This window comes from Symphodus melops, assembly GCF_947650265.1.
Source record: "Symphodus melops genome assembly, chromosome: 1".
In the NCBI taxonomy this organism is placed as follows: Eukaryota; Metazoa; Chordata; class Actinopteri; order Labriformes; family Labridae; genus Symphodus; species Symphodus melops.
The window spans coordinates 12,775,362-12,919,540 of NC_136691.1; the positions used below are offsets into that span (position 1 = coordinate 12,775,362).

Here is a 144,179-nt window from a genome sequence, read left to right on the forward strand (position 1 = left end):
CTCTGCAGGCTATAAATAAACATCTTTAATATTCAAGCATTTGCTTAATCTTAAACATACGCTTATGCATTCACATTTTGGTATAGAAAGGAAACACAGTGCTTCCTGTAATTGATAAAGATATGTGAGGTGAACTAAAACAAAAAGTGATCAGGGATTTCAACTTTGTCCTGGGCAGTCTTTCAAGATCAAGACCAGTTTTAGTTTGAGCATATTTCAGTTAGTTTAGGAAGTGCATTTTCTTCTGAGCTGAAACATTTTACAACACTTTAATTGGACAAACAAACAATACTTCACATGATGTAGCAAGAGTATTTTTGGGGGGGTCATAAAAAGTACAGAAAGTGATGCCTGAATGATGCCAGAGACAAGTGGACACAGTATCAATTTTTCCTTCTCATTTAACGTCAACTTTATTCCCAACCTTCCAGTTTATGTACAGTCAGTCAAGTGTGCAAAAACCATCATAAACAGAGAAGGGCTTAAACAAACATATGATTCCAGTCACAAGTGAACATCAACCCATCAAGCCAGAGCCACATGGATAGTTTTGATACAACGGTGTTTATGGGTAATTGGCAACATGTTCCTGTTCTTATTCAGGATCTGACTTTGTGTAGTATTTGAAACTTTTACATGATTATGCTCCTAGAACTTCTTAGAATTTGTTTTAATTTGATTTAGTTTCAAATCTTACTGAACAACAATCAAAGGAAATTAAAATGGTATTGGATGGTCTGTAAACAGCTGTCTACTGCTTATGAAGTAATTGATCTGTGGAGTAACTCAATGCTTTGTCCTTGGTCCAATACATTTCTTTGTGTGAGGGGTTTTCATGTTAAACTCATTGTATAACCTGAAAAGAACTGTTTGCACTGTGAATGCAAATGTTATTTACTTTCATATTAGCCTTAAATTTGTAAAACTATCATTTGATCCTCTTGCCACGACTTTTAAAGCCACAGAGTTGCTTTGTTAAAATGAAGGACTTACTTCTAATTTTACTCAAGATTCTGAACTCAACAATATCTTGACTGAAGGGTTTCCACTACTGCAATGATGTGACCTCAGCTAACTGCCTGTTTTACTGTCTACGTACAGATTTGCATTCTTAGAACTTCAGACAAAAGCTCTATTTACTGTTCCAAAGTGTAAAAGTTATCAAACAACTGTGAAGATAAGGACATAACTATGTACATTCTGTCTTAATTATTACTTAGAATAGATTTTATCACTGCGTTTATTGCTGTTTGTTAAATAAATGAGTTATTTTTCAATATCCCTTGGTTTGTTGTTTTGTTGAATTGTGGCTTTGCAGGTTCTGAGTTGAGTGTTGTTCGGTTCACCATGACACACAGAAGTACAACTTACTGCAGTACAAAATCTAAACCCACTCACACAAACAAACAAACACAAATACTTGCAAATGCCGGGCTGACATTATATCACTGAGTTTCCGACAGATTCTTTAAGAATTGTTTTATTCCTTTGTACCTTCCAGATTGATGTTCAGGTTGTTATTGGCTTAACCTTGTCATATAATTGAATATAGTGACTCCATTAGAGGCACATAAATAAATCAACCTCCATTTCAAATAGTTTTATAGTTTTTAATTAGGTCTAACAAACATGTTTTTTTTACATCATGGTTCCAGATTAAAATGTTTTGACTTTACCTCATCATTGTACTTATTTGAAAGCTATGTGTGGTGTAGGTTAATCATTTCAATGAATTATTTAAACTTAGTTGTTTGCTAAAGTAAAAATGAATTCACCTTCTTGACACATAATAGAATTAAAGACTATAGTGCAACTAGTTCTCTGTCCTCCCACTCTCTAACTCTCTCATTTCAAATACACTGTACAATTAGAAGAATTAAAACATAGTAGTCCCACTTGTACACAACATCATACATTAGTAGTCAACTAGAAAAACAGTAAACACGACCACATGTGATTAAAAAACGTCTAGAAGTTCAAAGTTACATCTCATCGTTTTACATGTATTAGCGTATTTTATCTCTTTACTCGGCAGACATTTCAGACTGTTATTTATAGAAAAATCACAAAGTTCACATTTAGGACTCTTCCAGGAGAGCTGAGGAGCATTCAACAAACCAAACAGTTCCCGTTTTAAGTAGCTAGTTAGTCACACGCAGCATGAGATTAAATACGCAACAGTTTGGAAACACCTCATGCAAACACACAGAACATTGTTTCTGTCCTTCAGAGCCACGGGGCAGCGACTCAGAATGTAACCCACAGAGTTTTGTTGAGAGTTGCTGATAGGGCAGAAGGGTGGACTTTGGGATCAGTTTGCAGAGGGGAATAGTCCATCCTTATGTAAAGAGAAGCCGAGGTTTCAAACCACAAATGTTCCTTGGTTGACAGAGAAGGCCTCAAAAGTTTGGTCCAGGGATTGCAGCTCGAATGCAACACGTTTAGACAAAAATTCCAGAAGAAATAAAAAAAGCTTTTTCTAAGCAAAATTTATTTAAAAAAAAAAAAAGTGTTTAATGCCTGAAATACAAAATGCTTTTTTGTGATAAAATGCTCGCTTTCTTTCATGGAAAATTGGAAACCCAACAAAAATGAACCTGGGACTCATCAGCTTTGGTCCTAATCTGTGTTCCTTCATATGTCCATGTGGTAAGAGTTGGCACTTTTAACGTTAAAATTCAGATAGTTGCTGAGTCTTGGTCAAATCTTACTTTGATGCATCTTTTTTCAAAATTCAAAACAATACATAATTAATAAAATCCTTTAAACTAGATTTGTTTAATTGATGATGACTGCCATTTCTCAGCTCTTTTTTAAATCCATTTTCTTACAAAAAATGCCAATCCACTAAAAATTCTCAGGCCACTTTCACTTTGATTGTCATTAAAGTGTAGGCTGAGGTTGTTTGTTTTGTTTTGTTTTTTCACTTTTTGTAACCTGTCGAAGACTTTGAAGTATTTCTGTCATTAGGAGGAGGTCGAAGCTTCAGATTATGCTGTTCGGGCAGTTAATCTGACCGTCTGCTGTTTATCTATAAATCAGAAAAAGGGGAGATGGGCGAGTGACAGCAGAAGCCTGGCATTGAGAGCTATTAAAGGTCAGAGGAAAAAATAATCCTTTTACTGATTTCAGCCCCCTCTTCTGTTGTTGCTTCAGTTTCATATTCTGTCTCTATAATCTTGGCTTGTCTTAGGAGGAAGACAATATATTAAGAGAGTAAGAGACCAAAAGAAGCATCTGGAACAACTGCCTGCTCTTTAGTAATAGGGCAGAAAACACCCCATGACCTTTGGGATGCTGCAGCTATGATGTCTGCCGCTCTGTCTCCATTCAGTCTCTCTGTCTGGCATTTCTAATGTAAACATTAAAATTCACATTAGAAGTAAAAAAAGTTAAATGAGCGTGTTTGTGTATAGGTGTGTGAATACACAAATGCATCATTATAATGCCTTTGTTAGTGAGTGTCTTTGTTTTCTGTATACATGCACAGATGACATGAATGTAGAGTATATCAATCTACACATCGCGCCGTTATTTCACATTCAGTGTTCTGGATTTAAAAAAGGGTCAGATGTGTGGCTTCAGTCAAGCCCATGACCTGTATCAACCCTCAGAAGATCCCAAATGCACACACAAAAAGTCGTAGTACAAAGATGTTTGACATTCCTATATCGGTAGTCTTGTTAGTAGATGCTTGGTCAGTAAAGTTGGAAGTCTGATGTCTATTCTTCAGGCACAAGGAGCAGAAGTTCTAGTGTGAACACGCGGAAACGTCTCTGGGTTCTGTTTAAAGCTCTTTGGTCAGGCATATCTGCACCCGGGAGCTGTTCGATACAACAACACTTGAGACAGCAACTAAAGTCTGCAGTAACACAGAACTAGGGCTCCATGTTAGCTTCTCTTCAACAGCAGGTCTCTCTTGAAGAAAAAAAAAACCTATTGTAATTAGTCATGGCCTCCTTGCATCCCTTTGGTTTGTATTCAAATGCTGATACACAAACAGCAGAGGAAGCAAGCAATTGGCTCCTGATTGTGTCCTTCAGAGACTAAAGAAAATGCAGCTGTTAGCTGGGTCAACAATGTCCTGCAGTTACCATTTTTAACCACACAAGGCCAGTGTTTCTTCATGAACAATCCTGACTCCATTCAAAACGGCAGACTGGCATACCAAGTACAGAGGGGTTTATCAGTTGAAGTGTCTTCAGTATCCTTTTTACTGGTCGATCTTGGTTATTGGAGTAATAGAGGCATGATGTAAAGCAGTGGTAATGGGTAAGGCAGCACTCCTGGTTTAGCTTCTGTGTTTATTTCGACCTGCAGGAAGAGAAAAGGAGAGGAGCAAAAAATAATGTTATCCCTTCTATTGCTTTTGTATAGATCTTAAGGTAAATGTTTATGTGAAGCTCCTGAACTGCAAATGCTACGTTATGAATATAAAGCCTCTTCAGCAGCCTCTTCAGCAGCAGTGATTAGTCAGTACAACCACATTGATACATTGTGAAGTTATACAGTCTGAAACTTTAAAGCAAATGAAGAAGAGTAAAGGTTTATAATGAAATGCACTCGGGTACATTTCCATGTAATATCCATGATGAAGTATTTCCTCTGGCAAATAAGCTGAACTACATAAAGTTTCTCCATGAGTACATCAGAAACTCTTTTTCAATGTGTTTTGTAAAATATAATAACAGTCAAGAGGCAGCTTAGCACTTACATGGGCTTACTTTCCCCTGTAAAATAAATATGTTTGCCAACTTTCAACATTAATCACTGTGCTTTAAAAGAAGACTGTGTAACCCCTGCAAAAAAAACAACATAAAAAAACTCCAAGGCACTCTTTTTTTAAAAATGTTCACAGCATGGTAATCCCTATCCAAAGAGCACCTCAAACCTATCGTTTTTGTCAGTCCGGACAGTGCTCCTTTCATTTTTTTTAAGATTATGTAACCTTTAAGAACAAAAATACATTCTTCCTGTCACAGAAAAAAAGTTCAACTCATAAGCAAAAACAAGTAAAAACTCAATTTTAATGGTTCCGCTGTTACAGCATAATTTTGTCTTGATTTCACCTGAGGCTTATGGCGGCTAATTCTACCTAATGTTGACTTATGATTATAAATGGAAACAGCACTTAGTTATGTTTTGCTGTATAATGGACATTACTGAGTTAGTCCTCTGAATCTCCACACTCACAGACTCACCGACTTTGAGGCGTTTTCCTGGTAAGTGAGTGTTTAGTGCTGTTCCATGGTGAAAGCCTCAACTCAATGTGCTTTACACTTTGAGTCGACCCAAAGGTGGGCTTTTTTCTAGGACATTTTGTCTGAGGTAAATGTCGTGAAGCTGTATGTTTGTATACGCGGAGGAGTATTGGCGTGTCTCGTGAAGAACAGAGAGATAACCATTGTGAAGGTACTGCTCACGCTTTTTTATTGGTCCCTCTGGCCAGAGCCAATAAACACCAGAGTGAAGGGACAACAGCTGGGGAACAATGATAGCATATTGATGATGTTTGTGCATGTATGTGTGTGTGCACATTCATTTACAAGCAGAAGCTGTCTATCAGCAAATTTACCGTGTGTGTGTGTGTGTGTGTGTGTGTGTGTGTGTGTGTGTGTGTGTGTGTGTGTGTATGGATATTTGTGTGCATGGCGTGGAACATTTATGAGTGTGTGCTGATTGATCTATGTGTCAACGTTATGTGTGGTCATGCTGCAGCTAATGTGTGAGTGTGTGTTTGTTTTTGTAGCCATTATCTTGGGGGTCGATGATTTATGATCTTTGTTATGACTTCCACAGGGGACATATAAAACTACAGAGTAGCCCTTTATTGCCTCTCTTCTTTGTTTAGGTCTGAGTTTAATCCATCACTCTAGCTTTATTTTTCCTCCAATTTAGCTCTTTTTACTTCCTTCGCCGCTCTATAGTCTCTCTCACCCATTTTGATCTCAATCCCTTCTTCTTGAGTTCCCCCTCTCTGTCTGTATCTCTCTCTAATTTGCTCTGGCTATTTTCTCTAATAAAAACAAGTTATCGATCACCTGTCTGCTGCACATCAGTAGAATCACCATTTTTCTGGATTGTTGTTTGTTACAGCAGTGTAGCTTTCCCTGTAATGCTTGGTACTTTCCACAATGCCAACTGAGACAGCGAGATTGATGCAGAGCTGTCTGAGCCTGGAATCAGCCTCATTTTGTGTTATCCTATTGGCTCAGCAATCTAAGAATAGCTGAAGGCCCCAATGAAATTGGTTGTAGTCTGAAGAAATACCCATTTAAACTAGAATATATACTGCAAATAAATAAACAAACAAATAGAAGGTTCTAAAACAGGCAAAAAGGAGGTGTCTTTTTTCAGCCAATGTGGTTTAAATAGCGAATTATGAAACACTGCTGATGCAAGAATGACATCAAGGATAAAACAGCTTTTTCATGCTTGTATTTGTAACTTGTGAGGGAAGTGATAAAAACACTAAAAGCTTGATAACAGATACTGTAAGACCTTGGGCTGAAGAATGTAAGCTCTTAGGTTGAAAGAACGACAAAGTGATTAAATCTTCCTCACTTCAGAACTGAAGATATCAAACACAGATGAAAGTTAACCTCTGAACACAATATTTCGTCGATAATGGAGTTGAGTATAAGCTTGTGTGGCCTATCAGGCCCGAGGATGGAGGTCCTCATTCAACGATTGTTAATAAAAGGCTTGATGAATTGTTCGCACCTGGGTTCTTAAATTGATGTATGCCATGTCTTTGAAAGCAGGAATCTTTTGCATGGTTTCCTAATAGCATACAAGCATGAAATGACATGTAAATACTTTGGATAGAGGAATAAGAAGAAGACAGCGTGAATGTGTCAAGGTGAACAGAAGTAAAAGGATGCACAGACCCATTCTGAATCCAAAAGAAGTTAAAAAAAAAGCTATTCCAGCTCTTTATGCTGCGACAAGTGTAGGGGAATATTAGCAAACTTTTTTCTATGACAAAAAGCTGATTTTAGCTCACATTTTCTTCATTTTTAAGGAGGTGTGATTGCTTTGAAGCAGATGTCCCTTTTTTGAGGAAATTTCTCTTACACAAGAGTAAAAGGTGGGGGATGCTCTCCAGTCTGCAGAGAGAGTTGTATTCACCTGCAATGGCAGGACATTTGCTTCTCATTACATTGTCAAGTGGGAAACACATATCGGCGTGTTACAATCTAGGGTGATACCCAGGACTCACATTAGTGGCAGGAGTTTTTTACGTCTTCAGCGGCACTGAAGCTGAAGCAAAAAAGACCCAATGTTCTCCTGAGTTGCGCTACTTTGTTGAAAAATGCTGCCGTAATTAATTGCAGAGGCTCATGCTATCAATATTTCCTGTCAAATAAGACTCTCAGCACACAGTCACTTTATATTACACCATTTCTCAATCCATTTTCCATGTAAGCAAAGGGGAAGCACATCTACACTTTAACACAAATAAATACATTAAAACCTTTATCTTTATCTGGAATTTTGTAAATTTAAGTTTGATTGATATTATGATGTATTATATGATTGGGGCACTGACTTATACATGGGTGGCCATAAATGTAACGTCCACACACACAAAAATCTTTTTTTTAAATCTATTTTTTTCTCATGCAGATAATCTAATTTCTTTTTATGAAAGCCCAAAAAAGGCAGCATGAACCTTCTAGGCCTATGTTAAAAACCCTAAAACAAATGTCTTCAAAGTTTGAATTTAAACGGATACAAACTTGATTTTAAACTACTGCACACTCTAACTTGCAGAAGCATTTATTAGCAATGTTTCAGTACCGAAAAAAAGTGAGTTAATAACGATACAGTGTTATGCACCTATCTTACATAATTCTATTCAATTTTATAACATTGATGTGTATTGTATTTACAATTTAAAGAACATAAAATGTGCTAAATTTACAAATAAAGAAAGTTACAGCGTATTGGAAAAAAGACCTGCAAGAACCATTGCGTTAACAAACGTCCCACCTCTGATAAGGCAGATAGCCAATAATAGTTTAGTATTTCTTGGGTGGCACTTGGGGTGACCAATCAGATTTCAGGGTTGGCCAAGGCTACCTGTCTCGACACGCCCATGCATGTATCAAGTATTTTGATGTATGATATACTGTTCAAGTACATTGATGAGTTTTACAATTAAAAAGGTATAATTATTTTAAAAGACCACAATACTTACATGTACATGGGCTGTAGTTGAAGATGAGATGTCTTCTGAGGCCCCTGGTAACCGTAAGAGTCAAAGCCTCCTATAAAATCAACTGCACAAAAAGAAAAAAAACACCAATTAGAAAGTGTTCACTGTTGTAATTATCAGCTAGTAGCCTCCCACCACATATGATTCATTAGATTAGGCCTCCTACACTAGCAGCGGTCGCAACAGTACATTTTGTATCAGAACCACCGCCTCTATTGTCCTGCTTTGAGCTAGTCAGAGTTGGAGGCACATCACAGCTTTGAGGAGAAATTTGACTGCAATGGTGTGAAAACCCCGTAATGCAAATCAAATTCTATTTTTAGGAGAAAGACTCGGATTTATGCAGCACCATATATTTATGCCTAGAGAATACTCTTAACTCCTAAATTATCTATCTCCACATATTTCCGTGCAGAGGAGCTGCTAGCAGGTGGTTTCTCTCCTCAGACCGAGGCAGAGAGTCTGGACATCAGAAGAGAAAAAGCAATGATGTTTTCTTTACTTTGATGTTGTAGAGCTCATAAAAGGATACTTCCTCGCCTTGATCAGCATACTTCCTTATTTATTTAGTGAGATTTCATACATCAAGTACAATGTGGAATTTGGCTGTCACGGCAGACATGAAAGTAGCTATAAGTGAACCTCAAGTCTGCAAGATGCAGGGATGTAGGTCCAAACACAGTCAGCCAATTATGTTCCCATTCATCGCTTTGATTACACTGACTTGTGTGTGTGTGTGTGTGTGTGTGTGTGTGTGTGTGTGTGTGTGTGTGTGTGCTTTCTTGAAAAAACACCACAAATTATAAACATGCATATGCAAGGAGCTGTTCTGTATTCATTTCTTTACAAGATGAGAGGTTGGTATGGTGGACTATATACCAAAACTCTTAGTTTTCATCAATAGCTTGTGAAATGTGGGGAAAATTAAGACACCTAATTTGTTTTGTGATTGAGAGTTAGGTAAAAGTTTCAGTGCAAATGTATTTGTACAGTACATTTGTACACACAGCGAGCAACTAATCATCCTAGCTTAGCACCATTAGTTAGGTCACGAGTATCCTTTGGTTAAATCCAGTTGCATTAAGGCCTGGAAAAAAAGGATTAACAGCTGACCTCTCTCATACATGTCTTAGTTTGTTCAAACATTAAAAACACTTTATGTTGTTTTACAAGGATTCGAATCATGTACTTCATTTTTTGGATTTTAAAATACTTCCATCCTCAAAAGTACAAATGAACATTACTCATTTAACACTTTGTGCATTAAACAAAATATAGCACAATATCAGATTTAAAAAAACCTGTATTTTAATGACTTTAATCAAAAAGCCTCATATAAACATATATTTCTACACTATATCAAGTTAAATAATTGGCACAAGCTTAAAGTTACAAAAAGATACATTTTCAGTTAAGTTTGGATTTCCTTGTGCTAAGCTAACTGTTTTTACAACTGTGTTGATTCCAGTGAATGGTTCAAGGTATCTGCCCTCACATGCCTTTCCCTTTTTGAGATGAGGAAATTCATTATAAGTCAGCAAATCTTAGATGTTCTCTTTCAACACTTCTCCCATAATCCTCCTAATGCATTCATGTGAAATTCTGATTCCACCCCACACCAGGACCACAGATGATCTTCTCTGTCAACGTGTGATTTTGTCTTTTCCATGACTGCTGCAGCACTGTGAGGGTTTATGATCATTTGGCTCATTATGGATGTTGAGTCAGACAATGCAGAGAAAATCCCCTGTGCTTGATGCAGTTCTCCTTTGTGCGGGTTCTTTTGTGGAACAATGGCCCCGGTGTGAACAGTATGGCTTTCCTGCTGATTCATGCTGCAGTCAAATAGTCTCAGCAGAGCGCCTGCCATGCTCGACCCTTTGAACACGCGAGGAAATGGAGCCTCTAACCCTGTCAGTGTGCTGCCTATCAAGCTGTGGCGGCCCAATTTAAAAAATGCATGTTATTTTTAAGGCTCAGGGTTTTTTTTTTCCAGACAGCATGTAAGACCATCGCCATGAACTAAAGCCTGAAAACCATCCCGTTAACATTTGAAAATACTCAAATCATTAAAGCACAAGTGTGTTACTATGTTATTTTTCAGTTGTGAATGTTCAATAAGAGCGGACACTTTAATGTAAGGGTTATTAATCTGTGTAAATTTGCATATTTGTCATGTTCGTATTTTATGATAATAATCTTTCTGACACATCTGAGTCGCTGTGAGACAGATAATACTGACAATACTGATCCATCTCCCACACACAGACACACAAAAACGCATCTTACACATGCACAGAATAATTGTCAGTAATTAGCTTTCTCAGCAACTCAAAATCTTCATCGGTCCTTAGTGAGTATTAGCTTCTTCACCCGAGGCACATTTCCTAACAAAGCTCCCTGAATATTGTTTAGTCTCCCACACTGCTTCATCCACAGCCACATACGCAGGAGAGCGTGCTCTGCGGCACGTGGATGACAATGAAGGCCTCAAAATAATTCTGGACGACATCATCTTTTTGTCACATTGAGGTGATGTATGCGACATAACGCTGCCACTGCATTCTTATTCGTTAGGCCTTAATGGTGGCCTGCAACCTCAATTTGGATGCTGATTTCCTCTGATAGCATGCGTCCCCCTGAGAGCGAGTGTGGAAATCACTCATGCTGCTAACACCGACACCATTATGGCTCATTTGTGAGCAGTTTGCATGTTTTACCTCAAGTCTGCGTTTGTTTCCAAAGAAAATGTAGGTGAGCTGGGAGGTGTAAATTACCCGAAGGTGTGAATGCGAGTGTGAACGTTTGTGTTATGTTGTGTTTGTTAGCTTGGGAGTTTAGACCTGTCTCTTGCTCAACGCGTGCTCTGGTCCAGCTTACAAACAGCATAAACCACTCACTAATTAGATGATTATATGCTGTGTTGACAAGGCATGGTGGTCAAATTTATTAAATAAGTATTAAATATCGAGGTATTGAACAGTTTCATGAGAAGAAGAAGAAAAAGGGGAGTTTAACCCCCCCCCCCACCTTAATAATCTCACATGCCTTGCCAGGTCTGTGAGGGTATAGTTTGAACAGATGTGATTTACAGTGGATATTACCTCACAGTTCTCAGTATGTTTTAAATAAAGGCATGGTTGGTCTTTTTTGAAAGCATGATTTTGGTCGTAGCATTCTCTCTTTACTCCACGAGCGCTCCACGAGCTCATCACTTGCATTGTGTAGAAACTACGTTGTCTCATGTCTCATTTAAGCAGTAAGTAAACATAAACTTTATCATAATAAATGTACAAAAGTGACTATTTTCCTCCTCACAACAAAGTTTTTACAGGCTTACTACTGCTACACATGATGGATTTTCTTTGTTCCTTTTTCAGAGCACATGAATTATTAATTTCTGTTAGGACATAAAAACAATTTCAACCAAAATCTTAAAAACTGTATCTGGAGGAAATTACCCACCCTGCCTTTATACTGTGACTGGTGCACAGGAGTGGGGTACATTGTGACATCATGATTTCCAAACTGAACTGTTCATTTAAAATCAACGAAAAACAGCAAGAAAAAAACAGAACAACTGAAACTGACTCTAGTGGTAAATTAATGATACGACTAAAAAGAACATATTGTAAGCAGGAGTGTACATGTCCTTAAGCACACTTGCTCTCACTAGGATACACAGTTTAGTCCTCTTCCTTTATCATAAGAAATTGTTTTTGTGTTCCCTTTTTCTGGGTGAAAATAAAGCAGGATTTTGCAGCATCGAGAGCTAGGGGCCAAAATATTGCAGTTAACAAAAGGCCAAATAATAACTGTTAGACATTAATAATTTAGACATGGAACAAGTGTAATTGTGGGTTTCCTGTCAGTGCAAAGCTTATTAAAGAGATGCAGCGTTAATAAATCCTAATAAAGAAAAAAAAGAAAAGAAGAAAGTTGTGTTTTTTAAGCGCTTCAAACTATTTCCTCCTATGCAGCGTGCATTTATTTACTGTCTATGTTTATGTGTGCGCAAACAGCATCCTCATTTCAGTGTTGAATGGGACATGCTTGGGTATTGATCCTCCTGCAGAACGACTGCTGCTACTTAGATTGAATATCTAAACTGACAGCTTCAGGTAAATGGGCTCATTCACGTTAATGCTCAGAGACTTCAGAGTACAACCAGAACAGAATTAACCTGAGGATGTGCCTCATTTTCCTGGTCTTTAACCCTTATAACACGCATCATGGAATTAGGAAACACTCACTGGGTGGTTGTTTACTTCCCAGTTTATATCCATGTACTAATAAACAACAGTATAAAGAAAAAAAAAACGTATTGATTTATTCCCCTATAGATGTTCTTGGTGATTTTATAGTTCTAAGTATGAAGGTGAGACTTTGGATGAGAGACAACTTTGATCTGGCATGAGTCTCCTCTTCTTCCTCCTCCACACTCCTCCTCATCTTTTTTCTCGGAGTGCTACACTAAATGAATGTGCTGCTGGCTGCAGGAGCTGGAGGCTACAAGTTTCACTTTGTGTTCTGTCTGTGGGTCAGTAAAGGCCCCTCAGTCCAAGATAGCTTCATTTAACACAGCTGCTTTATTACGAAGAGATTGAAACTAGAGGAGAAGCTGAAGAGGACAAAGGGAGAGAGAATACCAGTGCAGACTGAAGTCAAAAGTTTGAACTCAATATCACTGCTATGTCTTCGGACGGATTATGTGCTGATCTAAGGTCTCTATTTTACCGTGTGGAATATGAAGCCATGGATTTTACTTTGATATACAACAGCAGTCAGTTGTCATGCATTTGTGTAAGTGCATGTGTGTAAATGTGTACTTACAGCTATCCTCTTCTTCTGAAATGAGTTTCACCACATAGCAGGCGTAGATAAACCCCATCAGCTAGACAGAGAGCAGAAACAGGAAGGGGATTATTCTTCTGTCACAGACAGACAGACAGACAGACAGACAGACAGACAGACAGACAGACAGACAGACAGACAGACAGACAGACAGACAGACAGACAGACAGACAGACAGACAGACAGACAGACAGAATAGAGAGAAAACAGCTGGTGATGGAAGTGGAGCAGAACAATGCCATGGGACACACACACACACACACACACACACACACACACACACACACGCACACACACGCAAACTAAATTCTTCAAACCTTACAACCATAAATAAAAAGAATTGTCAGAGTTGTGTCTCCATTAAGGCGCAGCAGGTTAACATTAGTGAGATTGCGATCACTGACAGAGAATTTTCAGCTCCCCCTGTTGCTTTGGTGTCACAATTTCAAGGTAGATAGCTTCATATTTAACCTGAAATCACCACCCACTGTGCCCGGCTTCAGTGTGTGGAGTTTGCGCAGAGATGAATCTCAGGTTTTTCTCCCTCGTGGTCTCACCTCCTTTGAGGCCATTCACATGTGTAATTCTGCAGGTTTATCCCCCCAAAAATGGACTATGATTTTAAGCCTTGTGACTCTTACTAACAACAAAGGCAGAATTAAATGTGTGTGTGATAGGCAGAGATAAAAGTCCACACCAGCAGAACACCTTTTGCTCACTGATCTGTTCTCCCATTGGCTGTCTGTTCCCAAGGCGACCTGCCAGAGGCAGCCCATAGGGGCCCAGATGGAGGAAGGTGTGGTCAATGTAAGGTCGGCTTTATCGACCTGATTACTCCACAACAATAGAAGAGTACAGACAGATAAAGAGAGAAAGCTCCAGGTAGACAGTGATGGAGCTGTGAATGTGTTTATCTGAGGTACTAAACTGCATATTACCTGAATAAAGAGGCTTTATTGATCAAATAAGACTCTAAAAAATGACATTGACCTGGTTGGTATTCTATTGACTTCATGAAAGCATGCCAGCTCACACACACCCAAACAAAAGGACACAAACACACACAGAGCTACAATTGTGTACAACTACGTTTAAGATTCAGTGTATATCTCAAGGTCCTGACCTCATTTAGTCTAAATAATGTTCAGCTCCCAAAGTGCCTCTCCCAGGCCTTCTCTTCTCGTACTTTCTCTCCCCATTTCCTTCCTGCTTCCTCTCTTCTCCACTGTCTTTGTTGACTTAATTTTTTCTTCTCTCGTTCTCCCCATCTCTCCTTATTTCCGTGGCCTGTCTCCTTTGTTTCTGACAAGTAAATGAGTCACAGAAATAAACTGTTTATGCGCCGCTCAGGATGAAGAGACTTTAACCAGACCAAACAAAATGCACGAGCCTCAACGCTGATGTGAAAATCAATTTGGAGAACATAGTAAGCTTACTGTTTTAGAAATGCCCTAAAATATTACCCCAAGTCAAAGATGCTAATAAAGTTCACTGGCTAAACATCTCAGTTGTTACAAACATCAACAGCAGTTCAGTGGAAAACTTTTTTTTTTGTTTTTTTTTTGAAGGATTAAGAAGACCTAAAGCAACAGACTCTGTGCTTCAGATGAATGTATTATTTTGTTCGTCTTCACATAAAGGAGACTTTGAATCCTACAAAGTCAAAATGTTATTGAAGGGGTTTCGGAGAGTTTTCTGTCACATGCAATCAAAGCTGAACTGAAGCTGTTCTGTCTTCCGCAGGCTCATTGCCTATGAAAATGACTTTTCACTGCAGTTTTGTAAGCGCCAGCACCCTGTGATACAGAACGTTTGATCAGCTGTGACAGACTGCGGTTCTCTGCACATCAATATCCTGTTAATATTCTGGATGCCCAACAGTTTTGGTGTTGCTGCATGTAAACATAATATCCTGTTTACAATACATGTGATTATATCTTCTTAAGATGTGAAGAAACAGAAATAAGACGGCAGAGTGCAGCAATATTAGCTCTAACAGGGCTGCATGCGTCTTATCTGGTTTTCTTGTTAGAGTTCTGGTTCTTGAGAGGTTTTGCCGCCTGCAGTTGTGTTCGGACAATCCTGTAAACAGAAGTGTCTGGCATTTTGGGAGCTGCAGAGCTGAAAGTTTCTCATAAAGCACATTTTGTATTTGAAGGACAACACAGAAACAACCATGCACCGGTTTACCTGCAGCGCTGTATTCACAGTCTACTCAACTGTATATTCATATTTCATTTATAGCTCCATTACATTTAAACTTAAAAAATAAATTTCAGTAAAGTGCAAATGCTCTGTTGTTGTTAATTACTGATCACTAGTATGTGCCGTTTAATCAGATGACATGACATGACGTGATACTACTGTTCTGAGTATCAGCACAGCTGTACTGGTCTTCCCTTTAATCTTTAACTTTATTTAACACTGAACTTCATTCACAACTGGCACAAACTGTCTTCATGGCCATTTTACTTTCACTGATTCCATCATAGATGTCACTTCAATTCTGTGCAGTTTTCGAAGTCACTCTGGTGACTGATAACAGTTTTTAAGCTTCTCCCTGTACGTTTGTTGTTTCTGTGAACTATCCTCCACTGTTTGCAGCTTCTGTCTTTGATGGATTATATCAAAGGGAGCCTCTCTCTGTTTTTTTATTCTGACTGACACTGGTTCCTCTGTCTCATGTTGTCTGTGGATTAAGGTAACCTACCAAAACAAAACTGAGGGATGTTGAGTGTGACGAGTGTAAATGGGAATGGAAATAGCATCACTTCAGCGTGGACAGGAGCCTTTTCTTGGCCAGCATTACAAGATATAACTTGTACAACCTGAGCCCTCAGGCGTGAACCACATTCAAAACAGAATGCAAAACTATTTAGGTGTTTATTTTGTGCACACTTTATCAGTCTTCATCACATCTTTTTAAAATAGCACAACATGCTTATCGCCACAGTAAATGAATTCAGCGATGCAACAGCGAGTCATGAAAACCTGCAGCATTATCTTACAGTATGTCCATGTTCCTGCAACATTTGGCATCTTTCCCCTTCAGAGCCTGAACATAATGTTCAGAACAAATGTTAATGAAATAATAATCAGTGCTAAAAGGGCTGTCTGCATATACACCCTCTAGCTTTAAGCTGGTTTGCCATGTTTTTGGTTTAACTCGTCAAGATTTTTTGCTCACACCACAAGTGTGATCCTCATGGTAGGTTCAGAAGAAAGGCAGGATATCACCAAGGTCTTTTGGATTGCTCATATGAGGAAACTCAATGGATGTACCAATTTCTACGGTGATCTGCTTGAAAGTCCTTGAGATATTTTGGTCTCGACTACGTGGTGGCTCGATCAACCAAAAACAAGCAGATATTGCTGCCCCTAGAGCCAAACAAAGATGGGACAAGTGCTTATAATTAATTCCTTTAGTCTTTTAATATATATTTGAACTTTCACCTTTAAGGAGTTAATGATATAAATGGAAGTGTCAATTGTTTTACCAGAGGACTGAGGTATGTTATGTTATGATATTTGGTCATCTCAACATTTGTTGAAGTAAAATCTCTACCATCAGTTCCAAGACTGAAAAAGAATCCCACAAATGTGGGAGGAGGATCCTATAGGAGTCTAAAGGATGACATTGGCCATGTTGCAAGAAAATGCAAGTAAACCTGAAAAGATAACTGCCTCATCCTTCTCTTCCTCGATAACTAAATGCTCCCTCAGCGAAGGCTCTTGTAACACCTGGACGTTTTGAAAGGATTCTAGGGAAGAATTAACTGAATGTCAAACAGCTGCTTAATAGGGAAGTGTTTGTTCTTCTTAGCCAGAAACCAAGAGGAGCAGCGTCATGGGGGGAGACTTTTGAGAAAAGCAAGGACAAACACTACAGGAAAAGGATTTTAATTCAGAAACTCAACAAGGCACTTTGGCTGCCACCAAGGACGAAAGTGAGGTAGAATTTTACCAAAACAAACAGAGTAAAGTGCAGACACTTCTTTAACCAAGGTTTCTTCTTCAATGTTTATTTAATTTGAACTGGCCTGAACATTGGTGTTTGACCACAGTTTCCAAGGATTTTTACCGCAATTAGATCAATAGTGATTTCTTTCCCATTTTCTGCATCTTTACACAACAACCAGCACATTAATGAAGTGTCTTTATGGGTGAGTTGTTTGCCTGCCTGTGTGATAATATTGTTCATGTTGGATGCATCACTCTACTCCAAAATCGTTCATCCCAGATGAATCCATCACAGTCTTTATTGCACTGCAGATGCATTTAGCTGCGATAAAGGTGTCACATTCATTGGATTCAATCTGTTATGTGTAAAAGATGGCTACTTAAACTCAAACTAAAATGTTACTTCAGTTTTATTCCCCATGAGATCAGTAAACTATTGTGATGAAAATATGTTGTCAACTGTTAAAAGCTGCAATGAAAAATCACTGCTACACTACAATCAATAATCACTCTCATCTAAATGTGTTTGGTGCCTGTGTAACAAGCAAATAAACCACAGATTAAGTTAATGCAGTTTTAACCTCTCACACACACTCAAAAAATGACATTTTCATTTGATTCTACAGCTTTTAAATGAAACAATTGAGCACCGTCTGTTTACCCTTGCTTTAGGCTTTTCCTGAATTGATTCATGAAGTTCTTACCTGTCTGAGTCTGAAACAAACTAAAACTGGGAGGTTAAATTTATTCAAGAAATATGGGATTAGTGCTTTGGGGCACAGCGGTTGCCTTGGTTGACTGACATTCAATTCTCTTGCATTGTACTTCTCTTTCCTGATCTTTAAATAATAATAACAATGAAAACCAATCAGGTCCCAGTTCTGCTTTTCATGAATACAATAGTGCACGTATTGAAATCATTGTCCATTGCTCACTGTGACTTTCAATTCAATCAATGAAATGAAAATAAATACGACATCCCATATGTAAATGACTACACTCTGTCCCCAAGATGAATATAAAGTCATTTTCTATTTTATTCATTTCATTTACACAACCAAAAGTAATAACTTGATTTCCCTTGAATTTAATCACAAACAGAACCCACCTTTTCCCTTTGGTTGTGGACATAAGATATACTACCCACCCGTATTATTATGGATTTAAGGAACAATGACATTTGGATTGTTTTATTATCCCTGCCTGCATGGCACCAGGGACAGCAGTGTTGGTAGCTCCAATATGAGATCCAACTTTGTGCTCTTAATAAAATATCTTAACTTCTGTTAGACCATGAATGACCATAATAAACCATAATCATTATAACTGGCCATTCCAATTTCATTTGCACTTTAATGATTTTAATGTTTATTATTTTTCTTATGACCTGAAACATACGGATACAAACCTAACAGCATTTCCATTAGCTTTAGCCATGCCTTGTGTTTAGTGCTCATTAACATTTGTTAAATATTTAACATTCCACTTGCTTAACAATAAACCAATTACAAATTAGACAGTCGTATTAGTCTCACAACCAACTGAGCACCCAGCCTCAGTGGAGGACCCTGACAGCTGAGATGCCTCTGTTCCTTACATCTTGAATTTAGACTTTTTATTCTGTCCATCAAAACGTGTTGTGATTTCTATAAAGTATCAGCTATCCATCCAAGGAGTAAACATGCAGTCCAACAACCCAAACTCTAACCTCTCACTTAGTCAGTCGGCTGGTTCATCGTATGCTATTAAGGACCCTGACGCTGTTTCCACCAATTAAAGTGAAGCAGGCAGCCATCAGCCAGTGAACCAGTCAGACTGAGGAGTGTGGGCTCATGGAGCATGACAATGTTTCCACACACCAATTACAGCCAGACAGTGGTACGGCTGTGTGGTGGCTTGGCACTCAGCCACACTATCGTACCACTATCGATTGACAGAGAGTGTGTGAGGAGAGAAGGTAGGAAGATGCAGGCGCACCGAAACTCCCAAACTCTTTGTGTTGGGAGTAATGATGCATGCAGTTACATTTAAGTGTTGGCCTCTTTATTCCTCGTGTGTCTGTATTCATATGTGAGAACGCTAACTCTTTACTTCTCTTGACTGCCTCTTCTGACTCTGCTAATTATCGCAGTTTGACAGAGCAGGAGAGGAAGAAACAACAAGGGCGAGGGTGAAAGGCAGGAAGAATTAAAAAGACAAGGAAAGGTGTTTTCAAACAAAGACAACAAAAAACTGTGATAAAGTAGCTTAAGTAGCTTATATAAGTTATTCTATGTAAGTTAGGTTATGAAGTTATTAAATTAATAGAGCCTTCATGTGCTTTTCTTCACAACAAATATCACAAAGTTGCATAATTATCCCCAATTCCAAAAGCTATTTCAGTGGGCAAAGACGTTGGCATGCTTGAAATACACTTTACACTAAACTTAATGTAATACTACCTGAAGCTGCATGAAACACCAATTGATTAATTGCATTCATTTCAAAACAATGTTTCAACAACATACATAAAACAAATAACACAGACAAATTGCACAGAATCTAACAACTGCATGTGTATTTGTTGTTGTTTTTGTATTTGATATAAATTGTATCGGTTCAACATTTAAAGCTAGAATGTGTGACTTTTTGATCCAGTCGCCCTTGAGCGCTAGCATGAAACAAAAACAAACTGATGTTTGGTGGCACCTCTGCCACACTGAATACTCCTCTCTCCTATACAGCGTTAAAACCCCTCCACCTCCAGTTTACACAAAGGAGTTATTAAATTGGAAGCCACCATAATTAAGCAATGAGCACAGGCGGTTGACAAGATCGCCTTTGTCTCAAGCTGCCTTGTTGTGTTGACAGACTGGTAGCACTCGTATCTTCACATTGACCGTAATCTAAAAATTGCGTATGTGACATTCAAATAAGCAGTGAGTACAGTATGTTATTCTTATTTCCTCTAGCCCCTCACTTAAACAGCTTTGATATTCAGCAGATGAGCCAGCCGGCTGTCCCGTCCATGTAAACACGATGTAAATAGGGCTCAGACAACATCACAGCCAGCAGGACTCGTGCTGTCACTGACTAAGAGGATATAATTGATTTCTGCTATATTTGTGTAGAATGTTCTTCCTTTAATGATTTTGGTAAATAGTGTAATTTCTGTCTGAGAGTACAATATCAGTTCATTCATTCATTCACAAATTCATTAAGCTGCTGAGAAAACTTAATTTAACCCACTCTGAGTTTCCTGCTTAAGCACCAATATACAAAAAAAGGTTTACAACTAGCTTGTGACCACTTAGCCGCTAGCAAGCCATATACTGTATTTCCCCCAGGAGTTGATGAAGAACAAAAAAGGCGGTTATTCATTTCTAGGTGAGCGAGAGGGAGTATCAATGCGTCTGTGCTCAGTGTGTTAAGAAGCTGTTTGACACATTCACCATGGGTGTTTTTTTTTGGTTCCTCATTAGCTTCTCCATTGATAGTTAGCGAATCACAAAATTTTTAATTGACTGAACAATGTTCCTTACATTTGGGAAACTGGATAAGAATGACACACATGCTGAATAATGAATAATATCAAATTCAGTGGAACCATCATTGTAGCATTTTTAGAAATCAAATTCAGATTTGCCTGCTACAGTTACTAAGCTACTGTTCAGCTATTTGTCAAAATCACACTTTCTTGTAATCTATCCAGTACACAATTCATAATGTGGCACTCCTTTTATATCCAGTATTTTTCGAAATACAATTTTCTTTTCTACTGGACCTACGCTAGTTGATAGCAATTCAAGGATCGCAGTTGGTCAGTGATCCATAGATAGATCCATACATTTAGGAAAATGAATTCCTTTACAGAGTGCTGTGTTCGGTCCAAAACTGTACATGGTTCATCACATGTATTTAGAGAAGACCCCACTTTATGAGACAGGTCGGCCCTAATTGTTAAAAGTAATGTGGAGACGCAAGAATGTCTGTGCAGGTGCTCACGTTAATAAATGCAGTGCATACAAGGAAATACTTGTGAAATTCAAGTACTTACAGCCAGCAGTATCTGCAGTGAGGAGTGAGCCACCTCTATGAACTGGAAATCCATCAGACAGCCAGATATAGATATATATCGGTGGTCCTCAGGTGCCCAGGATGGGGGAGGGGTGATGGGCATCACCCTACACCCAGGGCCGTTCTCCATCCACCAGGAACGATGCATGGACAGGTTGAAAGTCAGGACAAGGTCAGAGTCCTGGCCGGGAAGAGTCAGACAGACAAACAGAGCGAGAATTGAATTCTATTTTCAAGTAAAACATCAACGTTTGTCAAATCAAGGGGTGGGAGATACATGGAGAAAGGAGGAGGGGGGGGGATGTTTGGCTCACAGCTAAAAATAGATTTTAGAGTTATGATCTGGGATCACTCTTATTAGATCTGAATCATACACAGGCAGGGTTATGATGAGTGCAATAAGAGAGGGAGGGAGAGGAGGATGTGAGGAGGCCAGGGAGGAAAAGAAGGAGGGAGGGGGGAAAGGAGGAGAAGCTTTGCTTTGATTATGTTTCTTCACGCACCAAAAGCTCTTGTTTTTCAGTCCATAAAGAGAGGGTGGTATCTATTTATTTTTTGTATCATGCGGGGTCAGCAACTAAAGTAACAGTTTTAATATTAAGCAACACGACTTTGATTTGTTTTTCTCCTCATTTTCTTCTGAAGCAAGACGTAAAAAGAAAAAAACATGGTGGAGCTGTAAAAACTGAGACACACATTCATGTGAAGGTGACGAGACCAAAGTAGCTCCTGTTGTGGAATTTTTTCCATTACCAAAGAGTGAAAATAAAGAGTGAGAAGATCTATTCAAAAAGGAACCCCAAGATCGATCTGGTCTCAGTGAACATTTATTCGAAGGCAAGATAAGCGTTCGAAGACCCCTCTCTCACACGGTGAGGAGAGAAAGAGGCCCCGAGAAAAGGCAAACATGAACACTTATACATTTCCATCACATTACACAGAGCACTTCCCCATCACGCCACATAGAGCCACTGCCCACCTGGCAGGGCACAATCTATCCCTTAGTGTGAGAAAAGAGACTACATGACTATTTACCATCTCCCAAGGCTGAGAAGGAGATGGAGTCCAGTGAGAAAGAGCCTGGGTGACTCTTCCCACATCTACAGAGTGTGAGAAACAGAATAAAGGGAACGAAATGATGGGAAACAAAACACCCAATATGCTGTGCATGTAGTGTTCTAAGACATTTCAGATACATTTTATATGACAGATTCTGTGAGACCTTCGTACAACACATATCGTACACATGGAGTAAAATTTTCCATAACACTCCACAAAGGCAGGTGAATCTATCACTCTGGTCCGGTCTGCAATGTCTACTCTAAGGATGGATTACTTAACACCGTTTAGATCATACTTCTCCAGGGAAAGAGTCTGAACTAGTTGGGTGATCCCTCAAACTCTAATTTAGTGCCGCCTCTCTCAACCACCAAATGAAATATCTCAACATGCACAAGATTCAACTTCTACGATCGAGTCACTGCACAAGTGATTGATCATTTTGTTTAAGACAGAAAAAAAGTTAGCTGAGACTTTTACCATTGGTCTCAGCTAACGCTGTGCTGACTAGCAGAAAAGTTAACTTATTGAGAAAAACAAGAACAACAACTTATTGAGAAATGCTAAACAGAGGAACAAGTTAACTACGACTGTTGGGATGCTGACATTACCACTGAGCTCAAAGCACTGCTGTGTTGAATGAGGCCTCACAGATCTGCTAGCAAAGCTGAAGAGCCTCCAGTCATGTTTTTTCTACTGACAGCGACTTTTTGTTCTTTTTTATTTATTCTGTTTGTCCACAGCTGCATGAGAAGTCTATCAACTTCGTATTACAGCCAGAAGCTGCAGAGAAAAGCACAAATGACAACAAGTAAATATATAAATATTCTCTCTCTGGTTGTTTCAGTTCTTCTTCACAGCAGCAGAGAAGGAGCAGAAAGAGAAATGGCACAGTGCAGTATTTCTGCTCTGGCTTTTCTTCAATTCATTTTACCCTAAAAGCCTTAATGAAACGCCATAAATCAGTTATGATAGTTGTCTGGGTTTAATTAATGCACATATTAACATCTCCACTTAGCAAGGAGAGACATACATCATCCCACAGACGGCCGCGCAAACCACAATGAAAACACACAAACACAAGTGATCACAAATGCACAATTTATACACACCCACTTTTGCTCTTGCACGGATTTTTGTCTTTATTCTAATGAAAAGCCATTATGTAATTTTTTAAATGCAAGCTGAAGACACATTCATCCTTTTACCAAGATATTATAAAATAAAAAAGATTCTTACATATGCAAGACTGATCCATAGACCACTATTTTTGGAGTGTCAGTGTGTTGATTTCAACCACTGTTTTCGCAGCCTTCCAGTTTGTGGGGATATAATGTAAGTGCCAGTCTAATTTATGATTATCAACATTATTGATTGCAAATCATCCTTCAAAAAAAACCAAGGACAATTCGTGAAGATATATTTTGTGGGCCATTTATGCCTTTATTGGATAAGCCGGCCAATGAGAGACAAGAAATGTTGAAGGCCCAAGGTCGGACTTGAACCCATGACTGCTGCAACGAGGACTATAGGCTTTGTACACAGGGTGCACAACACATCTGCTTATCTAGCCGGCGTTCTTACAAAGGACAACTCTTGAACATACACAAATCTGTGACTTGCACCGACGTGGTCTCACTCCCTTCGGTTCTTAGACTTGCTTCAATCCGGATACTCTGGTCTTGGTCGTGATTAAGTCTCAGTTACGGATGGTCTTGATGACAGCCCTGTTACTGTATCTTGTGGTGTTATTTTATTTTTTATAAATTTGATCCGGTATAAGAAATGTTCCGAATAACTCTAATGAGACAAAAACCTACACAAAGAGCTAACTCCCTGCAAATATCACATTTCACATCTGAGTCGAACAAAGGAGGAAATAAACAGATTCAGGTAGAAAAGCTCACACCTTCTGAACAGGAAACACTTCTTCATGAGGGGAATAAAATATGATTCTCGCCAAGTGTCATGTAATCTAAAAAGAGAAAACTTCTTGCATCAACTCCTGAGTCCACTGTCCTTGTTTCTACGTTATATATACTCCTCTTTGTCTTAACGTTTCACCATTTCTCCTCCCTCCACAACCTCACTTGACTCTGTCACCTTCTTTCTTATTGTTCGTCCTCGTACTTAATTTTCCCCTCTCTATTAATTCACACACTCCTCTTTTTTTTCCTCTCTCTACTCTGCCCCCATTTTCTCCTCTCTTCTTCTTCTCTATTTCAGTGTAATGAGTAAATGCCTCATTAGCGCCGAGCTCTGATTAATGCCATCTCCCCCTTGTTGTGCTCCTCTTTTTAAAGCGTAAAATCTCTCTACTTTCTCTCTTATTCCCCTCTGCCATCACTTTCCTCTATCCATCTTGTACTGTCACTGCTCCCAATCTTGCTTTTGTTTTTTTTTTGTTTTTTTTTCACCTCTTTTCTTGCTTTTGCCAGTCTGCAGTTCACTTCTCACTCTTCCTCTCTCTTTCTCACGCTGTGAAAAGAGGTTTGAAGGGGTTGGCAATAATTATTTTTGTACAGTCTGTATCAGTGCTTTTCTAATGAGCCTCTCATACAAACACACACACGCAGAAACAAAATAATTATCAGAGGAAAGCCAAATATAGCTGAATGTCATCAAGGCGAAGCAGGATGAGCTGGTGCTATTTCTACAGTTCTCTCCTGTTCCCAGTTTTTATGCTAAGCTAACCATCATTACATACATAACTTTGCATCTAAAACAGGATCAATCGTCTACAAATCTTCTGTACCAGCATTGTACACATCCGATTTCATTTAATACTTATGAATGAGGTTTATCTCCGGATTATTAATATGAACCACCATCCTTTCTGGGGTTTTTTTCCCCCTGTTTTTATTCAGCTGTGTGTGATAATGCTGTGACTGTGCATGAGTTCACTGAGGTCACAGGGTGTGTTATGCAGCTTGGATAAGACTGGTACCAATAAAACATTTTATTATCTCCTTTCCATTCATGCAGCTGCAGCGGGTCATCACAACAAGCCTCCTCCACCAGGGATGGAAAAACACTAATATAAAAACACATATTGCAGTTTTAAGCCTTCATTTCCTAAATGAGCAGAGTGCACTTTATGGACAAAGTGCTTTTATAACAATAAATCATCAAAACATGAACCGTTTAAGGGCTCACATTGCAGACAAAAAAATACTCCACCTTCACCAGTAGAATACAAAACAATTCAATCGCAGCCCTGTTCTGGCATTGATAAATTGATTTTCTACATTGTGGGGTTTATTTAGCATTGCAGAATTTATCCCATTAGGATGATGAAGACACATCTGACGAATAATCTGGAGATAATAATCTTTCTGCTGACGAATGTGTCCTTTTGCTTTTAAACTCAAACAACTAGTACAAGAACTCTCAAGCGTCATCTCTCTATTTGTATATACTGTGTTTATGTATTTGTGTGCGTCTGTGCCTATGTGTGTGTCCTCCTGAGCATTATGTGAGGCTGTTAGTCTCCATCTTTCCACATCATTCCTCCACATATTTCATTCCTCTTCCATGTTTCGCTCTCCTCTTTCTTCCCCTCACCCTGTCTCAAACACACACACACACGCACGCACACACACACACGCACGCACGCACGCACGCACACACACACACACACACACACACACACACACACACACACACACACACAAACACATGAACACACACTCAGTCTATAATTTCCCGTGTGCTAGTCGAGGACCATGCACTCACGCACTCAGGTCTTTGTCTCTGACTGTGGGCTAGTGCCGCTTCAATGAACCACATCTGTTTTCCTCCTGCCTCCGTCTACACCTCTTCCTCTCTCTCTATCTTCACCTCTCTCTCTCTCTCTCTTGCTCTCAATTTCCCCTCAATTTCCCACTTCTCTTTTTTCCTTTGTGCTTGAGTCCCAAGAGATGGAGGGATGGAGGGGGAAAAGACAGCTGAAATTGTATTTCCTCTGCTAGTCTGATGGTCAGAGTAACGTTACCGTTTAAAGCTACCTGGAGCTACATTTATTAGCAGTGTAACAGTTAAGATAAAGAAGGAAAATCTGTGTTATGAAACAAACATAGGTCCAAACTGTAGAGGCACAAGAAATATGGGTCAAATAATGGGGCAACCAAATCTGGTCATGTGACATAAACACAACGTTTTTTTTTTTCTTTTTCAAACAGATAATTGACAATGTACTACAGACTAGACTAGAGACGTTCTTCACTCTATTAATACTGTTACACACATTTAGACTGGAGTACTTGCAGGTACACAGAACTACTTGACACTCGTAGGACTAAAAAGATATACTTCACATTTTGCACGTTTTGACTGACATTACATTGAATGAGGTCCCACTCTTGTTGTTGTTTGTTGTTGTCACATGATATCTTACCTGAAACCTGTCAGTTGTTTTGTGTGGACTAATTGGCTCTGGTATCAGCTTGGTGCATTCACTGACACATTAGCTGATAACAGATACCACATTAAAGCCAGTGTTGGAGGCAGACTCTCAGACTGGTATAGATGAATTTGACTTATAGGCTCAATCTTAACTGGCTTATACCAAATTTACAAACACTGGTCCTAAGATAATTAAAGTAATACTGGCTTTAAAGTCACAACGCTCGAGGCAAATTGAGGAAAGACACAATTTATTTATTTATTCATTTTAAGTCTTGACCCAAATATTCTGGATGGCTGGACAGATGGAAAGCTGGCAAATGGAAGGAGGGCCATTTATTTCTCCTCAAGTGCCCCAGCATCTGCTCCCGAGACACAAACACATATATTCTTCACAACTCATCTCCTGGTACATAATCTAATACTTTTTAACAAACTCTGGTACAGGCCGTCAGCGCAGCGGACAGACAAAGACAGTGAGACTGACAGGCATGGGATGAAACAGTCAGATCGACTTTCTGACAGATAACCAAAGTCAGTTTGATATTCAGTTCTGTCCAGCAGGCAGCCACAAAAGATCAGCCCATCATCAAACTAAAGGGCAAAAAACCAGGCAGGGGACGATATTACTGAAGCTTTATTCTCTCTAAAGCCAATTTTTTCACTCTATTTAACTGAAGCTTTATCTCTGGCTTCATCCCGTTTTTTGATAATTTTCTCTCTCTCTCTGCCGGCTCTCTCTGTATCAGTCTGTCTGCGTTATTTCACACCAATACCATCAGTCACGGTGCATCTCCCTGCGTTATTTTGCTGTGATTTCCCATGGGAGTTAGAGGAGGCCTTAACCCATTATGCCTAAAGCACTTCTCTTCTATCAAATTGGTGTAGGGTGTTAGTGATTTTTTTGTGTGTGTGTGTGATTGTGTGTTGGGGGGTGGATAAAGATGAAGTCTGTTCAAGATCCCGGCCCTGACCGTAACCACTCCAAACCTATTAACATCTATAAGCGAATGCCTCAATGTACAACCATTTGAACCCCGCGAGCTTTCAGGTTGGTGGGGTAATTATAGAACAACTACCCCTGTACCCCAGGTGTGATCCACATAGAAATGAAGAAAGGGGGGCAAGCTAATTAGCTTTCTATGGTGTAATTGGCTCGCTGAAAACCACGCCTGGAGCCAGAGGTCAGCAGTGTAGTAAATCACAGCTTGGATTTGATCATTTTCATTACAAGAAATGAATAGAACATTAGCATAAACAAATAAAGCAGCTCCAAGTCAATGCTGCTGAGATCAATATTTTTGAATCAATATCTGGACAAAAGAGTGTGTTAGTGTGAAAGGCATTGTGATTCAAACAAAGAGAATTGTCCCCCAACTGTGATGCTCCAACAGCTAAAGTGAGCCTGCTCTGATGATCTTACAAACATGACCTGCTCAACACTGAATGACAGACCAAGGTAGCAATAGCTAAACACCCTAGAGCATTTAGATGTCAGAGACCTTTTCCACTTTGTAATTGGTGGAGATTGAAACCGAGCTGATGGGAATGTAGATATTGGCCTTTATTATATTTAATCTAATATGCAATCATCTTTAATAAATGTGTATTTTAGAGTATAATTCAGAAAACAACATAAGCACTCGGTGGATCGGATATTTACTGCAGCAAAATGGACACAAATAGATGGAAAAGAAAACTGAAGTGAACAGCAGTTATATGTTACAAACATTACGTTTGATCAGCTGTTTATGCTGTGGTCATTCAATAGATAGATAGATAGATAGATAGATACGTGTGAATGTACGTACAATGTGAATGAGAGCAGTACAGCAACGTGGCAATTTAAACCAACACTAGTATCCAAGCAATGATCATTGAAAGTGATGGTCAAAACTTACTTTTTAAGTGAAGTTGGAGTATTTTCCCCTCGCCGGAGTTTAAAAAACAACTTAAAAACAACATTATTCCAAGAAAGCTCAGTTGACCAAACCCTTAAGACATATACATTACAGTATGGAGGAAATGTAAATAAGCTGTTTCTTCCATGATACACAATAAATCCAATATTAGTGCTTACACAGTCAGTAAAGATCCATTACAACAAAAGGCTTTTAAATAACACCAGAAGCTTCCAAAACCTGAAACAAGTTCAACTGCGGCAAGCAAGTCAAACAAACCTGAACGATGACAAACCTGGCAGGGTGGCACCAGTGTGTGTAGCCAGCATTCTCCTTAGTCTTGTTTGTACTGTTTGTTGTCACTTGTCACAATACGATACATTCTCTATGTTTATGATTGCTAAGCATTATCTACTCCAACCATGAAGGCAATCCAATTTCAATCAGCCTTTACTGTTTTAAACAAGTCAAGCGAATACTTGTCATTGCACATGAAACCATACAGTAACAATGAATAATCAAACGTACTGCGTTACATGTACTAACAGCTCTGAATGATCACATTGGCTGGTGGGAGTGTCCCACTGGAGACGTGCTGGGGGAAAAAAAAGGCAATTTCATGCCATGATTTTAACAAATGCATCCCATTGATCACACACAGTCAGAGCTGATGCATTAACTCAGTGAATCAGGGTGGATGTTTTAACTAGAACGCCAATGATGTGGGATCCTCTCATTCATCGTCTCTATCAGCTGTGCAGACTGAATACTGAATGGAGTGAAATTAAGTGACTACCAGTATTCAAACCAGCCCCAGCAATCTGTATTTTGTACTTTAATTTGAAATGAATGGAGTGGTTTTGAGTTGGATTTACAGTCTTTTCTTTCAGCTACAATTTTTTAGGAGAGAGAAGCTCGCCCAGGTGATGTAAAATAGATATCAAAGGCACATTTTGAGTGTGATTTGAGCGTTCCTCTCTTCCTTTGTATTTTTTTGCTCTAACATGCTATGTTTCTTATTCTATCTTCTGTTTTTTTTTCTCTCTAATGGAAAGGACACTGATTCTCATGAGGTTTCATTCCGTAACATGTCATCTCCTGCAGCACCTATCATACCTTCGTCTGACGAAAACTCTTTGTCTCTCTGTCAGCTCCTTTTTCTTGCCTCTTTTACCCTCAATCTTTCAGTCTTTGGTTTCCGTTTCTCCATTTTTTTCTTTTTTTTTTTACTGTTCTCTGCATATTTCACTTTTCTCTTATCTTACCATTTTCCCTGTGGTCACTCGCCCCCTTCTCTGTCACAGAAACATTCTGTGTTTGCAGACTGAAATTAAATGCCTGGATGGTTATGGGACTCAAAATGGCAGTGTTTTGACTTTCTTTGCAAACACTTACCAATTTCTTCTCCCTGATATAATGAATGACAGCTCAAGCTTCGGGTAGAGCATAGACAAAAAAAACCCCACTATATACACACTCAGACACACTATGGAAACACTTTCACACATACAGTATATGCAAAAAAGCATGTGGGATAACCCTACCGCTGCACACCGCCTCCTAAGTGAATGACTGACAGCCAAGCACAGTTTGTATGTGTGTATCTATGTGTTTGTATCTGTGTGTCATCTGACGCCCACAGGGTGGCTGCATCTTTTATATGGCACAGTGGACTACTGACAGTGAGCTGTGTGTGTGTGTGTATGTGTGTGTGTGTGTGTGTGTGTGTGTGTGTGTGTGTGTGTGTGTGTGTATGTGTGAGCATGTTGACAGTTCTCTCTCTACAGGCCCCTCTCCAAATGTGTCAGGAACGCCACATCAGAGAAATCTTTCTAAAGATGAATTTGGTGGCATTGCAGCTGTATTAGATAGAGCAGTGGTGAGTGACAGGGAGGATGGGAGTGTGACAGACTGATATGTGGTATGAATCTCAGGCTTAAACTTAAATTACTCTCAGGCAGGATGCACACCTTATCTATTCTGCTGGGGCTCCACATGGGCTGTATTGAAGAAAGATACACATTAGATAGCAAATGTTTAGGAAGGCAGCCGTGTTGTCACAAGGCCGGGGATGAAGCATATAATTGACCTGATGGTTGTCAGAAATTAAAATTAAAACTAGCTAGTATATCATGTAGTCCATAAGAACATCGAAGGGGTAATATTCTTCTCAAACTTGAAGTCGGTGTTGCTATGAAGAGAAGTGAGGACAAGTAGTAACACAAATAGAAAAAAAGTGCACTTCTTGTGTTTATTTTATTGTTGTCAGTTGAGTGCATAAAACATACATGAGGAAAACCTCCCAGGTTACGACGGCTCTTGACTCACTGTTGAAGACGCCCCAGGCACACCTGTCAACCTTTTTAAACAACCTTTTAACCATACTGCACTAACAGAATGAAGGTTCACAATTTCTCTGCCATGCACTGAAAAGACTTGGCCCAAACAAAGTTTGTCTGACCCAAATTAGCCCAGAAACATGGGACTCTCTGATTGGTCAATCAGAGAGCCAACAAGGGGTCAATTGTGTTACTTATATGACACACCCTGTGAGTGTAACTTCTAATTGAACCATAACTCATCCTGTAGAGCTGCCTGTGACTCACAGCACACCTGTGTGCAGCAGGTGTAACTAAAGGAAAGGATGACGTGCTGTTAATAGATGGACACTCGATTCAAATCGCTTGTTGCATTTACATTTTTTCTATGCAGAGGACAATCAGACTCTGCCTGTACAATGCTCAGTTCTCTGACTAGTGATGGTCAAGTCAATGTTATCTGTCCTAAGTAATGTCCAGACTTGAACACAATAAACAGATGTGAGTCAACCGACTATTATTGATCAAACAGACTATTATTAAAGATTATATCATAGTGTTTCTGGTTTGCACCAATCATCATAAAGTGGCAGCTTGTGCTTTTTCTCCGGTTCAGGTTTCCACGCAAAGCTAAGGAATGATTTAAAGGGAAAGATCAGTTACGTCCAAATTGAGCTCCAGCCCTACTGTGTGAGTGGGACAATACCATTGACTCATCACTGGCACATCAGTGTACCACGCATGCCATGTCGACATTCATGCTAACGATTTTTCACATCTCAGTCATTACAGTCTGCGTGTTCCTCTGAAGTTTGTCCATCTGCCCGGCGTCTGGTATCAGGGCGTCAAACTGAGCCGACGAACTCTGACGAATGTCCCCTCCTCGCTCCCTTCTTCCACCTTCCCACTCGCTGTCCATAGTTCACTTTCCATTTCAAGAGGAAATGTCAGGTATTTCGCAAATTTCACACTATTTAGACTTATATATTTCAAATTATCACTCAATGAAACACATGATATTTGTCGTCACCTAGCCAAAAAAAATATTGTTGAGGAATGTCTGCACTGTAATAATTAAGGATTGTAAAGTCCAAAAGGAATTGTTCTTTTTGTCTGTGATTCTGGACCTCAATACAACATCCAAATCTAGGGATTCATGCAAAAAAGGAGATGGCCAGACTTTAAGTATTCACTTAACTTTCTGTCATCCTGCCAGCCCTATCATAAACATTTACTGCTGGCACTGTAGATGCACATATTGGTTTGATTCATGGGTAAAAAAAAAAAGGGGGGGGGGGTGTTGGCATTGTGAAATCGCATCAAAGCAAACAACACAAATCCAAGAGCCACTGATAACACAGCAGAAATCAAAGGGAGGCTGATCTCTGCTTCTTTCACACACAGAAGGATGTCACTTCCCTGTAATGAAGAAAAATGGAGTCTGTCTAAAACACTTTTGTCTTATAAGCCCGAAGTAATGGGCCTGAGTGTGTAAAGTAATGTATTAAATTGCCACTCTTCGCTGGGCGATACATAAAGGCCTGCACTGTGAACTACTATTGACCATAAATAGCAGAGGGCTTCTTGACTGGAGCACATTTCCTCAAGTCCTGACTTTGGAAGTGTAGAGAAGGAGAGTGAATGAAAAGGAGGAGAGAAGGTGCAGAGGAGCATAGGACAGCTTGTCAAGGCAGATACTTTGCAGAACAACATGAAGAAGACTTGATTATAGGCTGAGCAGAGGGAGAGGGAGATGAATTAGATGGAGATGAAGCAGTCAAAGCGCAGGAGGAGGGAGAACCAGAGACGAGGGGAGGAAAAAAAAGAAGAAGCTGAAAGCAACAGAGAGGGAGATTAAGAGATCTTCATTTACATCACAGTAAGCACAGGGTGCACCATCATTACCCTTATCAAATACCCACGAGTTATGCAGATCCAGTTCGCTCAGTGAGTGGTATACATAAAAAGAGGCAAGGCTGCAGGAGAAGTACGTCACGATAGCATAGATTTATCTTGATTTCTTCACCACGTCTGTTTGATGTTTTGTCATCTTAATTTAAACCTGTACTGTGTTTTTTGTTTTGTTTTCTGGCCTGTCAGAACATTAGCTCTCAACTTTTAACTGATTCAGCTTTCTCCTCAGTCATTTGTGTAGTTAAGTCATGTTTTAATGTTTTGATTTTAGGCGTTAGTCTCATTTATATCAGAAATAATGAAGTCATGTATGGGACTATTTTCTTTGATGTGTAATGTTACAGTGGTTGGAGGTTTTGCTCCACATGTTTAAGTATTGACTTAAATATTGTCCAGTGTCTGAATCATGGTTGAGACAACAAGCAAAAAATGTTTAATTAACTTAACGCAGTAATTTTGATTCATAAAGAAACATTTGGAAGCAGCTGAGTTTGATTGGTTGACACCCTTCACCCTTCTGTCTTCAAACTCCAAAGCTACTGCTGGCTAAATGCACAGATCATGACTTTGCAGATGCAAAGCTGACATTCATGTTTTGTCTTGTTGATCCTTTGATTGCTTTCTGTCTCATGTACTGCAGATAGAAGGAGTTCTGTTACATTTAAGAACGGGTAACGATAGTTTTTTTTTGAAGGGTAGCAGGAGCTCAGAATGTAGGGACTTGGGTTGGGAACCAGAGGGTTGCTGGTTCAAGTCCCAGTGAAGACCAGGTCTGGAAATTGGTCTTGTATAATCTGAAGCAATGCCAGTTCACATCCTGAGCACTGCTGAGGTGAGCAAGCACTCCCCAATATCTCAATAAGAGAGAGTAAAATGGATTTTCCCCTCGCTAATAAAGTATATATTGTCATCTACAACTACTAATGCTAAAGCTACTCATAAGGACAGAGTATTTGGGGATAATGCTTAATAAGGTGTCCTTACTTAAGATTGCCTTGTTGTCATGGTTTTTTCCATTGTTGCTTAGTAACACAGCAATGATAAACAAAACTGTTCTTATAACAGAGCATAAATATTCTGGTTTCACCTTTTGGGCTTTCTTTATTCTGACAGAATAGCTCATATAGCCACACTTGTTTTACATGTGGTCCAGTGTAATAATAGCCCTTAGGTCAGTCAACAAGCCCTGTAACGGGAGGTGATGAATTCACATCCCATACAACAGCTGGTGGATGTGGGCACAGTGGGGGAAAGTAGCTCCCCTCTGCCTTAGTAACTGGGTCAAGGTTGATGTGCCCTTGAGCGAGGTGCATGCAAACTGTGCCGGTCCTAAAAACAAGCTGTTCAGCATCTGGTTCCCGTGTGCTTCCCTCGGATTGGCCAGTGGGTAATTGATAAAGGTGTCCTTAATTAAGCGGCTGCTTTACCCTTGTTAGAAAGCAGCTGTGGAGATTGACACTGACTAATATGCATTTATAAGAAATTATAAAGGATACATTTGGTGAACCATTATTATGCAACCTCTCTAGCTGTTCCTAAAGAACAAAATAGCAGACAGGCAAACACTTTTAAGTGTGATAACAGCAAAACCCAAAACAGCTATTCCCCTATCTGAGCTGTGTCTGTTGTTGGTACAACCAAAGAGACCTCAGGGACAGTGAGAGATGTACATGAAACCAGAGATTATGTGTGTGTGTGTGTGTGTGTGTGTGCGCGCGTGTGTGCGCATGTGTGCGTGTGTGTGTGTGTGTGTGTGTGTGTGCGCGCGTGTGTGCGTGTGTGTGTGCGCGTGTGTGCGTGTGTGTGTGCACGTGTGTGCGTGTGTGTGTGTGTGCGTGCGTGTGTGTGTGTGTGTGTGTGTGTGTGTGTGTGTGTGTGTGTGTGTGTGTGTGTGTGTGTGTGTGTGTGTGCGTGTGTGTGCGTGTGTGTGTGTGTGTGTGTAGGAGAACAGACTGGGTATGAGTATATTAAGTTATAAGTGAGCATTAGACTGAACAGGAGCGAATGTGTGGCAAATACACATTCGCATACAGTCTGAACTCACAGGAGTAGTGCTGGTGAAGAAGGGGGAAACAACAGATTAGGGTAGATGATATGTGGTGCTATATCCCCAATGGGAACAGCAGTTTATTCAAACTGGAGGCAGACATGTTGCATAACTCACAAACAGACGAGTAATTAAGAGCAAATTGTTGAGGTTTTTTTTTGTTTTTTTTTAAACAGCCCAACACAGAACATAATCAGCCATAATCAACATCCTCATCAACTGATTTCTTCTGTTTATGAAGCTGTGATTGGCTCTAATTAATAGTCATCACAGTTGATAATCAGTATTTGAAATCAACTGATTAGTACTGCTGAAAGGTTAGACCTTTGTCTCGACTAATGTGTTTACTAATAATATGAGCAAAGAACAAATATGCTGGAAAGGATAGAGTTAGATGAACTAGAACTCGATGTCTTAAATGTGAATCGACATTTCTTAGAGCTCTTATGCGTAACGTCAGTTAGATAAGCGGTCCGTATGGAAGTAGCGGCTGGCAGCCAGAGTCTCGCTCCCTGTGATCATAGCAGCTGAACTTTCACTCACATCCCTCTTACATGATTTGACCCTTCCTGTCAGGAGAGACAAGGAAAAAGCCGTTTCAGCAATTTCCCTACTCGCGGTCAAAGCAGCGACATAAATCCAAAGCCTTTTGTCATACCGGAAGGTTTGCTTGTAGACTACACGGTGTAGATTAATGCAAGAGAGAGCGATACTTCTCTGCTGTGTAGAAACACGGGCTTACAGCCACAATATCAAAAAAAGATAACAGTCACAGAGAGAAAGATAGAGGGGTCAGTGAGTTCAGGTTGGGAAAATAAAACGTATTCTCAATCAGGATTCATCAGGAATTTATCTGTTTCATGTCAAGGTTTGTCCTCTGCAGTTGTTCTTCATTTGCTTAATGTGACAGTGAACAGAAAGACTTCTGTGTAAGTGACTCTTGAAAAAATTATATTTAATAATGTAATGTGGTCAATACACATTTGGTACAGAAGTGACTATTAGACTTACATTTCAACCATATTTCAAGATCCGCCTGTTTGATATGATCTAAAATAACCTGCATTAGCAGCTGACCATTCATTTCTATTATAGTGAAAGCCAAGAATAAACATTTACTACATATATATTTACATATAAACATTAACTGTTTAATAAAAGTTTCTAAAAAGCTAGTCGCACTGTGCTCATGAAAACGAGCATATCTTAAGAACAAACAAACAAGTCTCTACTGTGTTTTTTATTTTTTTTTCAAGTAATGTGATGAAAAAGTTGCCTCCTTTTCAGAGTCAGGAAGCTCGTGGCAAAGAAACAAAGGTCAGGGGTGAACTCAGGCCGCCTGCTTTGATGACTTCAGCTCCTGTACATGCAGTGTGCAACATGACCCTATTCTATTTGGTGCCTGATAGATAGATAGGCAGATATCTTTTTACCTACATCACCCTTAGTTTCAAGGATTGTAAAGAAAAGAACAGGATATTATTGTAATCAAGCTTTGGGTATCATGCAGGCCTGTAAGTTAGCTCAATCAGTGGGATTTTGTTCTTCTCAAAGTAAGTGAGATAAGTGTCAAAGCGTGTAAAGACATTCATGCTACCACCAGACTAACTAAATCCTTGACAAGGATGCAGAAATAATGCAATTTGTAGTTTTCTTACCTTGGATAGATCTCCAACCTCCAGGTAGAAACAGATGATGAAAACATTCCAGGTCATCCACACCACCAGCCAGGCCGCGTACTGTGGAAAGAAGAGGGAGAGGAGAGCGGGGAAAGTGAGAGGCAGACGAGATCTGACAGGCTTCGTTGGCGAAATTAAAGAAGCATGTTCACGTGTTGCATTTGGAGCGAGTCAGACTGAGGAGAAGAGCAGGGGGAGGCTTCACTTTTGATGTTGTTGAGATGCAGAGACATAATAAAAACGGCAGGGAAAGCAACCAATCACCTGGATCAAACCGGACAGGGAGAGAAAATAGATAGCAGTGCTCTGTGTGTGTGTGTGTGTGTGTGTGAGACGATCTTTTAGAGAGATGGGTGGGGTTTAAACAACGTGTGAGAGAGCTGCTCTTAAGCCTGCAGCGGCAACTACAGTTTTGTAGGAATAAACTTTTTTTTTCAACTGAGAAGAGAAACAATTGTTTCTGTGAGGTAAGTTATGGTAACTCCCATTCCACACCTGTGTTTTTACTGTTATATTTCCTGATGTGTCACTTCAATCAGGAATTGATCCATTAGTTATCCTTTTTAATATATTTACTCATGCAACTATGCCTGTTGAAAAGCAGCTCCTCTGGGTGCATATCTGCATTAATATATGTTGATGCTGATGGTCACTTGATATGCTCCAGCTCTAGATGGTCTAGCTCTACTTTGAAAAAAGAATTTCATACACAGATAAAGCCACAGAATACACTCACTGCCAACCAAACAAAACCACAATCTAGTGTATTTATCATGAGAGTGGAGCACAGGCTAAGGACAATCTGAGGATTGTTTGTGTCAGATACCTACCCCAGTGACGTATCGCGGCCTGAACTGAATAGTACCAAACAGGCCGAGGATGACGACTATGATGTGGATGAAGTTGGTGAGGATGGGAGCCCACTGGTAGCCCAGGAAATCTATCACCTGACGCTCCAACACACTGACCTGAGAGAAGAAGAAATGAAGAGAAAAATTAGAAATGAAAACAAATGAACGTTTGTTTTCTCTACATTACTTATGACACTTCAGGGATGTGTCAGCAAGACACCGTCATACAAACACTCCCCGGCTGGCCTGAGCACAGTTTGTTCTGTGACCACTGTTTCACAGCTTGGGGACATTTTAAGTGAAAGCGTTTCCTTTCATGCTACTCCGTGCATGATGTGACGTCATGTTGATTCAATGTCTCGTACTTGTGTTTGATGAATCGTTATTACGATTTATGTTTAGTTCAGTTTATTAGTTTAGTTGTCAGGGATCATGTACAACAATAACCTCACAGAGAAAAGATGCTTTGTACCAGATTATAACAGTTTGCTAATTTCCATGTGCAGTTGACTCGCAGGTCAACACAGGATACAGGTACAAAACAATAAAACATATAGTCATATCATATGAAATACACATGCTAAGACTACCTTTACACAGGCTACCTTTACAAGACATAAATGACTCATTGTTCACACATACACACGAGTGTAAATGACAGTAAATAAGGCAAGTCATTTAATAGAGATAAATATAAGGATTCATCAACTTCCAAACATCCTGTGTATTATTTTCGCCTTTTCTGTCTGTGTCGGATTTTTTGGTAAAAGTTGGATCAAATGTCCCCAATGTCTGTGGGCGTAACCAGGATCTATCTACAATTACCACTTTCATTTTAATGAAGTAAACTGTAATCAGGTGGTGTGTGTGTGTGTGTGTGTGTGTGTGTGTGTGAGACTGAAAGAGCAGTGAAGGTTTATCATCATTCTGTTGCTTGAGCTTCATGCTGAGACAGTTAATGAAGTCAGCACAGCAGACGATATGGCACTGCTAAATATATATTCACACACACACACACACACACACACACACACACACACACACAGGGAAGCGACCTGAAGTGGAAGAGAAAGCAGGAGACAAATGAAGTGGCATATTAGGTAAGAGAAAAAGAAAGAACACAAAGGCTTAAAAAAGAAGTCTAGTTTGAGAGAGGAGGACAGCAGACAGAAACCGAACGTAGAGACGAAGAAAGAAAAGAAAGGAGATCAAAAAGGAAGAAACAAACAAATGAAGATGTTGATTTAAATGACCTTTTCTTGACCACCACTACACATTAAACACCATGGTTCATTCTGTGTTTATCTCACACACACACACACACACACACACACACTTCTGGATGACTGAGCTTAGATGGCCCTAATGTGAGACCATATGGCAGGCCACAGCTTATCACAGCCAAATATCAGGTACACACACACACACACACACACACACAGTAACCTTGTATAAACTGCATCTATCAGGCATTAGGTTAAACTATGAGAGTCTTTATTGGATGTGAGAGTTACACAAAGAGGAAGGTTGTATGAATGTGTGTGTGGAGTGTGCGCTCATCCATGTGTGTGTTTGTGTGTCCCTATGTCAGGGAAGGTCTGCTGTGCTTGCTTTTGACAGCACCTGCTGTTGTTGGACACACAGGGCTCAGCTGGCACCACAGTGTGTGAATGATGTGTGTGTGTGTGTGTGTGTGTGTGTGTGTGTGTGTGTGTGTGTGTGTGTGTGTGTGTGTGTGCGCGCGCGTGCGTGTGTGTGTGAGACAGACATTGTTCCTTTGTGTCTGAGCCTTTTTGTGCGGGACAGGCTCCATCTTTGTGGTTCTTTTTATTTCGGCTTGATTTGATTCAGTGAAAGTGTGTTCTCTCACTGACAATTATATGGTGCTACAATTGTTCCTCTCTTAAAAACACACACACAGACACACACACACACACACACACATATGGAGGCCATTATAAGAAGTCAGAGGCCTCAGAGCCTATTACAGAGGCCCCTAGGGGCCCCTCTTTCATCACCAATAGTATAAACAGTCTTCACTCCAGCTGGGACTCACACACTCACACTTCCTTCACACAATTTGATAGCGGGGATACACATCTTGCTTTTACACTTAAGGCAACATCCATGTAGATTTCCCCTTGGTTGTTTGAACACACATCCTTAATACACAGTCAGAAAAGATTTGCTCTAACCTAATACAGAAGCCTATGAGGGGCAACTTGAGAACAAGAGCATCTGTTCCTTTTAGATGTAAAATTCTCATTACTTGGCTCAGCTGCAAAACACGAACTTCAGCTGCTTCAGTTCACTCTGCGCTGCAGAGCCACTGACAGTCAGAGCATGCACACAGACCCCGCTGCTTTAATCCCAGCACCCTTTGCATGTGTCAAATCCCAGAAGCTTCATATAAGGTGTGAAGTCACTCTGCCTTTCCAGCAGCTCGGGGGGGGGGGGGGGGGAATGGAGAGAGAGATGGAAAGCTGTAGACAACTACAGTCCCTATAGCAGCAGCTACGTTAGCAGGTGTGGCAGGTTTGCGATATGTGCAGCTGATGAAAGCCTCAGCGTTGTACAGGTGCAGCTTCAAGCTGGCGAGCCACGTCCTCTGGGAGGTTGCTGCGACGGGCTTTGATGCTGCCGACTGAGATGTTCACTCCAGTTCTGCTGCTGCCTGGAGCACAGAGCAGGAACATTTTCAAATACAGCTTGTTTATGAAAAGTTATACATTGTGCCCCACTTGTGGACACAACACATTCGTTTAAATGTGAACGGATTCTGCGGAGATTATTATTATTTTGAGTGAGGGAAGTTATGACTGACTACATTTTTCATGAAGCTGTTGTGGCTCTGCAGTAGCCGTCCGTAACTGCATATCATGGAGCGGAATGAACGCTGCTACAGTAGAATAGAGTTTGTATCCGTGTGTGTAAGTGAACGCCTCACGAAACACAGTAAACAAGTTGATCTGCAGCCTCCTGTCCATCTGTCTGACACCTGCTAAGAATCCCACATGGGACAACAAGGTTTGTTCCATCCACTGTTTTGTACGCATGGACCGATGCTTGTGCTCATGTTAACACGAGTTCTCAAAAGCCATTGTAAGCTGAGAGCCTGTGCACCTTTCCTTTTGCATGCTCCCTCTGCACCAGCCCACATCACATGGACACATTGCTGTCGGTTCGAGTCGTCACCTCGACCTTTTCACATCTGAGCAACTTTCAGGTTAATTTCCTTTTTTACATTAATACAAACCCTGTCTGTTGAAGGAGTTGATCCTTGATTTTTTTTAAATGTTTTTCAAGAGAAAAGGGCACAAAAGAAGAAGAAACATTGAGTTGTATTAAATCACAGGGGTGACTGGATTAATGAAACATTCAGCAGTAGTGAGTCAGAGCGGTTGGGTGTTGTTGCGTTTACATACAGCATGCCCGTAGGATTAACTTTTATTTTATCACTGGTTCGGATGGTTAAATATTCCTGTTACACATATTCACTCTTGAAATAGCATTGTGTCGACTGTTTCTCCAACAGGAAAAGGAACTAAACTGGTGCGGTTGAAGAGACAGGTCTTTGTCTCAAGTGGGCGTGATGCCGGTGTTTTTGTGTAGCGTCAGTAGCTCCGTCCCAGAAGGGCTGTGAGTGTCAAAAGAGTGGCTGTAACATTCTGTGACTCCCTCCATACACTGTCACTGATAAATTCTGCTCAATATCGCTCTGCAAAAGCTCAATTAATAACATAATAAACGGATTTGATTTCAAACAAATTCTTCACATTATGAAGTCCCCAGGTGGAATTTAGTTGACAGGCCTTTATTATGAGAGACACACATCAGGATACATGGTGCTTGAAGCAGTAGCAGCTTTTCAGACGTCTGAAGAAATGAGCAGAAACTTGTGAAAAAGTGGCACCACACTCAAACCGGATTCATTCAGAAGTGATGATGGAAGGAGAACTTTCCACACAGTGACTTGTGAAAGCGCGTTTTTCCGGTCTCATGCACGTCGTTGAGCATCACTGGCTTGTTTGAGGGGAGGGGGGGGGGGGGGGGGGGGGGGGGGCGTGTGAACATGTTCATTTGCGATGACAACATGAAACACACTTCTTAGCAGAAACAGATGCGGCTGTGATGACTCTTTTTTTATTAAGACCCCATATCATTTTAAAAGAATACAATAAAAACCTCTGTCCTCTGTGGCGGTCATTTTCAGGAGGCAGACAATGTTCCTGTCCGTGAGTGGAGGAGTGTGTGAGGATGATGTGCAGTCTGTTCTGTACTCACAGCATCAGCTTCACAGAAATACTGCGAAGCCTACAATGTTAGATACCCCGAGCTAATGCCTGTCAGTCACCATGACACCTGACCTATCCCTGGTCTCCAGCTTTTTATACATAACCGAAATCAGTCACTCCCTTTATCAACGTTACTGTTTGACTTATTACAGTAATTTATACATTTGTCTCAAACTAAACCTGATGATTTTTTTTTCACCGTTTATAGATTTTGATTTATTGATTTTGATTAAAGCTAAGTAATCATTAAAATATTGCATTAGATTACGACGGACTGAGTACCAAAAGCATTTGCTCTCTGCGGGGACTGTTGCAAATGCTCACTGACAAAAGAAACCCAGAGAATTCCATTTCAACTTTAAACATGAAATCATACCACATGAAAATCACATCAAAAGCCTGCAGATGTAGCATTTATATGCATGATATATTAATAAACTTCTAGGTAAAGACATTTATCATGAGGTCAAATATGGTAACTTCCTTTTGATTGATGTGCCAAGATGACGCCGTGGATGGTTGCCATGGTACTGCGCTCTCTCGTCGTCGTTGCGCTTTTCTTTATTTTTGTAGTTTCTTGCTCCCCTTCTCTCGTCTCTTTCACCAGAGAAGAACTTTTAAACATTGGACAGTCCTCTGACATATTATTTTTAGTTAATTGTTAATATTTAATGTGTTAAACCTACCTGACTAATAAAACTGATTCTGACATTGGGGGTTGGATTGAGGAGTTGTTTAAGAACACCAAACTGTGTGTGTAGGTTTCATTTGAATACACAGAGTCTGCAGACATGTCGCTAAAATGATTGAAAAAGACTCAGGGAATGGACAGGCAGCCGCCGAGAGATGAGGGTGATGAAAGGGACGGCAGAGAGTGAGCAGAGGAGAGAGTCTGAGAGAGTTTGAGAGAGAGTTTGGTCTATCTAATAATAAAATGATGGAATGATATCAAGGAATCATTATTGCCCCAGACAGGGAAACAGCTGCACTGTGTGACCATTATGACACACTGCAGAGGGATGAAAGTGTCTTTTATCTCAAAGAGAAGAAGAAGATGTTAAGGGATAGATGGAGACAGGCTAGGACATCTGATGAGAGGAGCAGAAGAGATGGAGGGATGATTAAGAACAGACAGTTACAGAAGAAAGCAGAAGAGAGTGAGAGGGTGTGTGAGAATGAATCTGCCCGGGGTTGAATGTACAGATTTTTGGACTCAGTTAATCTTCTTTCCTTCATAACTCGTAGGAGTCTTACAAGTTGTTTAAGTCCCAAATGTGTTTTTTAAAGTTAAATAATAAAACAAAAGAATGAAGAACGATATCTCCAGAAGTCGCAATATTTAATTCAAGTCTTTGAAAAAAAGCGCGAGATTGAATTTCAACACACTTCTTGAAGTGGCCTTTTTGCAACCCCGCCTGGTAAACTCAGTTACATACACGTGCACTCACTCCTGAACATTTCCTCACACTGGCGAAACGCCTGTGTGAAAGCAAATGACCGAATCTGTTCACCCTCACCTGCAGACATTTTTCCTGCCATCCATCATGAAATCCAGTTACACCGATAGGTCAGTGCGGCAGGTGCAATAGTCTGAAACATTCACCACGAGCGACGGGTTGGGGTGATGACATCACTGGAAGCCAAGTTTCTCCGCCTTGCCTTCTTTGCTGCTCACCTCACATGTCTGTAGATTGTTTTTGAAATGTTGCGTCGGCGTTGCAGGGATAACATGTTGTAACGCCATTAACTCAGACACCCCGAGGAAAAGGCTTCTCCTCCCGATTTGGAGGATATTAAGATTGCGAAAACACATCCGACGTCTCAGTCTCCCAGTGTGTAAATTTTAGTCCTGAAAATATTATCACCTGAATGTCACAAAACTGTCAGAAGATCATGAGTGAAGTATGACTCTTAGCGCCATCCCTGATAGCTGGTAATAGTTTAGCACTACAGGGTGGCACCTATGGGTGGCCAATTAAGATTTCAGTCGAGGGGGCAAGTCACCGACAGCAGCTCTATGAGAACACCCCTACTCCTTTGTTTTAATTCCTTCCTTTACTAATCCTCTCATTTCCTCCCTTACTTTTTCCTCTTCCTCATAACCAAGCACTCTCCCTCCTCTTTTCTCCTCTCCTGCATATTTAATAGCGTTCATCTATTTCCAGATCTGATGTGTCATAAAACAACAAATTACCCCCATTTGCCCCCTCCCTCTATCCCCTCCATTAATTAACTATCTCCCCCCTCCCATCTCTTCTTTCTTCCTTCCTCATCGTCTCCAATCTCCACCTACCGTCTGCTATTCATGCTGCATTTCCTCCTCCAGCACTCCTTGCTTTCTTCCCTCCACTCCCTGCACCCTCCACTCATGTTATCTCTCTCTCTCTCTCTCTCTTGCCTGTCCTCCCTCCTCCCTCCTTAATCTCATCCTCCTCTCCCTAGCTCCCTTGGCGCTTTGGCTGATTTTTTTTTTTTCACTTGGTTCTGTGACCTTTAAAAAACTGCTGATCAAATTCTGCTGCTCATCCCATTACAGACGACAGAGAGGGAGGGGAAACGAGGGGAGGGATGTGAGGTCAGATGTGGGTAGGGTGAGGAATGGAGTGAGAAGAAGCAGGAGAGAGAGAGAGAGAGAGAGAGAGAGAGAGAGAGAGAGAGGAGGAGACACAGGAACGGTGGTACGGAGAGCAGCAGGGGTTGAGTGAAGAGAAAAACAGGCAGAGGAAGTGTGAAAATGTCCAACAAACATTTTATGAGTCAGCGAAGGAGCATCACGACTTAGTAGCAACAGATCAGAAAACACATTGAGGTACATATGCCCTTTTTCTCAAAACCGTAACTTTTTTTTTTTTTTCAATCCCTGTTTTCATCATAAACTTCACTGTCCTAGTAAAACGCAGAAGCAAATCTTGGTTTACTGTTAACTTAATTAAGGCCGCCTAGTTGCGCAGTATCCCGCTGTGTGCAGCAAAAAGCAATCTCCTATTGATTCGGTTCGCACGACGATCAATTCATCTCCATTGGAGGCTATTAGGGACCATTTGTGGCTACTTAGGGCTCAGAGAGAGAGAGAGAGAGAGAGAGAGAGAGAGAGCAAAGACTGCAGGGAAGATGGTGTAGAGAAAAGTGAGAGAGGGGAAAGCACAAGAGGCTTTAGGGAAAAGGAAAAGGTAGGTGTGGGAGCAATGGGTGTAGAAGACATGAGAGACAATTGTGGAGAGAAAAAAACACAATATCCATGGAAATCTCTCCATTTACAATTTCCCCTCTCATTGTCGTCACAAATCAGTAAAAGCTGTTATGTCCGAGTCACTCACCTAGAGATCGACTGCCTCGTAAACTTGCAGCACACGGCGGCTTTAGGCTGAGATACTCTTGTCATCAACCTATAAGAGTGCTTTCATGGGAGCAGGCCTCACTTACATACCTCTGATTCATGCAGCTGATCTGCTCTGCTTGGATGAGTTAGCTAATCTCTTCCTTGGAGTGTTAAGCTCTCTCTTCACCCTCAGGTGCACTTCTAAAACGTCCAGATCTACGGACTTTTCAGGGTGTTCTCAGAGATTATGAAGATACCTCAGGAGATGTGGCTTTATTTCTAGTTACCTGATAGCTTTTCATCATGTGGCTGTGCAGCTTTACATGCTGAGGTCAGTGTATTGGAATAGTAAAATCAATAATAATAATATTGGAATGCTTAATTGTCATTCAATTGTGTCAGAATCAGAGTCAGTTTTATTGGCCAGGTATGTTTAACACCTGTCGGTATAGACTGTGCTCTTAAATGTAGACATTAAATAATAACAATTAACTAAAAATATAAACAAAATTTTACAAAAGTAATCAGCCTCGGTGAAGTTTATCAAAAAAAAAAAGGAAAGCCCAATCTTGAGTTAGGCTGCTCCCCTTAACAACAGCCTGTGGGCTATCCTGTATGTTGAACATTTCTGTCTCTGCTTTGTGAGTTTCAGTTTCCCCTTGCCAAAACTATGACGTCTAGTGCCGTTGTACTGACGGTGGATACGTGTGCTTTGTATTGAGGCTCTTCAATAAGTGGCTCACGGTGGGCCGAGGAAAAAGGTTTTCTCCAGTGTTGTTGACAGAAGTCATTTCAATCATGGATGTGGATATTATTATTCATTGTTATCTCCACTTTGTACAACAAGTCAACAAGCTGTGCTGAGTGAGAAAAGCGAATGTCAGTGCCTTGTAGGGCTCCCACCTTCCTTGTTCCTCGTCTGTCGAGGCGTCGGGGTAAAAATGGCGCACTGAATCGCTCTGTTTGGGCCATATTAAAAACACTATGGCAAAGTATAAGAAGAGGATATCTTGTGCCGAAGCTTCATGATAAAGAAAATGTCATGAAGTATGGGTGCAAGGTTCGCCGTGGTTATTTGAAAAATTGCCTTTCTATAGGACATATTTTAGCGTTAAAACATTTGAACATATTTGAATATTAAAAATGATTATGCACAGAAACTTGAGTGGGATTATAGGGGAATATCTGCAGCCCTCAGGGTTAAAGAATACAACAGGGTTGGAAAATGTGGGTATTCTAAAGAATTGCTCTACGATAACACCAACGTTTGAGGCCTGGACAAAAATTCAAAGCAAAACAACAACAAAAAATGGTTTCAGCTGCTTTAAAATGTATCCACAGGGGTTTGAGAGTGATAAGAGGAATAATTCAACAAGATCAATACCACACTTGAAGCATCAGCCAGCCGCCTGTTAGCTCAAAAGCTAAATTGAATCCTTGCTAAAAGCTACGATGCAGGCTGAAGGACAGATATAAGATTGGAAGTTTTATTCTCCTCTCACTCCAGAGAATTCACTAAAGAAGCCGTTCCTCATATGTTTGACTCTTAAGCTGTAGGAAGACAAGCTTCAAAGTTGAGACGCCCCTTTATCAGAGGACCTTAAAGAACAACTTTTTTTTTCTGATGTTGATAAGGAGTATGATTAAGATCTGTGCTACATGACACCCCAGGAAGTTCTGGTCGAAAGGTTGGCAGCAGAAGTTCAGACAGTTTTGTAGTTGTTCACAGAGACAAGAAAAGGAGTTAGTTGTCCAGGCCTGACAAATCAGTCCCAAATTGAGCAATATTCCTCAATGGAAAATAATCAATCACTTTACATGCTAATTATAATAGAACACCTGCATGGTCAAAATTCCACATCTGAAGAGCTTCTAAAACAATAAGACCATCATGAGGTCTATACAGTGAGGGTGCAATCACATGTGGCTATTTTCTTTTGGGCACCTCATTTTCATGTCAATACTTGCTGCACTATGACGAGCCTAGTGCTGATCTGCACTGTAAGGTACAATTTGAATGACGACAAAGAAGGTCGAAGTCTATCATGGCAGAAAAATATCTACTGTTGGATTTAGCATTGAATGTGTACTCTACGAGATGAACTGCATTGTCTTTTTCCAAATCAGAAAGAACAAATGTTTCATGTCAACTTAGACAGTGAAGAAATCTCCTGGATGTCTAAGACTGTAAGCGGACTTATCCTTCTGAGTACATCCTAAAGACTAGAGCAAAGGGACAGGAACATTGGGGTTTTTTTGTTGCATATGTAATCAAATATTGTTAATGAATTCTCCCCAAGCCAAAATTAAAACACACAATAGCCGAACTGATTAGCTCAAAAAGTCAAGAGCCGCAAGGTAATTAAAATGTTATGAAGAAAACATTGGGTTATGTCTTTACAACAGGAACAAAAAGGCAAAAAACAACAACAACAACAACAAAAAACCCTCTGGACACTAGAAGACAATCAAGAACAAAAACTTCAGGCATTTGGCACCTGTCCAAACAAACTAAAGCAGTTTGTATACATCTTGGCTCTGTGTGCATGTATCCAAAACAATATAAGGAATTTTAGTCTTGTCAGATGTAGTTTTTGTTTAAATGTTGACTAAATAGTTCAACGTCACCATCGCCAGAATTATTATTCATTTTAACAATATACGTTATTTTGGCCTGCGATGACTGCTGTAATACAGCCACCCGCCACTAACCAGGGCTGGAGCCATAGACTTGCTGTGACTTCGGTTAAGGAGCCCGCTCAAACAACCTCTCTACAGCCTGGATGTAAACAAGCACAGGAAACAGATTTGTATCTCTTCAACTAGTACTGTTTGGCAGTATTTAAAAGAGGGAGAGGGAGAGGGAGATAACGCTGTATATGTGGGCTGTATCAGGTTAAATTGGTGATTCACTTAACACTTTTCCTAAACCACACATCACTGTCTAGATCATACACGTTTTTTATATATTTTTCAGTTTCTGTTGGCCCGTCATCCGATTCAGAATTGGGTTTTATTGCCAAGTACATTTAAGGAAAACACAAGGAATTTGTGATGGTGTAGTAGTGCAAAAACAGTTAACAAGGGAAAGAAAGCCAAAATTGTGTCAGTTTTCATATACCGGGTTGCCACGGCTGTCATCAGATGGAAACAGAAGATGGAGACAATGTTACCCGGTTAGCAACCCTATTAAGCACACTGGTGTGTCAACGACCGTGATGGATCGAGATGTCATTTTGTTAAAGCTTAGCTGTAGAGTAGCAGTCGTAGGCTGCCATTACGGTCACTCATCTTTTGACAAAGGCTCTCGACAGGCTACTCAAATTGTGATCGGCATCTCGGCCCACAGGCACACTTAATTTACAACACTATAGCCCGGCACCTGAACAAATTCAAACAGCAATTTATAACACATTGATGTCCGACTTACTTAAATGGGATGTCGTTGCAAAGACAGATGGTTGGACCATAGCTTATTCCTGGTAGCTAACCAAATATGCAAAAGACAGAATGACCTTTCTTTTTGCTCGGTTTCTCTTCTTTTTGTACCTTTCATGGCTTTTACTCTCAGCTTGAAATGTCACTGACAAAGTGCTTCAATGCTGGAATATGTCCAGGCTCCTGCAGGCCCTCGAAACCAGTAACAAAGTTCAATGGTGGCACATGTTGTTTCTGCCTGGTATTAATGATGAAGATTTTGGCTATTGCGCATTGAATTGAGATGAAGTTGCAAGGTGTTTTAACCTTACGTGTGATGAAAACATGTGTGTTCCTATTACTTTGTGAAACTTTCTATGAAAGCCATTAAAGAACTGGTTTATTTTACGTATTGCTCTTCCAGCCATGGTCTGTTTAGCACCATTGGGTTCAAAGGTAATCAAGATGTCTGTATCTTTGTCTAGGTGACAGAAGGATAAGACTTGTTTTATGGTTATGCGTCAAAAGAATTTAAACTGTTTGTATTTTTGTGACATTGCCATCAATGAATCATTCTACTAAATTCTGTTCCCTCAGATGTTGTCCATCCCAGCCTCTTCCCTCTGTCCTCTCCTGTCACTCTCTGTGAATTAACTGGAGTGATTAATATTCCGATGAAACATTTCTTTATGTAAACGTGGCATTTAAATGTCAGAAACACCGACTAATCAGTTTGGTATTTCTACAGATCTTCCCCCTCTGTGTCTGGCTGTCCACCCCTCTAACTCTATTTCAGCCATTGCTGTTTTTGTCTTCTGTCAGCTACACTCTGCTCTCTCTTTTTCATAAAACAATGAACATGTTTTTTTTTTTCTGTAACTGGAAATTTTGGGATGAATTTAATTCTACATTTCATTATTCAGTAATTTTGTTCTTTCTTCAAGTGGCCAAAGAACCATGGAACACTGAAGCTAATGAGCATTTTTCGTGTGTAAAATGTGATTATACTGTTTTCCCCACATGATATTGGTGAGTCAGCATTACCAATTTAGGGCACACTTGCAATAGGCTATCCATACTTACATTCTGTTGAAGCAGGTTTGAGCCCTTGAGTACAGCTAATTACACTTTTTGCGAGAGGATGGTACACACTCCCTGCCCTGGTGTGGTCCTGGCATACAATTGATCCCTGTATTGCATAATCAAGAAATCCAGGATAAAAGGTCTGTATCTGAAGGAAATGATTCAAAATAACCCAGGGTTAGGAAAGAAGTTAGCTGTTGGGTTACCTGATAGTATGTTTGCTTGCTAGCTTAGGTATACCCAACGAGTTACTGGGTAAGGTTTGCCCAGACCAGAGAGCTAAACTTAGCAAGCTAGTTGCTAGTTGCAAGCTAGTAAAGATTAGCCTTATCCTTAGTTAGCTGTCACTGTCATTCCATTTGGTTTGAATTGAGCAACTTTAAATTTGTGTGTGTCGCAGAAAAAAATAATGTAGCTATGACGGCAGAGAAATGAACAAAATCTAGTTTTTGTAAACAACTAATGGTGGCCTGATAATAACTAATCGTCTGTAAACATCAATAAAAACTCCTTTGTTTTTAGTTTTAAATTTAACTTAATATTCAGACTCACAAACTAAGAGATACAAAACAAGCCTACAATGGATTATTTACCAAATAAAATTAGTTGGAGCTGAGTAGAAGTTCCCTTTGTCAAACTCTGACGCACAATAGATGGCATGTCCCCATTCCAAAACACAGAGAGAGGGACAGTTATTTATAGCCGTAGAATCTGAATAGCTCACAGACAACAATTCGTCCTGATGCATGATGCAAGTCTACACAAATCCCAAATCACACAGTTAAGCACACACAACACAACAAAAGCCAGACAACATGGACGCTCATGCACAGAGCTGGTGGACATTCTCTCTCTGCAGACGATCAATCACGTATGAGTACAACAAGAAAGTGTGTGTTTTATGTGTTTGTGTGTGTCAGGGCTGATACTGAGCTAAATCTGTCATTAGTAATAATTGGTGGTTGCAGCAGAAGCTCTTTACAGTAATTTACCATCATTGACCAACTGATTATGATTAATGTAATACATCGTATTGGAAGAAAATGTACCTGTCATTCTTTTTCTGTGTCTTCCTCTGTTCTTTTTTTTTTTGTCTCCCTCGGCAGGTCGTCCTGCCTCTGATACTCTGTCTCCATTTGTTAATGAAACTTCGCAGTAACAAATGAAATTTCTTTGATGGAAAGCTTGTCCATCTGTTTGTCTGCCTTTGAAAAGCCTTCTCTTTCTCTCTATCAGCCTGACAGTCTGTCTTTTTCGTCTGATCCAGCCAGACCAAAGAACATTGCTGACATTATCAGAGGGAGGCAGGGAGAGTGAAATGCCTGGATTTGTCTCGATATGTTTTATCTGCTCTGTTGCTTTGATATAAACTGGACCAATTCTGACAAACGGGCAAACGAGAGGAGTAGACAGCAGATGGATAAAAACTAGTGGTACAGCTATCAATCTGATTATTTAATAAGGTCATCAAAGGTGGAGTTCCAAAGAAAAGAACCACATGATGTTTTTTTGTGCTTTTGGGGTCAAATGCTCCCCGGATGTACATTCAAGAAATGTAGAGATCTTCATAGTTGCAGATCTTTGAAACAGATGACAATTTGGCAATTTGTCAGGGCTTTTTTTTTCTTCTTCTTCTGCGCTTCAAAATGGCTGATGACCATAAATACAGAATGTACGTCATACTGCTTTTTAAGATGCAGGGCCCTTTCGCACCCCTGGTATAAATTGTCTTGGTGTACGGTGCAGGTGTCTTTTCTATGTACCACTAAACACAGATGTCATTTTTCAACGCAGCTCTCACATTGTTAAAATAGCAAATTAATTTGAAACTTTATTAGCTCCCAGGGGTGTAAAACGAGGTGTCACTGTCCAAAGTCTATTATCATGGATTACAGAATAAAGCCAAGGATTCCAGCAGAGAAAATAATCAAATGTTTACAGCACAGCCCAGCTTCTTTAATGATTGATAGATTCACACCTTTAACCCCCACAGTATGGTGTTAGGGTTGGGGTTTTTTTTATGTTTCTGATGTGGTGGGAATAATTCATTGAAATATATCCTTTAGTTGAATCAGTCCATCATCAACATTAGGGCTGGGAATCTCTGGGTGTCTCAGGATTTCAATTCTTGTGTGATTCGATAGAGAATCTCTTCTTGGTTCAAAACACCTCTGTATCCATGGATCCATGGCTTCAAGGTCTGTTTTCTAATTAGAGCATACTTCAGGATCTACTCCAGACACCTGTGAGAATGGCTGTATTTCTTGCTGCACCTTTTGGAATTGTACTGAGTTAAAGAGCTAGCCTAAATACTTTGTAGGTAGTGACTGATTAGCCAAAATATATATATTAGCCTATATATATATATATATATATATATATATATATATATATATATATATATATATATATATATACAGTATATATATATATACATATTATTTTTATTTATTTTTTAATTTATTAAACCCATTTTAAGTCTCAGAAGATAAGAATCTTGATTTTTAAATAAATTATATAAAACTTAAATGACACTTTTTTTCTCACCTCTAATCAACATATCACTCTGTGACTGTGTGTGTTTTGTGTGTTCAGGGTCACAGCTAAAGGTTGAAAGTTAAATAAGTCTGCCAGAGTTTGTCTCTGAATGAAGATCTGAAAACGTGAAGTCGCGCTGCCGTTGTGTAGCACACTGCATGACTATCTGAGTTTGCCATGTGGACTTTCCAATTCTGATAGCTACCAGTATAGCAGTTGAGCTCTCAGCCTGCGGAAACATTAATAGTTGTGAAGTAAGGACACGTAGCCTGACTCTGCTGGTCACTTGATGTCTTTAATGGAGGAGTCCTTTTCAATCAAAACAGCACTTCACAGGATTGATTCACTCATAGTGCACCACTGTTTTCTTCAAATGCATGATTTTGAACTAATGAGGGAGAAAACAAACAGTGGCCTATCACGTGCATTACACATTGAATGGGGCATATTCTCATGCACTTCAGGTGGCATGCAGTGGTTGATGGCAGCAGCTGCACATGTGCTCACGCGTGTCTCTGCATTTAATACTGGCGTTTTTGGCTGCACCAGTGATGAGACACAGTCCACTTTTTAGATGAAGCAACAAGGTATTAAAATTGTGTCTTAAACCACTGACTTTATGGTATTCTCATCTTTTTCATCTTCAAACCCTCCCTCTTGCTGTCTTTTTTCTTCTCTCTCACTTTAGCTTCTCACTTTTCTCTCATCTTCTTCGTCTCCTCTGTTTCCTTTCCCCTCTCTTTTCCCCTTGCTCTTGTCTATTATCTCTCCTTCCTTATCCGTCTTTTTCTGAACCCCCTCCTCCATCCTTTCCCTCCCTCTCTTTGTGTGTTGCGCTTGACCACACACACACACACACACACACACACAGTCAGTTTGTAAATGAATTATCAGCCCACCAGTGGCTTTCTGTTCGTACACTTTTATATCTTAATGGTCGATCTACGCAGTCAATGCTTTTACAAGGATAAAATGTGTGTGTGTGTGTGTGTGTGTTTGTGTGAGAGAGGGAGAGAGAGAGCGAGCGAACACAAGGGGGTTCAACTGCTGCATGATAAATAGGATGTATTAGGAGGCCCCTCGATCATAACCACAGGCTTTTATTTTGTGTGGCTTTGTGTGTGTGAAAGGGAGAGCGTTAATGTGTGTGGGTGTGTGTGTGTGTACACGTTCATGTCAACGTACGCACACACGTGTCACGTGCGGTCTGCATGTCAAATTTATGTGGTTCATTGCATGGGTCTGGATTTGATCTAATTTTATGTGTGCATGAGCAATGTAATGGGTGTATGCTAAGTGTATTCAGTATTTGAAGTGCGAGTGTCTGTGTGTGTGTGTGTGTGTGTGAGTGTGTGTGTGAGAGAGAGAGTGAGTGTATGGTTGTGCGAGGAGAAGCAGGATATGTAGAGTGGAAATGACACCAGATAAACCCACAGATGGACACCCAGCGGGCTAAGAAACATTAAGGCTGCAAGGATGCACAAACACATTAACACAAACTCTCTCTCTCTCTCTCTCTCTCTGACACACAAACGCACACACACGCCGAGTGGTAAGTAGATGTTGCTCTTTCCCTTTAAATAAACCTCATGGGAGCCGAACTCCATCATCGGAGGTTGCGGTGTGTTCATGTGTTTTTATACATGCGGGGAACACAAGCAAGCGCTGTTCTGCATAATTTGGGACGTAGAGGAAAGATTTGAGTTCGTAAACAACGCAAAACTGAAAAGACGGGACTTACGTTAGCTTCTTATAACCGACAGCGGCGGGTAAACTCCCGAAACAAAAGCTGCTCTGTCGGTAAATCAGGACACAATTAGAGCATGAGTGTGTTTTATTGTGATGTGAGGCCAGGACTAAATTAACTTCGAGCCTGGCTCTGAATGGGAAACATTAAAAGAACCTTTGGTGTCCCCGCTGACAATGAACTGCTGTCCAACTTTTCCACCTTATTTAAATGAGCTTCATTGTGCTCACAGTGCTCATAGCATGAATGAGCACTGGGCACTTTAATCCCCCCTGCTCACCGTTATGAAGCAGAAAATGTGGCCATATTTCCATAATATGACTCCGGGTGCTATCACTGCAGCTGCATATTTGCTGATGGCCCATTCATTGTCAATGGAGCACATCCAGCCAGAGCGTGCTCCTGGAGCGTGTGGACACAAGGGCTCGTCAGTGTGTTTACTGTACAAAAACGCCCACAAGCAGATTGCACATAAGCCGTTTATGTTGCAGTAAATCTGGAAGCCATGTGCAGCTCTCCATCAGCCGGCTACCTGCGACTACAGACCAAACAGACCGCAGTTTCCAATATGTTTGTAGTTCAGGGCTACAGCTCCAGCTGCTCTCGGCTTCCTGGCACACTTGGCCTGGTTTTCAAACTGGGTTAAGTCTACGAATCTTTAATTTACCTGCAATCTGTTTTGTTCACTGTCGCTTACAACTTCCAAAAACTAAAGCTTTTGCAGGTGTTTACTGAGCAAATAATCAACGAATAATTCAACAGGAACTTTGATCAATAAAGTATTCTGTTGTTTGGCCTATAAAATGACCCAGAATAACGTAAAATTGCTGTCAGAAACACAAATCTAACATTTTGATGTCTTTTACAAAGACCTTATGAAGAAAAGTACTTTACATTTGACCTTCCTTTATAATTGACTTACAGCAGGGTTGGTCATTTTTGAAAACTAGCATGATTTTAGAAGTAGCATTCCCTCCGTGCTCTGTACTCACCAAACCCCTCCCCTCTGTGCTCCCTCAAAAGCCACGCCCCTCAGGCCTGATTGGTTCATAAAACTTGTAACGAGTGCAGACATTGGTCGAAGTTTACCGCTAAACTGCGACAGATGGCAGATTTACTTTTTCTGAACAAATGCATTTTCATTTCTCTCAGGGACAAAAAGAACAATTTCAACCAACATCTAAAAAAGTGTATCTGGTGAAAATGACCAACCCTAACTTTGGGCGTGCGTGCGTCATGTTACTCAAGGATACAAAGACACTTTGTAACATAACTTAAAGACGCTTCATTTTCCGATGACTGCACTTTACAAAACCTATAACCTGATGTAGGATATCATTTTCAAAGAAAACCAAAGTGTATGCGCATTTGTGTCTCCAAATGTTTGCTCTCATACAAGAGAGGAAATAGAAACGATTATACGTTGCCTGATCTTCAGTAAAGGCATTACCTCTGGGGCTGAAATCTCATCTCCATCATGCTGATAGCTGTGCCTGCGTACTGCTCAGTCTCATTTTTTTGAATGCTCACAAGACACTAATGTTGCAATAACACTCAGCAGGACGTTCATCAAATGAGATGTCATCGAGACTAAATGTTGTGCTTATGAAACATACACCAAGAACCGAGAGCTAACTGGCATGAATGATTTGATTTCTTCAGCAGTTGGATTAGTTTGTCTCTTTCTGTAGAAAGTCAACTATGCTGCAGGCAACATACTGAACCAACAAATCCCAGCTGTTCTGGGAACTTTATTCTTAACTGCCTGATAACCACATAATCATTCAGTAGGAAGGAACCACAAGAACATATATAAGACAACACAGCTTCAGGGGCTGCACCTTTTTTTTCTTCTTTTTTTTTTACATCAATCAAGATGAGTGTTTGTTTCTTGTAATGATCAAAAATACTCTTGTACAGCAAAGCAGCAAAGCAATCTGTAGCGGATTTTATTTGGTATAGATATGTAATTTAAAGATGTCTTTTGAGATTCTCCCTTTGTGCTCAAGTGTCAAAGTAGTCACTTTCTCTCTCCTGCCTCTTTCAAGCTGCAAAAGCCCCGACATGAAGAAGTTATCAGTTAACAATAAAACAACCATAAGATTGTCAAATATCTCTTCCCGTGCATCTACATTCAATGTTGTGTTCCCTTTGTTCGTGCTGATATCCACGCCACAGATAGCTAGTGATGTAGCCAGAATGGTTATAGCCAGAGGCTCTATTGCTTTTAATTTAAAGATGATATATTATACCCATCGTTCACCTTCTTAACCAACCCCCCCCCCCCCCCCCCCCCCCGCTCTAAATGTAATATCTGTGCTGTGCTTTGGTCAACATGTAACATGAGCCGTTTGTGACCAGCTCTCTCAGAACGCTCTGTTTGACACATTGCTAACGCTTACAGCACATCTGCACAACTCTGGTGCCAACCTCCACCTCTCATCACACCTGTTAATTCCCTTTCGCCACACCTTTCTGTGTCCTTCACCTCTCTCTGCACATCCTTACTTCCTCTTCTCTGCTCAAACGTACAGTCACTCTCTATGACCTTTACCTACCTGCAGTATATGTCATTCCCCCGTGATATCCTTCTCTTCGTTCTTATCCTTTCCTCCTTTAACCACCCTCTCTGTCCCTCCCATCTGCTGCGGCCCAATTCAACCATCCGTCTCTCCACCACACCTTCCAATCCTTTATCTGACCTTGTCTGCTCCACCTTTATTTGTCTTATCCTTCAATCCCCGCCTTACTTCTCCCTTACATTTATCCCTTTCTGCAACATCCTCGCCTGCCCTTCACTGCCTCCTTATCTCCTTCCTTTAGTCTCACATTTTCGCCACCAGCGCTGAGAGGCAGCGCACAGCCACTCACGGTCGCATAAAATCGGAGCCAGGGAGGCTGCACATTCACCTTTACAAATACATGCAAGCAGGCAGACACTCGACACACTAATCAACCCCACACATGCACAATCACACACAACATATCGCTGCTCAAGTTCTCTTGTTTCCGAACTCAACACTCGTTCTCTCTCTCTCTCTCTCTCACACACACACACACACACACACACACACACACAGTCAAACACATCCAGATGTAATCACTGTGAGTGCTGAGAGTGCAGTGCAGAGGTGTGAAACTCCTTATTCGTACTGCCTGCCATCGATCATAAAAAATCCTTTCCGTGGATTGGACAGCTGACACCGTCCCCATTACGCATTGTCCCCTTTTATTTCAATCAATCACGCCGTCCGCTCTGCAAAGGGGCCTGCAGATTGCAGATTGCCAAATGATATTGGCTAGCTTTCATCAGACTCAGTGAATGATTGTGTTGGATTCAGAGGGGACGCTCACTCTGTGCTCCGGTTTGCTGTGTTTTTCAGTGAAAGTTTTTTTTTTTTCTTTAAATGTGTTGCCTCTGGGAGCCATGGGAACAGATAGTGATGCTCTATATAAGGTTTGACTTTGGCCGTTTAGTTCATACTTGTTTAAGGTGGATTCTGAAAGTGTAGTTGCCACCGCACTGTCGTCAATGCCAGTAAAGGGTCAGTGAAAAAAAGACACGGACAGAGTTAAGTCTAAGTTCTCCTTCCCTTTTATTGATACCAGAAGCGCTCCTGCCGTATTTCTTTTTTTATATTTCCAAGCTGTTAGCTTCACCATGAGAAGCTTTAGTTTTGATAGGAGGAAGGCACCACGACCGCTGCATTTACAAGAGGGATGTACGGACAGTGAACCGTATCGCTTCCTCGCTCTCTGCTGATGTGATTCTGCACTCTTGGTTTTGCTGCTTCTTATCTCACCGCAGGAGTCGATAGGACGTGTTTTTTTATTTAAACGGGAGTTTTCATGTCATCGCTAGTCCCTGCTGTGAAAGAGGCAAGAAAAAGAGCTGCTCATACCGCTTTAACAAGCAGAATGACACGCGGAGGCAAAGTTGCTGAATTGATCAAAACTTGACCCAGAAGTAGGAAGTGAACTCGTTTAAGCAGCAGCATGCGTTCCAACACGTGCAGCTCCCCCTCTTTGTTAGCAGCACAGTGGTTGCATGCTTCTTACACCAAGAAGCATCACAGGAGTTAAAGTTAACACCTCATCTTACACTTTCTTTACATAATGCTGTCAATTGTCATTTTAAAAAAAAACTAATATTTTTGTCCAAAAGTGCATTTGGAAGTGCCATCTCTTTGGCTTTACTTGATGGCGGGGTTATCATGATAACATGTCTTAAATCCCACTCAATCAAGGAACACCATCAGTCTCATCTATTGTCTTTTACTTCACTACAGTCTTCAAGAGATATTTATGTTGTCACTTCTGACCAAATATCTTCCTTCAGTCTTTTGAACTGATTTCCTAGACAACGTGACCAAACGTTTCAATACCTCATGACTCGGCGTGAAGTATTGGAATATAAGTGTTCAAGCAGGAGAAGACAGTGGCACACTGTCAGGCAGCAATGAAGTTGAGAGATGCGTCAGCCACTTTGGAATCCAAATGAAGGTAGAAAGAAAAAGCTCTTCCAGCTGCTCATGTTGCACTGAGAGGAAAGGTGGAGGATGCGCACCCTGCCGCGGGGTATAGCCTTTACTGTCCACTGAGTCCTATTGGACGATCACTGCTCACCAACTGACGAATGGGATAAGCTAATGCAAGTGCAACAAACTAGGGTGATGCACGAGACTCACCAGTGAGTAAATGGCCGGAGGTTTAAAGCTATGGAGGAACGTAAGCTGACTGAAAAAGACCTGCTGTTTCTGCTGAGTCATGCTGCTTTGGTGGGAAATTGTCAGAGGCTTTCAATTTTCCCTTTCAAATAATGCTCCGGATATAGAATCACTTATATATTACACCACTGCCCACTTAGAGGAAAGAGAGGAAGCATGTGTTGACACTCTTTCAACAAAACGTTCATCAAAGAGTTCGGGATAAACATAATTCATTATTAGGCTCATTAAACTGTTAGAGTAATGACAAGCAGATGTGTGGCTCTGCACTTGTGAAAATAGCAGTTACATATAAAGTCACACATACTGGTTTGCATTAAGACAGTTTCTTTTCTTTTACAAAACATTAAATGTGCACAGGCAGGTTAGGAAATTCACTTTTTTTTCCTGGGTAACACCTGTTATCTACTATAATATGGGCTAATAACTGTGAAAAATCAAAAGTTGTACATGCTTATGACGCTGTCTTTTCTATATAGTGTTTATATATTATATATTCTCTTTTTCTCAGCATGTTTAGCTTTGTCTTGTATAATGTTCTAATCCTGTCCGTGCCGATGGGATGCTATGGGGCATTGCTTTTGCTGATAGACCGACTCCCCTACACGCAAACAAACCTGAAGACACACATATAGCACAGCTGCCACCGCGGTGTCTCCTACTTTGGAAAACATACTGAGCTTCTATTTTAGTCAGAGGACTACAGCTGGGCTGATATACTAATACTGCACCTGGCTGAAAGCTGAGACAGTATCCATATCTCACTTCAGCTGCTGTATTCTAAAATACAAGAGATTGGCGGATCTGATTACTGTCTATGTGTGCGGGTATAACAGAGAGAGCCAAAAAAAATAAAAAATCAGCCTGTATATGTCTATGTGAGAGGGAGAGATAAGAGCGGAGCCACACCAGAGGGCAGGTGTGTAAGGTAATAAGACTAAATCAATTCATGCAGAGAGGAAGAGGTGGAGGAAAGAGGAGGAGAGGGAGGGGAGGGCATGAGCGAGGGATGAGGAAAAATGACTACAGGTAAAGATGAAAGCCTAATGTCAAACTCTTTCTGCTCTCAAAAATCGGCCAATATCTTCTGATGCCCGAAAACGGATTTGAAACTGAAACAAAACTCTTCATCAGTAGTGCCTTCAGGGACCATGTGGAGAGAGGCAGATTTTTTTGATTTTTTTTGGATACATATTGGAGGACATGAGAGCAAAGAACGGCAAGACAGCTTCTTTGTTGTACGTGTGTCCCTGTCTGGCAGTGAGTGGATACATTTGTGCATAGCCTGGCAATGTGTCCATGTGTGTGTAATTGAACAAAGAACCCGAGTAATGTATTTATAGATCAAAAATAATGGCAGCGTTTGGAGACGCGACAGAAGACCTTGGCAAGAAGTAGTAAAAATGTGACCCACTGCAGATAAGCAGGAGGCAGTCAAAACAAAGCGGTCGTATGCTTCCGAAACAAACAGGCAAACACGTGTCAGAGCTGTGTAATTGCGTGTCGACAACACATCATTTCACAACACGAAAGCGCTTGTTGAAAACCACATCTGACAAGACTTCTCCTCGAGGCAAGACTTTATGGCGATTAACTCGAAAGCTATGCATACTTAATTTGATGGTTAAGAGCTATGATATTAATAATTATTTGGTTAACACATTTGGTCGGAAGCATAAAAAAATAGTGAACAACAATGTTTCAAACTGTGTAAAGTAATTAAAATCTAACTCATAACCTTTTCAAACAAACCGATTGCTTTATTCAATCGTGACAATCGTAAATGGCTATATGTAACTTTCAAAAACGCCTTTCTGGTTACACCACACTGCTGCTAAGCTAACTGCACCAGCATGCTGTTAGTCCCTCGAACTGGCGTGCTCATACGTACAAGAGCGAGCATCTCCATCAGCCGAGAAATTCTCGTGGTCTAGAAGTGAAGCCATGTCTGGGTCAGATTTTACCCCCGAAACCGATCAAAGCTCCCTCCATGAACGAAAAGCTCTCCATTCAGTCAGGCACAACTGTTGCTCTCCGTAAGTAGAGCCGTGTGAGGAGCACGTCGAGCACATTCACAGAATGTGACTTCCTGCAGCTTTCGCAAAAAATTGAATCCAGGTTCGTCAAAAAAAAAAAGTTAAACAGGCAACACTGATGTTAACCGTTCTCTTACCAATGGGCGCTAAAACCCAATGTAATAATGTGACAAAGTTACATTATAGTCCCTTTAACTCAAGCCTTAAGCACATTTAACCACCACTTGTAAGACGTTGAAAGTGCAAATTATTTTTTGCATGGATATTTGGCCATCTTTCCCCATTTCATAAAATATGCTAATTTTCTTTCTTTCTTGTTTAACAAAATTGAATTACAGTCTTTTTTTTATGGCTGTAAATAAAAAGATATACCCAGGAGACAGTTAGCTTAGCCTAGCATTAGTATGACCAGGAGGAAACAACTTTTCCATCAAAAGTCCCAAACCCATACCTTCTACCAGAGACAACAGTACTTTAAGTCTGCACCTGGCTGCTAAAGACCAAAACATAGTCTACATTTCTTTACTTGCTGTTAAAGACATTTAAATTTCTACATCTAGTCTTTATGCTAAACAACTTCCTGCCTCAATTTTCAACTTTGAAACACAAATGCAGTGAGCTGCTCTCAATTTTTTTTCCAGGGGGGATGAATGAGGATTTTGTAATCAATGAGTTTGTTGTTGTTCTTTTATGTTTTTATTTTTTTTAACATTTTTGTAATGTTTTTATTGTGTATATTTTTAAAATGCATTTTAATACCTTGAAGGATGTTTCAATAAATGAAGTCGCTTGTTTTGTTGCTTTGTGATTAGAACTTCCTTGAAATGTACGATACTCTTCTTTACCAGTCCCCTTGATCCCTACTTGTTGACCAGGTGTGAAGTCATCCTTGCTTTTGGACACACCCCTCAACTCCGTGTTACCAGGCCAACAAACCTAACCAGCCCACCTTACATGTGCCCCCGTTGACTAATATATGTATGTATGTATATATTTATATATGTGTGTGTGTGTTTTGATTGTTTGTTTACGTTTACATTTTTTACCTACCCTATTGTAACAATGTTCGTAATTTGTTTCTTGACGACCCTGACGATGACCATGAACTGAAACTCGTCATCGTAACTTGTTAATAAAGTGGATCTTCATGCTTTAAAAGTTGCTGGAGCATTTTGATCTCTTCTAATCATTTCATTGGATTCAGTTGGTGAAGTTGTGACAAATCCTCTGCCTCATGTTTTGCATGATATAAATCCAAAATAGTTAAAGTCACACGGGAAGGTAAAAAAAATCCATTAAAGAACGAAATGGACTGAAGGGTGCACGAGGGGGAAATTGGACTCACTCAATTAAGATTCAAGAAAAACAGAAGGTAAAACAAAAGCTGTTTTGACAAGAAAATACAAAAAAATTCTGGGAATTAAAAGCAAAACATTTAACTGAAAAAGGAAATGAAGAGGTTATTACAAATAGAAACAAATTATTTTACGATATAGCAGAAACAACATTTTGTAAACCCTACACAAAATGATGAGTTTATAGGATAGGAGAATGAAGAATAACGGGTAGTATAAAACGGTATGCCTTTTATATGCTTGTGATCGTTTTTCAGCAAAGTCAAACATCAGTGTTTCTCTTTTGAATTTACTGCAAAAAAAAAAAAAAAAAACCCAAACGTAATGAGAAAATGTGTGGAAAAAAGACATTTTTATCGATAAAGATGTAGGAGTAAAAATAGACACTCTTGGGTATATTCACAGTTGGCTTGTTGCTACACCACCCTTTGATTGCAGGAAAATATGCTCTGCCATCTGTTGTTGTGGTGCACTTCAGTCTAGAAATGTTCAACATTATTAACAGAGGATTTTTTTGTCATGATGCTTTGCATCATTATTACAACACATTAAAATGACATAAACTAATCATTTTAATATAACAAATCAAATGCAATTTTAATTTACAGGTAAAATAAATAAAGTAAAAAAGAGGCATCATTTTATTGTGTCAGACTTTACGTCAGTCAACCTGGTTAGCTGTGGGGGAAAAACTGCCAACCAGTTTTATAATGGTTCATTAAATCTTTCATCTTAAACAATAATAAAAATAAATAAATTTAGAAGGAATCACAATTAATAGTCTGCTTTTATTGTAATTTCAGGCAAGTAAAATATTAAAAGTGCAGTTTCTTATTTTTCAAAGTAAAGATTGTATTGGTTAAAATTGCTGCTTTGCTCCCTGTTTGAATAGAACCTCTACATTTACGAGTATATTGACCAAGTGGCAGCAAAACGTTAGTGGATATATCAATAAAGGTCACACACCATATTGATGGGTCGCCTTTTAGGAAATAGCCTTAAATCCCTGTCACCAACTGGCCACTGTCCATTTCCTCGGATTCAGAGCCAAATAAGTCAAAAGTGAAAGGAGAGAAAGGATTGAAATGAAGACGGACTTTCTGAAGTCAGAAATATTGTCTACGTCTACCAACGTCTACATCAAAACTTGACATTATAGTCTTAAAAAAGGTTATTTGTTTGGAGGAGCCTTATGTAAAAAAAGATGCTTGTGCGTGGAACAATGCTTTCCTTTGATAGACGATAAATGCAAGTTTATGACAGCGCTCTGGTGACAGAAATTCCTTAGATTGTTTTAAATCTGATTTAACCCGGTTACACACTACTGTCAGCTCTGTTCCGACAGACTAGCTGGGAAAACATCAGATAATGACGGGGACACAGCTGATTGCCACTCTACTAGAAGGACAGCCATGTCATTTTCAGTAATAGGTCCCAACTGAAGTATATCCACTGTAATATTTTTTGGGGGGTAAAAACTCATAAAGCAAAAAACTGTCAAACCTAACCATATAAAGACCAGTGTGGTCTTTGAGATAGCACTGCAATAAAAAAACTCAAACAGTCGAAAATGCAGACGTCCCTTCAAGGAGAGCGAAAGCATCGGTCAAAGGTCACATTTTCACTTTCTTTTTCCTTCCTTTTCATGAATGATGTTGTCTTTTTGGATCATAAAAGACTTGTTGTTTTTCAAAATCCTTTTCACCATGAGTTTGTGTGCGAGGTGAGTCGTATGTGTGTATAGCTCATATAAAACTTTGGCCCATTACCTTTAGAATGACCGAGACTACTTTAAATGTATTTTCATTCCAACTCAAAAACTGTTTCAGAAATCCTCAGTCAGAAAAACTGAGGAGACTGTGTGAGGAACATGTAGTTTAGCCGTCTCAGCTAAAAGCCTCATTTTGTATCTGTCTCTAAACTGCTGCTGTCTCCTGCCAGTGTACAGCTCTTCCACATTATTTGCTCCACTTTCACAAAGTCAACACCCAACATATTTGGCTTCATCCGCTGCCTGCCATCGATGGTCATTACTGCTAACTTTGCTGTGTTAAACGACGCGTTCATCCATGAATCATCTGTTCATCCATATATCTTGTGCATCTATCCATCATCGATCCATCCCCTCTCGTTATCGTCTGGCCCTCCCCTCCTTCTCCAACTCATCTCCCACAACCCACTCTCTCTTCATTCATCCAAATCTAGACCCCTCTATCATTGTATCGATCCACGCTCAGACATTCATCTATCCTCTCTGAATATATCTTTTCAACCATTTATTCTTCCTCTCCTTCCTCCCTTCCTTCTCCCTTGGCTCCTTACCCCAGTTGAAAGGCTTCTACAGCAAGACTTAATACGCTCCACCACCTCCGCTGTCCCTGCGCACACACGCACACACACACACACACACAAAGACACTCCCTACAGGATGCAGACGCAAAGACACACAGACATCGTTTTCACAGCTCCCTGAGCAACTCAAATGGCCCGAGAGAGACTGTGCAGAGCAGCGAAAGAGAGAATAAAAGAGAGAGCGAGAGAGAGATTGAGAGATGCAGAGAGAAAAATTACAAGGCAACAAGGGCAACAATTGTACAGAGAGAGAGAGAGAGAGAGAGAGAGAGAGAGAGAGAAACCAAAAAGGGAAAGAAATATGGTGGACAGAAGAAACATGGGACATGGGAGCAATTCAAGCAGTTTCTGACCATGTTTATTCAACTCGAGAGGGTCTGAAACTTTTTTTCAATATCAGAAAACTTTTGATGATGGGCACGTTTGCAGCTGTCCGGAGGACATTTAGAGAGTGCCAATACTGATACTAGTATCATGAATGCCTTGGCTTCAGATATGGTTTTGTGTTTTTGGAAGAAAGCTGGCCATTGTTCCATCGTAACCACAATTTATGAGCCCCACAAAAAAATAAATCTTGTTTCTCGAATCTTGTCTGAATCTTGAAATCTTGATTTTTCATATTTAAGGAAGATTAATTATGACTGCCACTAGCAACTCTTGTTTTAAATGATCATGTAGGGAAGATAGTATGTGTAATCTAGTCCATAGTATGGGAAACAGGATCTACTTCTGTGATAACGGTAAGAAAAGAGGTGAAATAAAATAACATCAAATCTCACCTTGGAACTTAATATTCTTACCTTTTTCAGTGAAATATAAAGTGACGATAACTTTACAGTCCCATCTGTGCTTTTCAACATTTAACCAACCTCCAAAGACCTCCATTAGACTCGACTGATCAGTGTCGCCCTGACAACGTGGCTGTTTTGTCACCGAGAAGAAAGTGCTCACCACCGACACCAGTCATATCTGCATCTCTTAATCATGCGTAATGAAGCTGGAGGCATTGCGTTGCAGTCACTCACCGTTCTAATTCAAGCGCTCCTTTGATGTAATAAGATCAAAACGCGTGTGCGGGCGGAATAGCACAGGATTCACGGCATCAACAATAGCAACAACTACATCAACAGGATGTGATTTCTCGGAGAACAATGGGGGAGTGTTTCACCTTGAGGGGTAAATATCTACGCAACGGGAAGTAAGCAACACAACAGTGTGATGTCTATTAAAATAACAGAAAAAGAAGAGCGTGTCTCGGCCTGTATTCCTGCCTCTATGCCCTTTACGGAGAGCTGCCTGCGTGTAAATATTGAGGCAGCAGTATTTGGCCAAACACCTTCTCAGCTCATCCATCAGCGATGGTCGTGCACAAGGTCAGCTCCCAGCATCATCGATACACATCTCTGCAGCTCAGCAGGAACACACACACACACACACACACACAGACGTCTGTGGTATCACTCGCTCAAATCCAGTACATGACCTTTGTTGCATGTCGCCACCTCACTTTCCTCTCAATATTTGCCGCTGAGTGTGGATGTGAAAACCAGCGGTGATTTTAAAGATGTGGTCAGGACACAGGAGTATGATGCAGGGAGATTGAAATTGGTCGCCAGATTGCGCTGAAGAAAACAAGCAATTTAAAGTGACTGGCTGCGGCAGCGTCTGTCAGTGCCCTCCACAGCAGCAGTTTAAGATGAAATCTGTTGAAGGGTTTTAGGAAGCAGTGTGATAGATATCAAATCTGAAAATGCTGGTTGATAAAAACACTCGCTTATAATCCACTAAGGTTTTAAGGAATTTAAACACTATGTGCAGCTATCGAGAAAAACAGGATTCACTTCTTGTTTTTGACTAAACTTCCTGTTGTGTACTGATCCCCCTTATAGTTATATATAGTAACCATTTGTCACATTGTCCTTCAATATACTGCTCTTTGTGTCTTACATCACAGATGGAATTACTGCCATTGCTGCAAAGGCTCAACTTTTTGCAGCTGATTCAAAGAAGGCTAATGGACTGTAATGACTCGTGATTAGATCACATTAGACTGCCATTCATTTTCAGCCCACATAATAATACATGATAGCTGGATCATTAGCAGAAAACATTTGCATCGGATTCTTTAGGAAAAACAAAACCTTTAAATACACAGCTTGGGAGGTTAAAATTGCTCTATTATTTTACTTCAGGATAAACATGATCATAATCTGTGCTCTGTTCACTTCCTCCACGTGGCTGATCTGCTGCTCATGTGGAGGTTCTCAGTCATCCAGACCATGGTTCTGTATATTCCAAGCCTAATCCAAAAACAATGAGATTGAGGATGTTGAAGAAGTTTCACCTCTCCTCCGAAAGGTTTCTCGTCTTCTAAACTCTGATATGAATCATCCTTGATTATTAGCATGCTAACGATCCACAGCGGCTCACATTTCTAGCTCGTCCCATCAGATAGTTTAGAACTGAAGAAGCCTTTCAGAGAAGAGGTGAAACGTCTGCAAGAACTTCAACCAGTCCAGCTTTGGATCAAGCTTCCAAAATGTTTCAGCGATGAATATTTGTATTATATTTGTATCACTGTAGATATTTACATTCGTTGAAGTAGACAGTCGTTACCCATAACATGAACAATGGTTCTGTTTGGTCCCATTGAGCCATGAACCAACCCCAGGCCTGGCTCCAGGGTGGGGCCCCGGCTCCGCCATGCCGGGCGACGTCACTTTCCTTGTTTTTTTCCCCCCTACATTGGTGTTTATAAACTGAGCAAAGGGCAAAATAAGAGCTAAAGAAATAAAAACCCAATAAGGAAAGAAGGGTGCTTCCATGTTGACTCAAACTGAGGAATTATATTTCAAGTAAAAATTTGGATTGGAGAAAAAAAAAACGTTTTCATAACCAACAACCAAAGTGGCACAATAAATCCTAACCGTAACATTAACATAGTTTGAGCCTTTTTAATAAACACTCGAGATGCAATGATTGACTAAAGTTACCACAAGATATGAGTCACAATACGACTGAGACTGAAGAAAAATGATGACTGAGAAAGACTCCTTTCAGGGCTGCTAATCTATTAATCAGTGTGGTTTGGCCTTTCAATGTGTTTTTCTCTCAACAAGGGGAGGTGATGGAGCTTCTCATTGTGATGCTGATAAAATGCTGCTCAGATGAAGCAAGAGCTTACTATCAGCTACAGTCAGATAAATTGGTGCTAATTCAATGATGACAAAAAACTGTGAGTTATAGCTAATGTGCATGACTGGATTTATCACACTTGATATTGCTCATACTGAAGAAAAGTAACTGCACATTTCCCCATGTTGTGCAGGCCAATAGGCAACCTCTCAAGCTTCTCTCTATACACTTAAAGGGAGCACTCACAAAAAGCAAAGTTGTCCTGTACCGTGCAGCACAATTGTCCCCACGCTGGCCTGCACTCACACAGCTCCAGGGACTGGTTGACTCTTGTACATAAAGACGTGATATAACACATTCATGGCTTTACATGACCATGAAGCCTGCTTAGTTTACAAGACCTGCGGACACGAAAATAAAAACTTAAAGGGACATCGTCACATAAGAGAGCAACATAGAGAACCTGGCAGCCGCTTTACTGACTTTGAGGATTATTTTGAGTCATTTTAGGCAGATACAGCTAAAAACAATCCTGGGTTTCTTGGTAATGACAGCTGCCCACGTTGTGTATGCACGCGTGTGCCCAAGCACATCTCTACCAAGCAGGCCAGGGCCAAGGAAGTGTACTGTTCTTGTGCACGGATCGGCGCACTCAATCTAGTCAAACAAACAGTACGGTACGGCTCACCTAGTGTGAGTTCACCCTTTGAGTTAAAGGTGCAAAGCATTTTGTTTTGTACCCACTGACAAACGTTATTGTGCTTTAAGAGCATATTAGGACAGGTCTCACAAAACCTACTGAGATCTGCAGCAATGAGCAGGTTTGCTTTTATACAGTAAAGTGTAGTTCCACCAAAAGAGGCACAGCAGTGGTCTATACAGTGGGTGTAATTTCACACTTCGCCTGTCAGTATCAGTGAGTTTACAGAACAAAAAAATCTAACTGTGTAAGAGTTCAATTTAAAGCCTTCACTGGGCTGCAGAACAATATAGATTGCATCAGCTTCCCGACTCCAACAAAAATATTTCACTTTTTACTCCTCCAGGGTTCCATAGGTCGCTTTAAGATGACTTTGACTTCACACAATAGCATGGTTTTGTTCCTTGACACAAGTCTTCATACTGTATGCTTTAACAAGACATGCCAAGCTCAACTTGAGGATGAACTTGTGTTCTCTTTTTCTTCCATTTAAAACATCTAGAGTGGAATTTTGCACTTCATGAAAAAGGTTTCAAAGAAAAAGAAAAAAAAGAATAAGCAGAACAGTGAAGCTAGAGAGGCCCTTTTAAAAGTAGATTACAATTAACAGTTCTGTAACTTTGCATCCAACCGGAACATTTAATCCAGCAATCTGTGAGGAGCGAAGGCAATCGGCTTCTGCTTCCTTTCATCTCAAGGTCCATCACAACTAATTGCATGCCGTCTTTTGCTCTCGTCATAATTCAATAAAGCCAAGGACTTCCACAGAGATAAATCTACTGATCACTTACCAAATCAGCCAGCACCTCCTTTAACACACAGCGAGGAAACAAGGACGCATAGATGAAAGAGCCACAATAAAACATGGCTCCAAGGACAGCAATATCACTCGTTTGTCGCCAATCACTTAGTCACAAACTAAGTTCTTGTATCTGAGAACTTTTTGATAGTGTCTATGATCATTCTGGACAGAATGTAATGGTCTCTGCAAGATACATCATTCAGCAATTCCTCTAACATCCCCTCAAACGTCACATTGAGGCTCAATTTTTAACCCCTGCATCGGTGCCAATAAAACTTTTAGACACTCCCTCTTTAGGATGGGTGAAATAACTTTTGTTTTTGTTTACACCATTTGTTTATAACAATTAGATTCTGATTTGCAGCTTTTCGTTCTCTTCTTCCCTTCATATTCAGTAAATGTTTGTTTTCTCAAGTACACATGCTAACAGGCTAGGTAAGAAAGGCTGTTACTCTGTCCTCAGCGTCAGACATCAACTGGTGAAGAGAGAAGCTCTGTCACCTCCAGGTGTTGTATGAAAGAGCTTATCATCAGCAGCAGGATTGGTCCAACATCCCGGCTGAAAGCCTTTTACAGCTCCCTGTTTGACCCTTGGACGCATTCCAGCATACACGTCATCTTACTGCACATTTTTCCTTAAAAAACTTGGTCTTTTTCCAAACCTTCAATGTATTGACTAAGTCTGAAGTTTCCAGCGAGTGCAGTTATGCACTGACAGCTTTTTGACTGGCTTCTTTGGCGAACTGATGTTTTTTTCTATAACAGCAAATATGGCCCCATATTTATCATCAAACAGCATACATAGCCCAACACTATGTTTCCCTTTATACCGTTTAATTCATTTACTTTGTATTGAAGCAACTATCCAGACCTAGCAGATGTTGAAGCTTTTAATCCTAAACAGTTTCACTTAAATTACACGTGGAAGAACATCTGGGATGTGTAGTGAACGTTTAACTGTACACGATTTCAGAATAAGTGGATATACAGTAAAATGCTGAAGTTCAGTAGCAAAGAACTAAAGCAAACACACTAAATCAATGCTGGCAATGCAGCTGATTTGTGTCCTGAAATAGAGGAAGCAGAGGAGTCTAAGTCATTAAATATTGTCTCCATTCAAACGGACCTGCTGAATTTTTCTGACCAAAGCACACTGCCCTGAACCAAACTGAACATCTCCAAGGGAGGATTGATCATCAGGAGCAAAGTACGTTTGTACTGCAGGTCTGATGCAGCATTAACATCGAATACACTTGTGCATAAAACTACTGTCGCCACTGAAGTTTCAGTTTAAAACAATCATGTTCTTGTCTTTGCTTTGTCTGTCTGTCTATCTGCTTTTAAGGGGCTATTTAAATAAACTGATGATGATGCTCATTACTATTAAGCTGTGCTCAAAGTAATAGTGTAGCTTAGTTCTGGGTATAATTTCCATTATTTTGATGCAACAAATGCTAAAGTGCCCACACGATAACACATACGGTAACTTACTTTACAACCAATCAGTCTCTTTTAGCTCATTACCTTGGATCCCATCATGGAGCATTAATACCAGCTCTACTGCTGCCCTTGTAGAAACATTGAAATTATTTAAAACTGAGATTTGATTAAGACAACTACAGCAGTTTAAACATCAGCTAGAAACACTTGTCATTTCAGTGGACTCAATCCTAGCAGATTGGCTGGAACACTTTACTTCTGTGTGGATAAATAAATGTGTTATCGGATACAGAGAGGACAAATCCCCATCCTTTCTATTTATTTTTACAGAGAACAACCTTAAGAATTAGAATCCAGCTTGGGCTCATCGAGCAGCTTTGAGGTCTGGTTTGTAACAATGGAACAATACTTCAGGACCAGTGGGTGAATGCTTGTTTTGTTCGTCCACCCTGTTGGAGCACATTGAAGGATTTGCCTGTAAAATTCATTGGCAAAGGTGAAGAGGCTGTATTCCTTCTGGCAAATAAATATGAGACAGGAGGTAAGGCCAGACGAAGACAGGAACAATTGTTAAAAGACAAACAGAGACAGAGCTGGTATAGATATAAAAGAGACAGAGTGCTGGGGAAAAAGAGACTTACAAATTAGAGCCTGCAAGAAGAATAAGCGACAGTAAATCTATAGTCAGAGCTGAGGTGGTGTGTGGCTCTTGTTGAAAGCGGTGTTGTACATAAGGGATCGCAAAGCTTTTATCTCACTGAGTTGTGGCAATGAGGACAGAGATCTGAAGATGATGATTGTTTCAGAGAATTGGAGTTCAGTTCACTTTCAACTCAAAGCATCCGCACAGTGGATTTGATCAAATTTATGAAATACCTACAGCATGATGCCTAGCCAGCATGTTTCCGAAGAGCTGTGACTGAGGATTTCAAACAGAATGATGTGGGAGTTCAACTCAACTCTGTATGAGCGTGAGAACCTCGTAGCAAAACGGTAATATCTGGCTCTTAATTTATAACAATGTGCAAACCAAGTCTGGAGAAATAATTCCACTTGAGTCACAATAAAATGTTACGAACATTTTTCAGGTTATTTTTGCCCTGTAGTTAAAAAGTCAAATTACATGTTTACAGTTTTTTTCTGCGATATCCTTCTCTTAGGCGTCTGATCAACCGCTGTTTAGCAATCAGGTAACACACACGGCTCACATGCAGAGATACAATTTCTGCATTCATGTCACAGCTTCCAAGTAATGCATTATTCATCATGTCCCTCCATAGTGGAAATGTCACAGCAATGTATCGACTTCAGACAAACAAACACGGTGTCCTCTCAGATAGCCTATAGCCTTGTTACCGCACAAATGTAAGATCTCCACTTGTTGTTCAAAGTGTGTTTTCAACTATTTCAAATGAAAAAGTTCCACGACACTTGTTTTTAGAAAATACCAGAAATGGTTTAAGCAGCACCATCTAAAACTTACTGTTGAACTACCCTTTTATTGGGTCTTTTATTTTGAAATTTATAATTACGCCATTGTAACTGTGCACTATCCTGAATCACAAAGCTATGGTTATACTCTTTTCAATTAACTTGCTGATCAACAACATAGTTAACGTTCCATCAACATATACACCTACTAAAGCTGTCTGAGCTCTACTGAACCAACCAGCCAATGGAGCGAGGCCAACCCCTTACCTATCACACCATTGGGTGATGTAGTCATCACATTTGTGACAGCAGCTGGTGGGTGTGTGGACTGATATAGCAACAAGGACCACAACCATCACCAGAAAGTGAGTCATCGTTCCCATATGTGTATCCATGTGTGTGTGTGTGTATGTGGGTATATGTTTATGTGTTAAAAAAAGGTGTCGGTAGAAACACCATCTGGTCCGCTTTGTACCGTCAGACTTTATAATCCTCTCCCTATTCTTCACTATGAGTTTTGTTTTCTTTTGATAGTTTACACGTGTTTTATTCTCAACACTAAAACAATACTCCTTCAGCCTTGGAGGATTCTAAACTGGTTGCCTAGCAACCTCAAAGTGACAACCAGAGTCCAGGAAGTGACTGCATACAGCCAAAATAAGGTCAAGCATGTTAACATCCAGTAAAACTTGAATCTGTAATTATACTTGTAATTAATTAAACAAACTAGATATAGCTACTGTAGAAATGTGTACGTAAAACAATGCAACGTAGCTAAATCATATTTAATTTCTCTTTTTGGAATAACTTTTGAATTAATGTTTTTTTTTTCCTGAACATCGTCCCAAGTTTCTAAAAAAGCTTTCTAGCGCACGATAACAGTTCTCTATCGATTTCTTATTATTTCTTCATATCTACAGTATGTTGTTTATAAAATCTTTCAATTGGAGATTATTTGTTTGGATTTTCACAAAAAAGGTGTGGACTACCTGTGATGTCATAAATAATATATGATCTTATCAGCGTAGAAAAAGAAAATCCCTGCATGTTCTTGAAAGTTAAAAGAAGAGCTGTAAATGAAGAGTTTGTGCAGTGTAAGTAAAAAAAAAAAAACCTTTGCTAATTTGCTCCTTAGACACTTAAAAAAAAAAAAAACGCTGACTATAAGGGAGACTAATAAGCCGAGTGCAGAGAAACACACGCTACATTTACTCCAATTTGGATCACAGTGGCAGAACTTCACCTGGTGGGACTGATCACACCTGACACACAGTGAAGTAAGCAGTGAGGTCTCTTCTCCAATGTGACTCATTGATCTCTGCTCAGCTACAGTGACATCACAGATCTGACTAATTACCCTGTCTAATGAAGCTGGAGGAAAAACTGCTGTTAAGAGTAACAAAAGACATCAGTTCCACTACATAGGACACACTGACCACCAGCAGCATTGTTTCCCCACTCTGCACAGGGGTCAACTATTAGGTTGAATCTCACATAGTAAAAACAATTAACTCCAGCAAGGAGGGGGGGTATGGGTGGGGGGGGATGCTGAGAAAAGGCCTTTCTTTTCATTTGTGGTCAATTAGGCTGCTTTGAACAAAGAGGATTGTGGGCAGTGCGGTTTCCTGTGGATAGCTGCTACTTAAACATCTGTTTTACTATCTTTATCCACGCACCCTGTGGAGATTTCGTTTCACTTTTTCCTCTTAATATGACAGAGAGCTAACCGTGCATGGACAAACGGGGAAATACAGTCGTGTTAGTCCTCCAGCTCAGCCAGCAGTGATATCAGCTGGCTTAGCTATTACAACAGTTAGCAGAGCAAAACATGTTGTTGACTAAGGCATAGCATTAGTTCCACCGCATTACACACAATGACTATCACTGTGACAGCATCTCATTCACAAACACACACACCAACGTGCACACCCTCCCGCTAAGGAAACACAAAGCATCCTCATTTACAACCAAATGATGTGTTACATGTATGCACAGCGCATGTGGCAGCCTATCAGCATGCTTAAATGTCTGTTGTTGCTTTAATATATATATATATATATATATATATATATATATATATATATACATTGATATATGTATATATGACACTGCTTCGCAACTATGCAACTTTTTTTTTTTTTAGGGAGAGTCATGCCACTGCCACAAGCGAACCCGGGCCGGACGCAAACCCAGGCCGCCCGCGTGAGGACTGTGCCTCAATGCATGGGGACACGCGCAGTGCCACTGCACCGCCGACGCCCCCAACTATGCAACTTTTAAGCCCGGACGCAGACAGTCACACAGAATGACTTACACATTGATATCCCGTGATGAACTGGATGGTTTCCCTGTTTCCTACTCTTGTCGAGAATTCAAACACAACTATTCAACAACATAACAATAGGTCTTCAGTCTCCACATGCTTACTATACATGACTCCATAAGCTGAGAATGCTACAGCATCATGTTTATGCGTCTGTGCGCGTGCATGTAAAGTCCCACTCTACATTACAGTACATTCTCAGTTCTTACACGAGACATTGGGAAGAAATTCCACCTTCTAACACTGTTTTTCTTTTATTAAACGACACTGCTGCTTGAATAAATGCAGGTTTATTTAGCTACCGCTTACATCCATACTTTTCTTCTACCGGAGCTTCTGATTGCCAACATTTTCCAGTGTAGCCTGCAGAGATTCTTTCGCTCACTTACAGTATTCTTCAATAAGTAGCTGTTATTCTTACAGATACAACGTGCCGTTATGAAGACTCCTTTGTTACATGTCGTCAAGGTAAGGAGCTTGAACAACAAGCGTTCGTCAGGTGGGGAAATGATGACTGGACAAAATGAAGGATCTTCTTTCGTAGGATTCTTTTTTTAAGAAAACGTTTGTTTTGTATTTTCAGGAGCCAGCAACCAAACTTTTGAATTAAATCAGGATATGGTGTTTACACGCCCACAGAAACACTTGGAATTCAAATCCCTGTATTCATGATCAACACTCAGTTCACTTCAATGCAATTCGAACAAATTGAATTGAATGATCAATACTCATATTCCAGTTTCTGATCGCCTGTGATGTTTACGTGTTGCAACACAAACCACTGCAATTTCGAAATCTGAGAAAACTGAGAGCGCCGTGGCTTGATGGGGCCTTAAAAGACAAAACTTAGCTTCTTCTTCGCTCCAGAAGTAAACCGCTGTCATGGCCGACGGCACATTTGTTTTCCTGATAAATCAAAGGCACAGTAATATACAGCATATACAGTAGAAACCAGAGTGCATACATGCCACAATACTGTTTTCTTTCCAATTTCTTGAGGTCCAGTCAACACAAAGACGGGGGTACTAAAAAAAACCTGGAATATTCAAAGTCAATGTAATGCACTCATTGTACTCACATTTCCCACATTTTAATTTAACCCTTTTTGTTTTGAAAAATTTGAATTTTTCAATTTGATTTTCTAGGATTGAACTGGAGAAACCTCTTTTGATCCTTGTCACACTCCGTATGTACTCACGTACACGCCTCCCTCTCTCCCCATTGTCTTGTCTGGCACTTGTTCTCACTGACACAGATGGTGATGATTGGAGCATGAGAGAGTGAGACAGCCAGAAACAGAGGGGAGAGCAGCAGTTGATTCCTCCTTCCCTCCATCAGTACATTTTTCCATAAATGACATCCTGCCCCTTGCAACTGTCCATGAATCCATCTATTCCTCCTTCACCTCTTTATCACTCCCAACTTCCACCTATCTATCAGAGCACAATGTGGACTCTGAGAGCGGTTTTGAAATCCCACTAATGTCAATTTATCTTTTCAATCCACCAGTTCATCAAATCGTCCCTCAAATCATAGTGTACCTTGTAGCATGACCTTTTACACCTATTAACTTCTAAAACGAGCCCTCCCCAATCATCCATCGTTTCCCCTCCATCCATCCACATCACCCTGCTGTAAATCCTGCCAGCAAAGTGAAGATCTGTGTTCTGATTCCCCGTCATGGCTTGTTTTATTTTTCCAGGCTTTTAAGAAACATTTTCTTTCTCTGGATTGATCCTGCCATTTAACCACCCCCGCACTGGATCAATAACAATCTTAACACTTACCAGCTGCATGCCACATATGAAGGCCAAGGTGCATCTGCCACTACAGCACCCCATGGTGTCCTCCACCTTCTCTCCCCTTATCCACGTGGTGAAGAGCGAAAATGTAGATTAAAACTCTTAACTCTCCAGCTGGATCTTAGAAATCCAAGAAGCCCTCTCCCCCCCACCACCACCCCGGGGAGCCCAGTCTGGCTGGCTGCCCGCCCAGGTGGAGAAGCCCAGTTTTCGTCCTCAGAGGACAGAGAGCAGTCCCTGTACTCACTGGAGCGTAGAGGAAGAAAAGGCTACAACTTCATTCAAATGAATGGGGTCAGGGACGGGTGCCTGGTACCAGGATTTCCATCAAACGAGGGGTCAGGGATCAAAGATGTAAGACTGGGCTTGGAGAGGATTCAAGGCCAAGTCGTGTTCTTTATGCATCCAGAGAGGTTGGTTCAGTAGGAGACCTTTTCAATTGTTCCATTTAGTTTGACAAATCAGCTAGTGATGAGATGCATTTTGATTCACAGTTCACAAGATGATTTTAGATTTCTGATGTGAATCCCTCCACTTTGTGTGCATAAGGGTCCACTTGTCTAATCCCCCCCTCCTCCTCCTCCTCCTACTTGACTAAAAAAGTCCGGAGGACAATCACGTCTACTGGTCGCATCCTTGAATAACCATGGTAAGCTACTGGCCACTTCTAAGACAGAAAGATTTTAAAAACACAGACAGAGCTGGTGGGATTAAAAAAAAAAAAAATGATGAACCGCTCTTCTGTTGAATCATGTACGAGCACTTGGGAGTTGAAGTGACTGATTTGTTTCAGGGAGGAGAAAATAAGTGCGAGTGGTCCTTGCCTCCTCCTTTCTTATACACCAGCTCCTACATTGATTTTACAGGTTCCTTTACAGGTTCAGTCAAAGTCAAGACACGGCGTTTTTACGTCCAACTCCGCGCGTTTATAATCCTCTATCTGTGCGTGTCGCCTGATATTTGGGTTTTTTTATCCACTCAGAAAAAGATGAGTAAAAATTGTTAGTTTGATGTGAACAGCCTTTTGGAAGTCCTCTCCTGTCAGCTCCGCATCATACCCGCCGTTTACTCAGCCGTCACCGGGTTAATTCACGTCCTCCTCCGGTACTGGGGGGAATAAATCTCTACAACGTTGAAAAACAAAACAGAGAAAATTGTCCACGTTTTAGATAGAGAGGTGCAGTGGTTACATTTCAGGTCGATGTAAGTCACCAGACGGAACGTACAAAAGGCGATACGAGAGGAAGAAAACGGACAAGTTTAGTTTTGTCGTCTCGGGTCGTCTTCAAGGAGTGAGGAGGATGGGAGACAATGGGAACCGGGATGGACCAACGGACCGAGAGAGACAGCCGAGAGGAGCGTCTCGAGCCCGCCATCTGTCAAGTCAAAAACCGCGCAATAATGAAGCTGTTCCGGTTGTGAATTTCACAGTAAAAGCTTGCATGGACAAGTAGCCTAGCCTACTGTACTTATGCTCAAATATATTTACACACTTTAGAACTACTACTAACTGCGGACTACAACTTAACAAATCTTTAACAAGAGGGAATAGACCAGAGGGGAAATAATAACAAAAATAATTTCTCCAATGGCCTATTGTATAAAACATGTAAAGCATTCAAATGAAATGAAATCTTACAACATACAAAAGGTAGGCGTCCACGAACAAAACATTTGTGAAGATATTTCTTATGTTTATTTTCTGTTTAATTTAGTTGCATTAAGATGAGCTCTGATGTATTATTAGGCTACCACACAATACCATTCATTGTCTTCTTGGGGAAATTCGTCTTGGACTCAAGGTGCTGCCAAACATCAGCCCTGGAGGTCAGCAGGGCAGGCTTATTAGTCTATTTTACTGAAGGGTGTCTTAGGTTGAATTCTAAACCTTTCCTCAGCCCATAAACACATCTTCTAAACTAAAGTACTGCAAAACAAATGTGTTCGTTGATGCACAATGGCAATACTGAGAAGTCCTGGGAAAGTTTTTCTGTGTTGTCAGGAAATTGTTCACATTGCAGGCTGTGCTGCAGAGCTTTCTTCTATACTCGGTTTGTTTGTTCAGTTCCCACTTGGACAAGGTTTTATGTGCCCTTCAGACATAAGGGCACATAAAAAACCTATTTCGACCCCTCTGGGCTGTTATTTTGAAGGATGCAGTTAATGGCTTCTGTCCGTGTCGTTGCTTCCTCTGTCTGACTTGGTGAGGCTGATGTTCCGCTCAGCAGGGGAGCGGCGGGGCTCTTTTCACTAACAGGCACACAAACAGAAACGGTGAGAGAGGGAGCTTTGGTCCGTGTGCAGCTGCTTGTGAACGGCCTCAACCATTATTTTTGAAATCTCTCTCTCTCTCTCTCTCTCTCTCTCTCTCTCTCTCTCTCTCTCTCTCTCTCTCTCTCTCTTTCTCTCTTTCTTGCTCTTATTTGTCAAGAAAATCATGTTATTGTCATATCTTGCTCACTTATGGGCTTCTTAATAATTAGGCCTATGTATGTTTTTAGGTCTAAAGAGTTGGGCCGTAACAAAGTCAAACAACATAACGTATTATAATAAAACATGATACAATTTCTTACAACTGTCCTTCAATTATTGGAAAGAGCCTAGGGCTAACACCTTATGGTAATTGCCTCACTTGTGAATGACACTTAATTTAGTTCTGCAGCTCTGTTTTGCTCCCATAGTCCCAAGAGTTCATTGAAGGCAACATGGCTGCAGACCACAGCCAAATTAAGCTACTTACAACCAGCAGTCCCCCCAATTAAAGATGGGAACATTTGTGTGTGCGTGTTGTGGGGTCACTTGTGCCACGCCTATAAACCGGCCAGCAGTTTAAACAGACACAGAGGTGTAGAGGCTATCACTGCTTTAGCTATACAACATAATGGCCTTCTTTCCCCTCACCATCAATCTCTGTCACAACCCACCCCTCCCACACACACCCAAGAGAACAACACAACACATTACACACATAAACAAATGCACATACACACACTATACCACACACACACAGTGCGACAGGAGTTTAATTATGCCGCTAATCTTGAGTGACAGTCGCATGTATAATGGCTGATTCCCCGGGGCAATGTGTCAAAGCATCCACCCATCCATCCCTTCTTCAATTAATCTTACCTATACTCAGTCATCCATCCACCTCCATCTGCCCATATTTTCACTCATTTTTTCCCTATTCTACTTTGAGCATCTATCCCTCTCTCTTTTTAGATTACTGCTAGTTATATGTGCCTTTCTTGGTCATGTCTCTGGCTTTCGTAATCATCCGTCCCTCTGATTTTCATGCACAAAGGCTTCTTACCAAGCCAACTTGGCCGGAGTGTGAGACCCCCACTGGTAAGGCAGGGGTGTGTCTGCTCTGAGCAGAAAACCTCTCAAGAATGGTCTGTGTGAGTGGATCTGTCACTGAGAATATGAACTGATCTAGGATCACAATCTGAAGTCTGCGCTGAAACAATGTAATTATCAATGAGTGGTTCAGGAAAACATCACACGAACCAGCAGCAGTTCTTACATAATCAAGATATTTTAAAGTAATCTTATAGAGAAAATTGAAACATATCAAGACATGCCTTTGTTGGGAATGTTAAGATTTGTATTTTGAACTTTAAATTGAAAGGAAAATATATTACAATATTGAATTTTAGTATATAATTCAAAAGAGCTGTTAAAACATGCATCTGAAGGGTTAATGTTAAATTGTGATTAAATAAAAAATGATATCAATTAAACTAGAACCCCTTCATGAAAAAAAGAAAGAAAAACATTCTTTGAAAAAGGTACATCTTTCATAATTGTATGCAGTTTAAAGTTCAAACTACAAATGTTGTCGTTAACAGTCCCAACGTCCCACACAGTCAAAGTACAGTGAATATGAATTAATATCCAATATAAGGAGACATTCCAAAATTCATAGAAAAAAAATCTCCTTACAGATTTTGTGGCTGGGGAACAATTACAATCAAAATTACCTCAATAAATGCACCTCAGACATTTCCATAACGGACTTATGAGTTAACCCATTGAAAAAGATGTAGATGAAATAATGAGATTATTTTATAGACCAAGCAACTTTTTTCCAAGAAATTAATCTGCAGATATTAGATACAGCTAGCTTTATAAAGTTACCATCAGCATTAAGTAATCCCACTAATACACATTAACATTTCAGGTGATTATGCCACTCGGGAGAAATTCAAATGTCTAGCACAAGGAAACTTTGTCATGTAGACGGGAACTGTGATCAAACCCCTGATCTTCCAGTAGTAAGATGACCAACTGTACCACTGTACACTGAGCCACATCTGCTGCTGATGAATTCTTTTGACCTGTAAAGTTACCCCTTTTAATGGATCAAAAGGTGCTGTGGGGAGGTGCGTTACTGCACCAACAAACAAATCAAAAAGGAACAAGAACAGGAAATTAGTCAAATCCTTGGGCATGGAAAAGTACTATCACTCTACAATCTGGAACTTTCGTCATATCTCTTGGATTCCTCTGCAAGTTGAGGAGTCATAGAAATACTCTTTAGATCACACAGTAACAGTTTTTTTTATTCGTCTTGAGACTCAAAAGACTTCCAGGCCCTGTCAGCATAAAACTGAAGAGAATGGAGCTCACCTGGCATAGCAGTCTCGTACTTCATTTGAAAAACTTTACATGCTTTGCCAACAGACTGCTGCTTTCCTGTCATGTCAATAAAGCTTATTTGAAATTGATTTTGGAGGAGAGAGAAAGTGACAGATAAAGAGAGAGAGAGGAAGGGATAGACTGCACCTCCATCCAGATAGAGAGACAGTACGTGTTTATTACTTTATCTGCCGAGACCAGATGTCACCAGATGCCTACTGCTCTTTCTGCCTCCTATCAGCGCGCATGCACAAACGCACGCACACACACACACACACACACACACACACACACACACACACACACACACACACACACACAGGCTTTCTGCCATTCTTTGCCTCCCACACCTTGTCCAATCCGTAAACTATCTAACTGCAGAGCCAGCAGCAGAAATAGTCTCAATGAATGTTACATTGGCTGAAGAGTCATATCTACATTTTACCACAAAAAAAAAAAGAGGAAAAATCAAAGTTAGATACAACTTGATACAGAGAGTAAGATGGAGGGAGAAGTGAAAGGACAAATCGGTGTTAGAGGATTTAACAAAGAATAAAGAGTTACCTTTAATGCATTCAGGCCAAAATAGAATTCCAATCAACGATAGGACAACTAAGAGTAGATTACCTTAACATTTTCTGTTTTAACAAAAAACAACTGTCAATAAAAGAGAGAGGAGAAACCAAGATGTTTATGTTTTAATCACTATTTTTTTCACGTAGCTTCCCATATATTATATATCAAAGTCTATTGTTATGCAAAATAGCAAAGACTAATACAACCCGGTCTTATCAATCTGCGTACAAATAATAAGACTTTTGACTTTCAAATCACGTGCCATGCATACGCCAAATTGCAATTTTGTGTGCATATGATACGCCCTTCAAAACATACCGACTGGTTAATGTTAGGAAAAGGGATTTGGAGAGGTTAGAATAGTTTTCTTTGGCCCCTCCCTGTCCTAAACCTAACCAGCAGACTGACTTGCAGCACATCCTGAATGGTTAAGTAGTGGATTCTGGTATGGGTAACCCCTTGACTCCTGACGAAAGTTGTGTACATTCTTGTACTGTCACGCTACTTCGCTGGTGACGACATGACATTGAAAGGTATAGCGTGCGCTTCCACTCGCTAAAAGTTAGTGGCAGGGATATGCACGAAAAATTGCAATTTGGCGCATGGCACGTAATTTGAAAGTGTAATGTCGTGTTATTTGTACGCAGACTGTGACTCTGGGTTCACTAGTAATACGTCTCATTTTCTTAAAAGGATAAGCCATCTTCTAAAAAATTGCATCTAAATGATTTTTTTTTAAATTCCATTCACCTGCTAGCTACCACCCAGAGTGCAGGACCATCAAGCTAACAAGGAGGTTAGCATTCTGGTCAGCACAATCATCTTTTACTTTAGCTTTTATTTGTCCAGTCTAATCTTGGTGCATGTTTATTCAAAAGAACAAGAAGTGTTCAGCGCGGACAGTGTTTCAAGTGCTAGGCCATGTGACTAACATGTTCATCCTGTTTTTCAGGGCAGAGAAATAAATAGAAAGATTTCTTGATTGCCTTAATGTAGGCCTATCACATTCAAATAGCTGACTCTGGACCAACTTGTAGCTGGCTGCAAAACTAATTATGAGGTCCAAACTGCAACAATATTTTGGCAACTTTCTCTAAATCTGTTCACGTGCCAGTGCCTTAAATGAACAGCTTACAGTAGTTGGCTGAACACCTCATGTGTTCCTCATAGAGGCACTCTGCTTTCAGCATCACAGTCTTTCTGTCTAATACTGGCTCTGCCAGCAACAAGCACTGTAAAGTTTGTCATGCTCCCCAGCCGAGAATAAGAAAGCTTTATTTTAGACAAGAAATCCACTGACACAAAAAGTTGGATCATTCAAATTTGTATTGATCACAAAGTTGCTGTTTTTTGGGGGGGGGGTTTTCCTCATAAATCACAATATGCTGATGAAGAAAATAATCTATTCAGCTAACAAACTCAAATTCAATTGGACTTTTCTTGGAACATTTTACCAAATCAAGAAACACAAATATATTTTCATTTTCACATAGATGTCCATTCATCGAAATCAATGTTGACTGTTGGTTTTCATTCAACAACACCTGTCACAGTTACAGAGTCCTCCTTTAAAATTGACAATAAAGTTGTCTTTAAGCATCAAGTTCTGGTCACACTGATGCCAAAAGTAACTGAATACTTATTTTTTGGGCAGGTGTACAGAGTATACCCACTTATTTTTCAGTCTCCATGTACCCACTTCTAAATCCCCTCTGATTCACCCTATTCATTATTATGCAGTCATTTTCCTGGCATGGTAAATGTATGTCCCTGCTCTTTCTCTATTGGCAAGTACTCAATAAAACAGTATAGCCCTGTTTTAACACAGCAGTCCGGTATGGATCAGTACAGTTTGGTACAGTAAGGCCTGATGCTATTTGCGTTTCCACAGCCAACCGTGCCCTCTTTGGTCGGCAGCTTGTAAGCTGGATGGTGATTGCCGCGTCAGCTATGTAATAGTGTCACATGATAGCAGCTAACCGTTAACAGCTATCCGCTAACTAATAAATTCAGCAAAGGAGAAAAACGTGACACAAAAAAAGACCAACGATGGAAGACATCCAGCAATTCATCGACTTTGTCACTGGCATGTGGCTCTTTATTACCAAACACAATCAAGCTTTGCAGAAAAGGCTGTGTACGGGGAGGAGAAATACAGACCAACAAACAATCGACTATTTAAACAAGGCAGGGTTGTGTTTGCCGCTGTCACATGGGAAGTGACAATTCTTTCGACCAATCAACGGACTGCAGTGTGTAGCGCCCCCCTTAGGTTCAGCTCGATAGTCTTGGCACCCAAACAGAAGGTACAGTACAGGTCGGTTATTTGGGGATCTTTACCGGCTTTAGTCTATGGAAACATCACAAAATGCGTGCCGTACCGAAACGAACCAAACTGAACTGCTCGATGGAAATAGGGCTTTTATAAAAGGGGTCTTGTATGTTACTGTTAATAACAAAGGCTGTTTATTCTCTGCTGGACTGGCCATTTAAATAGAGAGTGGATATTACACCCAGAAATGGTGAGTGGTGACCTCAAAACTTTAAGATGCCACAACTCAGCATAGGATGTATGTTGTATGTTGTATGTTACAGTTAGCAACCTAGCCTTGGTCTGGTTATCAGTCCATCCATCCATTATCTGTGCACAGACAGAATATCCCCATTTAACATTTTTTTGGACATTAGTATTTATAACCTTTCTTACCTGATGACTTATTTCTGCTAACTAATAAATACACTGAGATCAATTAAGTTAACAACAAACAGAAACAAGATCTGATGCTAGACTTTCCTAACTTCCTGAAATCTTTATAAAATACTGTAAGTAGAACATTGCACATCTTCAACTTGTCAAGTTTAAGAAAGAGGAATATAAAGACACATTTTCACACTGGAAATAGAATGTGAACAATGAATGATTATCATCCTATTTAAAATGTTGTTTCTGGTTTTAAGGAATTTAATCTTCAGTGATCATGATTAATTTTGTCATTATATAATATGTGTTATATAATCATTTCATTTGGCTTCCGGCATATTCCTGAGTGTGCCAAGGTATCTTTATCCATATGATTATAAAAGCATAGGGTGATTACTATAAGCTCTTTGATTTGACCTTTTTTCTATTCCTCCCCTCCCTAAAGTGTGTTTTTTCTTTGACTTTGAAATTGTGCAGCGAAAGAGTTTAGTCAATAATGACCCTCAACACAATATTGAGTTCACCTTGTTAAATGTAAGCAAGGACACAGAAATACAAAAGAAAAATACAGCACCACAAACACAACTATTTTAGAAGTATCCTTAAGAATGTCTAAGAAAGTGTCCAAAACACAACATTGAAAAGTGGAGTATTTCTACAGGATAACATACATGAACAAAAGGCACCTTTAGTTTGTGTGTACAGTATGCTTTTTCTACGGCATGGCTTAAGACATGTTTTACTATGAATCACACACTAATTCTATTTTTTTGCGCTTATTCTCTGAGGAGACGTTGTCCAAGCTGCCCTGTGTGTGTGTGTGTGTATGTGTGTGTGTGTGTGTGTGTGTGTGTGTTTGTGTATATGTGCTTGGAGGCAGAAATGTTAGTGCTATTAGATATGGATATTGCAGCAGTAGCTCAAGGCACATCGATAGAATTGAGTGCATTTGTCATCATTTATCAAGAGTGGAGTCTAAATGTTTAATGTAGAGTATAACAGGCTTTAGGTCCCATTATCATATTTACAAAATGTAAAATATTATTGTAATATTCAAAGAGAGTCATAGTTTTTTAACCCAGGCTAAAGGACCACAGCCCCCCTCATGCACCAAATACTGCGCCAACAATGCCACCAAAGAGAGGCATTGGTGATTTGATTTTAAAAAGTCATGATCTCCATGACACACAAACTTTCTAGCTCTCTACACTGTAAATAATTGTCCTTTAAAATAAAAGTAAAGAGCTGGCAGCAGAGACATCAGCAATATACGGTAATTTTATGTACGAATACTGTGAAGAACTATGGAATAAATAAAATTAAATGCTTTTGCTTTTGAGTAACTGACCCTTAGATCGTCTGATATTATTATTTTTCTGACTTTGACATGTTCACTTTGGGGTCTGTGCTTTGAGGCTTAGACAGACTCTGTCCTCATTGTAACTACAAGTGAAACCAGGACAGACAGTTTGTTAAGTTAGTCAGATGTTGAAAATCGCTACTAACCTATTCACTGATGTCATGTAGCACACAGAAGGGAGTATGAAGGCAGAGAGAGCTTTGGGCTGGAGCAAGTTAAAAACAAAGTGAAAAACAACATAAGGCTGAGATAAGATAAATATCAGGGCTAGACATGGACGGAGAGATAAGAAAGAATGAGATGAGAGGCACAAGACCAATTAATCTATTGCAGTTCAAGGAGAAAAGACCACAGAGGAAGACAGAAAAAGAGGGATTACAGTAAATAGAAAATTAACAGCAGAGACAAGGTCTGTTGGAATGAAAGGGAAATAGAAGAGAGAATTGTAGAGATAGAGAAGCAGATGGAGATGTAGAAAAGAGGATATTGATTGGTTAAAAATGCATGAGGTGTCTGGAGCGCAGCTCCTCATTTCTAATGCCGTCTGACCCGACAGTCTGAAGCTAAAGCATCATCTCCCTGAATAAGTGTTTTAATGGCTGTTTTTATATCTTTGTCAGGCCGTCAGTGAGTCAGGCTTAAAGAAAAGCTGTGTGTCATTCCATTAGTTAGTTTGTTACTCTGACATATTTAATAACTCAGCAACAGAGTCCTAAACTTTGTGTTGCATACAGAATAAAAAAATGTAAACAATTATGTTGTTTGTCTCCTTCGTTGTGATGGACTTAAAGAGCATATGGAAAAAACGTTACATTTTTCTAGTTTAGAGCCAATTCGGTTTCTATGAAGCCCAATAGAGTCATTGGACTGAAGATTAGTTTGTTGTCTTTATTCATGGTCACATAATTGGCTGGCTCTTTAAACTCCTGGCTCGTCACTACATTCTGTGTAGGTCTCTGTCTGTGAGCCTTTGCTCTGTTTTTATTCAGCTTTGTCAATGCCGCTGCACCAATAGTCTCTGGGAAGTGTTTTGAAAAGATGTTTATTCAAATCTGCTCAACGAGGTCAAATGATCTCTACTAAAATGGTCTCTTTAAATCCAACAATGCGTGAATGATCTTGACCGGCTCTTTTTGTAAAGGGTGTTGAGATCAGAAATAATAATAATAAAAGACGAAATATTGATTCCCTTTTGATTCAGAAGACTTGATAGCCCTGAATCTAACTGTGGCTCCAGGCATCCAGAGCTGCACTGAAAGAAGCTCATTCGCCTCTGGTGACATAGTCGAGGCTGGATTTGCTTTAAATCTCTTAGTTGATTCAAGATTTCTTTATTTAGTCCCGAAGGAAATTTGCCTTGGACGTACAGGCTGCTGCATAACACACAACACGACAGAATGATGAGAACTGATGACATTTTAACAATAATCTCTGTTTTAAAACATAGCTATTTCCGATCCAAACACTTTCACTTATTGTCTCCCTGACGCTCTTTGTCAATAATTAACTTCCTCAGAGAGCACATTTACAGGACTGGATCATTTCCATTTAAAATTGTATTTGCAGCATTTGTTTATTTCCATTGTTTTCAGAATATGGGTTTTTGCATTGTTTATGTATATGTATTAGGATTTATGTTGTTTCGGCTATTTTGCAGCAGGTTCTTTTTCAATTGCAGTGTGTTGCAGTCATTGCATTTAGTGTTGGAATTTTTCATGTGCTGTGACTTTGGATTGTTTCTGAATATGCTCCATGTTTCTCGTAATATCAGTCACTGCCTTTGTAATAACTGTAAATAGCTCTGATTAAACAATTCCTCGCAAAAATAAGGTGACAAAAACAGGTTGGTCATGTTTTACTTGATTTCATGCTCACATGTTCTGGTAGCCCTTGTAGTTCTCATACTGATTTAAATCAGTCATTAGATTATCATGTCATTGCTCATGAACTAAGCTTTGAAGCACAGTTAGGTTCGACATCATTCCAATGCAAAAAGAAATCTTTTGTGAAGCAATACTGTACTTTAAAGACGAAAGTAACGGTAACAGTAGCTATACACTAAAGGCCTGATTTACAAAACGTTTTTGTGTCTTCCTGCTTTCCGCCCAAACTCTCTGTGATGTAAATTAGTAGAGCGCTGTCTGAAATACTACCGCCTCCATCAGGTTTGCACCTGACGTCATTCACGCAAATATTCTTCGTAAATCACCCGCAAAACGCCCACAAACCAAATGTGCAAATTTTTGCAGTGAACAGGCAATTTAGTATTCTTTATTTGAGATCTTAGTAAATCAGGCCCTTCGTCACATTCTGGTCAAGAACAGAGACTGTTGATCGTAATTGCAGATCTAAAAATACTTTTCTGCCATAAGAAAGTGAAAAATGTGACAGACAGCAAAATCAAAACTTGCTGTTAAGGTTATAAAGTATGCAATGGCTACATTGAGCTGCTAACTGTTTCCTGCAGTAGTTCACACAGGGCAGCAGTTAATATTGTTCATAGTCATTAAAAACTTGTACCAAAATCAAACCAGCTTGCTTGATTTGTCAGATTAGCAGGTTAGCTTTAATTGCCATCTGTGTCTGATATTTTATTTCAGGACAATTTACATTGCAAAATGTTAATGGTATAATCATAATCAATGTTGTAATAAAAATACGGAATTGATTACTTAGTAATCACATCTTTTTTGCTATTTTGTTTTCTCAAAAAGCTACAAACCCAACTCAGTCAAGTATTAAATCAGACTTCTGGACAGCGAAACAGATAAAACTAGTAAATATGGCAAAAATGACTTGGTGGTTTAAAAAAGAACATAATTTGCCTTGTATTGCTTTACAAGTTTACATGTAACTTCAGTCCCTGAACAATAATTGTTCTTCCTGACACTGTGACTTTAATTTCCACTGCCTCCCTGCTCTCTGCTGTCTTTCCATCTGTCTCGCCTTCTTCTGCCAACACTGTGGTTGTGTATGTGTGTGTGAATGCCTGTGCGCTTATTGTACACCCTCAAGTATGTTTCCAGGTCTGTGAGCTTGTATCAAGACACAGCATGGTTTGGCAATTGGTGAGCTGTGAATGCCAGTTTGGGGGAAAGAATCATGTGCCCAACAGTTCAGAGGAAAGATGAGAGAAATGTTACTTCCTGGAAGAGCCACAGTGACAAAGAATTATTTTCGGCACACAGAGGCCATTCAGGTACATGTCCGGTACATCTGTACCTGGTCTGCATTCTCATTAGTCTAGTTCCTGTGGAGAGGAAAGAGAGCAACAATTTGTTGTTAGAGCTGGCTTTCAAACACAGTAAGAGCCAACAGAAATGCAAATGTTCAAAAAATATTGTTTGGATAACAGGATGCACCGATATTTGGAAGTCTTACAAACGGACATTTGAACTTTTGATAGTAAAATACCCAATATGGTAAAACTGTCAAAGATTTGTAAGCATGTTTGATGTTGTGAGGTTTTATTTTCTGTATTCTATTGCATTTTCATGAATGTATGGTCACTCCATAGCAAATATAATATAATAATATAATAAGCTAATACACACATCAGCTCCACTGGCTGACATAATTATCTGAAACAGCAAGAAATTTTTCCTGACCAGCACGTTGGTTTAGAGAAAGTGTGTGTGTGTGTGTGTGTGTGTGTGTGTGTGTGTGTGTGTGTGTGTGTGTGTGTGTCTTATTCCATTAGTAAGTATAGCTTTAGGCTGGTTTACATTTGCATAATGAAGTCAATAACACTGCCCCACTGGGAGGGAGCATGGTGACATTATTACTAATTTAATAAGAAGACTGGAATTTGTGAGAGTGTGTGTTGTGTGTGTGTGTGTGTGTGTGTGTGTGTGTGGATGCCAAAGATGGAATAGGACAGAGATAAGAAAGATGAAGGGAATAATATATGTTGAGAAACGGACAAGAGGGGGAGTTGGAGACCAAGGGAACGAAACGGGGAGCCAGAGGTGGGGTTGATGAGAGGACATAAAGTTAGAGAGGCAGAGAGAAGTGTGGAAGGAGGGAGGAAAGTACAAGGTGAGAGAGGAGAAAGAGAGAGATAAAACCAGGGAGGGTGAAGGAGTCAGACAGTAATGAAGGAGCAGAGAGTGTTATGGAGTGACAGAGATGTATGGTGATGTGTGACTCTTGTGTTGTTCTCTGATTTTTATCCAAGGCTTGGTGTCCTTTCTGTTGTTTGCTGGTTTAAGGCCTGCAGGTGTAAAAATGTATCTGTACCACACATCAGAAACCAAACATTTATTTTTATAAATATAAATTAAATACAAAAGGTTAAGGTTAAAATATAAAATTATGATTAATATTTATTATAAACTCTCAGTAAAATGAAAAGTTTGAAGTTTAGATTTAAAGAGAGAGACTATCAGAAAGTGAAGTGGAGAGCTTGTTCGCTGTGTAGCATAAATGCAGCTACTCTACTCTGGTTTGTTTGAGAAGAGGAGGCATTTTCAGGTCAGGTCAGAATTAATTGTAAGTGTTATACAGCGATTAGCCACAAATGTACTTAAGGACCATTTTATAATGATTTGTCTTTAGCCTCAACCGTAAATGAGGTCTTGGGGGCAATTCTTAATGACAAAGTGTATCAGTATCAGAAGACATGTTAACAGAATTATGTAGTGCTTGAAACTTCCATCAAGCTTTGATGAATGGTAATTAAGCTTCACAGTGTCAATCTGAGTGGTTTGGCTCTACATAAAAACAGAAGTATTGCTGGAAGTGCAACTTAGTGTGATTAAACTACAACTCTCAGAAGCCACTGGTATACTTTCCTTTTTCTCTTTCAGAAGTGCTGACCTTATCAAACAGGTGTTTTTCACTTTCACCTCACATTCTCCTGGTTTTGTTCCTGAACATTTTCGAACAAATTCTAAGAAGAAAATAATCTTTTCCTACCTTTAAACTCTCACTTATACTTGCTTGTGTATCTGTTATCTCTTTACGGAAACACACGGAAACACAAAACCACACCACTCTGGCTGCACTTGTATGGTGCAAACTTGAGCGTTCGTGTTGATTACTGTTCGTTTCATCAGAATGTCTTTGGATGGGAGGAGGGGCTGTAGTGATGGGAAATGTGAGAGACAGCTAGGTGAAACACCAGTGTGTTTACTTCTGCATGCCTGAATGTGTGTTTATGTGAAGCTTCTGCTGTGTTTATATGCCATGCATCTCGTGCTTCTGCAATACCATAATTTGATGGGAATTCACAACGTTACTGATATTACAAAATGTAATATTTAAGTGTAAAGGCATAATGAAAGCCGAACTTAGTTATGTGGCTGTAGCTCGACCTTAATCGGCAAAGGGCTTGTGAAAAATTACAAATAATAATGGAAATTATTGTGCACCTTTTCATATGCAGTTGACAGAAGGATGTCTCCATTTCAGGGTTAGATATATGCAACACTTAACTGGAGAGGCCCTATCGAAGAAGACATAACAGCACAGCATTCATGTCCATGACATCTACCAGACTGTCTTTTTCCAAACAGTTTCCCTACACTCCGAGTGCTCACAGTAATGAGAGTTGATCATGCTAGGAACCCATGGACACTGACATAGTCACAGAGTCCTCACAGGGCACCCTCAGTACAATGAAATAAACTATCCTCTGTCTTTGAGATGGTAACACAACAATACAATATGTCTGGCCTCGTAGAACAGCAAGTATTCCTCCATATGTCCCTATCATTAGCAACATTCAGGAGGCTTGACTGATGTCTGCATTTTTCTTTTTTTGCAGACAAATTGAACTGCCACCCTCTTATCATGAATTCATCTATCCTCTTTCACTGTAAATACTTGCCGCTCTCCAACACATGGTTGTGTCACCTCAACCTTGCAAGGGACTATTCTTAATCTGACAGAATATGTTTCAAAGTTGCTGACAATGAGCACAAGGGTTCCCCGTCTATCCAATGTTTTAGGTTCTGTGGTGATTGAAGAACCTGTTTTTTTTTTCACACCGGTGTCTTAGTAAAGCAAGTAGAACTTAAAGCCAACATATAGCCCATTGTCAGAATTGTTCTTATATAAAGACAGTTTTGTCCTGACATGTTTCAGCCACTAATGCATAATCTCCTTTACTAACCAATACCTTTTCAATTGGACATTCTAATTTTCTTAGTTTTCTAGATTCACTAGTTTTCTTACTTTGACTCATTCTTTCCCAATCAGCACAGAGCAGAATGTTTTACTGCTTACTTTTCAGCATGGATCTGGCATTGTTGACCCAATTATTCCCTTGAAGGAGATCGTTTTTTTCAGTAGGGTCCATTGGCTTTGAAAGAAAAACTTTTGCCTTCTCTCCAACAGTCCCCAACTTTTTCTTGGGTTTAGTCTTACACAAGATAAGACCTACATTTTTGTGTGTTTGGGAATGATGTGTGTGTTTTTTTTTAGTGGTTGTTGTGTCCCACCAGTCCTCCGAGTGTCCTACATATAAAAGAGGTCCAGTCCAATGTTAACACCAGCTGCTGTCTGTATCTCTAATTATAGCCACTGCAGTGGAGGCTCCCAGGGCAAGACTGGGGATCAGGTTACTCCTTCCCACTGCTCTCTGACATCGACATACACAAACACACATACAAAGACATTCTCATTTTAACTGAAACTCCAAAACAGCTTCTGACAGGCTTTAATAACTCACACAGAGCTCAAATAGATATTTATCCACTTATCTATATAGCCCTTACTGTGACTACTGTTTGACAAGGCAGGACATGAGCGATGACAAACTGTGGTTGGAAAATTTTTTGAATTAAGGTTCTGAGTACTTTATTTTTTCAGTTGCTCTCAAGGACACAAAGTATGAAATGCTCTATCTTTTGTTAAATCTCTTGGTGTTTCTGTAGAACCAACAAATCGTTAAATGCTTTAAAACTCACAACAGGCAGTAAAATAAAAAGAATCACTTCATAACTAAATTCTGCATTTCTTGGATATCAATTACATGGATATTATGTCATTTACAGAGGCAGTTTCGAAGGGTTTGGAAATGGTGTAATGGGTCTCCTGGAGGTTGAAAATGTAACATCAGCTGTTGGCTGCCTCTCGCTGCCTATATCATTATAACATGATTAATAAGCTTGGTGTTTCTGAACCATAACACAGGAGAGTTGTAGACCTTCTCCCCCATCAAGTTTTTCTTTCCCCTCTCTCTTTCCCTCCTTTAAGCCCTTGATCTTTTGCTCCTAAACCATGATTTCTTTCTCTCCATTCCCTCCCTCCCCTCTCTCTCTCTCTCTCTCTCTCTCTCTCTCTCTCTTCACTTCCACTATCTCTTTATTTTGGACCCTGAGAGGGGGTAGGGTGACTCTCAGTAGGTCACCCAGCTCTCCCCGGTTCAGTTTGCCTTGCTCTCTTCATCATTTAACTGACCAGGAACTTCTTCTTTGAAACTTCCTTTGACTCAAGATTTTCCTTGAAACAAATTGAAACCTCCAGAAAGAACCTACACTCTAAAACAAAGAATTATTTACTGTTCCTCTTTTTTCCGCTGTGGTTCAGGGGTATTTTTAGACCTGCTAGATCTCGCTCATCACATGTGCTGCTTTTCTGCTGGGTTAGAGTTTAGCCTCCATCTAAAAAGATTCTCACATTCAACCCAGGCCAAAGAGGATTTAACGAAGGAATTACATGTTTGTTTCTATGGTAACACTGCCTTTCCGGAGCCTTTGAAGGACTGAAGGTTATCACAGAACGTCCAACAAACTTGAATGTTCAAGGTACTGTGAAAATTCATTTCACTCTGGCTGAACTACATAGTAATGATTTGAGGGATGGAGGTCTGTGCGCAATCCACACAGTTATTGTCTTTTCTAGAAGTTCACTGAATTAAATTGCAAAATGTTTAAATAATTAACCCCCCAAAATAATAGTCTTTTGCATTACTAAAAAAAGCTTTGAATGAATCATTTTTTGTTTAAAGTTTATGCTACTATGCACGCTGCTTTGGTTACATATTGGTAGTGTTATTTCTTTTATAGAAAGTTAATGGCAATTCCGTCAAAGTGAAAGACAAGAAATAAACCCTGTACCTTTATGACTACTTGCCACTAATTGCCACATGTCAAAGTGAGGGGAGAAGGCTATTAAAGTGTATCCTTTGATTACATAATGTGACTCATATGTAATACTAATAACAACCTCCACAATTTTCATACAGCTGGTACTTCCTCTGAAGTACCAGCTTAGTACCGCTTAGGATTTTGAGATTGTACACGCACTAAAAAAAAAATCAACAGTGAAAATCTATATTTCATATCAAATCATCACTAATGATAACATACTGTAAAACCAAAGCTCATAATAGCATTCAGCCACTTCCAATTCCTTGGTTTGGTCATAGGATAGGATCCATTGGTAACATTTGGCTATAAAATGTAGAGCTAGCGTTAGCTGGCTGTAACTTCAAATCAAGCAGCTAGCAGGCTACCTAATGGGTTGCCAAACATGCTTTACCTTCACAAAAGGACAAGTAAATCCCTTATTCCTACTACAGCCTACCTCATATTTATTTGTTCATTAATCAATAACAATTATAGCGATCTAAAAAATGAAATGACCTGGGGCCTGATTTACTAAAGGTTTGCGTGTATTAAAATGTGTGCAAACTTGATACCACCAGCAAAAACATGCTATCTGATGTATGAACAGCGTGCAGTGAGGATTGCGTCTTTCACATGAGCAAAACAACACGTAGGCTATTGTTCATTTAGTACGTTTGCCTTAATGAATATGAAAAATGGTGTGTATCTGCCTCAGTGTGCAAAATACTGGGAGGAGGAAAGGCAAAGAAGTTAAGTTGGTACACGCACTACGATTTACCAAGCCAGCCAAAAATTTAACACACAGCGCAAGTGCACAATGGTCCTATCGGTGTGCCTGAGCGTCTGTGCCACAGCCCTTACCTCCTGCGCTATGTATGACAATTCATTCAAAAAATGAAGGGAAGAAAAAAGAGGCACGTTTTAAATCCGTGGTTTTCTGATATCCCAAATGTAATTTTTGTTAGATTCAGATTTATCTGCTATAACTCGAAAATACTGGATGTTCATTTGTCTCGCCCACTAATACCCATTTTGCGCTTGCAGTCGTCCTGCTTTCTGTCCAATCTCTCCGTCATGTAAACCAGTAGAACAAAAGCCTGACTGAAATACTACCGCCTCCACAAGGTTTGTACCTGTTGTCATTCTTAGTCGATCAACCGCTAAAAGACCCACAAACCAAACGTGCAATCTTTTGGAGTGAACACGCAATTTAGTACTCTTTAATTGGGATTTTAATAAATCAGGCCTCAAGAGTACATTTCCATTGGTGGCCTCTGATTTCAAATTTAGTAAGACCTTAATCCAAATTAAAAAGCCAAACTTTACAACAGTAATACTGTGCAAAGCCTGACACTAAAACAGTGTTGGTCTCTGTACTTAATTTTTATTTCTCTACAATTTGTACACCAGGCCATCAACAGAACAATACTTTATCCAGAATTTGAGCAGCACAAGCTGAGATTGATGTCAGTGAAAAAACCTGTGTTTTCCCTCCCATGGTGAACTTCACCTTTGGGTAATCATTAAAAAAGGTAGTAAGCTGGCACACGCTGTCCACACAAAAATGTTGTACCATGATGAAACATTTTGCTGCAAGACATTTGTTAAGAGCTCATAATTCACTCTTTGTTTTCCCTCACACCTGTTCCTCCATCGGCTTCAGCACCTGTGAGACTTGGGAAGGCTTCATAAAGATCAAGGCCTTAACAGAACATGTGAAGCATTTGTGTTAAACAGTATATTTTTCATATGAGGGAGTTTTACAGTATTCAGACATTGATAAGTAATAAAATATTTTCTTATTTCTGTGTTCTTCCTTTTACCATCTCACAACCCCAGGTTAACAAGTATAACTTGATAAAATTATCTATTATCTTTACCCCCCTCTTTCTTTCAATATATTCAAATATTTGATTCATTCAAAACCAAATTAACACTTTGGTGTAAATGACTCAATATGAAGTCTATAGATGCAAATCTTTTCTGTTTCAAGTCGTAATATCGGAACATAACAAAGTGCCAGAATTGGAGATGGCTTAATTTAAGCTCAAGCCAAAACGTTTGTTGTATTTAGCAAATGTATGTGTGTGAGTTTTTTATCTCATGTCATAATCGGTTATTATAACATTATTATTTTATCTTATCTTACATATTTTATTAATCCCCAAGGGAAATTTGAATTTACACTCTGTTATTGAGAGACATGATTCTCACACACAGGGCTGAATCACACACAACAAACAGGACCTGTGGAAATGCATCAGGCTAGTCGAGATATGTCAGAGTGGGACTGCTTCACATTTCTAAAAAGGGACTGTACCGAGGCAGATGGGAGTTTGTTGCCTTACTCAAGAGCACCTTTAGCGGTGACTTGGCACCTCTCCAGTTATCAGACCAATTTCTCTATTTTTGTCTGCATCAGACTTCAAACCGGCGACACTTCAGTTCCCTACCCAAGTCCCTACGGACTGAGCTACTGCTGCCCCATTCCTCTATAAATACAATTTAAATAGTAAATAAATAAATGAAGATTAACTATAGATATATAAATGTTACGGAGTAAAACAATAATATCTCCCAAGATAAATACAGGGAAATATATATGACACAAAAGTATACAGTAACTGTTGATGTCATGGTTTCTTCCTTTCTTTCATAAAGGCAACACATCTTTGCCTTCAATAACGTGTTGTAGCCTTCACAAACATATTTCTCTGTTTTAAAGGAGTCAGCAGCAGTTGGTGCATTTTCAAAGATCAGCTCTGCACCCGTGGTAACAACAGGTGGGCTGTTATATGTGTTACTGAAAGGTGAAAAATGTTTGCAGGCTGTGACTCACACTTTGACAGTAATTACAAAAGACAGTTCTACAAATATTAAATAAGGAAGACAATTAAGTGGATGATTGTTCAGTGTTGTTTTTTCTGTTTGAACTGAGACATTCAGACGTGAGTGCTCCAATCGTTTGTCATTGTAACATTGTGGCTGTTCTACCTGCTGGCGATCAATACCTTGGCCTGACAAGCCGTTGCCAGGGCTTCAATCAATGACAGGTCATCGTATCCCACACACACACATACAAACACACACTCACAATCACACTCAGCTGTACCTCGATAATGATGCACACGCCAGTTACTCTCCAGATTGATGTTTAGCTTTCTTGACTCAAACAAACATACAGAAGCACATTGTTATGTTTGTGTGCACAAGTGTGTGTGTGGGTAGAATTTAGTTCAATTGATTTTATACTTGGTTATCTGAATGCAGCAACAGAAAGGCCAGCCAGAGACCAGACCTGCTGCTACACATACATTCCCTACATTACAAAGGACCTGGATGACATACATCCAGTACATTGACATTGCACACAACATGAATCCGTAATTGAGTACTGTATGTAGGCTTACCACAACATATTATACTGCGAGAAAAAAAAGTGCTGCTGGAATTTAACTGTAACTTAGGAAAGATTCTGGTTTTCAAGATTTTTCTAGTGTTTTTTTTTCATTATTATTATTTTAGCCACCATTTTCTTTTTTGTTATTTGGCTTGCATCCCTGAATTCCTTTTTTAAACTAGTCTTTTGAGCTTTGATATTCATACAGACCTCTTTGGAAAACGTTTTGTTCTTCTGAACAAGCTTCCTGCTTACAATGAGTAAATACATTCTTAGTTTGCCACACAGGGAAAGAACTGGAAGAAAAATGCATTATGCTAAATGTAAAATCCAGCATTTGTACCCCAAAAATATGTATTATCTAAACTAACTTAACTAATTGCAAACTGACTGTTTAGCACTTCCTATTTCCAGTCCAATGGATGTGCTGACAAGCCACAAGCAGCTCAGATATTTAGCTTAACTTACCTTAAGAAGTATATTTAAATTATAGTGTGTGCCTTGAGGTGCACCTATAATATGGTGAGGAGACAGAGAAATATAGTCACCATCCTACACTTACCCTCTATTAATTTACAATGAAGATGAGAGTCATTTGAGTAGAAATCACCTTCTGATTGTGTCATTTGGTTTGTCTTAATGTACGGTGTTCAATGTTTCAGTTGGACCAGCACAGAGAGCACGCAGGGCTCATGTGGATCTGCATCCTTCAGGGCCTCATTAATAAACTCGAGAAAGGGCATATTTCTTCAAACGGAGTCAGTCCTATTTTAATCACATCTCCACAGCAGTGTTACGATCACTTCATATTTGCAGATAAGCTCAGAGAGAAGGCACCGAGAGAATTTAGGGTGTGGGGGGGATAAATCATCTGAGGCACTCAACGGAGCAAGACTACAATGAACACAAACAACTAGAAATGAACACATAATCGTGTTATGGCAGATGGTTACATGGCAGAACAATGATCAAAAGTTTCTTTAGAGAAATAATTTGTCTTGTAGAGCAATTTATTTTTTAAGTAAAATGGAATTTGATCTCATTGCCTTGGGCAATATATGTCTCTTTTTTTTCCATAGCTTCCTCTCTCCCCTCTTTTAGTCGTTCTCATTCTCTCACAAAGGGAAACACGGCATACTTGGATGAGTCACTGACATCTATGTAAATTAAACAGTTGCTGTGTGCATGAATCAAAAGATTTGGTACAGATTAATGTGATCATAGGTGTCAAATGTACCAATAACTTAGACACAGTGGTCTCAAGGCCAGCAGAAAACATAATCACATTGAGGCAACAAGCCAAGTGAATGAAGCTCTTCCAAAATGGTGTGTTGGCTTTTCCCTGGATGGGGTGTTTGCCTGCTTTTTGTTGGACAAGCAGGTGCTGAACACTGGTGGTTAGCCAGTGATAGCGTGTCATAGCTTGCAGTGTAGGTAAATTTAGTAAATGTAAACACTTACTTACTTACTGCAGTGTACTAAATGTACACTGCAGTAAGTCTGCGCGTCTAGGGGGGATGAGCCCAGTAGGAGGGCTATTATAATATAATCCATTATATCATGGTTATTATATTAACATTAATTTAGACTCAATCAGCTATCCATTCAACTCTAATGAGGTTTGTTACCCCTTTTTATTAAACCATTAATTGTTTTCCTAAATGTCTCACTAACATATTGAAAAAGCTGTGTATTCAGGAAAAGAAAAGTCACTTTATGCATCAAACGTTAGACAAACCAAACATAGCTGGAAAGGGGCCAGATATTTATCTAAGGAGTTGGTTTAAAGGAGGGTTCAAATATAGTAGGGCACAGCAACAACAAAACAAGAACAAATATTTTGAGCATAAAATGTCTCTATTAAGTTAAGATCAAGGGTGAATCTATTTTTGGATCTTTGTCAGGCATTGAAACTCATTTGAAAGTCTCAATACTACAGTCATACTTGCTCACTTCATTTCAATAATTTCCCTTTTGTGCATTGTTCCTAATTTTAGTTTAAACCTCTCTCCCTTTCTGCCCCACATGCTCTTCCTGTCCTCAGATATCACTTTACCAATGAGCAGCCAGACCAACAGCGGGGAGTCGAGCTCTCCGGCTCAAACGAATCAGAGGACATTTTTGGATGATGTCCTCATGACCTTCACTTCACCAATGGCCTGGCTGCTGGTCGTGGCTCTGATCCTTACTTGGTCGGGAGTTGCCATCGTTCTCTTTGATCTGCTCGACTATAAAACTCTGGCAGGTAAACAGTTTTTTCAATTATTTATTTTTAATGATATAATTTTATAATTTTAATCAATTTGGCATTTAGTACAGTTTTTTTTGAAACTCTGACAACATTTGATAATACAAACCATATTGTGATTTCAATGTGTTATTGATTGTTTATTCTATTCATGATACTTTCCTTCAAATAATTTTGATCCATTTTTCACTGATCATTTACTGTAGGCTTAACATTCACATTTCATCAAAGCATTTTTCAACAACCATACAGACATTTTTGAAGCAGTCTTCAAAAGTGGAAGCTCACGTGTGTTTTCAGAAGTTCATTCACATATTCACCAAGAATCTAACATTTATCTCTCCATCATAGTCGACAGGTTATGTATCAGTGAGGTGATACAACTGTGTACATATATTTACACCTCTTCTAACTCCTGGTTAAGATCACACTCATAATCAAGTTGAATAGATTGAAAGGGCATTTCTTGTGAACAAATAACATAGGTTCTAATCCGTCATTTCTTTATTTTAGGATTTCGAAATCACTGTTCCTACTCTCAATATCCGCGATATCTATCTCTGATAAAGTATAGTTCATTGCATGATAAACACTTTAAATTTCCAAAATGTCTTCAGTAAATGGTTGATAGGCTTTTAATTTGAAATAACCAAATCAAGATACAGGGTGTTTTGAAACAGTTGTTAAACAAACAGGGACACAGGACAGAAAATACACTTCAAACCGCTCATACACATAAGATAGGGAGAGTTTTATATATAGTGACTCTACAGTAGTCTCATGAACTGAATACACAGACACCTATGAAAACATCTTCTCTGTGGATATTAGCACACATGGGCGTGTAACATTTGTATTTGGGTGATCAAAAACAATAATATTACTGTCAACCTATATGGCTGTAATGACACTTGTGATTTAGCCTCACAATTTTAAAAATAATGACAAATGCTGTCATCAGGAGGATTATGTTCCTCGGCATGAGTCGATGTCATGCATTCAGCACATGATCAGTTTATCATTATACCAATTATTATGTCTTGAAACATTTGATATGATAAACTTAATAAAGTTGTGACATGAACACATTGTTAGATATCCACACCGGTCCTGTTTTCTCCTGGGCCTTGTTACACCACAACTCTACTTCTCTCCTGTGGCTGTTGTTTCACCAACACCTAACCTGTTCCTCTTCTTTTTGAAACCTAAGCGGTTGATAATTAAATGCCTATGAATCTTCTTCATATATACTGTATCTAAATATTTTATTCCTTTTCCATGACCAATCCCTTTTGAAACGTTACATCCGGTAGTTTTTTTAATGTGGAAGTAAATAATGCAAAGTTTGATTCACTCGGGTCTCGAACCTGCAAGTTGGTCTTTGACGTGCTCTGTAGCAATCTGAAAATAGTCCTTACACACAATGGTTAACCTCCTCATCATCTTGATGAATAGATGTATTACAGTGTACAGGTTATTTACAGTGATAATGACCTTTCTATCAATTCTATTCAAATGTACTCCATATCCCTCCCACCACCCCTACAGCATTTACACATTACCATGTATTTGGACTATCCTACACTCAGAATAGTCCTGCCTCACACACCAAACGCACTCATCTCTAACTCCTCTGCTCACTCTCCTCCCTCCTTCACCTCTTCTCCATCCTCATGCCGTCAATCACCCGCCATCCCATCCAAAGAGTACACATCATACTGTGACGACCCCGTTTGTTTATCTCCTGGTAAAACAAAAAACTGCCAAACCACTAACAGTTTGACTGCACGGCTTGTTTGCACTAGAGCTTTGCATGAGACGGACCAGAGGAAATCGAGATAGACATGCTCTGTTTCTATTATGTGTCCAGTTTATTAATTGTAAGTCCAACTTAAAAAGGGGAGATTCAAGACAAAAACAGCAGCCTAAAAATCTGCACTTTCCACTGGTAAAGACTTTCCACTGGATGAATTACTAGTGCTTGAAAGAGCTATACTTTTCTGCCCATAGAGGTCATGTCAAACATTTAACCAGGTTCTTAGATTTTCTTCTCAGAAAATGTGGACAATTTGCACCTTTTCGAAACTTTGTTTAAGCATGTTTCTATAAGAAAACCACCCATAGAAATGTAACTATCCTTGAAGTAAAAACCTGCTCAAAAACACTTTCTACGTCTTTCTCTAAAACTTTCCATTTCCTCCATTCTACTCACAGGATTGTACATTAATGCATTTCAATAGTAAGAAATAGTTAAAGAAAGAATAAAGTTGTTGGAGCTTACTAATTGTCTGCTTCATAAAATTCACATTCTTAAAATGTTCTCGGAAGGCGAATACGATACAATAGTGTTAATAATGCCAAGTTTCTTCCAGTTGGTACTTACTTTAGGAAGGGAGCTACTTACTTGTACTTTTTTTTCACGTCGTATAATTTGATAGACTTTTATGAATTGCTATGTCTACATCCCCACCCTCAGTAATCATGGTGGTTCAATTAAAGTGAATGTGCTGCAAATGCATGGAAATCATTGGGAACACAATCAGCTATGATCTTGGAAGAGAGTTGTATTTGCCCTGGAGCTTACATCTGATCCTCCTTCTATTTGAACAGATTTTCATCTAAACTGATGAAGGTCAGACCAATCACATTCTATCCAAAAGCAGACATTGTGGCCCGCTCACAGAAATAGGTGGACCCATACAACCCAGAATATGATTTAAATCAGCTGCTAACGTGAGCTTCCTCTGGGCCCACTTACATCAGTTACATTACAAAAAAAGGAGAAGGGTATTGCATTTTGAAACAGTGTACATTTCACTGGAGAAATACTAAATAAAATGAGTGTTTTGTTGCTTTAAAAGTTAACTGTATTTCGGTGTTAAATAAAATGTGTGACTTGGTCACAGAAGGCTTTCCCCTTTGAACCCCCTTATGGACAGCATTGATGGTTTCAGCGCAATTTGCAGGTATGGCTGGGGTTTTTAATCAACAAGATGGCTTCTGAACAGTCATCAATATTAAAAAACTGAACAAAGGTCCATGAGCAAAATTAATATTCAAACTAAGTGTCACACTAACAACAGTATATTGCTGCTGAACTGAAGCCATATAATTCTGTTTGATAGATTGATTGTAGGGCTAATTGAAAAATTGTGTTCAGAATTGGTCTTGCCGTATTAGCTTGTCTGAAATGTTAGCTTTAATTCATCAGGGTTGATTTATGTTTTGAGCACCATAGCTTATTGTACTACAATATATTTTAGTTCTGGTTCTCTATCAATAAAAAAAAAGTTGGTGTTTATGAAATCTCTTAGATACAGATGGATGTAAAATGAAATTATTTCAGTCTTATTAATAAGATGTTTTGATCATGTTAAGGAGTGCAAATTGACTCTCAAAGTCTCCCTCATGTCCAACTGGCCTTATGACATCTGGTGATCGAAGTCAATAACATAAATTCACATTGTTTTCTTTTGTACCAAACCTTGCAGTGATGGAAACATTCGCTTTTGTATTGCTTAAACAAAGGCTTACAATCGTATTAGTGATCAAGGAACTGGGTAACAGCTTTTGTGTCTGATGCTGTGTTTGGATTATTTATCTCTGGTATTTAATGCAGAAATATGCAGTAAAGTTGCAGAATCCTATCTATTAGCTAAGCAGGAATAGCATATAGAAGCCAATATTTGCAAGTTGACAAAGACAAAATACCAGAGCTGCATTTTTAATCACAAGGCTTTCTCTTGCCATGACATTTCTATAAAGCCATTTATGTTTCGATGAAAGTTGGAGGAGATTCTTTTGGATGGCAAAGAAGAAATGAAATCCCTCCTGCCTTGAAAGTGCAGAGAGAGAGAGGGAGAGTTTGGTGTGTATGTGTGGAGATAAAAGCAGAGGAAGTACAGACAGAAAAGGATACAGATTTAGCAACAGTGGGAAACAGATGCACACCTTGACATACTGTAACAAAAAATATAATAATTCAGAGGAGATCAAGGTTGACAGAATAAAGAAACAGCCAGAGGGAATAAAACACACAGATATAAGAACAAGAGAGAAGGTGGAAGATAGGCAAAGCAGCAAAGCCAGCAGTTTAATCAGTAACCTTATCAAACCTTTTTTCTTTCTTTTCTGTCTCTGCCAGAGAAAGAAAACAGATTCTTTACAAGAGTATTCAGTGTTCAAAAGAAAGAGAGAAAGATTAAAAATAAAGAGAGAGAACAAAAGAAGAGATGAAAGTACATCGAGAAATAAAGAAGAGAAGGAGAACAAAAAGAAAGACAGGAAAGAAAAAAGAAAGAAAACAACAAAAACCGAGAAAAACAAAAAGAAAGAAGGGCAAAAAGAAGGAAGGAATGAGGATATAAAGAAAGATAGAAGGGAGGGAGTAGATACACATTGATGGAAAGAAACAAGAGGAAATAAACAATAACCAGAGCTCTGTGTTATTAAGCTTTTTCTTTATCCCTGAGGTGTGCTCCTTTTCTTTGAAATGTATTTTGGAGTCTCCTGAGTTTTTTTAATTTTATTTCTCCTCAGCACTATTTGTATTTTCTTCTCTTTTCTTCATTTCTTTTTTGTGAATATTTTTTGTTGATTCTAAACTGAACAGAATACCAACATTCAAAAGCAGATGGTTTCAGAAAAGAAAAGAGACCTTGATGAGAACGTAAAGGTAAAAATGAGACAGTAAATAGATGTCAGTTTGCAAAAGAAAAGTGAAGGGACACCGAATGAATGAGAGAAAGAAAGAAAAAAGACAGACAGTAAAGTGACGGAGAGGTTGAATGAATAAGAAGCAGAAATAAAAGGACAACAGGGAGTTAGCAGGTGGGAAATGCAGGCTTTTCTATTTCTAGTATCTCTGGCTCTGTGTGTGGAGTGCCAATCAAAGAAATGTCAGTGAATTAATCAGCTGTTTATGATGATCTATTGTACGACTCCTCCACACTGCATGACAAAAAGGCACAAAGCTTCTCCCACCTGAGAGAGTTTTAATTCAAAAGATTAATTAGTGTGCGTAACCGCCGGGATAGATTCTTTGTAAATGTGTCCCGATGGCTCGCACAGAGCGGTCAAAAATACAGACCGAAAAGAATCATTTTTACATTTTCTGGCTGCTTTCAAATGCCTCTGGTGCTTTATGTGTTTATCACTCCCAGCTGTTTTGTCAGCTGCTGAACCCTTAAGTTACCTGTGTATTCAACAGCTGTGGCTACTTTAAATTAGCATATTTAGAAGAACAGTGAGGCAGTTCTGATATAAAGAAAGAAAGAAGAACAAAAAAACAATCAGTTATGGATTGATTTTTGTCTTGGTGCAGTGGTTTCTTTTGTCCTCCTTCAAAGGTTAAAAGGCAGCTTTATCACCAGTCAATAAACCGTGGAACTGTTCGATAATCATTTAATTTAAACTTGAGCTACAAGTTGCCAGTGGGACTTTGTCAAGTTATTATTCAATAAACTAAACATTGTCATCAGCCATCAAGTCTGGTAATGGTGTTCATACTGTAAGTGTCAAAGGTTTCTTATTGTAATCAGAGAGGCTATCAGGCATTAAAAAAAACAGCAGAAGTATCTTGCACATGGTTATCCACTGAGTCTGCACTTTTGAAGGTCAATAGTTATATAACCCATACATATTGGTACAGATGTTCTGCATCTGTTTACCAAAAGGTTAAAGGTCAAACTGTCCTCAATGTTGTCCATCTGATTTAATCAAGAGCTCATTAGACACAGATTATAGTAGAATAAAGACTTACATGGTAACCCCAGTCTGTCATTTTTTAACTCAATCTAAAACTGTTCTGTTTCTCCGTTTGTTTTTAATTCCTCATGAGATGGAAACCAGTTAGAGAGGGACATTACTGCATATACATTAGTGGTGGACACAATGATAACAATGTGTGCGGTGTGTTGCAGCTGTGTTGTTTTGTGTAGTGTTCGCAATCAGCATGTGCTCTGCATGATTGTATTTTCTTTTATACATTTTGTATGATGAAAAGCATATGAAGTGCGTGTTTTATGAAATTCAATCCTGTACTTTACAGTGTGTTGCAGTGACTGACTTGACAATGCAGTTTAAAAGGGGCCACTCATGAGTGTTTTCTTTCTTTATCTCTCTTCATTTGCTTCTCTCGCTGTAACCTATATTTTTCACTCTGCCTCATGCTGTCTCTGTTAACATCATGTCTGTGTGTCTCTGCCCCTCAGGTCTACCTCCTCCCTCTGCCATTGGTAAGAGAATAATGAGGTCTAGAAGTAAGTACAAACACCTTTAAGACATGATACAAAATGTTTTTTTCCCCATGTGTGCCCAATCCTTAGTTCTAAATTTAAATATATCTGTATATGTTACACAGTTTTCCTCTCTCTGGCGACCTGCTGTGACCAAAGTATCCATAATGAAATGTAAAAGAGTGCATGAGCTCTAAGGGTGGTGAAAAAAACGCCTACACATTTTTTTTCTTACACTCTTATACTTGAATCCATCATTACAAGCATTGCCTTTATGGAAGTCATTGTAAATAACCTTATAAATGTTTTAGCTCTCAAGAGGAGTTTCAGCAACACAATATGGTACACATACTGTCCATAGTTAGTGGGAAATTAATGAGAAACTAATTGATATGCAGCAGCAATGTGGTAAAACCGAAAGACAGGTACATCGCCCTTTCAAAGAAATATTTAAAAATAAATGTCTCAAAACATGAAGAGTTCTGAAGACTTAAATAACTTGTAAATAAAGACATTTACAGCATGGAAATGTTTTTGTCTGAATAGCTGCTAGCTGTCTTTATTGGTACATACTTTTAATGGAACATATTTTTCATCTGTTTGATTATAGTGATAATTTAGTCACAAGGAGTTCAATTTCCAAAGCGTCAGCACTCACCAAAGATGGTATTTTCTGCCATATAATCAAATGAGCTAAAAATGTTTTTGCTAACTTCGCGAACAAAAAAACTAACCTAGTTTGGATATAATATTATAATATTTACACATACAGTATAAAGGTTATTAAAGGTGTTGGATCTGAACAATGTGCTGTACTGTTTTAATTTTTTTGCATGTTACTTTTCTCTTTTTTACGTAGGTGGTGTTCGTCCCTTAAAATCACGGCCTGTTGTAGTCCCTGCTGATGTCACAGCTCAGGAGAGTGCTGATTGGTTGGAGGTTATTTGGTCCTTTGTCGCCAGTTTGGTCGCTCCTGATGATGAGGAGGAAGGTATTCACCAGCTAACTGAAACCCTCACATGTAAGAAAACATCACCTCACATTAATAACTCATTACACGATAATCATCATCAATAACTAATAATGTGAATAAGATTCTTACCCGGGTGAACATTTTATTCAGGACATGAATTTCCACCAAATCATGAGTCAAACATTTTAATATTCTGAATATGGAGGGACTAATCAGCATGATAACTCTGACATCAGATGTTTATTATTCAAAAGCTTACCATGATCATCCAACCCATGCAGACAAAAGTAATGAAGGGGCTGTCAGAGCTTAATCACTCACTTACTAATGGAGTTATAATGAGTTTGATGCCCTTTAACCCACTAAATTGTTGAAATACATCAGGCATAAAGTAAACTTCACACTTTATCTTCTTTATCCAATTATCAGAGCCAGTGTTGCATTCAAAATATTGTTAATTAAGTGTAATAAAACCTTGAACTTAAAGTGCTGATCTGTGTATGTCACAATACTTCAATGACACTTAATAGCTGTTCTCATCAGAGTGAAAGAACGATGTGTTAGAGTTATTGAGCCATGAATATAAGAAGCAGTTAATTACAGTGAACATGTTTCAAGGCCAAACAGAAACAGACAGAAAGCCAAATGGAAAAAAAAATCAGATTTTTTTTTTTTTAACATCTAGAGGTGCGTGAAGGCAAGGTTATTTTTATGGCTGCAATAACTGCGGTTAAAAAAAAGTCCTTGGTTTCTCTTTTTTTTCAGCTTTCCACTCTGAGGAGCTCTGAACAAGAGAAGTCAGCATGAGGAGAGAAGACAAGAAGTGTAAAGAGACAGGAAGAGGAGGCAGAAAGTGATGAGTGTCTGTCAGAAGTGGAGGATGTAAAGAAAGAGCGGGATGTACAGTTTATCACTGTTTCTTTATGACTGCTTCTCATCAACTGGAATGTGATAAATAAAAACTGCAAATCAAAAAAAAAAATCAGCCTTGAGGTCGGTTTCTCTTCTCAGTCTGAAAAGTCTTTTAAATGTCTATCCTTCCTGAAAACAGATGTCTGGATTTCAAAAGCAATATAATTAATTGAAGGTTTCTGTATTTATTACATAACCCAACAATCAAACACACACACAAATACATGTGTGCGCGCACACTCACACACACACACACACACACACACACACACACACACACACACACTTACAGTATATTCTACACATTTGACACTTACAGTCAAGGTAACAGCAACCTAAACGATAAAATGTAATTACTTTTGTGCTGTGGTACACAAACATACATTATTACCCTACGTTTCCATTCTTCAGCTTCCGTCTTTTTTCCTCCCTATTCTTCTATCTGTCTCCAAATCAGGTAATCTGAGATGGAAATTACCAATAAGAAAACACAAGGCCCTCTCTTGCCATAAGGCACTGATGAGTTACTGTACAAGCAGCAGCCTGCCGGGCAGAATGATGAACAGTGATCAAGAGATGCGAGGTGGAAGATAACCTTAACAAGAGATAAGGAGCACGGATAGGAGAGGTAGATGAGAGCGAATGACACAGAGAAAAACACCAAAATGAAACTAATAATTTATTTTGAAATGAAAATGACAGTGTGATCTCCAGTTTATTTATTTCAGATAAATAGACTGTAAGACTGGGCATGAGATCAGCAGCAAAACGTATGAATCATCATGCCTCCTAAAAGATAAGCAGTTCAACATGCAAATAATTTACAATTCTTTGCCTTCTGAAGCGCTTTAAGAAAATAAAGAAAATAAATACAGCTTTTGCAAATTAGGTATGGATAATAATATTAGCGGATTGTTTAGTTACCATATCTCTCATTTGAATAATTTTTTTGACAAGTCCATCTGCCTTTTTCTTTGTGACAAGTCCATCTGCCTTTTTCTTTGTGACGTTGTCTTCTGTTGTCTGCAGCTACAGATGTTAATGACTGGCTGTGGATTGGATATATTAATGTTTCATTAGAATGAGCATGAGTGTTGTGGGAATGTGTTTCTGGCTTAATTTAATTGTCATGAAATTAAAATGACATTATGATGAAATCATAAGTTTGTTAAAGCTGTAATGGATTTTAATCACATTGTAGACTGTGCAGGGAGTTGATTTAGTAAATCACGTTACTTTCTGCATCTACATCTTTTCAGACCTTGCTAAACAGGATATTTTAACAGAGTATGTCTCATGATGTCATGATGGTTTAAAGTCATGAGAGAAATAAACATTTTCTCTGGAGCGTGTTGAGCAGGGGAATTTGTATTTCTTCTTTGTATGAGTCTAATTTTCTCCGAAGATGTTAACGAAAGGCCCTTTGAATTTTCAAAGCAAATACTCCATGCTCTCAAGTAATTGGTACTGAATAAAACTAATGAACAAAGCACTTATGCCAGCATTGTTCTTTGGGGGGAGCTCAGTTGCATCAAGACAATTTTTTTTTACGAACCTGTAATTTATTTTTAATTAAGCGCTCTGGTTTCACTTTAACAAAAAAGAGAACAAGGAAATGTTACAACAAGGAAATGGGCTTTAAACTTTTGTAGAGGAATCATCAATCAAGAGTGACAAACTTTATAAAATATTTCAAATATTTCATTGATAAGACATTGTCTGTAGCTAAAGAAGCTATAGCTAGCGGCTATTTCTACTTTCATAGAAATAGTTTTATAGTTCGTCACTGTCAAACGCTAAAGAAAAGAGTTATGATAAACACTTTTAGAGATGCAAAAAAGCAGAAATGCTTTGTATCTGTGTAAAGTGCCAGGCTCGCAGTTTGCACAGCTAACTTGAACTTCTCACAACAACAGTTCTTATCTTGTTAATCTTAAAGATGAAAGAGTTGTGGCCCTCATAGTTTCATGTGATTCTTTTCAAAAAATATTTTTAAATATTTCACAAAAAGTAGCCTTGCGCTATTCCTTTAAGTAGCAGAAGCTAGTATAGAAGTGATAAAGTTGTTCACGAATGAATATTACTTTCCTAACAGGGACAGAATAAATAAATGATATGTCAAATTGGACGAAGACACAAGAGTGAAAGATGGATAGAAAAAAAAGACACTTTTTTTTATTGTTGTTGCAACTTTAGTTGTAATGCAATATTTCCATTCAGTTGAAGCCTAAAAAGATGTCTTTATTAACAGCACAAACAAACAAGGTTAATCACTGTGTTCAAGGTTAGTCATGTTAATGGTATTCAATTATTTTTACAAGATAATGTGACAGGGCAAAGTTAATCCTTTAATATTTCACTAAAAGTCTTCTGACACACAAAAACACAGACACACCTACCTTTTAATTTCCAGCAGTTTAATCCATGAATAATGGATCTTAGTTTTCTCCAGCCTGAGGGAAACACTTTTAAACATAATTTGTTGCTTTAATTTATTTACACAACCTGGAAAACCTTGGCCCTCTGGTTAGGTGCATTACGGAATTCAACCACACCAGGAGGGGATTACACACACACACACACACACACACACACACACACCTACACACACACACACACACACACACACACACACACTAACAGCTACACTCATATGCACCAGGTATGACAAATATTCCTGCATATCTTTTGTAAAGTTCAATCAAACGTCATGTCTATTTCACACATTTACAATTATAATCTTAATGTTAAATCGTTGATTATGCTGCTGTGTTAACAGGTGTCATGAGTCTGCTTGCAGCTCATCAAGCAGCCTTTCTGAAAAGTTTTTTAAGGGTTGAATATAGTCTTGATGGATTAAAAATGAAGTCATAATACTGATTCAACAGAGAATTCAGACTGATTCCCTCTCACTGCAACATTCAAGTGAAGAAGTTTATTTTGGTTGAGTTTCAGAGCGATGCATTCAAGCACAAACAAACAAACACCCTTGTCTGATGGCAGTTCATGTCAAAAGTACCAACAGATTTGTGCCAATCAAAAATGTAGGGTTTTTTTTCTTGCTGCAGCACCTGTGTAGATTTATTCATTTATTTTATGTAATTTATTTATATACTTTATTTATGTATATACTTTATATTTTATGTATTTTATTAATACTGTAAAAGTTTGTCCTTTGTTATTGTAGAGACTTCTCACACACACAGGCCTGAATCACACACATAAACAAGCAGAATCTGTGGACATGCAATAATGGAGAGATGTCAGAATGCGGTGGCAGCCCCCACTGGAATTGCCCCCTGAACTGGTGTTGTTCCAGTGCCTTGCCCAAGGGCACCTTGACAGTGCCTGAGAAGTGGTCTAGCACCTCTCCAGCAACCAACCAGCTACCAACTTCCATATATTTTTTGGTCTGCATCGGGACTTGAATCAGTGTCCCTACAGTTCCCAACCCGAGTCCCTACGGACTGCGCTACTTCCGCCTGTCTGATATAAATAGCAGCATATCAGAAAAATACATGTTGCATGATTTGACATGTAAGTTGTTTCTTTAAGTAAACACAATATTTCAGTAGATAGTTGTATCAGGAACAGCTGCTCACACAACTATTATTTATCATCTTGTGGTATGACAGCAACATTTTCAGGATTTAATAATGACCATATGAAAAGAAGAAGATAAAAAATAGAAGACAAGCTGACAGAAAACCAGTTAGTAATGAAATGTGGATGAGGGCATTTTATTTGTCAGAAGAACAAGTTACAAAACAGATGGAGTCTGTACACATTCCTCCTCGACTTCCTCTGGGTTGTCAGGTTTAGCTCCTAATCCCTTCACTGTTGACAAGATCAGAAATCTGCTGATGAGGGTTCATTTGGATGCCAGATTGAAAATGTCCAAACAACATACAGTGTAACATGTGGCAGAGTTTTACTATTTTGGTAGGCATTTCAGATTCAGCTTAAGTATCTTTTTTTTAAAAAAGGATGCTTTGATCAATGTTTCTTTGTATCAAATAGTGGACATTAGATTCAAAATTAGAAAGTGAGGGCTTGTCTTATGTTTTGGTATTTATTTCTTTATATTCCCTGCATATACAGGTACAATAAATGGCAATTTAACACATATGAGACATATCATAATTTTCTGTAGTTGTGTTTTCTGTTTGAGACCACAGCATTTATTAGTATCAGTTTTATCAGTAGTGAAATCATTATTCCAAAACAGATTTCAGTATCAGCAGTGATCACAAACCTTTGATCACTCTCAACCCATGAGTTTCATGATGCCAAAAGCACAGACTGTGTTTACAGAGCTCTGGTTAGTTGCCCATGATCCTGCTGAGTTATAATCACAATAAGCTGTTTATGGTACTTGTATCTTCTGATCCCCTTTATTAATCATTTGTGTGCATGATTAAGCTTCTTATTAACAAAAATAAACCTTTAGATATGATTATAGGTCTTCAGATAATCTTATTTGATTATGAATGTGAATGCACCCCACCATCTTTGTGCTGTTGTTTTTCTGTAAAAAGAAACATCACCAATATGTCTATGTTGTTTCGAAAGGCAAGGAGATTAAATAAAAATGTTTTCAAAAGGCACCATCTCAATACCTTTGCTTTGGTTGTTGATCACTAAGTGAAAGTTTTGCACATTCGTTCTTGGTAAGGCTGATCATAATGTGACAACATGTTTAACAGTGAGAATAGCTAGTAAGCTATTTTCTACAGCTTTGTATCTTTAGGCTAAGCTAAGCTAACCAGTCGTTTGCTCTAGCTTACCTTCTATAAAGGAATTTAAGAATGGTCTGCGAAAGCCAACATTTTATAGGTAAAGGTGGTGTATGAGTAATGTATACCTAAATTCCCATTTATATACTAGACTCACATGCATTTATCAAAGCACAGAAAAATACATACAGCATATATGCAACATCTTTTTAATAGTACAGCAAATAATACTTTATCAACACTTTGGTGATTCATTATCATAGTGGTTGAGTGTTTTTTTTAAATCAAAACAGTGAAGCACAGCTTTTTATTCTCTATTTTTCAGAGATGGAATAATAAGACAGATATTGTCAGCTAAGAAGGAATATATTAACAAACAAATTCAATTAATCTCTGCATGCAACCTGTTGTTGCACACTGTTTGTCGCTGGAATGAGGAGGACGTTAAATCTGCTGGTGAGGTTTGTCGATCTGACACTGCTATTCTGTCACTGCAACACTAAAAGGTAATCTGTTTCTCTATGCTGCTGTCATGATCAAAGGAACCACACTCCCATGACTATCACTCACAACAACGCACATACTGTAGGCACACACATGCACGCACACAGTGAGGCACGTGGAAAACACCCCAACACAGATATTGAGACATGCAAAGAAGCTGCACTCACATGGGTTTACAGCACGAGCACAAACACTGCGACTTACTGTATATTCACACACAAAGCAAGTCTCGGTCCCGCTTGATGTTGTTTGTTTTCTTTAAGAAGCTTGCCTCCTGCTGTGAAGATAGCAGTTCGCCACAAACACACACACACACACACACAAGCACACACATACACATTCATACACATAGACACACCAATACTATAAGAAGCTGTACAGCAATATCGAACAAGAGAGTAAATGATGAGTCGAAGCTCCAATCACATTTCAGAATGCAGACAAAGAAACATTATTTGATTACCTAACATTTTAGATGCCTGTTTAACCGTCTCACATTTTTTTACAAGCTTTTGCTTTTAATTAACTTCCAGGAACACATGAAGATCTTGTTTATGCTGGGGCTGAAATGTTGCTAGATTTTTGAAGGCAGAAGGATTTTACTCACCAGAGAGGCGTTTGTATGATCAGAAAGCAGTAACTTAGCCTGATTGGTAACACAAACAAATTCAGAGGGTGGTTGTTTTTTGTGTAGTCTGATCAGTAGAAGTACTGTAACAAAATGTATGGTCGATGTGCTGCTGCAAGTTTGCTCCACCATCCACTGTATCAGACCCCAACCCCCTCCCTCGCAAGGGACTCTGCCAAACCCTCCTTTCATCCTTTAGTCATCTTGCCTGGGTTACTGCAACATCCCTCCTGGCTCGACTCCCAAAGCACTCTTTATTCCTTACATCCAACACACAAACACACACACACGCTCAAGTCCTTACACCAGCTCCACAAGGCTGTTTGTATCGAATACAAAACTCCACTGCTCAAACCTCCAGGCAACAGTCTCGTTGCAGACGTCAGCCTGTGATCTGCATTCTGTCGTCAGCTGCCACTTAGCTTTACTCTCCCTGCGGCAAGCTGGTTATCGCTCTCGCTCCCTTTCCTCCCCCACTCCCTCCCCTCCTCTGTAAAGGTGGAATAACTTCACTCCAGTCAGATCAGCAAAGTCACTCCCTATTTCCAATCAAAAGCCAAAAACCTGCCTCTTTAATATATATTGCACACCACCTTTGGATTTACATCTCTTCCCTCAGCCACCTCCCCCCCCCCCTGTGTTTTACACACACTATATTTTGTACTGGTCAGTCTTCAATCATTCAACTTACCATTTATCTCTTGTTCTTCTTACAAAGCTCCCTCGGCATTCTTCCCTGGTGACTTTAATCAAGAGCAAGTGAGGGTTTTATTGTGAGAGAATGCATGCTGCATGGTGAGTGAGCACCAAAGTGAATAGGAAATAGCAGTAGATATCGAATTTTACTATTTAATACCAACACAGAGGAGAGAATATTTAAAAAAAAACAAAAAAAAAAAAAACAGTTTAACAGACTACAGTTTCATGCTTCCTTTCCCACTATCAAGGTTCAGATAAAGTTAATAAAGAAGACAGATGGACAAGATACTGTCAGCGCACTTTATTTGAACGGTTGGCCTAAATTCATTTGATCTTACAAACGTAGAATTTTGTCTTATAAGCACTCATGTAGGGAGCCAGGGGTTCCTTATTATATCCTTCAGTAGCTTCATCACATATAAGTCACATAGCTTAGTGTAATATGCTTTTAGCTAAACCCCTCCCATCAGTTGTCTCAAATAGTTTGGTTAACAGGCAGTCTAGTTTTTGAATTTTACAGAACGAAAGATTCTCACTCTGCAGGGATAAACATTAATGAAAAAGTATTGCTGTGTGTGCATTTCAACGACAAGGAAAAAACGCCTTTCTTTTTTGTGCTGATGCGTATTTCAACTCCCCTTCAGAACCAACTATGAGAAAACATGGGTGGGAGGGGGTGTCGTTTTGTGGGTGCTGTTTAATCAAAAAAAGTGTCATATTAATTCAGACAAATTCAAGCAATCTAGTTTTCTAATAAAGCTGTCATATTTGCATCCGGTGACTTACACTCACCACCATTTTAGATTAATTCCCGTCACAACCTTTTGATTTATGAATGCATAATAACTGAGGGCGGTGTCTGAGACTGAGAGTGAGTGTGCATGTGCAAGTTTGAAACTGTGCCTGCAAAGCCTTGACTTTTAATCTAACATGTTGCTTTTACCAAGATGACAGAAAATCACATTTTGCAATAACGAGCGTGTTAAAAAGGGTGGGATCAGACTCCGGGTGTGAAGGAGCACAAGTTGCATCATTGAGTCTCTGTTCTTATCTTTCCTGATCTCATTGCCATTCAAATCAAAGGACCAACCACATGAGGAACCCTTCTTCTGCACTTGACTTGGTCTTTCTGTATCTTATCTTTTTAAAAAGGTTAACATCTGCTCTCCCAACTTGTACAAACGAATGAATTGTTACCCATAATAAAAATACATACTTTTGATGAAGTTTTGCAAATGATTTGTGTCACAGTAGAATTCCTTTTTTTTTTTATCTCATTCAGTTAAACACTATTACTCCAGAATAACGGCCATTGTTCAATTACTGGTACCATACAATTCTCGTTTTTTTTTATACCTTGTTTCTTTGTACTGTTTTGCAAATCGGTTTAAGGAAATATCAGGTAAACCATTTTTGTCATCCCAGTTATGTTGCAGAAAGACTTGAGGCGTTGCCTGAGAGGACTGTCTCAGAAAAACACCCACACCTGTTACATTATTTGCTTAGATGCTACTGTATTCACTTCACTGCTGTTGAGTAAAGAAACTCAAGTGCAAACAAGCAGATTCACAATAATGTTGTTATCATGATTCAATCCAAACTAAACAAGAGCCTGATTTATCTGAAAATACTGTCCAATACTTTAAGCTCATACCCAAACATTTCTGCCAGTGTCAGATTGCTTTGTTTTCACCTTGGATGGATGTAGCAGGTGGAGGATAAACAGTTGGCTGTTTGCAGAGCTCAGTTTTGAGTGTAGGGAGTTTGCACATTTGATATTTCGCCCCCACAGGAAATTTGTATGATAATGATTTCTTTACAGCATCATACCATCATGTTTGCTTAAATACAAAAGGGTTCATTGAAGATTAAAAAAATCTATAAAACTATAAAAATCTATCAATGAATTACAGACTGTACTAAGAAGTCAGCTGCCATACTGTTAAAGAAATAAGGACTTGTGATAACATTACATATGTGCTTGACTCTGAATGCTAGCCTCTTGGATGTTTTTAAAATGTATTCCAAGATGCCATTAAATCCATCATTTTCTTCAAGGACACTCTGCCTTATCTGACCTTCAAGTACCATTTAATTTGTAAGTGGTTTGAGATTCTTTGGTTATAGTTTTTATCTGTTCCAGAGGCCTGGTTAAACAGCTAGTATGGGCATACGAACAGTCAAGAATTCATACATGACACTTTTAAATAAATTAAAAAGAGCCAATTGTAACGCATACATTGCAACTTTCTTAAACATGTGGTATTCTTGAGGTGTTCTAGTCTGCTGTTGAACTATTCACAGCATCCGATCTCCACTTTCTCCGTCACGTTTTTATGGACTTTACTGATTCTGGACTCCACCATTATCATTGTTTTGAATCTTAAAGCTGCATTTAGGGGGTAGATCATATGTTTTCCATTTCTTGCCTGTAACACTGTGTTTGCATTAAAAGAGCTGAGTGGTTCAGGTCTTACTTGGCTGATTTAAATTCCTCCACGCCTTTGTGATTCCATACATCCTCCACTGCACCCCTTTGTGGACTCAGGGCTCTATTATTTATCTCAACATGATTTTTTTTTTTTTTTTGCTACGTTCCATTTACTTTGGAACTGGGAACTGGAAGCTGGGAATGACGAGTTGAGTTGAGCATGCTCCAGTTGCAAGTTGGAAAAGAAACATGGACAATGAACATCCAGGAGTACCTTTGTTTTGTTAGATAAAACCAGACATTAGCAAAACACCATGTGATAGTTTGTGAACAAAAATAAAATAACAGCACGTCCACAGAAAGAACTTGCACGATACTGTCGGTGTGATTAATGTAATTACTAAAAAAAGAGGGGCAAGCGGCGAATAAACACTGTAGTTACAGTACGGTTGACGAACGTAGCAGCCATGTTGGATTCTGACTCAGGCAACTAGATTTTCTCAGACTTTCCGACTATTAAATAGGACTTCAGGGCGTGTTCCAGTTGATATTTCCGACTGGGAAATCAGAATTTCCTATTAACTGTCTGTCTTGTATGAAAGCTTTTTAATGGATTTGAGAAGAGTCTCAACTGAAATAATAAGGTGCTGGTATGATATTCAATGATCTCTTACAGTGTTGAGTGAGTAAAATACTGTATTTTGCTTTGTGTTTTCTGATGTTTTTATCATGAAACACAGGTTCTACAAATGAATCTTTCCTCAGGATCAAACATCGGATATGTCCTTGATAGTTTAAAAAAAGACCAGGATGTAGGACTGAGACATCTGTTTGATATTGGCCCCATCCTTAAATCTACCGATGCACCACAAAGTAGGTCTAAGAGTTAGGATGGAGGCCCATAGTCTCTGAAGCTTCTTTATTATAAGATTCTTGTATTTTGCTGTATTGTACAGATGAACTTTTGAAGCCTGGTTAACGATCTCCTGGTCAAAGTTTGACACTGCTTCTAAAAACATTTTTATGTATTCAGTCATTAATGCTGGAAAGACACAAAAAATCTAACTCTTTAGAATGCAAATAAAGCTAGAATTTCTCTGTTGACATCAATCATGTCAGTTTACGATTCAAAGATGTCACTAAAGAGGCCTCAAAGGACTGAATCTATCTCAGTGGCTTATCTTAAACTGCATTTGTTTTTTACCCTTTCCAGCAGCTTTTGCATGTCATTACACAAAGAGCTCATGTTGCACACTCAGATCTGAACCAAAATGTTTTATATTCCACCATCATCACATATGAAGAAGATGACACAGAACCACCAGCAGCTGTCTCGCCCCCTGCAGACAGCCACACAGAGAGGAGAGGAGAAAACTCCACCTGCTGACAGAGTCTGAAGACAAGGAGGAAGGGACTCTGCGCAAACTGGTGACTGACAACAGACATAACAGACCAACTCCCTCACATTTGGTTTCAAGGTTTCTCTGTACATTAACTTAAATGATAAAGCTTTTCTTGAACTTGTTTTGTAAATACAGATCGTAAAACTTTTGTAAATGTAATGTTAGTGTTGCCTTAGGCTGTAAAAAGGCTTTATTTTATTGTCTTTTTGTTCAAATTATACCAATGCCTGAGTGGTTGGAGTTCTGTGAGCTTACGTAACAATACCAAAATTATCTTCTCCGTCCTATTTTAAAATGCCTGTTAAGTATAAACTTACTTTAATACTAAGTTTTTAAGGAAAAAAATGTGACTGTAGTGTTTATTTCAATTCTTTCTCTGACATCACAAATATAAAAGTTGAACATTTTTCTGTATAAGAGTAACTTTACATCTTTGTGTGTGTGTGTGTGTTGTCGATACATCGCTGCATTTATTCAAATCCTACATCGTGTTATTATCACCTTGAAACACGCAATCCAAATATATATGTCCCCCATAGATTACAAAGAATGAACAATCATATTTTAACATATGATATGGTGTGTTAATGTGACTGTCGCCCTTATGATACTATTTTAGTTATTTAAGCAGGCACAGATTTCCAGAAGCGCTGGACAGTACTGCTCCCTGCTGGCTTATCTCTGTAACTACTGAATGGACTTTGTTTTTATTATGCACAGATGGAAACATACAGTGACAAAGCACAGTTCCAATTAGCAGCGGCTTTGAGGTCAAATGGACTATGCTGAACTAACATTATGGAAATGTTTGTTGGTTATTGCAGAGAATGGTAAAGAAATCATGAAAAGTGACATCATGGAAAACTTTGCCCCATTTAGACCTACACAATTAAATTAGTTGATGAGAAAAGAGGGCTATAGAGAGTATGTATGTTGCTTCATCCTAAGAAGTATGGCCGAATCTATAGAGATTCAAATCTATTTGTATTTTTTCAAAACACCACTACCCCTTAGGCTATTTATATCCAATTTGAAATAATGAAACATATTTCGTTTTTTTCTGCTCTTCTCTATATCATTATTATCATTATTTATTTATTTTTTCCTTAAAATGTTACTCAAATAATAAAGAAAAAGATCCAAACCATTATAGCTGTAAGGTATGGTTTAAAAGCCTGGTGGGCGTGGTGTGCTGGGCGGGACTACTGCAAATGTGTCAATCATTCCTTTTTCTACCAATCATGTTGTGAGGAATCAATGACGTCACGACCAGTGGACGATTTAAAGCGTTAAACTTTCACTTTCAGTTTACTGCTAAAGGTAAATTTCATGCTGATTGTGCAAGAGGAGAAAACGTCGTATGTTATTTTTGTTTGGTTAAATACTGACGGTTAACTTGATTCAAGTCGTCAACTGAAACGTGGCAATCAGTTATTTCATTTAGGCTACTCGTCGATATTTTGATCTTTGGGCCACAGTGTAAAGGTTCGTGTTCACTCTGAATATCTCTTTCGTTTTCATGAAATACGTCTTAATTTTTATGTGGTTAGTGTGACATATTTCTGTGTCTTGTTTTCTGCCACAGGTGAACGATCATGATGAGCATCGACAGTGAAACATCCCCGGTGCTGGAAAGTGAGTTACTGTTTTTATACCAGAAACAGAAACATGACATCATCAGACAGGAATGACGGGAAGTGCGGCTCTTTTCGCTCAGCTCCCGCAGAAGAGTCGGATCTGTAGACCCCTAAACAGCGCTTATCTTTACCTTCCGTGTATTTTATCTGTTGAAGTGATTTACATGTATTGTATTTCTACTGTTTTGTGAAACAGAACGATCGTATGCTGATCCTCCAGGGTCGTCGGCTCCTAGGTCGACTGGTGGCCAGTCAGAGAGACCGCGTAAATATAACTTACTTTTTTTTGACACCATCTTCATTATATACGCTTAAGTACGTTATCTGTTTTACATGGTTTCAATTTGTGGAATTACTCTTTAAATCAGTTGTAGCTTGAAATAAAAGTCTGTGTTTTTTACCTGAAATGTTTCAAAAATATTAGTAGCTTTACATGTTTGGCTGCCTCATGGCCAGACCTTTGAGCAAACACATTTGAAGGATCTTCAACCTTCTGTGTATTTTATTGTTTGAAGTGATTCACATGTGAAACCTTCAGTTGGCTTTAAATCTGACTCTGACTGGTAAATATAAAGAATGTCATGAATGATGCATGTTGCCTCTTTCATTAACAGAAGACGTCACTATGAAAGATCAAGAGGAGGCTCAGGATTGTACAGGTATGATAATGACACACTCAGCTTATAGACTATAGAGATAAATTTAAAAAGTCTCATGAGATATTCTCTGTTTACACGACTTCACTGTTTATATAAAGATAATTTTGAAAGCTTTTCTTTTTCTCTATATCTTCATTTTTAAATAAATACAATTTTTTTTGAAGTATCATGCTACACTACATTACATTTAGAAAGTGATTGTCCAGTAGACATTTAAGTCTGTATGATTCAAACTGTTGTTTTCATTTATAGGGAGGTGCAAGGTGGTCGTCAGTGGCAAAACCTTTGGTGCTCATCAAGAGTTCTTGGACAAATTGAAGCCTCAGGTTGAGCTCACTGAAAGCAGTGACAATCAGAAGATCACTATTCTGTTCTGCGTTATCAGTTCCCGCGTGGGGTCTGATGTGGAGGCAGCCATGGCTGAAGTGAAAGGTAAGGAAAGAGCTTCCACTGGTTCACTTTTGATTCACGTTATCTGTTTATCTTCGATTTGAGACATTTAATGTGACTTTCTTTTTAAAGTGCTGTCACTGACAGACTAATGAATGTGTATGGGGAAGTCTTCATTTACTGTTCAAATAACGTGATAATCATGTGTTGTCTGCCTCTTAGAATTGCACTCGTAACTATTTCTCACAATTTGTTATCCTCACTGTCTCATGCTGGGCTCCTCTCTTTTGTTTTCCACAGATGACAAACCAGTGATTCTGGTGTTGATGCATCACTTACGTGAGCCAACGGCCATGACCTCTGTGAGAACTTGGGCTCAGGATAATAAATATGATAACATCGTGTTTCATGACAATGTTTTCTACCATGAGACAGTGAAGGGATTAGTGAAGTGTAAGGAAAATGATGAAGCTGTCTCTAGGATTCAAAACAAGTTAGTGGAGTTCGTCCCCAGAAGAAAGGGACATGCCAAGGGACAAAGGAACCAGGCTGTGCGTGCTGAAAGTAAACAGGATGGTAGGTTAGAATAAAAGTCTCTTTTTTTTTGCACCTGAAAGGTCTAAAAATATCTTTACATGTTTGGCTGCCACATGGCCAGACCTTTGAGCAAACACATTTGAAGGATTTTTTCATCCATGTATTTTATCGGCTGAAGTGATTCACGTGAAACCTTCAGTTGGCTTTAAATCCGACTCTGACTGGTAAATATAAAGAATGTCATGTTTGATACATGTTGCCTTTTTCATTAACAGAAGACGTTACTATGAAAGATCAAGAGGAGGCTCAGGATTGTACAGGTATGATAATGACACACTCAACTTATAGACTATAGAGATAAAACGTCTCATGAGATATTCTCACTGTTTACATGACTTCACTGTTTATATAAAGATCATTTTGAAAGCTTTTCTTTTTCTCTATATCTTCATTTCTAAATATACAAGATTGTTTTCAGAACAACCAAAAGACACAGACGTTAAGTTAAAAACCCCATTTAATAATGTTTTTACATTATCAGGTGTTATCATTGTGTTTTTTCTCCGCAGCCTTTCACTTCATGAGTGTTTCTAAGCGCCCATATTAATTATGTCATAACACACAACATACAGTCATTAAGTTGGTTTGAATATTATTTGGAGTCAACCGTTGCATTATGATGAATCACGTGTGTCAGGTGCTACAGCTGGAGCAAGCCATGTCTTCTCCCAAGGCCACAGTGATGGTCGTCGGCAAGGAGCACAAAGTGAGTCTAGGTCTATTCCAGTTCTCACAACATGAAGCAGTTCTTGAATTGAGATTTGATCATAACTCATTTGGAGTTGAATTTGACATGATACTCAAACTAAGTTGAGTGAGTAAATGTATTTATACTGTTTTGTGAAACAGAACGATCGTATGCTGATCCTCCAGGGTCGTCGGCTCCTAGGTCGACTGGTGGCCAGTCAGAGAGACCGCGTAAATATAACTTACTTTTTTTTGACACCATCTTCATTATATACGCTTAAGTACGTTATCTGTTTTACATGGTTTCAATTTGTGGAATTACTCTTTAAATCAGTTGTAGCTTGAAATAAAAGTCTGTGTTTTTTACCTGAAATGTTTCAAAAATATTAGTAGCTTTACATGTTTGGCTGCCTCATGGCCAGACCTTTGAGCAAACACATTTGAAGGATCTTCAACCTTCCGTGTATTTTATTGGTTGAAGTGATTCACATGTGAAACCTTCAGTTGGCTTTAAATCTGACTCTGACTGGTAAATATAAAGAATGTCATGAATGATACATGTTGCCTCTTTCATTAACAGAAGACGTCACTATGAAAGATCAAGAGGAGGCTCAGGATTGTACAGGTATGATAATGACACACTCAGCTTATAGACTATAGAGATAAATTTAAAAAGTCTCATGAGATATTCTCTGTTTACACGACTTCACTGTTTATATAAAGATAATTTTGAAAGCTTTTCTTTTTCTCTATATCTTCATTTTTAAATAAATACAATTTTTTTTGAAGTATCATGCTACACTACATTACATTTAGAAAGTGATTGTCCAGTAGACATTTAAGTCTGTATGATTCAAACTGTTGTTTTCATTTATAGGGAGGTGCAAGGTGGTCGTCAGTGGCAAAACCTTTGGTGCTCATCAAGAGTTCTTGGACAAATTGAAGCCTCAGGTTGAGCTCACTGAAAGCAGTGACAATCAGAAGATCACTATTCTGTTCTGCGTTATCAGTTCCCGCGTGGGGTCTGATGTGGAGGCAGCCATGGCTGAAGTGAAAGGTAAGGAAAGAGCTTCCACTGGTTCACTTTTGATTCATGTTATCTGTTTATCTTCGATTTGAGACATTTAATGTGACTTTCTTTTTAAAGTGCTGTCACTGACAGACTAATGAATGTGTATGGGGAAGTCTTCATTTACTGTTCAAATAACATGATAATCATGTGTTGTCTGCCTCTTAGAATTGCACTCGTAACTATTTCTCACAATTTGTAATCCTCACTGTCTCATGCTGGGCTCCTCTCTTTTGTTTTCCACAGATGACAAACCAGTGATTCTGGTGTTGATGCATCACTTACGTGAGCCAACAGCCATGACCTCTGTGAGAACTTGGGCTCAGGGTGATAAATATGATAACATCGTGTTTCATGACAATGTTTTCTACCATGAGACAGTGAAGGGATTAGTGAAGTGTAAGGAAAATGATGAAGCTGTCTCTAGGATTCAAAACAAGTTAGTGGAGTTCGTCCCCAGAAGAAAGGGACATGCCAAGGGACAACGGAACCAGGCTGTGCGTGCTGAAAGTAGACAGGATGGTAGGTTAGAATAAAAGTCTCTTTTTTTTTTTGCACCTGAAAGGTTTAAAAATATCTTTACATGTTTGGCTGCCACATGGCCAGACTTTTGAGCAAACACATTTGAAGGATTTTTTTCATCCATGTATTTTATCGGTTGAAGTGATTCACATGTAAAACCTTCAGTTGACTTTTAATAAGTAGATAGATAGATAGATAGATAAGGTGCATCTCAGTTCCCTGATTTGCAATCTCCTCTGTCCTCGCTCCCCGGCCCTAGTGGAAGTGGTTTCTGACCCGCCATTTTAAGGATCGTCCTAAAGCTCTCCTAGTGAACGTAGGAGCAAGGAGGCAGATCAGAGGAGCGATGACCGAGGAGACACGAGAGCTGACTTCACCGAAGTCTTTTCACTGACAGACACGCCCACTTCTCGTACGTCACTCATTGATTGGACGCTGCAGCAGATTTGACTTCACTGAAACTTTTCAACATGAGCAGAGTTTAATACTGGAGACAAGAGGGACATTAAAAGACACAACACGGAGCGTCGGACATTTAAAGAGATGATGAACATCAGTGAGTTTGTAAGGAGTCGGTCTGTGATGAGCTGCGATTAAAAAGAGTCTGACATGAAGATTAACAACAAAATATGAAGCTCTATAACTTCTATAAAATCAAAACATCCTTCATGTTCTGTTCATCATCCCTCAGACTGTTTGAATGTCTGAAGATGATGAGGATGACAGTTTGATGAAGAGGGAGTCCGTTTTATATTCTCACTTATTTATCTTCTGAAAGTTTCATCATTTAGATTCTAATCAATCATTTTTAGTATTCCTGACATAAATATCTGTGTTTATAAAATACAGAGTTCGTTGTTGAAATACAGGCGAGGCTAAGTCAAAACTGTTTAATAATAATAAACAGACAATTCAATATAAAATCGAATTAAAATGAATTAAAACAATGTTGGTTTGAAGCAGACTGCAGGTTGTTCTTCAGGTGTTATCAGGTAAAGAGACTAAACACTAACAGTGTTTTTGATTAGAAATAATAGTGTGTATTTGTGTGGACAAACAGCTGTTAGGCTGACTGACAGCTGAAAGTGATCAGCTGATGTCACATCATGTGACACTGTCGAGGAAAGGACATCTCATGTCTCTTAGAACTGAGTTCCTCCGTCCTCTCTCCTCGGCTTAATTTCTTCCAAGCATCTCTAGTGGGCGGGACTAAGATGCCAGTGGAGGAGAAAACTTGGAGGACACTCGATGCAAATAAAGGAACTGAGATGCACCTATACAGTAGATAGATAGATAGATAGATAGATAGATAGATGGATAGATAGATTCTTTATCGATCTAAGGGAAATGCAAAAATTTGATTGCTTCTTTCATTAACAGAAGACGTCACTATGAAAGATCAAGAGGAGGCCCAGGATTGTACAGGTATGATAATGACACACTCAGCTTATAGACTATAGATAAAAATTCTCATGACATATTTTCTGTTTACACGACTTCATTGTTTATATAAAGATAATTTTGAAAGCTTTTCCTTTTCTCTATATCAACATCATGCTACACTACATTACATTTAGAAAGTGATTGTCCAGTAGACATTTAAGTCTGTATGATTCAAACTGTTGTTTTCATTTATAGGGAGGTACAAGTTGGTCGTCAGTGGCAAAACCTTTGGTGCTCATCAAGAGTTCTTGGACAAATTGAAGCCTCAGGTTGAGCTCACTGAAAGCAGTGACAATCAGAAGATCACTATTCTGTTCTGCGTTATCAGTTCCCGCGTGGGGTCTGATGTGGAGGCAGCCATGGCTGAAGTGAAAGGTAAGGAAAGAGCTTCCACTGGTTCACTTTTGATTCATGTTATCTGTTTATCTTCGACTTGAGACATTTAATGTGACTTTCTTTTTAAAGTGCTGTCACTGACAGACTAATGAATGTGTATGGGGAAGTCTTCATTTACTGTTCAAATAACATGATAATCATGTGTTGTCTGCCTCTTAGAATTGCACTCGTAACTATTTCTCACAATTTGTTATCCTCACTGTCTCATGCTGGGCTCCTCTCTTTTGTTTTCCACAGATGACAAACCAGTGATTCTGGTGTTGATGCATCACTTACGTGAGCCAACAGCCACGACCTCTGTGAGAACTTGGGCTCAGGATAATAAATATGATAACATCGTGTTTCATGACAATGTTTTCTACCATGAGACAGTGAAGGGATTAGTGAAGTGTAAGGAAAATGATGAAGCTGTCTCTAGGATTCAAAACAAGTTAGTGGAGTTCGTCCCCAGAAGAAAGGGACATGCTAAGGGACAAAGGAACCAGGCTGTGCGTGCTGAAAGTAGACAGGATGGTAGGTTAGAATAAAGTCTCTTTTTTTTTTGCACCTGAAAGGTTTAAAAATATCTTTACATGTTTGGCTGCCACATGGCCAGACCTTTGAGCAAACACATTTGAAGGATTTTTTTCATCCATGTATTTTATCGGCTGAAGTGATTCACATGTGAAACCTTCAGTTGGCTTTAAATCTGACTCTGACTGGTAAATATAAAGAATGTCATGTTTGATACATGTTGCCTTTTTCATTAACAGAAGACGTTACTATGAAAGATCAAGAGGAGGCTCAGGATTGTACAGGTATGATAATGACACACTCAGCTTATAGACTACAGAGATAAAAAGTCTCATGAGATATTCTCTGTTTACATGACTTCACTGTTTATATAAAGATAAATTTGAAAGCTTTTCTTTTTCTCTATATCTTCATTTTTAAATGCACATGTTTTTTTGAAGTATCATGCTACACTACATTACATTTAGAAAGTGATTGTCCAGTAGACATTTAAGTCTGTATGATTCAAACTGTTGTTTTCATTTATAGGGAGGTACAAGGTGGTCGTCAGTGGCAAAACCTTTGGTGCTCATCAAGAGTTCTTGGACAAATTGAAGCCTCAGGTTGAGCTCACTGAAAGCAGTGACAATCAGAAGATCACTATTCTGTTCTGCGTTATCAGTTCCCGCGTGGGGTCTGATGTGGAGGCAGCCATGGCTGAAGTGAAAGGTAAGGAAAGAGCTTCCACTGGTTCACTTTTGATTCACGTTATCTGTTTATCTTCGACTTGAGACATTTAATGTGACTTTCTTTTTAAAGTGCTGTCACTGACAGACTAATGAATGTGTATGGGGAAGTCTTCATTTACTGTTCAAATAACGTGATAATCATGTGCTGTCTGCCTCTTAGAATTGCACTCGTAACTATTTCTCACAATTTGTTATCCTCACTGTCTCATGCTGGGCTCCTCTCTTTTGTTTTCCACAGATGACAAACCAGTGATTCTGGTGTTGATGCATCACTTACGTGAGCCAACAGCCACGACCTCTGTGAGAACTTGGGCTCAGGATAATAAATATGATAACATCGTGTTTCATGACCATGTTTTCTACCATGAGACAGTGAAGGGATTAGTGAAGTGTAAGGAAAATGATGAAGCTGTCTCTAGGATTCAAAACAAGTTAGTGGAGTTCTTCCCCAGAAGAAAGGGACATGCCAAGGGACAAAGGAACCAGGCTGTGTGTGCTGAAAGGGGAAAGGGTGGTAGTAAGTCTGGGAAAGATGACAAGGACAAGGGCTCTGGCAAAAACAGTGGTTCCAGTTGGCCCTTTAAATGGTTCAAATAAGTGATAATTAGCATGGATTGATTTAGTCTCAATGCTTTAGGAGAATTTCTTGAGCTAATTTCTAAGATTCAAGTTTGTGCAGAAACAGCTAATTCACAATTTACTGTATTTACTTTTTTTTTATTATTTATGCGACCACTGAACAATTCTTTAAAAACTGATATAAAAGTTATTTTAAATTAGTAAAAAATGTAATTCCAACATGTGGAGTAGGATGATTTTCATACAGTATTTATATGTCAATCAGTTTTGAATGTAATGTACATTATTCTCCAGTTTCTAACAACATGTAAAGTCTATATAATCTTGAGTCAATGGATCATAAATGCCGGACAATAGATCTGGGTTAGATAATAATTAAAGCCAATTAGCGAGCAGTACTTCACTTCTCCTCTTTAAGGTTGTTCCTTTTTTCTTTGTTTTTTTTAGGCTTCTTTGTGTGTTGCATAAGTTTAGACGTTTTTGTATAGCAGATTATAAAGAAAGCCACAAAGCTCAGTAGCTCATGTAATCGTTTTTGCTAACTTATGTTTGCATTAAAACAACAAATTAATGCAAATAAAGTTCTGAAAAGTAAATGATTGCTTTATGTAGAAATTATGTTGCAGAAATGTAATTGTGATTGATTTACTTTCAATAAACTCAGTTTGTGTGAAGTCCTCTAGTCTGTTGTACTTTTTTTAATCACAGCGGGAAGAGAATTATCAGGCCAGAAGTTTGATTTGGTAAACAAAATAAAATAAATCATAGAAGGACAGATGTAGGTATATTTACATTGCACATTTTAAAATACAGATATGAGTACATGTTTTATATGATCCCTTGTTTATTTTTTCCTCTCTACTTCTTTTTAACTTATAATTATTAATTATTGTCAAACGGCATCCCTTCTAAGCCCTCCTGTACAGTAGGTGGCGGTGTGCACCTGTGAACTGGGATTGCAATCTGCCAATACACACCGAGAAGAAGGAGAAGTTGTTTACTAACAGACGGTGCTTCAGTCAGCATTTGGTCGGTATTCAGTAATAGCAGAGCTACATTTTGTTTGATCCTAATTTTTTTAACTTTTCTTTGACTGCAGCCAATGAGGTTCCTGCACCAACAACACAGTGACACCATTTATAATTCGCTTTGTTTGTCTGATTAGCCACACAACGTAGTTAGCAACAGTGAGCTAAAAGTTACCTTGCTGCAGCATGTCTGCTTAATTCATTCAAACAGGTGTTGGCTGCAGGAAGCTTCAGTCTATCCCTGATTGAACTATACCGGAGAAAGTTGCAGGCTAATTGTCTCTCTATTTGTGGCTCGGTTAGCTTTAGGTACCTTTTATAAATGCCCAATCAACCAGCAAGTGTTGTCACCAGTTGAAGGACAGATAATGAGGTTTTGCGTGTCATGCTTGTCAGGTGCGTCCTGTCGACTCCAATCAGATCGACATATGCTACGATAGTATGTGCACAGAGGCGTTTTGCACTCAGTCATATATTCTTTATTAAGCAGAATCCCGTAGCTACCAGTGACTTGAAAAACACATCTGCACACCGATTCCAACTTAAGGTATCACAAGCAGTGGAAATCTCTTGAAGTAATACTGTCTACAAATCAGTTTGGGACAGCATGACGGCTGCAGCTTTTCACATGTCATTCTTCTCTGTTATAGGCACGTCGCTGTGTGCATCAGCTAACAGTGTGTGAGATGCAGGCAGCTCACATCTCGTTCAAAAAGGACACCACTGCACTTTCCTCAGATGATGATGAGGATGAAGAGGGTGGTGGTGGTGCAGGTGTAGCTGGGTTAAAGGATGAAAAGTTGAAGAAGGCAATACTGATTCCAGGTGAGGTGGATGCCAGCATGGAGGTGCTGCAAGATAAGACTGACACTGGAGGCTGTGAATTGTCAAGTGAGTACAATTGGCTGTCACATATAGAGACAGAGAAGGGCGAGAAGTTTTTTAAAATGTTGTCGAATATTTCCAGTAATAATAGGCAGATATTGCCTCCTGCAGCATTCTTTGTATTTAACCTAAAACATATTTAAACTTTCCTAAAAAAAAAAAAAAAAGCAGCCATGTCTCATGTTGGATTGAAATCTTACTGTATGTCTCCCTTACATTCAAAAAATGTTTCTCGATAAATTCCCCTCTTACAGAATTTACTTGCTAAACTTCCTGAAGCACCTTCTGAAGCTGCAGTAACTTTAGATAGATAGATAGATAGATAGATAAATAGATAGATAGATACTTTATTGATCCCGAGGGAAATTCAGGGAGCTTTTCTTTGCCATTTATTTTGAATGATTCATTCAAAATGAACAAGCAAGCATTTAAAAGTGTAAAGAAAAAATAGATTTCTGCTGAAATCCTTTTTTTCATGGAGAGATGTTAATGTACTAATGATGTTGTGCTAAATGATGTGTTCCGTTTTCAAGTTGTTCTCAGTGCAACGCTTATTTACAAAACTGGACCTTAAACAGTTGCTCCCAGTGTTTCAGAATCCGCGTGCCATCACAGATCTTACCATTAAATGTTTTTCCACCCTCTTGAACCATGCCTGTACACACACTGTAACTCCTGTGTACACACTTAACCATGCTTTAACCTGCAGCTTTGCACCCATATTTATATAGAAACAGATGCTGTTATTATCGTGAATTTATCGAACCATATTTTTTTCCCAGCAGCCTCAGCTGGATCAAATGAGAAGACAAAAACCAAGAGAAGGAGGGACAAAAGGAACTGGAAGAAGAAGAAGCTCAAGTCGGCTGACACCACAAACAACTTAATGTCAGAGCTTCCGTTTTCTTTGACCAGCCCCACAACATGGAAGGAGCTTGGATGTGTGTGCATACTTAATATGTATCTACATATCTACATATATATGTATATATATCTCAGTGAATCATTCTGAGGAATTGAAGTTAGGATGCTGTTTTCAATTACTTTACAAGATTAATTGAATCACATCTTATTTCCTGAAAACAAATATGTGTCTGGCGCCGTTTTTATTCAGGTGGTGCCTGAAGAAGTGTGTAGTAATTTATGCCATCACGATTTTGCTAGCCCGTTGCATTAGACAGTTTGCTATTGATTACTTTTACTTATGAACTGTCATTTTAGTGTAAGTTACAGGAGTAAGTCCATTTGTTGTTTTCCCATGTCAAGTATCCTGTTGTCTTCAGTCCCCAATCCAGAGTCCAACGAGAAGAAGCGGAAGAGAAAGAGAGGAGACAGCGGGGGGCGAGTGGACAGTGAAGAGGACGCAGAGAAGAAGAAAAAGAAGAAAGAAAATCAGCGACCAAATTACTTTGTCTCTATCCCAATCACTAACCCACAGGTGCAGTACTCTTCCCTCACTGTATTATGTGTCAACCATCGAACTCTCATTTGATCCACATATCAGTGTATCTATTTCAGCTTTTAAACATAGCTGCAGAATACATTTTTACAACAGTCAAGTTGTTTGCAATTCAACCAGCTCCTCTGCAGACTTTCCTAAAACATCTGTGCTTCAACCTCAATAACATACTTTTTTTACACACAAAGAAATACATATATTAAGCTTTATAACGGACTATTTATTCTACATATCAGCTTTTTTAAAGTAAATTATCACTCTTTACAAGTGTATAACATTGCAGTAAACTGGCACATACTGATGTGGCTCTTTATGAGAAGAAATGTTGAACGCATTGTTGAACCCATTCTTTCCTGACCAGCAGTGATTTTCTTAGTTTTAAAGATATTCTTTAAAACTGCCTCTACTTAATTTTTCAGTACATCAACACTGTTTTGTCCTTAATGGAAAACAATAGTGCTAAAGATCCTGTTTGGAAAACCCTTTGAATTTCCTTTGGATAAGAAGACTGTTATCTGCTTTTCTCAGGCTATTGATGGACTGAGTGTTAGTTGGCTCAAGGTCAGTGTAGCTCAATTGATACTGGGAGAAGATTGGAAAAAAAGGGTTCGGATTTAATTATCTGGCAGGTGATAACACTAAAATCTTAGTCCTTACTAAGCAAGCAGAAAATGATTTACTCCATGGTCATCATCTATTGATGCTTGGAATGCTGGAATAGCTGAAGTTGCTCCATTTTCCTCTTTTTTTTAACCCCCATATCCTCTTCCACTATTTATCAACACCAAGCTTGTTCTTGGAAAATGAGAAGCGTTGGTGGAACGATAGTTAGCAGTCACAGAACATTTTCTAATGTAATTCATTTCCCAATAACAGATCAGTTCCACAGTTCTGGAGGTCCAGGAGGCGGTGCTTAAGCAGGAGCTCAGACTGGCCAAAGCCATGATACCCATCCCAACTCTCCACATCACTCTGTTAGTCACTCATCTCGCCAATCAGGAGCAAGTAGACCTGTGAGTAGATGCTCTGCAGGCGTCACTAACATTTCAACCTGAAAAAAAACACAAAAAAAACATCATTTATTTTTACAGCCATGTGACAGGAGCTATACATAAAACACAAAAAGAACATTTGACATCGTTAATATGTCAAACAGCCAATTAGACCGCAAAGGCTGAGCTACTGCAAAACAAAACATTCAAATACTTCCCGCGTCTGTACATATGGAATTGATTACAAAAGACATACGACTATTTATTGCAATATTGATTTGTAACCCCCTTGCTGAACATCCATCTTGTGACTTTGACATGTACGTTATATCTCTGCAGTGACAGAACTGTCCGATCTGTGATTTAAAGACAGAATACACTGAACTCTCTCTGTTGTCCTGATTTCTCCAGGTTTCACACAGACTAAAGCTACAGCTAAAGAACTCATGTTCATTTAAATAGAGTAGTTCTCATCTCAGTCTACTTTCAAACATCACAATGTGATGTGGTGCTGCACACTCTCGCCACTTTAGCTCCGCCTGATAACTGAACAAGGTCCTTCTTTTGTTTTGTTGCTGTTGTGAAGTTACTGAAGTGACTGCGTTAAGACATGGAAGCAGAGTTCTGCAGTGACTTATTACACATGGTGTCACTTTAGATGCTGCTTCTGTCTTATCTCTTCCTCTCAGCATTTCCAGGAAGGAGTCCGTCACTATCCATTTCTGTCGTTTGTGTTTTTCAAACTGAGCCACATCAGAGAATTTAATTTTTTTAAATGCAGAAAAGGCCCAATGAAGTGCCCAACATTTCCACCCAAAAATAGTTTTTTAAATTGTTCTTTTTAACTAAACCAAAAGTAAATACCTGGTTAACTTAATAATAATTTAATTAAACAAAATCTTAGTGAAACATCATCTCAAATATTGGGGAAAAGCATTGTCCTGTGTTGAATAGATGGTTAAAAACTGCATTCCAATGTTGAGATTCAAACATTTCATAAGGACCAGCTCATGAATGTGTTAGCCATGTTATGTGACGATGCTTAATCTACATAAAGCAGAAGATTGTGTCATTAGTAATCACTTGATTCTCTTGTTATGTAATATGAGAGGGAGGAAGAGAGAGGATTAGGTCTTGAATTTGTGTGTGTGTGTGTTTGTGTGTGTGTGTTGTGGTAAATTCATCTGTACATTTGCTATTAGGGCAGGATCCGTGCTGGCTCAAGCTAAGCCCTCATTGGCTGAGCTGTTGAGAGGGCGGGATCTAGTGCTGCCCTTCTCGGGGATCAGTCATTTCAGGAAGGAGGTGGTGTTTGTCAGTCTGGCCCCCGGACAGCACAGACACACTCTGGACAGTGTGGCAGGTCAGTGATGGAGCTTTCTCAATCTCTTTGTGCTGGTTACCTCTGTCCTACATCAACAGTTCTGTTTTTTTATTAAGCATGAAATATAAAGTCCAGCTTTGCTCATCATGCATATGTGTGTCGCATGCTGTAGTGTCCACGCTTCTTTAGAGGATGTGAACATGACGCTGTTTCTCATCCCTGTGGAGGTATGTTTGAACCTGGTGGAGCCTTGCAGCGACTAAGAGGACTTAAAAGTCTTTCACATGTTAAAGTGACTGTGAGAGGATACAGATGAATTAGCTTTATGATGTTGGTGGGCTGTTTGTGGATTAGCTAACTTTACAAAGCCACTCTCCAATATTCAAAGTTTGCAGGAGGTCTCGGCCAGAGTTTTGCCCTGGACTGAACTGGGGAACAATTTCAACAATGCAGTCTTTAAAATCAAGTTAAAAGAAAAGTTGCATTGGCTGTAAAACTCACTGAAAGCTGTTAATGAAGCCGAGTATTAGTGATGTGTTGACCCAGTGTAAGGACCCTGCTGCAGGACCTAGCACTACACGTAGGTGTGTGGTATGTAAATCTGGTTTTCAATGATTTTAAAAACCACTAAAAACAGTGTCAAACATCTGCAGGTAAATGGAATCACTTTCAAATCCTCTTTAAAGCTTAAAGCGCTACTGTGTGTGACTTATTCCTTCTATTGTTTTTGATGTCTGAAAATTGTGTGTGCATTGGGGACCAAATTAACAACTATTTTGACAGTTGCCTCCATAATATTTCTAGCACAGGTCCTTTAATTTTTCATGGTAGTTCTGGAAGAATCATGTTCTTCTGATTGTTAACCGAACAGGAGAAGATACTTACAGACTTTTGTGGTGTGCTTTTTTGTCAGACGAAATACTAAAAAAAAAAAAAAAAATAAGAAAAGGAGGAAAATAGTCGTCTGATAAATTAATAATGTTCCTTAAAAACCAGTGTGAACAAGCCTCTTAAGGTTTTTTTTTTTTGCATATTCTCTCCTCTTTGTCCTCGTACATTTTTCATTATTCGTCCATGTAAGGGGTTTATACAAAATCATTTGCGTGTATGTTTTTTTTTTTTTTTTTTGCCGTTGGCAACAACATTAAGCCAACATTCCTAAGAGGATTCTCACCCCATTTCTCCCACAAATACACGCGCATACACTGACACGTGTGTAAAAGAGTTGAGCTCATGTGCTTAATGTGGTCTGTTTCAGAAGTGCACGGTGATCTTAGGAAGTAGACACATTCATTTGTGAGCGACTTTTCGCTAATTAATGTAAAGCAAGAATGTGACCTATCTCTGTCTCTACCCTCTGATGATCTTCATTATAATAAAACGAATATCAGTTAATTGATGTTCATTTTACAGTATTGGAGAGAAATGTTGGATTTTGCCTCCGCATGGATTTCAGAGCTGCTCAGCTCCAAGAAAATACGACATTGGGCTTATTAGTAACGGTCAAGCTGAGCATCTCAGCACTTTATAGAAATGTGAAACCAGTTATGCTGGTTGTGTTTTCTTCAACGAGGTGACGCATTGGAAATTATATCAAACACTGAATTGACGAGGAAGCAGTGATGAGCTTTTCCCACCCAATGACAGCTTGAAGACACGAAAAAGAAGGAAGGTTCTCCCCGAGAGACAAAAAACATGCAGCTTCACAATGTTTAGATCTGCATTTATCCGACTCCTTTAAAATAAGTCAAACCTCATGGATGAAAGTAAAATGGACAGACCCTAAAACATCGACACATTCAAGTAAAACCAGCGCGAACACTTAAGTGACCGAGTGTGCCGAGTGTATGACATGATCAGTCTGATTTGTAAACCTTGTGTAAACTTTCTAATGTGGGTACGAGTGAGATGAAGACACTTCCTGTCCCAGGTGAGGTCTGACTGTAGTCCAGCAAAGACCAGCAGAAACACACCAAAGCTTAGATACAGCCAGAGAACATGTAGGATCTGTTACAGAGAGGCAGCAGCTCAACATTTGCTAAACTTTTAACACCCAGGTAGGTTAGAATGTGAATGGCCTTTCATTTCTCTCCAGTATATGTGACGTGATGCCAAACAAAACGGCAAGACTTCATGTGCTTTTACTTTGTAAAAACACAGGTTTAATTTTGTTGATTGCGCAAAGTCTGGAAAGTTTGAAAATACTTCTACTTTCAGCAGCTGGTGTTTCATTTCAAAATCAAAAACTCTTCAACATTTTAAATAACATTTAAAAAAAACCTGTCATCATATGTATTTGTTTTTTTAGGAGTTGAGTGGCCCAGGGTGTGAAGGGCTGACACAGGTTGGATATTTTGGATTAAGGTACCCTGCAGATTGCTTGAATTGTACTCTCTTAATCTTAAAAGAACTTCTTTTTCGAGAGAGCTTAACCTACTGGATACCAGTCCCCTCCCCCTCCTAATCCCCTGTAATAAAATCAATAATAAGATTCATCGTGTCAAACTCTATGTGTAAGTGCCCGTGATTGGAAATGGCTTGTTTAATGTTTTGTACAACCATTCTAAGTTGTTTATCTTCTAAATATATCAGCCTCGGAGTATAGCAGATAAAGTTAGTGATCCATTTAAACTACACTACTCATTAAGAACAGTGAGAATGCAACGGATCACCAGTCTCACAGTTTAGATCAGATGGATGTTTTTAGTCACGGACACAAACTGAGCATCTTAACAACAAATCAAAATGCAAGTCCATGTGTCTAAATATGTCACATTCTCCCTTTTCATCCCTGTATATGCTTCACAACTAAAAAAAAAAATATATAAGCAGCTAGATAGCCTGAACGCCCGAGAGTGTTTTTAAACACTGTGATTCAAAAAGGCATCATCATTTCAACACTGGGTTTCTCCCCATCAGGGACGTCTTCTTAACACATCACATGGACATGTTTCTGTAAATAACAAGTCTGCTTCCATCCGCAAAAACTTTTTTATTAATTGTTCATATCCTGAACAGGTAGCACACACATTACTCATTGAGCATATTTGGTGCGTGTCCTCGGCTGCACCTGCAACGCCTGTCGTGTGAGTCACACAAACAACAAACAGGTAGTGTGTGTGTGTGTGTGTGTGTGTGTTTAGGCACTGTATTTTAAAGCTCTGGTGATTTAAACAGTCATCCTACAAATGAGTCATCCTTTTAAAGAGTTCGACTCCTCCATGTTTATTTATGTTGAAGACGTGAATAATGAAACGGCAACAGAAGGATATTTCACATAGATTGCGGACTGTTTCGTTTGGGGAAGCAAACTAAGGGTACGGCAGGAAGTCTGATTCTGCTGTCCTCTTGTCTGCTCCCTCCAACACTGTTATTGATTATGTACTAACCTTTCCTTCCCTGTAGAGCTCCTCTTCTAAAAATAACACTGGTTTTCCTCTAAACATCAGTGGTTGAGTTGGTGTGGTGTGTGTCTTTGTGCGTTTATGTCTGTTCTTGCAGACTGTGTGTGTGTGTAGATGACCTTGTTTGTCTGTCCTGGTAGAACTATAATGGAGTTGAAAAAGCTTTTATTTGTGAACATTCTCCCACATTTGTGTTGACACTCTTGGGGCTCTTTGTTCTGGTGCCGTTAAGGGGATCGGTAGGGGGGGTGAATTGAGAGGAAGTCGTGCTTTGTGTTTGAAACATAATCTCGACGTTCAGCGTTTGAATCCACCCCCGTGATCTCTTGTCACGTCTCTCCTTCCTGAAAATCTGTGTGCTGCAGAGTTGTTGCGGAGCCGTTTTGTGGAGCAGGGCCTACTGCAGGGAGACGGCCGTGGGTTTGAACCCCACCTCACCATTATGAAGCTGTCCAGAGCATCAAAACTACGATCACAGGTACACACACAAACAAACACACATGCACATCCTCGTTCCTGTCAGGAAACTAAAAGTGAACGACATGCTAATGAAAACCTCTTTATTAAGCCAACAAACATTTAAGTGCCAATAATCACTGAAACTACTAGTTTTTTTTCTTAACTTTTATATTTATCTTATTTCTAACCTGAGCCCTGTATTTAAATTATCAAGATATTCCAAAAATTATTTGCCATGCTTGAGGTTGTTCTGACTTTTTGTTTGAAGGGAAATACAGGGTTTCTCTGTGCGTTGTGATTCCTTCAAGCATCAGCTAATCTAAATCGTTTTACAAAAGTAAATCAGTAAAAGAAGCAAAAAGACTATTTTTGTTTTCTCGATCTGCTTTGTATTCCTCCCTCTAGTTAAGTTTCCTTTTCATTGAGTCCCAGTGAGGTTATTATTTCTTATAACACGTGACCTTTGACTTCTTTACAGCTGCAGTGCTGCTGCCCTGTCACAAGCTCCATTTTTCATCGCCTTTGCTTTCCCCTCTGTGTCTCCCAGTAGTGAGATGCTGTGGGTTTTTTTTTTGTTTTTTTTTTAATGTTCCAGCCAAAGCTGCTTGTGTTAATAACAAGACAGTTACAGGAACTCAACAATGTGTATTTATTATTACTGAAGGACAAATCAGAAAGAAATGATCTAAGATTTAGAGGGAGACAAATCAAATGGAGGGATTGCCTCTGACAGGGATAAAGATATTAATAGGAGGTAAAAGGAAGGAGGCTGGGGGGGGTCAGAAGGACAGAGACAGAGGAAGATCTTCTTATCCTTCCTGGCGTCTGCAGGACGGCATTCTTGCATTACATCACTCTTATGTGTGTGTAAAGACTAAGTGCTCATATTCTTCAAAGTTTAATAAATGTGCTCTAAACAGCAGCTCTTCCCATGTTGTGTTTCTCTCAGGGTATAAAGCGTGTAGACCCGGCTCTCTACTCCAACTACACCACCAAGTAAGTGCTTTATTTCTTTCTGATACCAGCAAATATTCTGGTAACAAACAATAAGTAGACTTAGTAGGACTAGGGCCCAACTGGTATGGGCCAACACCAATATTGATGTTGGGGACAAAAAATATATATACTGGCTGATATCTATCTTCAATCTTTTTTTATCCGTAGAGATAGATAGATAAACCCTCAAATGACGTTATCAATCACATGTGTAAAAGATAAATAATGAAGACAAGATGGTCACTCACCTGTAAACTAATTATGCACTACTGTTTGACACTCTGAAGGTTGATCATGCTTGTTGTATCCATATCTTTTATCCTTGTGTAATCCGTATAGCGCCCTCTGCTGATGACAGCCAGAAATTGAATAAATCTTGTAATATCTGTTACTAGGATAGGATATTACTTTATTGATCCCCAATGGGGAAATTCATTACTTGATATATATATTACTTGGAGAAACTATCATTACTTGATATAGTAATATCAGCCGATACTATCGGCCAGCTTGTTAATCAGTCGGGCTCTAGTTGGAACATTTCTTCGGTGCACATGGTGACTGAAATCAACCTTCACTATCTGCTGAAAGAACGTTTTCTTGTCTGTCTCAAACCTCCTCACAGTCACTTTTTCCTTTTCACTGCACCTCTCAGGTTTTTCGGAGAGCAGACAGTTGAGCGGGTGGATCTTTGTTCCATGTTGAAGAAGAAGCAACAAGATGGATATTACCACACTGAGACTTCACTACAGCTTGGTAAGCACACACACACACACACACACACACACACACACACACACACACCTACACACACCTACACACACACACACACACACACACACAAAGTGAATGTGCTTCTGAACGACATCGGCAGCACTTCAAAATGTATCAAAGGGAAATTTTGCACTTCAATAAAACATCAGCAGAAGGTTCGTACCAGAGGATGTACACTGATTTGCGCGTATGCGTAGACTCAACTTGTGCCAGGTACGCGAGGGGAAGACATCGAGAGATTGTTCACCAATTAATCAATCACTCTCTCGGATGGATAAGTAATACCATTTAAAGCCAAGTCAAACAAAGGTAGAATAGGATTGATCTGCTCTCCAGACAACCTGATTGTGGCGTTGCTTTTTTCCCTCATTAATACATCAAAATGAACTAATTTATTTATTTGTTAGACATTTAATTGGGCCTTTGTTTTGACAGCCCTAGTTTGTATGTATGGTGTTTATTCGACTATCAAGTGCAATGTTGAGCCACCAGAGGGCGCCTCGTACTCAAGTGTTTCAAGCAATGAGGTTCAATTAAGTTGTGGCTGCATATTGTGGGGGTAAGAAATTGAGGTTTTATTGTTCCTTTTAATTTTATGTCCAGAAATCATGTTGTGGGTAAAGAATCTAAAAGTTATGTCGACTTGTAACTTTGCTTGTGAAGGTTTTTTTCACGTGGCAAAGTTTGGTTTCACTATTTATCACACTGGTCGATGCACAAACGTATTTCTAAACACTTACCAGAAGAGAAAAGAAGGGGAAACTGGTCCAGTGAAACGCCACTTGAATACTCAAGAGCTAATTTCCATTTTCCACATCGCTGCCCAGTTTAGACATTACTGCTGTGCCAGTACTGGCTGAAGTAGGCTTCATTGTTGAACTGCAGCTTATTTTGACTGAGTAATAAAAGTAATAAAAAACTGAATCAGGAGTGTAACATCTTTTGATGAGACTGTTCTTACGATTGGTTTAAAACCCTGTAAATACATTTATACTGACTGTGACGTCGGAGAAACTGATGTTCAGCAATAACTCACCTAAAAACGTGGCACACACCAGATCATTATGTTTTATTCATCCAGTAGATTTTAGTAATGGGACATCTCTGTTGCTGTGGCTTGTCAGGGTGGTCTACTTTGTGTAGCTCCACATACTGTAAACTGTTTTACTCTCTGAGACCTGGGTTGAGTCCAGACAGACTGAATCATTATTGTGCTCTTTGTGTCCATCACATGGCAGTTCACCATGGTTGTAAAAGCATGTTAGAAGTGGAAAGAGATTCAGAGAATATGTGTATGTATGCATTAGATTGAGTGTCCACGTGTAAAACTGTTTAAAATCAGATCTTGAGCAGCCACTACTTGTTACACAGCAACACTCTGTGATTGTTGTTAAACAGGATTAATTGATTGCCAGTCACATTTTACCTAGTTGCAAGCGTCTGAAAAGGATACAACCATTTCTTTTTTCTAATTGGTCTATTCTAAAAAGTCTTCCCTTAAAATGCCTCACTTGAGGATTTCTGTTTTGAACTGCTGTTTTTCAAAGAGAAGTTATTAGTATTCAAACGATTACATCTGTATCAGCTGAAAGACGAACCAAAGCTTTGGTTGATAGAAATATTGGTTTTGTGATAGATAGATAGATAGATAGATAGATAGATACTTTATTGATCCCGAGGGAAATTCAAGCAAATTCAAACAAATTGATGTTATGTATTTAAAATTAGATTCCGATCAAATAATCGGCCTGACAATAGTATTAGCTGATATTAGCATGTCCAGTTGATAGCGGTATTGGCTAATTTTATGGCAGATATTCCGAGATTTATTCACCAGTCAAACAGCATTTAACTTGACTATTGTTGTGGTTCGATAGCAGTTCTCTTTCACCAGCAGAGTGTGCTATATGGATTGAGTGGTACTAGGCTGTCACCATGGTTTGTGTCTCGCTGAGCTGCCTGTTAGAGACACAGAGCATGTGTGTGTGCGTCCGTCCGTCCGTCTGAAACTGGAGACTTTTCCTTTACACTTTTTTTTTTCCTTTTTTGGTTTGTGCATTTGTGTGAATCAGGCGTATGTGTGAACATTTCTAAATTCAAGAAGAAGAAAAAACCCACTCACTTGGTGTTTGAAGAGCCTGTTTGTGCTATTTTTTTTTAGTTTGTCTTTCAGGTTTTCCATAACTGCACCTTAAGGCACATGTCTCCTGAAAGTTAGCTCCAAGGCATTAGCATGTTACTTAACTCATGAAGGATGAGCTGGGTCTTAGATGTTATATGGGACATATTGAACTCTCTGTCACAAGCACAACGACTCGTGGTGCCATACATCTCCTTTAATTAAAATCTATAGAAATCTCTACAAGCAAGGTGCCTTTCCCATCCTGAACTCAAAGATGTGAAGGCATCTTTAGCTCATGAATTGTTTGACCTAATAAATACAACACGTATTACCAACTTGATAAGACACTAGAATTACCAGTAAGGCCAGATAGACTTCATGTGACTTATTGTAGATGTCGACCTAACATGTCACCAAAACAAGTGTGTAAATATTCAAATGCATAAAGCAGACATTTGGCTGCTTAACAGTGGCTGCTTTAAAGGTAAGGAGAACAAATCTATCAATCCAGAAACCTGAGATTTAAGAAGGCTACAGGGATATATTTCAGTCAACCACACTCTTAGCAGCACTCAAGACTTTAAGTGAAATTGTTCTCTCAACAGGAAAGCAATTAGTCAGGCAGCACTCAGCTGTCTTATTACTCAGCTTAGACAAAGAAAAAAAATGACTCTTAATCTGACGATTCAGCATTTTCCTCATACAGATTGATTTCAAGAATGATTTAAACAAGTGTTCTGCTCTGTAGCATAAAGAGCAGCACACTAAGAACATATCGTGTTCTTTCCAGTCAGTGCCAATATCCAAATTACTCATACATGATTGAATATAAATGACATACATTAGGTATTGTTTTCATTATTCTGTTATAATGTGACAGTTTGTACACATGGAAGAAATTATGTCATGCCCAGTTAGGTAACAGCGTTTTAAAGTGCGTCTCCTCATATCTGTTTAAATAGCACCAAGCAAAAACTCTGCATCCTCGTTATTGGAAAATAATCTGGCAGGAATCAGTCCATCACCCCTGTTTCTCGCAGTCCCGTCTGCTTTTTTCTGGTCTTGCACAGTGGTCATCGACTGATTACGTGTGTATATGTTAATCCCATAATCCACTGTACACGGATAATCCACAGCAAAGCCCACAATATACAACCTAGTAGGGTGGGTTTGTATGTTGGAAAAGGACAGGATGCCAGAATATCTAAACAGCAACAGAATCCCCTTCTGAGAGACAGATTGGGAGCTTTTTTTTTTTGCAGGATATATTAAAGTTAGAATCCCCAAAAATTCAATGACGTTTTGGCGACGAAATGACGTCGCCCATTGGTCTGTTGATTACTGTTCGGAGTCTCAACTGCAGCAACTCTTTCTTTTGGTGGCTCAAAGTCTCAGAATAATTACTGAAGCTTTGAGAGCACAGTTTTGGGACTTTGCAACAAGCAATGACAACTACTAATTATTATGATAATTAATCACATGAAATCTTTAACTGATTTCTTTGGCCACTGGGGGGCATTCACATCAAGTTGTGAGTGCAATATTAGCATACAGTACAAACCCCTCCAGTGGTTTAAATTGAACCATTAAATGTATACAAGAAACACAAGCTCTGCAACCATTACAAGAAATGATTACAGGAAAGAAAGAACTGCTTTCCCCCTGGTTGTCAAATGTAAAAGCAGACAGTAAACTGTACTTGCTGCACAAGTATGTTCAATACTTGATTTTGATTGGTAAGTTACACATACGTCTGCTGTCACCTGATGGCAAACTGTTGTTAAAAAAAATCAAACGGTTATTATGAGTAGCAGACGGTTACTAAAGGGATGTGGCTTTACAGACTCTGGAGGACTCACTGTATTTACATCAGTCCACAGAAAGAAGTCTGGCTAATTTGATGATGAACTGATGACTGTGTGTGTAAAACTGAAGGCTATATCAGAAATCTACAAAACTGAACAAAGCACACACAATCCAAGCTTTACTAAACACGGCATGGAACAAGGCGGTGCTTAAAGATGTTAAATGGAGTAGAAAATGACGACACTGTCCAGCACGTGGTGAGGCAGAAGGCTTGATCATGTGCTTCTTTAAATAATGTAGTCCCATTGACCTGTTGTCTCTTCACATCTGTAGAAACGTTCCGTTCAATGTGAGTCATAACCACTAAGTTACCCTATTGTAAAAAAAAAAAAAAAAAAGACCATTGCTTTGGATGCAGCTTTCACTGTGGGTTCTAGCATACTATTTTATAACCAATAACATTATTTCCAAATCAATATGTTGTGTGTAATATTTGGCTTCTTAAGTACATAGTCGTGTTATAAGATGTTTTAGGAATAACTTTGATGGAGTCTCGAGGGTTAAAAAAAAAACTCTTAAAACTTAAAAAGAAAAAAAATCAGCTTTTGGCAAGTGTTGTTCTCCTTCCCTCTTGTGTTTAGACAGATGGTTGAAGATTTACTACCCCAGAACAAAACACACTGAAGTCTCCTTTAATTCTTTTTCCATGCTGTGGTACGTGATGTCAGTGTAAGCAAAAGAATGGAGCTGATTAACGATGTGTTTGTGAGATGAAAAAAAAAAAAAAAAAGAAAGGTCCATGTGGAGGAGAAAAGAGTCCACAGCTCCTTGTGGTGTTTTGAGAAAGTCAGTAACGTTTAAACTAATTTCAGTTAGTCTGCAAATATGCTACCCAGAAAGGCTATTTTGGGCTAGCAGTTAGCGAAAAGGCTAAAAAGATAAATAGAAAGAAATGGGTTGATCTTATATTATGTTTTGTTTACTTAATACACATACAAATGGTCATTTTGACATTTCCAGTTGGTTTCTAAATTTCAGATAAGACTCATTCAGAAGTCTGGTCTCCTATCATGACCTTTTCATAACCATTTTTTCACCTATAATACACTACATAAAGCACTTCTATACAGTCATTAATACATGAATGTAGAAGCCCACAGCCAATAAAGAGCATGCAAAATTGGATAGATGAGTGTGTTTCTTGTACTACTCTCTGACCTTTTGTTATTTTTCACTCACTTCTAGACTGCACTGCGGTTTCAAATTTCCCTTTGAAACAAGTCTTTGGCAGCAGTGATTTTCCAGTGGCAGCAATTAGCTAATTAGCATGTAAGTGGGCTAATTACTTCCTGGAGAAGCATTGAATCAGGAAGCAACAACATTTTAAACATCAGTACTGAGAACTGATTATTTTTTTTCAATTCCAAATGTAGTTTAAAGACTCTTAGATGTTGTTGATGGTTTGATTTGTTCAGAATAATTTCATGCTAGAGAACAGAAAATTAACTCAAATATAAACAGTTACACTGGTGCAGGTTTTTAAGAGATTTCCTGATTTGAAACGTGAGCTTTAGTGGATTGTATTGTTCGGATCTTTGTGTGTGTGATTGTATTTTATAGCAGTTCAACATTACTGCTTTTTATAGTACAAAGAAAAATGGCTGCTTCCCTGCGATGTAAGTAAATACATTCTAACTATGTCCTTTGTGGGAAAGATTTAGTCCTGTCACTTTGACCTCTGTTTTCTAATAATTGGTTATATTGAACAGACCTTGAAATTCCTCATCCTATTCCTCTCTATCTCCTCTCTATTTCATTAGATTGAGAGCGAGAGAGAGCACGAGCGCCTGGATGCTTTATTAAGGGTTCATTGCAGTAATGTGAACTCACAGCATCACACTGGTTAGCTGGATATAAACCTAAGAAATCATGCATTATGTTGTATTCAAGTCATAATAGTTAGAGTGCAACTGCAAGAATGTAAGTCATAAGATCTGTCCCTTCAGCCTCCAGGTTGTATTTAAGTGTTGCATTAGTTCTGGTTATTCTGAGCCAAAGTGTGTTCACAAACCTTTGAGTCATGTACATCTGGTGCACTAAAGTATTGCATTCTAGTAAATAATAAAAGGATATATTCTTCTTGTTTGTTTTCTACTGATTATTAGAGCTATCCAAATACACAACATGGGTGCACTCTTTCAGGACATGACAGACTGCTGATTGGTCCAACTCGTTTTCTATAGCTTTGACTTGAAAACACAAACAAATGAAGCAACAGTCTTGGAAGACACAGATGTGTAACCTCATCTCAACATTTTACGCTGCACATTGTAACTTGATCGAGGCTGCTGTCAGCAGCATCTGTAGAGTCCTAAATTTGTCTCTGAAGTAGAAATACACCGTTTAAGGAAATCAAGGGCG

At 39.2% G+C, this 144,179-nt stretch overlaps 4 protein-coding genes across 10 annotated transcripts in view; 3 read left to right on the top strand and 1 right to left on the bottom strand.

Moving 5' to 3' along the window:
• Nucleotides 1-2,831: 2,831 nt before the first annotated feature.
• On the bottom strand, nucleotides 2,832-76,703 carry nkain2 (sodium/potassium transporting ATPase interacting 2; the record flags this gene model as incomplete). Of its 2 annotated transcripts, XM_079338257.1 has the most annotated exons (7): nucleotides 75,752-76,703; nucleotides 37,244-37,381; nucleotides 36,393-36,473; nucleotides 21,072-21,272; nucleotides 13,055-13,115; nucleotides 8,204-8,285; nucleotides 2,832-4,314 (listed from the first exon to the last, which is right to left on the bottom strand). In XM_079338257.1, exons 1-7 carry the CDS (start codon nucleotides 75,803-75,805, stop codon nucleotides 4,305-4,307), a joined length of 627 nt encoding a protein of 208 aa, XP_079194383.1. In that variant the 5' UTR covers nucleotides 75,806-76,703. The 2 variants fall into 2 exon arrangements, with proteins under 2 accessions (XP_079194383.1, XP_079194384.1); XM_079338258.1 differs by lacking the exon at nucleotides 2,832-4,314 and having other exon boundaries at nucleotides 8,200-8,285.
• Nucleotides 76,704-92,364: 15,661 nt separating this feature from the next.
• LOC306824404 (triadin-like) lies at nucleotides 92,365-106,958 on the top strand. Of its 3 annotated transcripts, XM_079344525.1 has the most exons (7): nucleotides 92,365-92,795; nucleotides 95,845-95,902; nucleotides 98,564-98,764; nucleotides 100,473-100,514; nucleotides 104,980-105,027; nucleotides 105,863-106,024; nucleotides 106,742-106,958. In XM_079344525.1, exons 1-7 carry the CDS (start codon nucleotides 92,787-92,789, stop codon nucleotides 106,762-106,764), a joined length of 543 nt encoding a protein of 180 aa, XP_079200651.1. In that variant the 5' UTR covers nucleotides 92,365-92,786; the 3' UTR covers nucleotides 106,765-106,958. The 3 variants fall into 3 exon arrangements, with proteins under 3 accessions (XP_079200651.1, XP_079200652.1, XP_079200653.1); XM_079344526.1 differs by lacking the exon at nucleotides 100,473-100,514; XM_079344527.1 differs by lacking the exon at nucleotides 95,845-95,902.
• An 11,592-nt stretch (nucleotides 106,959-118,550) lies between these two features.
• Nucleotides 118,551-127,191, top strand: LOC306823456 (uncharacterized protein). 4 transcript variants are annotated; one of them, XM_079342999.1, is made up of 18 exons: nucleotides 118,551-118,774; nucleotides 118,875-118,924; nucleotides 119,123-119,191; nucleotides 119,541-119,585; nucleotides 119,838-120,017; nucleotides 120,276-120,551; nucleotides 120,788-120,832; nucleotides 121,210-121,278; nucleotides 121,422-121,490; nucleotides 121,840-121,884; nucleotides 122,137-122,316; nucleotides 122,575-122,850; nucleotides 124,231-124,275; nucleotides 124,489-124,668; nucleotides 124,927-125,202; nucleotides 125,442-125,486; nucleotides 125,731-125,910; nucleotides 126,169-127,191. In XM_079342999.1, exons 2-18 carry the CDS (start codon nucleotides 118,885-118,887, stop codon nucleotides 126,525-126,527), a joined length of 2,379 nt encoding a protein of 792 aa, XP_079199125.1. In that variant the 5' UTR covers nucleotides 118,551-118,774; nucleotides 118,875-118,884; the 3' UTR covers nucleotides 126,528-127,191. The 4 variants fall into 4 exon arrangements, with proteins under 4 accessions (XP_079199125.1, XP_079199126.1, XP_079199127.1 ...); XM_079343000.1 differs by having other exon boundaries at nucleotides 124,234-124,275; XM_079343001.1 differs by having other exon boundaries at nucleotides 120,791-120,832.
• Nucleotides 127,192-127,440: 249 nt separating this feature from the next.
• Nucleotides 127,441-144,179, top strand: part of akap7 (A-kinase anchoring protein 7) — a 43,531-nt gene continuing 26,792 nt past the window's right edge. Inside the window, exons 1-10 of the mRNA XM_079357495.1 lie at nucleotides 127,441-127,538; nucleotides 128,028-128,084; nucleotides 128,188-128,428; nucleotides 129,205-129,363; nucleotides 129,706-129,860; nucleotides 130,758-130,894; nucleotides 132,076-132,236; nucleotides 135,967-136,079; nucleotides 137,010-137,056; nucleotides 137,712-137,812. Of these exons, the coding sequence (XP_079213621.1) occupies nucleotides 128,224-128,428; nucleotides 129,205-129,363; nucleotides 129,706-129,860; nucleotides 130,758-130,894; nucleotides 132,076-132,236; nucleotides 135,967-136,079; nucleotides 137,010-137,056; nucleotides 137,712-137,812 (1,078 nt within the window). The 5' untranslated portion in view covers nucleotides 127,441-127,538; nucleotides 128,028-128,084; nucleotides 128,188-128,223. The remainder of the gene's footprint in view (nucleotides 127,539-128,027; nucleotides 128,085-128,187; nucleotides 128,429-129,204; nucleotides 129,364-129,705; nucleotides 129,861-130,757; nucleotides 130,895-132,075; nucleotides 132,237-135,966; nucleotides 136,080-137,009; nucleotides 137,057-137,711; nucleotides 137,813-144,179) is intronic.

What these genes read in the sequence shown, in the direction of transcription:
- LOC306824404 (XM_079344525.1), top strand. An exon ending in CCCCGTTTGTTTATCTCCTG is followed by an intron (nt 100,515 to 104,979) that starts GTAAAACAAAAA and finishes TCTGCCCCTCAG; the next exon opens with GTCTACCTCCTCCCTCTGCC. An exon ending in GAGAATAATGAGGTCTAGAA is followed by an intron (nt 105,028 to 105,862) that starts GTAAGTACAAAC and finishes TTTTTTACGTAG; the next exon opens with GTGGTGTTCGTCCCTTAAAA.
- LOC306823456 (XM_079342999.1), top strand. Translation starts at nt 118,885, where the DNA reads ATGATGAGCATCGACAGTGAAACATCCCCGGTGCTGGAAA. An exon ending in GGAGGCTCAGGATTGTACAG is followed by an intron (nt 121,885 to 122,136) that starts GTATGATAATGA and finishes TTTCATTTATAG; the next exon opens with GGAGGTGCAAGGTGGTCGTC. An exon ending in AGCCATGGCTGAAGTGAAAG is followed by an intron (nt 122,317 to 122,574) that starts GTAAGGAAAGAG and finishes TGTTTTCCACAG; the next exon opens with ATGACAAACCAGTGATTCTG.